Here is a 144179-nt window from a genome sequence, read left to right on the forward strand (position 1 = left end):
GTCATAGTATGTAGTGTTAGCTTCCCCAGTGGTCCTCCAGATATAACATATGGATTGTGCTAAGCAGGAGCAATACACGTTGGTAATAAAGATTATTCATAGTTACATAGTTAGTGTGGTTGAAAAAAGATACAAGTCCATCCAGTTGAACCAACAGAACGGGAAAGAAATGTATATACAATCTTATAACTACACAATCCTAAAACGTGATCCAATTTGCTTTTTCTGATCCCCCCCAAGAGGCAGTCGGAGATACCCTGGATCAACTTTACCTATAAATATTAGTATCCATGGAGTCATTTCTGGAGTTTTGCTGTAAGAAACACACACACCAGTGAGGAAGAGAATGCAACTTTGGTTGTAGAGCCTCTGGTCTCTTTTCCCTGCTACAGTGTCTTAGGCTCCATTCACACTGCACTGAGTGTTTTTCAGGTGTTTTTTCAAGCATTTTTTTTCAAACATTTTTTTCAGGCATTTTTTAGCAGATTTGAAAATATAGCCATTTTTCATTTAGGTGTTTTTGCTGTTGCCAATAGAAATAGCTGCTGTTTGAGATGAAAACACCTTAAAAAATGCTTGAGAAAATGCTCATTCCCACTGTTGAGGCATTTTCTATTCAAGTCTATGGGGACAAAATGCTCAGCTCTGCTTGAAAAGTACGCTTCTGAGCGAAAAGTGTTTTGTTACAGGCGACAGAACGCTCAAGTGTGAACAGGGGCCATTGGGAATAATGGGATTTTATTTGTTGAGCGTTTCTGAGCTGAAAAATGCGTTTGAATGGGGTCTTGGGGCAGGCATCCAAGGATTTCTTCCAGAGGGCCCTGGGACCCCCAAAGCTCAGAACAATCTAATATGCAAATCTTAAGAGGAGGTAGTGTGGTCAAACTCAGGCCTACCTCCCCTTGCCATTTACTTTATAATTTTTGACCAGTGAAAAAAAAAAAGGTGGGGTAGGAGCAGGGGCGGACTGACCATGTGGAAGCTCAAGCACTGCCCGAGGGCCCAGGGTCAGTAGGGGGCCCCATAAGATGCCCCTGGTACCTTTTTCATAGGCTTTTTTGAGTTTGGGCAAGGACACAGGGGCCCCATGATCCCCTATTGCCCGGGGACCCCTTGAGTTGTCAGTCCGCCCCTGGGTAGGAGTTGGTGGGCAGAGTGGCTATGCTGGCTATATAGAAATGAGGATTTCTTAGATTTGGAGGCTCCAGGAGAGCTCTAGAAGTAAAGTGTGCATGTCTTCAAGCATCAACGGGTGCATCTTCTAAGTACCTCGGTTAATTTTATTAGGTAAGGTGAGTTCCACTCAAAAGTAGAATCTCCGCTTATTTGCCTCCTCCCCCCCTCCACTGCCATATTTGGCACCTTTTGGGGGGGAGTGGATACCTGTTTTTGACAGTTCGCTGTGGCAAAGTGATCCAGAGGTTCGGCCTCCTCCTTCCTCCCGCAGTCTCCTGCGAACTTTCACAGGTCCAAGAAGACTGCTGGACCAATCAGAAGGTGCAGCACGACTCACGCATGCGCAGTGGGCACCAGGCTGTGAAGCCGTAAGCTGAAATCGAAGCCTGGTGCACACAGTTGAGATGCCAGTGCCATGGAGGAGAGACGGGGAGAAGGGACGGCATGGGCAAACACATCACTGGACCCCGGGACAGGTAAGTGTGCGTTTATTAAAAGTCAGCAGCTACAGATTTTGTAGCTGCTGATGTCTAATAAACACAAAAACGACTGGAACTCCACTTTGACTGAACTCATAGGTATGTTTCTTATGATAAGTATGTATCTAGTACCTCCCCAATCTCCCCAACGGGGACACAGGCAAAAACAGAAAGCTAAGAGGTAGTGGTAAAGGTGCACAGGACTCGGATGTTTACAGGTTAGATATATACAAAGTCATGACTTGAGCTCAATTGGCTTTTATTTGGCAGCTCACCACAAAAAAGGGGACCCCCCCCAAGTGAGAGTTCAATGTCTTTATTGTTCAACTAGTTAGAACAAGCAGGACAAAAGGCAGCCAATGCGTTTTGGGGGCACAGAATCCCTCTTCATCAGGCTGAAGTAGCAGAATGTTAAGTGGACTCAGAAGTACTCCTGAGCAGACTGAGCTGCAGGCAGAGGATGTAATCAGCAACAGTCAGTATTGGTTCACAGTAGAAATGGCAAGCTTTGTCTAGCCCTAATGAAGGGGGACCCCGAAGTGCGTTGGATGTCATGTGTCCTGCTTGTTGTAACCAGTTGAACTCCTAAGGATTTTTTATTTGGCACTGTCTTTCACCTATTACAACAATAAAAACCTGACAGGGAATCTAACCCCTCACCACTCCATATCTAATAAACATACGTTTTGGTTTTATTTATACTTTAGGGTGTCTCTTTATGGCCAGAGAAATTCTCATCTCTCTGTACTCACGTGCTTTGCTCCATGTTATACAAAACTTGTTCTGAAATAAACCAATTCATATGAGCAAATGTACAAATGCTGGCATGTGTTTCTTTTTATGGACGGTCACACATATCATAACGGTGCATTTTTAGCATTAGTCACTCACAAAACTCCATGGCAGATATGAAAGGCACATGTGAATGCAGCTCTGTATACTTTAACGTAGCATTCAATGTATTTTAATAAATGCAAGCAGCACATGTACCTGAATCTGACTTGGTAATACTATCTTGCAGTCTATGCTTGCGTCTGAACAGCAGAGCACAGAGAGAGGGAGGGAACCACAGCACATGGAGCCATGCTGATAGGAGAAGAGAGCAGAGTGACAGAGATGAGCTCATACGTATGCTGTTTTTTCTTTCACTGTCCAGTCACTGGGTGGGGGGGTCAGGAGAAGACCGGCAAGTGAAAGTGATACTGCAGCAGATAAGGGTCAGGTTCCCTCTCTTGCTAGACAGGGCTGTGTAGCAGATTTGTGTAAATCTGGTAGCTGGATGGACAGACATACACATTTTTTGACAGGTAAGACAGCTCACATAAGTACGAGGTGGTATCAAAATGTTTCGTGACTAGGTTTGTAACACGCCAACAGATGGGTGCACAAGGCTGCATGCACAGTCACTGGGAGCACCGACCTTCATAAGTCAGTGTGCCAAAAGATATTGTCCAGTGTAAATCGGGAGCTGTGCAACTGGTGCTGTTCTGACCACATGCGTTACCACGTCTGCTATTTCATCACAACAAAGAGCAAATGTTAAATTCTGCATGAAACTGGGCAAATCACTGGATCACCATAATGTTGTCAAAATGGCAACCTTTGAGCTGGATCTTAATCTTCGGGAAGAGGACTCATTGCAGTATCGCTGTAAACTTGCCGAATCATGTCAAACGTCTCTGTGACAGATTTGCCAATTTTCACGCAGAATTCCACATTTGCTCTTTGTTTCAACTTTCTGACGGAATGATGGAATAGCAGATATGGTAATGCACGTGGTCAGAATAGCACCAGTTGCACAGCTCCTGATGTACACAGGATGATGTCTTTTTGCACACTGACTTATGAAGGTTGATGCTCCCTGTGACTGTGTGTGCTGCCTTGTGCTGCCATCTGTTGGTGTGCTACAAAACCAATCTCAAAATGTTTTGATACCACCTCATATTTTATCTGTGTATTCAGGTTTAACTAGAATCTGTCACCAATCATATCACTATTGTGAGAAGCCTCATGTGGAAGCTGCCACGTATTGACTCAGCTTCTCTGAGTATACTGGGCCAGGAAAAGCATATAGCTCAGTAGTCTGGGAACTAATGCTTTCATCACAAGCATTCCTTTACTGACATATCCTCAAGCATCGGTCATCAATCAGTGTGCTGCGGAATGGACTGTCACAGAAATCACATCTAATGTTTAGTTCCCTTGCACATCGGGCTTTCTAGGTGCAGTGTGTTCCTCCCCGGTGCACCAATCATCTGGGCAGACAGTGGGGCGGAATGCTGCACCTGCCCTCCTGGGCATACTAAAATGCCTGGAGGGATACAGTGCAGCTATATGCCCGTGGATGGAGGAAGCCTTTAGGTGTTGTTACAACTGAGTAATCAGCAGTGAAAATTCATCAGTTTTCTTTCTTCTGTTGAACTCTCTCCTATTGCATTATAAAGCTGTAAAGAGCTGAGAGTTGCATCTGAATACTGCAGATATTAAAAAAGATAATTAGATATACAAGATAGATATATGGCTGTTGCATTTTCTGACAAATCCTGGCTTTACTACCTAGTGAGTCACTGAACTCCAACCAATGACTGGCCACCCCTACATAGACCAGTATATGCCAAAGGTAAGCCATTAAGAAAAAGTCTAAAAACACTCAAAGGAAGAATTGGATTCCTTGCATATAACAACACTCATGTGTTTAGAAGTGATGATTTCATCAAAGGGCATTTTCTGCAGTCATTGAAGGACTGGCTCATAATCCACTGAAAAGAAGCCAATCCTTTATTTGCATGTTTGCTGGCATTTAAGAGATGCCCGAAATGGGCTGAAATGTTTTATCACAAAAACGTTACAATTCCAGGAACCCCCATACATAAATGATATATTTTAGAGTAAATTATACAGTTTCACTATAATCACATAGCAGGAAAGGTGAAGGAAGCATAGATTTCCAGAATGCATGAAGCAGAAGCAGAAGCAGGGAGATCCTTGCAATGCAGGTCCTCAGATACAGCTTCCTCTCCAGCCAGCAGAACAGTGAGTAGCACAACCGAGACATTGCCATATCCCACTCCAAATATCCTGAGACCCAGGAACAGGGCCTTAGATGATCTCATTCTGCAGATATACAGCTATGTGGTTGTAGGCACAGACAGTGAAATTCTTTTTTCAGGTGCTGGAAAGTCAACACAAAACTTACAATTTAAACATTAAAACATTTCTAGATGTTCCATATAACATAGAAAATCTTTTTTTTGAGCCCCATATCATTTTATTGGTACCTTGATTTCAGGGGACATTTCTTACACTTTTAAAATATAAACTTTACATACATATAATTAGCTTTTCATTATTTATGTATTCTCTTATTCTGTATCTAGTGTTTGGAATTCTTTATCTCATGTATCTTGGGTCTGGTAACCTAAAAGTTGTTTCAGTGGTATTTTTTCATATTCCATATCATTTGTTACTTTTTATGGTTTGTAGGAGTGAAAGATTTGTTAAAGCGGAGCTCCAGCCAAAAGGAGAAGTTCTGCTTTAAAGACTGGTCCCCTGCTCCGCTCTCCATTAAGGATTGGCACCTTTGGGGAGCGGGTACCCAAAATTGACAGATACCCGCTCCCACTTCGGCTGCGATCGCCTAAGGCAGGGGTCTGCAACTTTTAAGACATAAAGAGCCACTTGGACCCGTTTCCGAAGGGAAAAAAAAGACTGGGAGCCGCAAAACCATTGCAACATTTAAAACAAATCCGACACTGCATATATTGTTTCTTACCTTAATGCTATATACAGGATCGTGCAGTTAGCTTCATCCCCCATATAGTAATACATCCCCCATAGTAATTCATCCCCCATATAGTAATTCATCCCCCCTATAGTAATTCATCCCCCATAGTAATTCATCCCCCATATAGTAATTCATCCCCCATAGTAATTCATCCCCCATATAGTAATTCATCCCCCCTATAGTAATTCATCCCCCATAGTAATTCATCCCCCCTATAGTAATTCATCCTCCATAGTAATTCATCCCCCATATAGTAATTCATCCTCCATAGTAATTCATCCCCCATAGTAATTCATCCCCCATATAGTAATTCATCCTCCATAGTAATTCATCCCCCATAGTAATTAATCCTCCATATAATAATTCATCCCCCATAGTAATTCATCCCCCCTATAGTAATTAATTCCCCATATTGTCTCAATTCACTTACCTTTGCTCCGCGCGTTCCTCTCGCTGTGTTCCCACGCTGTGTTCCGTCTTCAGGGCGGACTGTGAGAGGAGTTCGTCACGCTGCCCCGCCTACATCCTGGCTGCCCCGCCTACATCCTGACAGCTAATGTTCCACGCTCCGCGGGCCGGATTAAAAGAGTCCTGACTTTTGAGGCGGCCGCCCGAGAGGAGGGAGGGGAGCGGGCGCCCGGCACACAGAAGAGCCGCATGTGGCTTGCGATCCGCGGCTTGCCGACCACTGAAACCCTATTGCCTGTCACCTGGTGGGCAGTGTGCTCCGGAGCCGCAGCAAAGATGAAAAAGAGCCGCATGCGGCTCTGGAGCCGCGGGTTGCCGACACCCGGCCTAAGGCAATCGGAAGCGGAAGTTGTCCTCCTACCCTCCCTCCCCGTAGTCTTCTGGGACACGTGACAGGTCCCAGAAGACTACGGGACCATTCAGGAAGGGCAGCGCTACTCGCGCATATGCAATGGGCACCCGGCTCTGAAGCCGCAAGTTGTCATAGCCGGGTGCCCACACTGAAGATGCGGGCGCCTGTAACACCAGATGGCTGGTGAAATGGTCTGCGGGGAGGACACCGCGGGATCGTGGGACAGTGGAGTGGCTGTTTTTTAAAAGTCAGTAGCTACAGTTTTTGTAGCTGCTGACTTTTATTTTTTCACATTGCGACTGGAACTCTGCTTTAAGGACATGCATGAGTGACATTTGCTTTTTAAGCAATGTGGGAATTAAACATTCTAGGAAGAGGCATAAAATCTTTTTTTCCTCTCTGGACCTTTGACTACCTTCTGTACATCTGTACAGGTTTGATATACTGCTCCAGCATCACGTATCTGAATTATCAGTTAGCTGGCAAGATATAGAAGATTATGGTGTATGGGCACGTTCACACTGGAATGTAGTATGAGAAACATGTTCCATATGTGCAGTCTGCTGCTGGTGTCAATGTAATCCTAACTACATCCCAAACACAGTGCGTCTGCCTGCACCAGATTGCATGCTACCACAGTACCACGCGATTCGGTGCAGTGTGTTTTTGAAAGGTAGTGCATGCATAACCTTTTGATGCAATCCAGCCTATTCAAATCAATGGGATTCAAATTGCACAGCACTGAGTCGCATAGCAATCACACATGAATTTGGATCATGTTCTTGTGCAGTTAAGGTGTGTACTGGCCCTACGTCCAGTTGGGGATTTTTTTTTTATTGATGTGGGGCAGCAAAACATTGATGGGTCCTGAATACGGATATAATTTTGCCAGATTGTATCATTGAAGGTCTAATCACTGATGTGCATCAGGAGAGAAATCTCTGCTTACATGCAAAAAAGCTTTGTATAGGTAATAAGTAAATAAATAGCCCCCAATGGACATACTGTATACAGTAGAGCAAAACCCATGTGTGCTGTAGAGCACCAATTGCACAGATGTGATGTGGTGCAAAAAATGGTGCAAGTAAGTTTTTTGAGGTGCACCACTAGCCCATTCTATGTTGTAAATGAATAGACTGCGTTTATACAACACAATGCATAAATTGGCCTTTAACGCCTTTAATCTAAGCTGTGCTGTCAATCTGATGCCGTGTTTCTCAACCTTTTTTCGGTCAAGGTACCATTTAAAATTATGGACAGTCTTGTGGCACCCCATTGACCCTAAACTGTCCATAATTTTAAAATGGCACCCCATTCTAAAATGTGAAAAACTATTCTAACAGTTTCATATAACGCAGCAAAATCCACACATGTAGGACACCCAACATTAGAGGTGATTTATTCTTCCAAAGCAAATACACTTTTGCACACTGGTACTTCCAATGTTTCTCTTCTCCCTCAGTTTTTCTCCATCACTGAGCTAATGTGACCCCAGCACTGATGGAGAGGGGCAGGAGAGGGTCAAACTAGGATGCTGTGCAGGCAGCTGACATCCTCCTTATCAACTGATGATGTCATTGGTTGTCAGGACGCCGGCGGATAGAAGGTCGTAATTTTGCACAATGAAAACCTGTGGCTTTGTATAACTAAAAGTCAGGCTTGTTCCACACTATGGCTTGTATACACGTTTTGGGCAATTTTTAGACATTTTGCCAAGGCACCCCTGAAGAAACCTCAAGGCACCCCAGGGTGCCTGGGCACCCCGGTTGAGAAAGGCTGGTCTGATGTTATATAGGGGATGGCACAAGCACAGAATTTTTAAGAGGGTGTCAAACATTAGACAATATTATATTTTTTATTCCTTTACAAATAAGGTCAAAGTGATAACTAGTTATATTTAGTAATTTCAGCATCTATCAACTGTATGCTGTTCTTCCTTGAGGTCAGAGTGCTTCTTTAAAGCTTACTTGTCACTTTATAGTACCTTGAATTGCACAAACTCATACCTAACTTCTAGTGTTTGCTTTAGAAAGCAATCATAGCATGAGTCTTACATTGCCGGAATAACTTGCAAATGGAGAGAGCCTTCTCAGCATCTCTTGAATAACACCTGGAACACTAGTGACTATTCTTCCTGATAGGAGCCATAGAACTGGGTGCCCAGTCTGCCAACAGAATAAATAATCAGGGACTTAATAGAAGTTAACACGTTGTTAAAACCAAAGAATAAAATTGAATATATTTCAGCTTAGACCTGGTGGCTGTATTAGCATTATTTCCTAGACTTTTTTTCTTAAGGCCTCATTCACCTGGGTGTACCTAAGCGTACATCTGTGCGAAGGGCCAGCTTTGCCCACGGGGGATACAGGGGTGTTCTGTGCATCCATAGCCAGGCAGCCCCCTTCATGTCTATTGGGCCACAATGGTGTCATGGACATGGCCACATCCCCAATTTGACAGCCATGTAGATGTGTGTCCTCAAATGCAAACAGCGTACAGACAGTATTTTCACCTAGTAATACTTCAATAACAAACTACCTGTGACAACAGTTACTCGCTGTACTGTATATAAGGAGGATCAGCACTGTCAACCGACCACAAGGCTACAGATCACCTTCCCTCCTCTTCTCCATAACACAGAGGGGAGGTGTTTTATAGTCTACAGAGAGAGCTGGGAACAACACTGACTGATAACAGTCAGTACAGGCAGAGTATACAGGAAGTTATAAGTGTACAAGATTTCTGGCAGGATTGACAGGTATATTTGCATTTATCAAACAGCTAGAAGAAAAAAAAACATTCAATGATGTATTTAACAAACCAAAAGAGAGTAAATAAGCAATGTTAACTCTTAGGGTTTACTCACACATTAACCTGTAGAAAATACAGTCTTATTTAATAAACAGGAATCTTTGGGACATGCAAATACAGAAACATAAAACAATCAGTCAGAATTCAGCTAACTGCACTTAGCACTATCTCTATATAACTTTGACATAGCGCAGTGTGAGGTCAGGTTAATTTTGTATTGCAATCATTTGACGTTTTTCGTAATTCTTTGATTTGTTACAGAAAATTCAGCCAACAAGCTATGAAGAGACTATGTTCATCGGCAAGCTATAGAGAGACTATTCACCAACAATCTATGGAAAGTCTTGGTTCAACAAAGCCTATGGTTAGACAACGTCAAGCAACAAGCTAAGGAAAGTCTATGTTCATCAATAAGCTATGGTTAGACTGTCCACCAACAAGCTATGGAGAGACTATGTCCATCAACAAGCTATGGAGAGACTATGTCCACCAACAAGCTATGGAGAAACTATGTCTGACAACAAGCTATGGAGAGACTATGTCCACCAACAAGCTATGGAGAGACTATGTCCATCAAATAGCTATGGAGAAACTATGTCTGACAACAAGCTATGGAGAGACTATGTTCATCGGCAAGCTATAGAGAGACTATTCACCAATAATCTATGGAAAGTCTTGGTTCAACAAAGCCTATGGTTAGACAACATCAAGCAACAAGCTAAGGAAAGTCTATGTTCATCAATAAGCTATGGTTAGACTGTCCACCAACAAGCTATGGAGAGACTATGTCCATCAACAAGCTATGGAGAGACTATGTCCACCAACAAGCTATGGAGAAACTATGTCTGACAACAAGCTATGGAGAGACTATGTCCACCAACAAGCTATGGAGAGACTATGTCCATCAAATAGCTATGGAGACACTATGTCTGACAACAAGCTATGGAGAGACTATGACTACCAAAAAGCTATTGAGGAACTATGTCCAACAACAAGCTATGGAGAGACTATGTCCACCAACAAGCTATGGAGAAACTATGTCTGACAACAAGCTATGGAGAGATTGTCTACCAACAAGCTATGGAGAAACTATGTCCACCAACAAGCTATGGAAAAAATGATATCCACCAACAAGCTATGGAGAGACCATGTCTGACAACAAGCTATGGAGAGACTATGTCCACCAACAAGCTGTGGAGAAACTATCTCTGACAACAAGCTATGGAGAGACTATGTCCACCAACAGGCTATGGAGAAACTATGTCTGCCAACCAGCTATGGATAAACTATGTCTGCCCCCAAGCTATTGAGAGACTTTATCCAACAACAAGCTATAGAGAGGCTGTGTGCATCAACAAGCTATGGAGAGACTGTACCAACAAGCTGAAGAGACTATGTTCACCTATTAGTTATGGAAAGACTATATCCTCCAACAAGCTATGAAGAGACTATGTCTGACAACAAGCTATGGAAAGAGTTTATCTGCAAGCAAGCTATGGAAAGGCTATGTCCATCCAGAAGTTATGGGGAGACTATGTTCACCAACAAGCTATGGCAGACCACAACCCCCTTGACATTGGTGAGGATTATTGTGTTACAGCGGTGTGGTGAATAGTATTCTCCACACTCGTGTCCCACAAATGCAAGATGCATCTTTTTGTTACAAAATGATAATGCTGGTAGGAAATTTTATTTTTTCAACAGCAAAAGATGCTCATTATGGCCATTAACATGATCCCTACTATAAACCTAAGCCCAGCCCAATGGGGTCACGGTGGGCAAATGTAAATCCGACAGAGGTTCTAAGTCTTCCATGGCTGAGGATTGGCTTTAATTTATTGTTACTTGTGGCTTGAGTATAGAAAGCATAGGGGAAACACTTTTGTGAGTAATTTAATTATGCTTGTGTTTTTTTTTTTTTTTTATATCTACTACATTAGTACTACTATAGTGCAGGTGCTATTCTTGAAATCAGTTTCAGTGCTGCGACTGATCTCCTGGATCCCAGGTAGAGGCTATATTTCTTCTACCCAAGTCTATAATAAATGCTACCCAAAGTTGGGACCAAGTATCACCCCTGCCATTCAACAGGTAAATGCCAGAATCTCATTGGCCAGGAGAAGCCCTGATATTGGATGTTGAATCGCAGTGGTTGGATTGCAGGGGTGAGCCTTATGTCAAAATAATAGAATGGAGAGAGATTAGAACACCTGTCAGGTTTTTATTGCTGTCTCTGTCCCTGTTAGAGTGAACCACCCTTTCTGTTTGTCCATTTACTGTTATCACTGAAACTGAAAGTAAAAGAAAATCCCGAAAATAGCTGTTAGCAGTGATCATTGTGTTCTGCAACCTGGGAAAGCTCCCTGCCGGCAGAACACAATAGGGCTGCGGGAGGGATTCCTTCAGCAACACTGACTGTTGATGGGAAAAACAAGCCTGTGGTTGCAGGAAAATAATATTGCATCATCTATGGTTTGCCTTAGCCCTAAGCATTTAAGCCAGGCATACATGATTTACTAAAACTGGAGAGAGCAGGATCTGGTGCACCTCTGCATAGAAACCAATCAGCTTCCAGGTTTTATTGTCAATGCTTAATTGAACAAGCTCCAGTTAGCTATTTGGCTATCATACACAGCTCCACCAGATTTCTACTCTCCAGTTTTAGTAAATCAACCTCTCTGTGGCAGAGTGTTGTCATTTTATTAGAGGAAGTGACCACATCACTAATGCAGACCATACATGGGTCAAATTCCGAAAGCATTTTCTCTCGAAAATCGTAACTAAAATTTTCGTTCTAATTTCGCACCATTAGTTGACTGTAGCATCATCTGATTTTCATACACCCATCGAATTTGAGCGGTTGGGCATGTTGGAAATTTTTTGCAAAAACACACAAATTTTTAATCATTGATGGGAGAATTGTGCAAGAAGTATAATCAAAAAAGAAATGCGCCTGAGCTGTGATGTGGAATGGAAAGAAGATTCCCAGCCAGGAAAATCCTTTTCTGTAGCAACATGAGGTGAAATTGAAGACTTATTCAAATTTAGAAATTGACGGTGGCACCATTGGATTACCAAAGGCACTTAATTTCCGATTTTCTATTAGTTCAGAATTTGACCCATGTATGGTCTGTCTTAAACACCAGGTATAATTTATTAAGAGCTATAGATTTCAAAATGATTCAAAATGACTTTTGAAATGGTTAAAGCTAATCGCAGGGCTCCCCCTATCCCCCCAAATTGATCATTGACAAAAAAAAATACCTGGATGCCCTTTTTACCCATCTAAAGCCGTGGTCAATCCTAAGCCTTCTCTCTTCTTCCATTTACAGGAGGCTTCGGGTTTTGTAGACTCTTCCTATTGGCTGTCCAGCAGTGAGGTCCTCAGGATCCAAAAGAGGAGTGATGACGTCAGTGCAAGCAGATTAGAGTTGTGAGTTGTGTTGTAGACGTATCGCGTTGCTGAAGGTCGTATGTTTGTTGCTGGTGTTTACATTTTGGCCTTGATTCTGCAGTTGTAACTGTATCAGACGTGCCAAGAGCTCCCAGGGGTCATTGTGCTGGGGTGATGACAATTGTACGGTGAAAGCAGTAGTTAATGCTTTTCTTTTCATCATGTACCTACAGAGACATTTGAGGGAAAGTTTTGGGCCATGGCAGACAGCTGACTGAGCAGTGAGGAGCTACAGACCAGACCAGGAGTTTCTAACGGTTCTACTAAGAGTATTATCTCTTGCAATGCGCTCACTGATTGCGCATCTGGTGAGTGCGCAGTCTTTATAAATTTGGATACACCATCACTTACTGGACGCTGTGACCAGTTATCGGAAATCCTTGAGATCTTCCATGCACCTTATGAGATTGATTCACTCTTAAGCTTTGGACTATACGTTTATTTTATTTATATATATACACGTGTGCTCACGAATGAGTTAACGCATAATACTTTGCTTTCGCACTTTATATGCACTTTATGGTCACGCTTAGTGACTTGTTTGGTTTGACACTAATAAGTCACATGATTTGCACTTTATTATATGTTTACATTATATGCAATATCCCATGCCATTAACTTTAGCGCTGCACCCTTCATTTATAAGTGCAAGCAGATTGTTGAGGACCATCCGGCACGGACACATCTGCAGTGCTGCATTAGTAGTCCCTGGATCCTGGAAATGGCACGGCTGAGGGACCAAGACAGCAGTGGAGTATATCTTCAAGGTAAGGAGGTAAAACAAAAGCAGTTTAGGGGATAAGAGAGAGGGGTGGGGGGTTAATATTTGCCCAGAGATGAGCTGTAAAATGTTAATACTTACAATATATAGCAATTTAGTGTTTGGATCCACTTATACTTTAATGCATCCGAATATCTAATATCCATATATAAATTAAATTTGGTTTGTGAGTGATTATGGGCTGTTTAGCTCATACACGAAGATACAGATATTTTAGCCATATGAATGTAATTTTCAAATTTTCTGCAGTTCCTAATAGATGGGTTGAAATTCGCTTTGTGAGTGGCCCTATTGGCCCCCTCCAGCCCGACAACCTTTGATGGAAACGCCTACTGTAAAGTTGGCAGTCCAACAGCAGCTGCATCCAATCAGATGAAGGCACTGATGTCTGCTGTCAGAATGCAATAGTTGTAGGTGGAGTTTTGTCCATCTGTGCTGTATAGCATAGATGGAGGAATCTGAAAAAGACTTGGAGCACTGCTCTAAGCAGGAAGGAGATATTTTCTCTTAGTCTCCAGAAATAGGGGTGCTGATGTCAAGGTAAGCTCATCCAGAGAGTGTCAGACACATGGGTGAAAGGAATACCGCCAGCCAATGTAAGATAAAATTAGGAAGTGACCTCAGGCTTGGCCTCAGGTATGATTAAGCCCCAGCGGACGGGGTGAAATGTGTTAGCAGGTTTGGTTTGCAGAGGAGCAACAGCTGAGGGCGCTTCCTGCTTCCATCTTACATGGGCAGATCAGGAGAGCAGCATTCCTTTCCCCCATGTGGAAGGAGGAGCCTGTTCGAATTTTTTTGTTCACGCCGAATACTAAGTTTAAATACTTGTGTGTATGGCCAGCCTTGGTGTTGAACCAATAGAGTTGATTTACTAAAGGCAAATAGGCTGTTCGCTTTGCAAAGGAAAATTGCACTTTTCAAAGGAATTTTTTCTTAGCTTACAGTAGTGAATGTGGTGAATACTCTTGTGCAAGGAAAGAAAAAAAAAACTGTACACCCCCTGCACGCACGTTCTGCTGTAAGAATACACTGATCATCAGCTGCAGCTGCTGATCAAGAAAATAATTCCAGCATGTCCCTTTAACAGAAATTGATCAAATGATCGACTTCTGTCTGGCAGGCACTGCCACACACTGACTGATGCAGCTAGTACCTGAATTAATTGACCAACTGTCAATCAATGTATGGCCAACTTAAATGAAAATTCGCCTGCAAAGTGCAAATTTACTTGCAAAGTGAACTGCCTATTTCTCTTTTTGTAAATCAACCCCTTTGAATGTATGGCACATATGGACTTAAGCCACACACTGTTCGTCTTTTTTGTTCAGCCAATAGCCTGAATGAAAATAAACTAACAGGTTCCTCCACCAACAAAAAAAGAGGCGAATGGAGGACCTCCCCTGCTGGGGCATTGTATTCTGACAGCTGCACTTGCCATTTGTCAGAATAAACTGATCGACAGAATACACCTGATTGGCATCAGATGCTGATCGATAGAAAAATTTCCAACAGGTCCTTTTTTACAGAAGTCAATTAAACAATCAGCTTCTGTTGAGTGCATTGATTGAAGTTCCAATCAGCGTATGGCTAGCTTTAGCTCCCGAAATTGCACTTCAGCCCCTCTGAGGAAAAGCAATATTTTGGGGTCCTAAACCTTATCTAAGTTAATAATATGAAAGCACCATGGGGTTGGTTTACAGCAAACAGACTGTTGACTTTGCAAGGGAATTGTCCCAAGAGTTAGTGAAGGTGGTATCATTTCACTTTGCATGTTGAATGTTGAAAGTCAGTAAAGTGTCACCCAATTTATCAAAGCAGTATTAAACCCAACGGCCAGCATGTATTATACTGAAGCTTACTAATTCTTAGATGTGATGGCTGCATTCGTTTTCTTTTTAGGCTTTCTTTCTTTTATTTTCTCCGGGACCCAGCCAATATGTCTGTTTTTTTTTCGACAGAACAAGCTGCCCTGCAGATGTAGAAGTTGGAAGGTTGGGGCAAACCATACAACTGACAGGTGCTTACAATAATCAGTTTTTATTTATTTATGTAAACCGGAAAAAACTGTTTCTGTAACTGCTTAAAAATTATTAGCTGGATTTTGGCTTCAATGTATTAGTGTATCTAAATCTGCTAGTACATCTGAAGCAACCCATAGCCTAGTAATTTTTTGGTGGAACAAAACAAAAGAGCTGATTCTCCCATCCACACACTCGATGTGAATGGGGGAATTCTCCTGCTGAGCTATTGTATTCTGACAGTGGGGAGACTTCCTCGCCATCAAAATACACTGATCAGCGCTGCCATCTATAGCCTGTGGCCCTGATCGATAGGCTGGTTGGACAGAAGATTGACCGATTCGACCTGTTCAGCAGTTACGATCCCTGTATGGCCAGCTTAACACTCCTCTCCCTCCAAACTGAAAATGCTGCTGTCCAATGGTATCTCTGTTACTCCTTCATCCAGTGTCTAGGCATCCTAAGGCAAGCCATACATTCTTTTTTTTTTTTCTTTCAACCAGCAGCATCGAATGTGTGGATGGGGAATCCTCCCGCTGTGCTTATGTGTCAGAACACAGCAGGGAGCCTTCCCCACCATCAGAAAACAATGATCAGTGCTGCCAGTTATAACTGACAGCTCTGATCGATCGGGAAAAATCTGACATGCTGGTTGTACAGAAGTCGATCTACGGAACCACTTCTGTACAACCAGCATGTTGGGTTTTTCCAGGGTGCCCATACATGGTTTAGAATTCATCTGGTCCCCGCTAAACTGGCCGATTTTTGATCCATATGTTATCGGGTCAATACAGGAGGTGTGTTGCTGGTCAGATCACCAGGTGAAAAAAGAACCACATCACATGACTGGTGATGACGCCAATCCCACAGATGCACCACAGAGCTCAGCATGAGTATGCCATCCCTTCAGAGCGCATGTGCTGGTGACATCACTGTGTGCAGAATCCATGAATATCTCCTACACTGTGCACTTTTTGGAGATATCCCTTGAACCTACAGGTAAGCTTTATTATTATTTCAGGTACTTTTACAGAACTGTCAATTTATGCAGCACTTTACATATATATTGTACATTCACATCACTCCCTAACCCTCAAGGGGCGTACAATTTAAAGTCCCTAACTCGCATTCATACATACACATACTAGGGCCAATCTAGACAGGATTCAATTAACCTACCAGCATGTCTTTGGAGTGTGGGAGGAAACTGGAGTACCTGGAGGAAACCCACACAGGCACAGGGAGAACATGCAAACTCCAGGCAGGTGGTGCCATGGTTGAGAGTTGCAAGTGTACAATCCAAATGTACACGTTCCTGCGTTAAAAATGGCTGTGTGTATAAGTGGGTGCTGCAGCGACCGTCGGCTGGAACCGAACAAAATCAGCAAGGAAAAATGTCACCAGCACACCGAGGATCACCAATATGGGTCCAAAAGTTTTAATGAACGATCACATAGTTACAGCAAGGCAACGTTTCGGAGACTGACAGGACCCCTTCATCAGGCTTGTGACCACACATGCCTGATGAAGGGGTCCTGTGAGACTCCAAAACGTTGCCTTGCTGTAACTATGTGATCGTTCATTAAAACTTTTGGACCCATATTGGTGATCCTCGGTGTGCTGGTGACATTTTTCCTTGCGGATTTTGTTCAGTTCCAGCCGACGGTCACTGCAGCGCCCACTTATACACACAGCCATTTTTAACGTGGGAACGTGTGCGTTTGGATTGTACACTTGCAACTCTCAACCATGGCACCACCTGCCTGGAGTTTGCATGTTCTCCCTGTACCTGTGTAGGTTTCCTCCAGGTACTCCAGTTTCCTCTCTTGCTGTAACTATGTGATCGTTCATTACAACTTTTGGACCCATATTGGTGATCCTCGGTGTGCTGATGGTTGAGAGTTGAACCAACAACCCTACTAGTGCCGGGTGGAAGTGCTAATCATTTAGCCCCTGTGCTGCCCTTTATTATAAGTGAAAAGGTACAAGTGACTATCGCTTTAAGTTCTGGAAACATTCCCTTGCAAGTGCAACTACCTTTATAAAGTGATTAATCTATTTGCCTTTACTAAATCAGCTCCCTATGTGCCACTTACAACCTGTTTTATTCTTTAAAACTTTTCAGCTAGAGTTCCACTTTAAGTCAAACGATCAGAAAAGTCAGACAATGGTGAGTGCAGTGGATGCTCCTCTAGTTATCCTGATAAGATCCATCCAGTGGAGGGTACGGGACAGAGGCGACGTCTTCATCTGCTGGCTTGTCACTGATTTTCAAAAAGGGGGGAGGGAGCTGTCAGAATCCGGCAGGGAACAATATGTTTCATACGCCTGGCATAACTTTAGGAAGAATCTGCCGCAAACAAAAAAAAAAAGAAAAATGAAAAGATCAGAAGCCTAAGTGGGGAAGGAGGGGCTGCGATATGAGTGGTAAACAGATATAACCAGCCCCCTGCAGCATTGTCCATACTACAGTAGAGGAATACTACACACCCTGTTAAAGGATCGCCTGACAGACAGCCTGAGCTGGAAGATTCACAACACAAGAGGAATGTACGCCGTGAAACAGGATCCCAGTGTTCCAACTTCAGGTATTCACCAGACACTGGCCAAGCTGTCTACCTGTTGATTATCACATGAAGAGACTGCTGGCTCCTCACCATGAAATCCACTCTCTCCGCCGACGTCGGCTGCAAACCTTCAGCTTCAGGAAACAGGTGAACGTCCTGCGGAATTTTTTATTTTTTTTTGCTTTTTTTTAGCTTCTTAATTTTTTTTTTTTTTTTTGTGCTCCCTCTGCTGAGAATCCAACACTTGAAAGGAGACATGCACCGGATGATGGTGAAGTGCGATCACTAAAGGGCGAGCTTTGCACGCTGGCTGCATCACCCAACTCCACGTGTGACTGGCATACAAAATCCTCAGCTAGCCCCGAGTAAAGGAGGAGACGTTTTTTTTTTTTTTTGGGGGGGGGGGGGAGGCTGCCCACACTGACCGGACCTGGCTCTAGTCCCTTGGGATTTACAAACACTCACTGTCTGATCTCGTCAGGAAAAGGGCTTTTGGTTTTTTTGGTGTGCTGTGCCTTTTTGATGCTTTGACCTGGATCTCCTGTTGTCTAACAGAAAGCCCCCCCCCCTCCCCGAGACTGCCGGCTCTGAGCGCTTTGGATCCCCCCTTCCTAATCCAGGAATATGAACAAGAAGACGAGACGTTGGATCTTTCATATCTTTCTCAGTCTGGGGATTGTCTATATTAAGATAGGGTAAGTAGGATGACAGCGAGCATGACTACTACAACTGACCAGGAGCTGTGGTTTGTACACAGTGCTGGCTGCTACTGGCTCCCAGCTTCATTCATTCATCCTGGCTGTAGGATGCCGTGAGAAGTTTATAGACTGGATTGAACTTCGTTTGGGAGGTGCAGGGTGTGAGGAGGTGAAATACACATCTGACAAGCCCACTGATGCTCATAGACAGTAGACTGCGTATTTTGTGTATCTGTAATTCCATAGACATAGAAGTACACCTATGGTATAGTATCCGGGATCAACCTAAAGCTCACCATACACGTTACAATCTGACCGTACAATCAACTTTATGTCGGGTACATATGCACCCATTTTATTATCTGATTGCATCGATAAACCATCGAATAGCCATAACTTCCCTTGCGATCGAGCAAGACTCGATATAGATCAGATTTGATCGAAGTAAACCGAACAGCCACGGTGGAAAATTGATTGATTCCACTTCTTTCCTTTGCACTACATCTGATTAGAAGATTGTATACGAAAATTGCAGATACAATCAATTACTTAAGATTGTGACTTCCAACAAATGATGATAACCTGCCTTCTTGCATGTGGTATGATGGTGAAATAGGTTGACTTTTATAGATCAATTTTAATATCCAATCCTAATGATAGAAATTGATAACAATGATCAATTTTATTATCCAATAGAAATGATAAACTATCAAATCAGCGAAGCTTTCCTTGCAGATACAATCAATTACTTAAGATTGTGACTTCCAACAAATGATGATAACCTGCCTTCTTGCATGTGGTATGATGGCGAAATAGGTTGACTTTTATAGATCAATTTTCTTATCCAATCATAATGATAGAAATTGATAACAATGATCAATTTTATTATCCAATAGAAATGATAAACTATCAAATCAGCATAACTTTCCTTGCAATGGAGCAAGTCTTGATGTAGGTCAGATTCGATTAAAGTGAGTCGATCTGTCAGGGTGTAAAAATGATCGATTCCGCATCTGTCAGTTGCAGTACATCTGATTAGGAGATTGCGTCTTCCAACAAATGATCGTAGCCTGCCTTCTTGTATGTGTTATGATGGGCAAATGGGTTGAGATCTATAGATCGATTTTATTATCCAGTGATAGGGATAATAATGATACTAATGATAATAATGACCGATTATATTATCCATTCAAAATAATAATAAAATAACCATAACTTCCATTGCGATCGAGCAAGACTTAATATAGATCAGATTTGATCAAAGTGAGCCGATCAGCCATGATAAAAAGTTATTGATCGATTCCACATCTATCAGTTGTACTATATCTGATTACAAGAATGTATGTACAATTGTAGATACTATCTATTACTTTAGATCGTATCTCCCAACAAATGATCGTAACCTGCCTTCTCGTATGTGTTCTAACAGGCGAATGGGTTGACATTTATAAATTGATTTAATTATCCAATAATAATGATAATAATGCCCATTTTTATTATGCAATCAAACGATAAACAATCAAATAACCATAACTTTCCTTGCAATCAAGCAAGACTTGATACCGATCAGATTTGATCAAAGTGAGTTGATCAGCCAGGGTGTAAAAATTATTGATTGAGTCCACATCTACTATATGAGTTGCATTACATCTGATTAGAAGATTGTATGTTAAATTGCCGATGTGATCAATTACTTAAGATCACATTTTCCAACAAATGATCGTAACCTGCCTTCTCGTATGTGTTATAACGATTGAATGGGTTGATGACTGTAGATCGATCGCACATATCAGGATTGATTGGAAAAAAGATTGATGATTTATCGATCCAAAACTACCGGTATGTAAAATTGCAGATGCTATTGATTACTTAAGAACATATATTCCAACAAATAATCAAAACTCACCTTCTCGTATGTGTTATAATGATCAAATGGGTTGATGACTATAGATTGATTGTCCTTATTGTGATGTATCGATCAAAAAAGAAGTGGATGATTTATCGATGCATGTGTTAGATTTCACAAAACTGTAATATGAGGACCTACCTAAACTATCCAATGAATCTGGGCAAGTACCCTAAATAGATGTTGGTAGGTGTATAGTAGATTGCACAGTCAGATTGTAACGGGCATGCTGAGCCTACTGCTGGCCATACACTGACCAATTCAGGTTCTGAAGCTTATAGCTATCGATACTTTTTCACCACCATTTCAATAGTTTTTGACCATGGAATGAAAGAGATCGAATGGCTAGGAAAAATCCAGCTGGTTTCAAGTCATCTGCTATTGGGAGCAATCAACTAATTCTAAAACAACCATTGATATGACACTGATTATTGACATGATACTGATTATTGACATGACACTGACTATAGACATGATACTGATTATTGACATGACACTGATTATTGACATGACACTGACTATAGACATGATACTGATTATTGACATGACACTGATTATTGATATGACACTGATTATTGACATGACACTGAATATTAACATGCCACTGATTATTGATATGACAGTGATTATTGACATGATACTGATTATTGACATGATATGGATTATTGATATGACACTGATTATTGATAGGACACTGAATATTAACATGCCACTGATTTTTGATATGACACTGATTATTGACAAAACACTGATTATTAATATGCCACTGATTATTGATATGACAGGGATTATTGATATGCCACTGATTATTGGCATGACACTGATTATTGATATGACAGTGAATATTAACATGCCACTGATTATTGATATGATACTGATTATTGATATGACAGTGATTATTGATATGACACTGATTATTGGCATGACACTGATTACTGATATGACAGTGAATATTAACATGCCACTGATTAATGATATGACACTCAATATTGAAGTCACACTGATTATTGACATGGCACTGATTATTGATATAACACTGATTATTGACAGGACATTAAATATTCACATGACACTGATTATTGATATCACACTAATTAGTGACTTGGCACTGATTACCTGATTGAACCTCCTGGATCAATAAAGGAGATTAGTCATACTGGAACCTGTCCAGACTTTTGTTTAGACACACCAGAGGTGTCTGAGCTTTCATTTGTTGCCTCTGCTGTCTGCAGTCAGTTACATATTTTGACATATCTTTGACCATTTAACTCTAGGCATGTATGTAGAGATGTGTTTTTTGTAGCATTAGGCTGTGGTTTTTCATCAACATGCTTTCCGTTTGTACGCTGATATGCATTTTGAAACACGTTTTCAGGGCATTTTTTGAGTTTAGTTTTATTTGGAGTGGACCTGTAACCAACGCATCAAAACCCATCAGACCCCATGTTATATGCATTGTGATGTGTTCCCATCGATCCTGAGGTTAATCCAGGTCATATATGCTGCAAAAGATGGAGCAGGATTTTGGGAGGGAGATCAAAATTAAAGTAGATTAAACTTTAATTATTTTGCTAAAGCACTGTGTATATTATTCAATTAATCTTGTTTTTTTTTTGTTTTTTTTTACATAAAATGCTGCATTCAACTTTCTTCATCCTTTTTGCATCTTGCTGCTGATCTCTAGTTTTTTCCCAGCCACTTCCTATCTTCATATACCCAATCAATCATCATCTGGACATCATTGCTCCCAATATTGATGATGTCAGCATGGCCACATGTAGGCTTCATCAGGGGTGCATATGTCAGGGTCACATCATAAAGATATCTTCACCACACTCCATACCAGTGTTTAATTTTGTGTGTAGGATTATGTAGGCACTGAGGGGCACCTCTATTATCAACAATCATAAGATATGTCAGCAACACATGTATTTTTTTGGAGAATGCCAGCATTTTATTTGTGGAAACCTGTGTCAGTCGGATCAGCATGTGAAAAGACTGGGGCCAGACAGACAGAATTGGCTTGTCAGGCTCCAGTAGACTTCAACAAAATGGTGGCTCTCTGCGCAGAGACACCAACTCCCTGTTGCATAAATATAATGAGAAGGTTAAAAGATGGCTTCAGCTGCTGTTCTCCATCTGTAAAAAACTTGTCAGATGCATTTTGCACTTTTCGGGGCTTGATCATACAATTTCGCCCCGAAAAGGGCAAACCGCATCTGAGGAGTTCTTCACAGCTGGAGAACAGCAGCTGAAGCCATCTTTTAACCCTCTCATTATATTTATGCAACAGGGAGTCAGTGACTGTATGCAGACAGCCACTGTTTTGTTGAAATCGGTGACAATATGGAAGCCCAGTTGGGAGACAGTAGTCACCCTAAAACAGGAAGTGCTTGTACAAAGACCTTTATGGGAGGAGCTCCATGAATGTTGCATATTTAAAAGACTGAACATCCAAAATAATTACAATGTTATCACTTATATTATGTTTTAGTAAATGGGTTTAATTCTAGTTTAAAACTGAATTCCAAACACCAAAGCTTTCATTTAAATATATTCCTCAATAGCCACAAAGGATGTAAATGCACTTTGCATGCATTAAATGCCTTTGCAAACCGAGATATCACCTTGTAAAAGTAGCAGTGACATCATCACTGTGCTGTGCATAGCCTGTGCAGAGAGCAGAACTGTGGGAGGAGCCCAGCAGCTCCATCCACTACAGGCTGCCTGCAGAAAAGGATAGGAAGGGGTTGAGATAAGACCAGTCACCCTGCACATAGGAGAGAGAGCTGCAGTGACCAGTCTGTATTACAGGAAGCTCCTGCACAGAGGCAACGTTTCACACTGGATTACTGCACAGATCTGGAAGAAATACATAAAACACACCAACAATCAAATAATATTACACATGACAAATGTATTTAGACAATATTCGCTTATTCTGGAGTTCAGCTTTAACATGCAATGCCAAGCTGTGGTTTCTAAAGCGAGCAAACTCCTCTCTTGTATGAAAAGAGGTATAGACTCCAGAGAGAGAGATATCATTTCCTCCGGTACAAATCATTAGTAAGACCTCATCTGGAATATGCAGTTCAATTTTGGGCACCAATTCACAAAAAGAACATTGGGGAACTGGAGAAAGTACAGAGAAGGGTAACCAAACTGATAAGATGCATGGAGGAGATCAGCTATGAGGAAAGATTAGAGGAACTGAATTTATTCTCTCTTGAGAAGAGGAGATTAAGGGGGGATATGATCAACATGTATAAATACATCAGTGGTTCATATACTGAACTCGGTGTACAGCTGTTCACCCTGAGGTCATCACAGAGGACAAGGGGGCACTCTACGTCTGGAGGAAAAGAGATTTAATCTCCAAACATGGAAAGGTTTCTTCACAGTGAGAGCTGTGAGAATGTGGAATAGACTCCCTCAAGAGTTATTCTGGCCAGCTCAGTGGATTGCTTCAAAACAGGCCTGGAGTCTTTCTTAGATACACGGAATATAACTGGATACTAACATTTATAGGTAAAGTTGATCCAGGGAATATCAGATTGCCTCTCGAGGGATCAGGAAGGAATTTTTTCCCCAGCAGGAGCAAATTGGATCATGCTTTGCTGGGGTTTTTTTTTTTTGCCTTCCTCTGGATCAACTGTGGGCATAGGATTATAACTTTTTTTTTCTATGGTTGAACTGGATGGACTTTTGTCTTTTTTCAGCCAGACTAACTATGTAACTGTAGCATTTTTACAACAGGTGTATTTTGGAGAAATGTCAGAATTGCTATACTACTCATACATGCTAAATTGCATTTAAATGTATTTCTCCATAATTGTGTGTGTAGTAAAGCAAAGCCATATCTTTCAAATTTTATCCATTGTTAGACCCAGTCTGTCCAGAGAGTATGGTCACCTGCTGACTTGGCACCATCCACATGCAGCTTAACTGTTCAATAAGACACTGAAGTTTAGTTTAGTGTAGTATTCTTCAACTAATTGCAGTACAGTGGATGTATTTCCAGCAGGGACGGACTGACAATTCATGGGGCCCCCAGGCAGTAGGGGATCATGGGGCCCTTGTGTCCTTGCCCACACTCAAAGCACACCCAAAAAAGCCTATAAAAAGGTACCAGGGGCATTTCATGGGGCCCCCCACTGACTCCGGGCCCTCGGGCAGTGCCTGAGTGCTCGAATGGTCTGTCCACCCCTGATTTCCAGTATTTTGAAATGTAAGAAGACAATGACTTTTCTAAGCCCTGTCTCTGCCAAGTACTAACACTGACTGAAGAACATGAAAGAATTGGGTAGGATCTACCCAGGACTGAACTAACTATCAATGAACAGGAGGGGAGGACAGAGGGAGAAACTAGGTGTATATATCCATCAAGTTGTAGTGGCCCAAAACCTTCAGTAGATGTTAGCATACTACTGAACAATAATAACCTGATGCATAGAAAAAGTACATGTAAGTGGGACGGAGCAAACACTCAAAAGGGGAAAATGGCACGTGTAATGGATTGGAACGTTTTAATCAACTTTCTGTTAATGCTAATCCGCTGTTTTATGGGGGATTACGGGCAAAGATCATCCCTTTGTCCCTGTCTAGGAGGTCAAGGGTTTGCGTGACCCCAATTTTGTCATACCACCAGCTTGTTGGTGTGCCTGTAGGGTAAGATTTTAATAACTGGGTGTAACAATGGGCTGCAGCGCACCTCAATGCACAAAATAGCAAATGCAGTCTGTATTTTTCACAGCACACAGGAAACACTGGGATGGATTTACTAAAGGCAAATAGACTATGCACTTTGCAAGTGCAGTTGCACTCATTTTCCTTAGTAAATATAAATATGGTGATGCTTCAGTTTGTAAAGAGTACCCAATCAGATGCAAGATTGTGATTGGATGTTGGATATCAGTAGAATATTACCATATTGATGCCCTGTTCAGATCTCGCAGTGGTTTATACACCATCCCGCTCGCAATTTTGAAAGTGCGGTTTACAAGCATTTCCACGTGTCATGCATTCTTGTAATTTTTAAAAGCACATTCTACTGCAATTTTTACGCAATTCTGGTATTTATTTATTTCAGGTACTTGTATAGTACCCTCAATTTACGCAGCGCTTTACATATATATTGTACATTCACATCAGTCCCTAACCCTCAAGGGGCGTACAATCTAAGGCCCCTAACTCACATTCATACATACACATACTAGGGCCAATTTAGACAGGAGCCAATTAACCTACCAGCATGTCTTTGGAGTGTGGGAGGAAACTGGAGTACCTGGAGGAAACCCACGCAGGCACAGGGAGAACATGCAAACTCCAGGCAGGTGGTGCCATGGTTGGGATCCGAACCAACAACCCTAGTACTACCAGGCAGAAGGGCTAACCATTTAGCCACTGTGGAATGAGTTTTTTCTCTGATTCAAACCTTCTCACATGCGCTTTCTCTCCTCTAATGCAGTAGCTCTGAGTTCAGCATTCGAGAGCTCACCACTTGTGATAGAGGAGATGAGAAGTGGTGACTAGGCCTCTCTTAGCTATATCCTGGGAGTTTTCCAGTCAGGCTTCATGAGGTATGTAAATGGCCTACACCTATATCAGGGGCATTATTCAACTTTAGTCAAAGCTGCACAGTTTGTTTTTATCTTTACCTGCATAGACGCCCTTTACCCACATATGCATTTTTTTGGTAAAGGTGAACTCCAGGAAATTGAAAGCTGAACATCTAGAAGAGGGAAAGTGTCTTCCAAAGAAGGACAGCTGGAAGCTATGCTAGTTTAATACAATGGCTTTGAGCAAGTAGAAGCATGTTGGTTGCACTGGAGAATGCAGCAAAATGAAGGAAAATGCTTTTGTGAACTAGCCGTCATAAAAGAGTCACTTTGGGGCACTACTAAGACTCTCAACAGACTTGAAGCTAGACATGTACACACCGATAATGTTCCTTTCGTTTCATTTCGGATGCATTTGCTAATTGAAGAATTAAATTTTGTCATATTCGTTATCTATTGTATTCTATATCTGTTTGTATCTTCAGCATTCGTTTCATATATTCTGGATGGATTAGAAAAATTTTGCAGTTTTCTGGAAGATTGCTATATATTTGATATATTATCGAATCAGACAGATATGAATCAGAAGGATTTGATATTTTTGGATGCTAGTCCAAGCCACCAAGAGAAATGGCATGAGCTGATTGAACAATATCAACTGGCATTGTGCACTTTCGGATTAATGAATGGAATGAAATTTGTATCTATTCGTAGTCCAAATCTGAGTTATCAAACTAATTTGAGAATTGATTTCATTTCTCCATGACGTCATACGAATGAAATGAATGAAACAGATGTAATCGTTCATTTCATTATAAGTCTTTTTCGGATTCATTGACATTTGCAACTATGTCCGTTTGGAGATTTGTATACATCCAGATCTCTGAAAATGAAATTTTCATCCAAAAAACTAATTGTAATGAAACAAAACACGTCTACTCAAGATGTAATGTTCACAATAGATAGAGAGAGAGAGAGAAAGATAGATAGAGAGATAGATAAAATACATATGTCCCTTTAATCATTTCATGTCCCCAGAAGAGCTTGCAATCTAAAGTCCCAGCTTCACAGTCACAATGGAGCTAGTTTTATAAGACACCAATTCAGGTATTTATTTTTTAACTTTGAACAAAGTAAAAAATGATTAAAACCTCTGTCAGGATGAAAGGAGGTAAAAAACCTGATAAGAGGATCGAGGACTGGGACCCTTGCTGCCTCGACAACAACCAATCTCACCCCCCTGCATTTACTAAAGGTTGCAAGTTTCTACCCACCCAGGTCACTGCAACCTCACCATATGTACATCATTTTCAATTTTCTCTCTAATGATAAAAATTATTTGAGGTGATAACTTTACTTTAAATGCCTTCTATACTATAAGGGTGGATTTAGACATGCGTCTAAATCTCCCATGCCTCTGAAGCCCAATCCACATTCAGAGCATGCTCCAGAGGCTAGTGGCAGGCGGTGGAGAAATGATACCTCCTCACTGCCTGTTTTTAACCCCATTTTTACCAACAATCATGCTGCAACAGCATGCATTTCACACAGCTGCGGTGAATCTGCGGTGCTTCCCCATTTATTGAATATGTAGCGTTCAGCAGACTTACTGCCCACCGATTGCTACAAGTCAGGTGACCTTTGGCAAGGGCACAAAGCAAAGCATTGTGGCCACGGCATGTAAAACATCCCCATCAGCTGCCTATTGCAGCTTAAGGGGGGGGGGGTTGTTTGGTGGGCAGCAGAAACGGGGCTCAACCACGCATTTTTGTTGCCCCCCCCAACTGCAAGTCTAAACGAGGTCTATGAGCTCTCCCGTTTCTGTCCTCTTTTTTTTCCGGTGGATAACTCAGGCCTTTCTTTGGGTCTCCAATCTGCTTTTTTATGGTCTGAACCTTCAAACCTTTGAAGACCACCACCACCTAAATCCTAAAATCTCCCTCAATTTTTATGTGTGTCGCCCATTCACTAGAGACACTACAGGAAGTGCGGGAAAATCATTTCAAAATAAAGAGAAATCCCCTCTTAGCACCCATATACACCTGAGCTGAGCTTTAATCAGGCGTTTTTTCAAGTGTTCTTCTTTGGCAAGCATAGATGAACATTTTTAAAGTGTTTTGCAAGTGTTTTTCAATGTGTGCTCAAGCTTAGGCATTTTTATTTGGGCGAATGTAAAGCAGTATAGTTTGTGACATCATATATACGAATACTGGGTCCTATAGACAAATAGATGCTCACCATGGCTGGCATGTTATGTGGTAGAGTATGACTCCCAGCACTCCCAGAGTACTCCGGATTCCCAATGTCCTCCCTGGACCTTTGGCTCTTGCTCCTGTTTTTGAAATGTGTAACTCAAGGGTTGTAACGACTGGGTTGTGCACAAATTCACAAAAAGCTCTTGTACCTTTTCAAGCTTCAAGCAAAAGAGAATGACATTTTTTCTGTTGTTGCGAATAGGGAAATGCAGTAAATGTGTGACAATACGCTCAGGTTTGAATGGCTAAGACAGTTATCAGAGAGGCAGGTGAGGCCATAGGAAACCCCCTCTTGTTCTGGTGACAACCATTTATATTCTATACTTTTCATCACTTTCTGTCCTGTTTACCAAAACAGACTTGGCCAATCTCCCCATATGTTTTGGCTTTAGATATCCTTATTTCTTTTTGGATTATGGAAGGAAACTAACTTGTGCAAACATACAAACTCAATGTAGATAGGTAGGCATTGAATCCAGGAATCCCAGTATTTCAAGTGCTAATTTAAATCCAGTGACCCCTCCTGAAAAACGTTTTGGGTTTATATATTCTTAGCGTTTTTTGGGATTATGATTGGAAACTAGGCAATCAACATGAAACCCATGAAGGCAGGAGAACAAAAATACAAACGATCCCTTAGGGCTCATTCAGGCGATATGTTGATGATAAGGGAGCATTTTATTAGTGATTTCAATGGTCCTTTGTGAATGTTGCTGTGTTATTCCATGCACCTCACAATGCTGTAGAACAGACAGGTCCCATTTATAAAATTACGCTGCAAACAGTGCAGAGATGTGAACACCACTTATTTATAACATTAGGACTATGTGAACACGTTTTGTAGTGTACTGGTATGGTGCGAATGAGCCCTTAGTGTTCCAGCTTGGATGCAGAGCTGCAAGACAGTAGTACTATGGACAACTAGTAATATCCTTTTCCTTCCACATGTAGCACCCTCCTAGTGTAGAGTAGGCAGCTAGGCAAATTTAGTTTAGCTCCACTGTAATCAGTGGAGCAGGGTTGGATTGCTTAGGACTGCTTGGTGTTTCACAGGCTGCTTCTCTGTTCCTTCCTTCTGTCTTCTAGAGATTTCTAGAACATAATGGGAGGGAGAACAATGTCTGCAGCTTGGATATATATATGGGACTCCAGCCAATCCCTGGGCAGGTGTGCCCAGATGGTGGGGGAAGAGCCCATAAATAGTCTTTGGCCTGAGCAGCAGGGAAAGAGTTCTTGGCGTCAGTTCTGCAGAAGAGATCCATTCTTAGGTTCTCTGCCCCCCTTGGGCATTAGTCTGGAAGGAAGCCAGTTTGAAGACACAGGTGTTAGACTTGGGCTTAGCTTGGGGGCCTATTTGCAAGTCCTGTCAAAGGATCTAATTGGGTAAGGAGAAAGCTCATGGGACAGAACCGGAAGGAAGCTGTGGGAGAGAGCCCAAGTTGTCCAGAGGTGGTGTGAGTCTACATTTTCCTTCACTAGGAGGAGCCTGCTGGTTATCAGCAGGAAGCAACTGAAGATCCTGTGAGTGCAAGACACCAGTGTTGCAAGTATGACAGAGTGGTGCTTTGAGACCCTTAGAGGAGAACAAATCACAGACAGCTTAGAGATCCTGTGGGACATTACTTTATGAAAGTGCAGCCAGAAGTTGTGCAGTACAGAAATTGTGCAGAGAAGCCAGAAGTTAGGTAGTCCTCAAGTTGTGCAGTTTTACAGTTCCGAGGTATCCCATGCTCATTATCCCTATACATGTTCATTGTTCCCCAAATAAGAACTCCAAAAGAAACCCATAAACTGACCTTTGAGCCAGAGGAAGTATGTCGGAAAAATGTGTGAACATTCTGAGGGGGAAATAGAACTCAAAATACACCCGCTTGAGAATCAGTGCGACAGCTTGATCGCCTTACATCGCTTCCACTATAGCCCTGTGTGTTTATTGTACACTTGTACTGATCGCTCTTTAATTTATGAGTCAGGAAGTAATGTCAGGATTTGGCACAAGGCACCGGCTTTTTATCGGTGTTATAATTATAGCAAGGAAAAAAAAAATCACAAAAACACATACAAACTGATAGGGAAAAGGCGAGGTTGAGTTGTCCATGAAATTTACACAGTCCTTCCTCCCAGTGTAGTTTGTGATTACAAAAGCTACTTTTGGAGAGGGAGAAGATGTTTAATAACAGATGTTAACGGACACAAAACACGCAGTGTCTTTTAGACGGGAATTTCTTCAGATCTCCATGTGCAGCTGAATGAACTTGTCATTGTTTAGGCTTTCAAAGAAGGAGACAATAGGTTAACCAAGCAATACATAAAACAGGGAGGAACTTGAAGAGAAGAAAGGAGATCCCTACTTATTATTACAGCCGGGATATCCAATCCTGCAGGTTTCATCAACAAGGCTTTAATTGAAAAAACAAAAAACAAAAAAAACCTATTAACAATCTATTAATATTTTTAGTAAAAAAAAAAGATATTAGATAAAAAGTAGGCAGGCCTGTTATTTAAAGAGGAACTTCAGTCTTAAATAAAATTAAAAGTTAAGAGCTACAAATACTGTAGATGCTGACATTTAAAAAAAGGACATTTACCTGTCCAGGGATCCAGGGCCATCCTCACCAGGGCCAGTACTTTGTGTCCCCAGTGCTATTTACTAAGGGAAGCAGGCTGTGACTCCTTGGGACTTCACAGCTGGCTTCCCACTGCGTATGCATGAGCTGCTCCAATCGCCTAGGCAAGAACTTCCACTCCGATTGTTTAGGTACCCACTCCCCCCCAAAAAACAAACCTCCAAAAGTGGGAGAGGAGAGGGGAAGGAGTTCTTAAAGCGGAACTTCCCTTTTAGGGGGAAGATCTGCTTTTCCTCCTCCTGCCCCCTTCTTCTCCCTTTTGTGAAATGTCCTTTTTTTGGTGGGGAAGTAACTGATTTTGACAGGTGCCACTTCCTTTCGGACCCCCTAGGTCAGTGGTTTTCAACCTTCCTAATGCCTTGACCCTTTAATACAGTTCCTCATGTTGTGGTGACCCCCAATCATAAAATTATTTACCCAGCAATTATAATTCACGAAGTGTCGTTTTACCTCCAATGCTGCTGCTTCCAACACAGTAGCTGCTTTCAACACAGTAGCTGCTTTCAATACAGTAGCTGCTTTCTACACAGCAGCTGCTCTTTACACATCAGAAATATGTGTTTTCCGATGGTCTTAGGCGACCCCTGTGAAAGGGTCATTTGACCCCCAAAGGGGTCGCGACCCATAGGTTGTTAACCACTGCCCTAGGTGATGGGAGCAGAAGTTTGCCCAACCCCCCACCACTCTTGGGACACATCACAGGTCACAGGAGACTAAAGGGCCATTCACGGGGCGCAGCATGGCTCATCATGTGCAATGGGCAGCTGGATGTGAACTGGAAAGGGTAAGGACATGGCTGGATCCTGGGACAGGCAAATTTTTGTTTCCAGGGTGAAGATCTTCTTAAGGTTAGTGGTTATGTTGTACAGGTTTACTTCATTTTACTTATCTAGCCCTGACAATTTACACAGCACTTTGCATATTGTATATTCATATTAGTCTGTGCCCTCAAGGAGCTGAGGCTGATCATACGCTGATAGATTTTTGTCATTTGGCCTGCAGGTTGAGCCAAAACATTTCACAGCTGGTCATACACTGTCAGTTTGCTAAAGGAAAAAAAAACTAACAGATTCTTCCATCTACACAAACAAGGTGGATAGAGGAATCTTTGCTGCCAGGACATTGTATTCTGACAGCAGCTCCCAGAGCTGTCAGAATACACTGATCAGCAGATCAAGACAAATTTGGGTATGGTCTCAGGCTAATTGAAATACGGCTAGTACCCACTCAACCATACAAACAAACAAAGGACTTCCCAGCAACACTTAGCAGCCAGCCTGCGAAACAACCAATTTGGCCCTGTCTAACAATATGCGTTAAAAACAGAGGGTTTTATTTGCGCACATTTGCAAATACATGCGTAAGCCACAGTTCCGCGTCAAGGGTCTTATGTATACCATGGACCTAACTCTAAAATTTCCAGAGTCTCCATAGTAGAAGTACATACATCAATGGACAGGTTAAGGGCAGGTGTGCCTGGAGGAGCCCATCCCTCCTTAAAGGTACAGGGACGCACATGATGCCCAGATATGACTAAATGACAGCAAAGGCATTCAGTGCATCCCTGTGTCCAAATTAGCCAACGGCACAAAAAATGGCAACCGTTCCAACCTATAACAAGCCTTTAGCAGTAAGGTGCACATGGAAAGGCAATGCACATCATAAACAAACACGGGATTTCCCAGCAACACTTACCAGCCAGCCTGCAACACAACCAATTTGGCTCTGTCTAACAGTTTGCATTGAAAACAGAGGGTTTTGTTTGCACACATTTGCAAATACATGCGTAAGCCACAGTCCCGCGTCAAGGGTCCTCTGTATACTGTGGACCTAACTTAGTTTCAAGAGCCTCCATACCCACTGACCCAGGCAAATTTCAGTCAGTGTGTAGCCAGCTTAACAGTTTCCTCCTGTATAGCATGGATAAATTAATCCAAACTAATGGGCTATTGTATTCTGATAACTGCTAGCAGAACGCCCAAACAGCAGCTGCATCTGATTGTTTGTATTTGTTTTTCACCTAGAAGAAGGTAGACCCTCAAAAGCTTGACCTGAAACTAACGAATGCACAGACAGTGCTCAACTGTGTGGTTACCCATGCACTAATATGAATATAACAGGGGCAGACTGACCATTTGGAAACTCGGGCACTGCCCGAGGGCCCAGGGTCAGTAGGGGGCCCCATGAGATGCCCCTGGTACCTTCTTCATTGGCTTTTTTGAGTTTGGGCAAGGACACGGGCCTCATGATCCCCTATTGCCCGGGAGCCCCATGAGTTGTCAGTCCACCCCTGGACTCTAATCACCTTAAGAACACAGGAGGAAACCCACACAAGCACAGCAAGAATGTACAAACTCCATGCAGGTGGTAGCCTGGTTGGGATTCAAACCAATTACCCTTGTGCTACAAGGCAGGAGTGCTTACCATTAAACCACTATGGTGCTATTGCTCTTTTTCTGCTGCTGCTTTCTTGATTCATTACTATCCCATCTGAAATTTGAGTATATGTAAGGATTTCCTAAAACTTATCACAAGGCCAACTCCAAACACCCTCAACTCTATATGGCAGTGCAGGGGCCTAGTGATTGGCTGCAAGGGCATTAAGTGCTGCTGGTGGTGGAGGGAAGGGGAGCTAGCAATGGAACCTTTTACTTTGCCCTGAATGTACAGAGAAGACAGGATCAAACAGTCTTTTTTCATAATGCAAAGGATTAACCGTAGGTTCCACAGTGAGTATAACAAACATGCTTACTGCGTATACAGACTGACTTTACTGTTGTGGGTTTAATAATACTTTAAAGAGCGTTTATGGCAATCATACTAATTTAAGGGCAAATGCAGCATGTTTTGACATCAGTTTGAGATTCTTCAGAGATCAGTGTGTGTACAGTTGAGTTTCTTCAGTTACTCTTGAATTCCCATGGACTTGTATGGGGAGAGAAGCAGTTTTTAAAGTGAATCATCTGATCAAAATGACTGATAGGCAGCTAGAATTTTTAAAAGGAGAGTTTTATATTGGCAGACTACAGATTTACATCTCCAGCCAAATGACTGATTACTAAAGCTGGCCGTACAGCACTGATGAATGAATGCCCCACTATGGACTATGTATTTTGACATCTGGCCCTGCTGGCAATTCACATCTACGGTGCGTCATCGTGCATTGCAGTAACACACATTAAAATGCACATTACAGTGTAAAGGAGCTTTCACTTTGAGCTCAATTCTTTTTACATAAGCCCACCTAGCTATCTTCCCTTGTTCTGTTTCTCTAATATAAGCCCACCTAGGTGCCTCCCCCTGCATGCTGTTCCCCTAATACAGGGGTCTCCAAACTGCAGCCTGAGGGCCAGCCTTTTGCTAGATTTTATCCAGCCCTTGGGGCACTGTTCCTCCCAATGATATGAGGTACCTTTCCACCCATTGACAGCAACAATGGGGCACTATTCCTTCCACTGATACCAATGAAGGGGCACTATTCCTCCAGTGATACCAATTATGGGGCATTACTCCTCCACTGATACCAATTATGGGGCACTATACCTTCAGTGATACCAGTCATAAGGCACTACTCCTCCAGTGATACCAAGCATAAGGCACTACTCCTCCAGTGATACCAATGATGGTGCACTATTCCTCCACTGATACCAATGATGGGGCACTATTCCTCCAGTGATACCAATGATGGGGCACTATTCCTCCACTGACACCAATGATGGGGCACTATTCCTCCACTGACACCAATGATGGGGCACTATTCCTCTAGTGCTACCAATGATGGGGCACTATTCCTCCACTGATACCAATGATGGGGCACTATTCCTCCAGTGATACCAATGATGGGGAACTATTCCTCCAGTGATACCAGTGATGGGGCACTATTCCTCCACTGATACCAATGATGGGGCACTATTCCTCCACTGATACCAATGATGGGGCACTATTCCTCCACTGATACCAATGATAGGGCCCTATTCCTCCACTGATACCAATGATGGGGCACTATTCTTCCGGTGATACCAATGATGGGGCACTATTCCTTCAATGATACCAATGATGGGGCACTATTCCGACAGTGATACCAATGATGGGGCACTATTCTTCCACTGATACCAATGATGGGGCACTATTCTTCCACTGATACCAATGATGGGGCACTATTCCTACAGTGATACCAATGATGGGGCACTATTCCTACAGTGATACCAATGATGGGGCACTATTCATCCAGTCATACCAATGCTGGGGCACTACTCTTCCTCCTACTTACCACCAACCCTGAGGCCATGTTTTTTCCCACTGATACTGGGCCAGAAACATTTTCTGTCCTCACTGGCCACAATCTGGCCCCTGAAGGACAGTAAATTGGCCCTTTGTTTGAAAAGTTTGGAGACCCCTGGTCTAATATACACCCACATAGATACCTCCCCTGGGCTATTTTTTCTTCTAATATAAGTGAACCTATGTACCTCCCCCTGCACTCTCTCTTCCTCTAATATAATCCCATCTAAGTGCCTACTCCTGAAATCTCTTCCTTTACATCAATATCTCTCCTTACTTTAGACTCCTTCTCTTATATCAGAGTCCCCGTTACATCAGACTCCACACCAGATTCTGTCTTTACATCACAGTCCCCCCCTTACATCAGGGTCCCCATCAGAGTCCCTCCCTTATACCAAAATCAGCTGTGGGCTGCATTTGGCCCAGGGGCCATAGTTTGGAGATCTCTGCTGTAATATACAGTATGTCCTCCTTGGTACCTCACCCTGCACTCTCTTTCTCTCATATAAGTCCACCCAGGTAATTCATCCTCATTCCATATTACAGGACAGGCACTACCACTACACATTTCATTTCTACTGCACCTTGGAAAATGTATCAGACCAATGTGTCAGCCATTTTTAGATTTTGCAGTGTCTTATAATTTGTATCACACTCAGGGAAAAACCCATCTTGGATGGCTGACTGCTGGTGTGCCACCAGCACAATATTTACTTCTGTATGCCTGGTGTGCATCAAGTCTGAATGCAATGACAGATTGGATAGATTGAATGCAGTGATAGATGACAGCAGGACATCTATATTGGCTGTTTTTGCTCCAAACTCTTTCTTTTGGATCCACTAAATTTACAGTATATGAAACTTTAAATACGTTTGTTAACAGACTGAGTTTTTACAAACTTCAAAGTACATATTATTATGTTCCTAGACTAACTGGTTCCTGCGATCTCCATTCATCAGGGCTAGTAAATGTTAAAAAAATTACGTGTATTGGACAACACAGACAAATCTGTCTGAGGAATAGGCTATACAAATCCTCTGAGGTTTCTCCAGTCTCTGGCCAGAAAGGTAATAGAAGCAGGTGAGCGGTTGCTTTAGTGATCCCATTGGTGCCAGTTTTCTGTCAGTAGCAGGATGGCCCTTACAATCTATGTCAACTCAGTTATTAAAATTTCTTAAAAAACCTTTAACTTGATAATGTGACTTCAAAAGTCATCTGCACCCAGGATAAATATTATTTGAAATTTGGGAATCATTTGTTTGAACCTTTACCATTGACACCAAGCAATTAATAGGCCAATGCTTCCAATGCACTCAATGGTATTAAACCAGGTTAGCTGTTGACATTCCACCATCAGCACATAGTCGGCTGGCCGAAATCCTAGCTGCGGTGGCCCTGCAAGCATATGCAGGCTTGATTTAAAAATCGACTAAGCTGAGGGGAAATATATTGGCCAAACAGTGGATGCATCCTATTAGATACAGTCACTGTTTGGCAGTGCTGCCATATTCAGGCCACCACGAGCGCTCCAGCCAGGGCCGGGATAAGGGGTAGGCAGGAGGGGTGACTGCCATGGGCATGGTTGGAAAATTGGAGGGTTGTGCTAGAAGGGGTGATTTGGAAGGGGATTTGTACTAAGAGATGGGATTTGTACTTGGAGAGGGGAGAAGATTTATGCTCAGAGGGAAAGTTTGAGGGGTAGAGAATTTGTGCTAGGAGGGGAGATTTGGGGAGCGAGCGTATTTGAGCCGGGAGGGGGGATTTGTGCTAGAAGAGGGTACATTTTTTGTTTAGGGAGAATTTTGACCTGTAAAGGGAATTTTTGCTGACACAGTGCTTAAACATTTTGGGTCGGATGGTGCCTGATGGCATCTTTGCTCTGGGATCTAGATGACCCTGTAGTGGGCTACTGGCTGCAATTGCAGAATACAATAGCTGGCGGTGGTGATTTCTCCAGCTATGTAATTTAACGTGGATCAATTGGTCTTCTCTCATGAAGTCCACTGAGCTGAGAATGGCTAGCTTAACTTATTCCTATTGTGTGAAACCTTTACTTCTCTATGTGGAGTTGGGTATAAAACCGACCACCGTGCTAGCCTGGCCCTGGCAACAATACAACAGATACTCTTTACCTTCCTTTGTATTATTACGTGACTATCTGACATGCTCAGTGGCCAATTGTTATGCCTTCCTTTTTCCAAACCACATTGTTCAAAAAATAAATCATTAAAAAGTTGTTTTTATTATTCTAAAATCTGCAGCTTTTATTAAAACAATACGTGGTGATCCTGCCAAGAAGATCCTTGATCAGGTACTTTCCTTAATTTTTAATCAGATGAGTTTTTGGCTCATGCTCAGGGGCGGACTGACCATTTGGAAACTCGGGCACTGCCTGAGGGCCCGGGGTCAGTAAGGGGCCCCATGAGATGCCCCTGGTACCTTTTTCATAAGCTTTTTTGAGTTTGGGCAAGGACACAGGGGCCCGATGATCCACTATTGCCCGGGGGCAGTAGGGGGCCCCATGAGATGCCCCTGGTACCTTTTTCATAGGCTTTTTTGAGTTTGGGCAAGGACACGGGGCCCCATGATCCCCTATTGCCCGGGGGCCCCATGGGTTGTCAGTCCGTCACAATTCTGACCATTATTCCAAATCATGACAAAACACATGCAAATGTGGTGCAATTTTGCTGCGATTGTTGCATGGCAATCGCAGCAAAGTGTGTGTTGAAAAATCACTTGAAGCTTGACACCCAAAAAGGAACAGGAGCTCTTTTGAGCAACAAACGTGCATATGAGAGCCCATTGAAGTGAATGGGCTGCCCTATGCATGACACATGAAAACGCTTGTAAATCGCACTTTAAGAAATCACAAGATCTGAATAGGGCCTTACACTTGCTGTTGGGAAGGGGGAGTGTGCAGTAAAAACAAGCAGTTGGCCCATTTTATACTGCCCCTCCTTAAATTAGAAGTAAAGGCAACATTTTTTTTTTATTTTGGATAGAGCAAAAGAGGGTTATGACCCCTGGGAGAATTTACTTCACTTCCTGTCCCATAGCCAAAACAAAGGAATTCCCTCCAAAGTGAGGGCATCCCTGGTTGTCACCAAAACTAGTGCCCCCATTGGAAGATTTCCCCTCGATTACTGTTCTGGGGACAACCCAAAATTTTGGATTTTCTTTAACATCACTGTTGGTGATAATACTAAACACGAGAAATAGGGAGGTCGAATCTCCCTAACTGGGACAGAAACAGCAGTAAATACTGACAGGGGTTCTAATCCCATTCCTCTCTATCCAAAATATAAAAAAGCCTGAAAAGGCAGCTGGATGAGGGTGTACACATGCCATGGCAAAAATGATATCCCCTGTTGCATTTAGTAAGCAGTGCAGCCACTGGACCCGATCCATTTAAATGAATCATCCAGCTGCCTTTGGGGCTACGCTGGATGAGGGTGTAATCCATCTACCCCCATCCACCTGCCTTTGGGGCTACTCTGTAACGACAAGTTATGCATGCAGTTTCAGTAAGGTGGTGCAGAATTTACAGGCGGTGAAAAGATGACATATTACCTTTTCACTGCTTGTCAACATGCCTCTGAAAAGCAGTTCACCATGGACTGCTTTTCAGAAGAGCAGTAAATCTGCCACAAATCTAAACTTAGCTAACTCACAAAGAATTTTCTAATGGACATGCAGATTCTTGTAAAAATGTGTAGTAGTAGTGCTATCAATTCATCTGCAGCTTTCAATAAATTATACCCGGTGATCCTGCCTGGGAGGTTCTTGACCGGGCACTTCCTTTTATAGAGGAACCACTCTCTGTTCTAGTTGTGTTCCTGCATTGTCTATAATATCAACTTTAAATAGAGTATACAATTGTACATTTTACAACACATTAGACAGACATGGTTCAATATTGTCACCACCAGGAAACCTGTCCTGAGTACTTGTATGCAGCCTGTGCATAATAAACAGTACATAGACAGGAAGTGAGTGCAAAGAGAATGCAGGGGATCAGGAGCACTGAGATACAATAAAAGATGAAAAAGGTGAAAATAATTATTTTTATTTAAATAAAATATATATATTTTATGATGCACAGTGCATTAGTACAGTAAATGCTATTCAGATTTAAGGTTAAATGAATAAAGTATATGTGAAGCGCAAACTTTTTTTCTTAAACTGGCCATACAGTTAGCGAAATTCATCAGCGAACCGGCTGAAATTTGATAAGTGGATGGCTTCCAGTCAGGCGCCTTTTAAGTAAGCTGTCAGAATACAATAGCTGCAGTGGGAGGTTTCTCTTCCGGATCTTTGAAATTAAGATGGAATTGGCTGGACTCACACATGAAAAATGTGTCCCCTAATGAATCAACAGGGACTCTGTCATGGGATACGTATGGAGGATGCTATTGCCGGCCTTACTCTAAAAAGGCTAGTTATCTGGCTATTCTTGCAGCAATACTTTAAATCGTTGCCTTGGAACATGCATACTGTATTTGAGTAGAGAGAAAACAGGTGGCGCACACACCTAGTGCATTATCCAAGGTTTATTGTAGGAATGAGATAATAAAAACATACTCACAGACGAAGCATGTATCTAAAAAGCATAGAAAAATGACAATGGCCACAACGGCAGGCAAGGTGTTCTCACTGTCAGTGAAGCATCAACAGTGAGGCTCTTTCTGTCCATAAATCATACATCAGCATCAGAGGTTGGTCATCAGCTCTGAGGAAAGGAATTCGTTCCCGAAACGCGTCAGCCATTTGACCGCACTGTCAGTGAGAACACCTTGCCTGCTGTTGTGGCCATTGTAATTTTTCTATGCTTTTTAGATACATGCTTCGTCTGTGCGTATGTTTTTATTATCTCATTCCTACAATAAACCTTGGATAATGCACTAGGTGTGTGCTCCACCTGTTTTTTCTCTATCCAGTGGCTGATTTCCTCGTCTGAGGAGGGCTGCACCCCTGAAGCATTTCCTTTGGTTGTCGCTGTCCTGGTACCCTTGGCTTCCCTTTTGGCTGTGCATATCCTGAGGCGCTGGAGAGTACATACGATATACTGTATTTAAGTGTCAGAAAAGTATCAGCATCCTTATTTCCTCACTTGTTTCACGTCAGTCACTAAGAAAGCAGTGAGACCCATGGCAGCCATGCAGCTAGCATTTTCATAAGAAGGACAGTAATGACAGACCACATACTTCCTCATGAGAATGACCCCTTAAAGCAGTGGTTCTCAACCTGTGGGTCGCGACCCCTTTGGGGGTCAAACGACCCTTTCACAGGGGTCGCCTAAGACCATCGGAAAACACATATTTCCGATGTGTACAGAGCAGCTACTGTGTAGAAAGCAGCTGCTGTGTTGAAAGCAGCTACTGTGCTGAAAGCAGCTACTGTGTTGAAAGCAGCCGTATTGAAGGTAAAACGAAACCTGAATTATAATTACTGGGTAAAGAATTTTATGGTTGAGGGGTCACCATTACATGAGGAACTGTATTAAAGGGTCGCAGCATTAGGAAGGTTGAGAACCACTGCCTTAACCTCCTTGGCGGTATTCCCGAGTGTAGCTCGGGGTAACATTTCAGTACCAAAAGCGGTAACCCCGAGCTACACTCAGGAATACCATGCGGCGCTGCTCCGGCATGTGTTCTTCACTTACCTTACCCTGCGCTCCCGCGATGTGTCCCCTGCAGCGTCCCCAGCCATCTCCTCCGGCCGATGCCGGCATCCGGCTTCTGTGTCCTGTCCCTGTGACGTCGGGACGTACGGGCGCCGCCGCCGCCGGCGGCGGGAAATTTAAAAATTTAAAAAAATGTCATTTTTTTTTTTTTTCATTTTACACAGTAAAACATTGCTGTTTCAACCTATTTCACATACATTTTGTCCCGAGTGCTTTGTCCTGCACCCTGCCTGCATTTTGTCTGTTCTTTCTGCCTGGAAACTGAGAAATGTCCATGGCGTCCAAAAAGTGTCCCTTTAGGTCAAAAGCGGTTTAGATCAGCTAGAGAACAGCGATAGTAAATCAGAACCACTTACAGAATTGAGTGATAATGATTCGTGGGGGAAATTCGTCATCAGAAACTGAAAACGATTTTGCGACTGAGCTCAGCAATGTGCGAACTTGGCGCTCTATTTCACATTTCAGTGTTTTTGGTTTGATTATATTATTGAATTAAATTTTTTATTATTTTTATATTATTTTTATGATTATTTATTAAATTATAATTTATGATTTTGTGTTTCAAATTTTATCATACCCGGGATGTTTACTAGACTCTTGTTCGGACAGATTTCAGTGAGTTTTTCCTAAAAATTACAGCCTACAATAAAAAAAATACATATTTCCATGCAAAAAAATGGTACCGCTTTCAGCACCAAAAATCTGAAATAATCATACCGCCAGGGAGGTTAAAGGATAAGTTCATCCAGGACTGATATTTTAAGTTGGCTCACTCACTGGCTTCTTTTATCTCTTGGGCACTTCAGTTTTCCCTACCATAGTTCTCCACCATTCCTCATACTAGGACTTTTGCTATATAAGGAAGATTTCTGTTCTGCAACCCATATAATACGAGGGCTGTACTGAAAAAATGGGCGCAACTTTTTTTTATTAGCCTATAAATTAAAATTTTGCATGTTGGTAGAGTAATTCTTCCTCTATAGTAATTCTTCTTCTACTCCTTCTTCTTATATTTCATTACAGGTAAATAATGGATTCCAAGCAGAAGCAACGTGCTGTCATTCAGTTCTTGATGAAGGATGGGTGCAGGCTGTGCAATGTTGATGGTCTCCCACTGTGTGCTTTGTCTTCAATGCTGGTTTTTTCTTCTTTAAACTTCTGCATCCATCTCTGCACATTGCTCTCGTCAATAGTGTCATCTCTAAAAGCATTCTGCAGCCTTCTGTTGATGTCGGATGAGCTGCACACTTCCTTCATCAAGAACTCAATCACAGCAAGGTGCTTCTGCCTGGAATTTTATATTTACCTGCAATGAAAAAGAAGGAAGAGTTACTATAGAGGAAGAGGTTACTCTTATCAACATGTGAAATTTGAGCAGCTTATGCAAGTTAATAAAATAATTATGGCTACTTGTGCATTACTTTTGGTACAGCCCTTGTAAAAAGCATATTAATAATCCAAAAGGGAACGTGAGATCAGCTTGTACTGACCTCAGCATGTAGGATCCCAAGGACCAAGATATTACCACCTTGTCCTTAAGAGGTAAAAGCAGTTGCGAGTTATTGAACTATGAAGTATATACCAAAAACGGAGTTTTTGTATCAGTCGCGCATGGGATGACCCTTTTGGTAATGAATAAGAGCCAAACGAAAAGTGATATGCACAAGCAAAGGAGACAGATGTTATTTCTAATTAACAACATTGTTAGTGACAGACAATTCCTAAGATAGTTCTATGTTGTAGAAGAACCTGTGATTGACCTCTTAGGTCAGGCAATGATTGGTACTAATGTTACTCTTTCTCCTGTCTCCTATAATAGAGGCTTCTCTTCCGTGGTGGCACTGGGGGCCAGTGTAATCTGCAGTAAGATTCCAGGCTTGGCACCCAGACAGAGGACTATCTGTCTCAACAGACCTGATGCTATCATCGTGATCGGAGAAGGAGCTCAGATGGGGATCAATGAGTGTCAGTTTCAGTTCAGACATGGACGCTGGAACTGTTCTGCCCTGGGAGAAAGGACAGTGTTTGGGAAAGAGCTGAAAGTGGGTATGTTACTAATGATTTGATACTGTACAGCTGACATCTCAGTCATTTTCTTACCTCTGAACAATAGCAAAGTTATCTGTCCAAGTCAGCCATCTGCAAAACTGGGTCACGTACTGGGGATTCACTCATCATAGAATCTTCAAGGAGTCATTCACGAAAGTCTTCTTTCTACTTAGTGTGGAAAATTCCACATTTAGAGGTATTTGATCATAACCATTTTTGACTGCAGTTCTTTTGTAATCCTAAAATAAAAATGATCTAATATGAAAAAGATTGCCATAAATTTCACAAATATACTGTATATACTGTATAAACAATGTCCTATGGGTGTATAACACAAGCTCACATGCTGTGAGCTTGGGTTTGGCCATGCAGGGCAAAAAAACAGGTTTGCATCATTGTTGCCCTGCTCTCCTACTTGTTCTCACCTTCCATACACTTCACCGCCACCCATTGCCCTGTCAGACAGGTTGGAGCTTAAGCAGAGCTTAGGCCTCAACCCCATAATGACAAGCTCGAAAGCCTCCTCCACATTCTCACGCAGATGTAGCCATTGCCAACCATGGGAGATGTCACATGCCTCACCAGTGCCAAGTACTGAATATTGTGGGTGGCGGTGAAATGCATTAAAAGTCAGTTTGAGCAGTGACGGCATTAAGCTAAGTGAACCCGTTACTCCCCTGCATGGACAAAGCAGAGGTCTACTTTGCAATATTTAGAACTTAAACTTAATCTTTGATAAGAATAAAGGTCAGCCATATACACTACAAGGCAGTTTTACTACAGAATCTTGCTTCCCTTTGTTCTGTAGATGTTATTCACAGGCTTTCCTAGTGGAAAATGTAGCTCAGCTCCATCCATAACATGACCTTGGTTTTGAAAAGAGTAGGAAAGAACTCTGAGGTTTTGTATTTGAGTCCTAGTCCAGGGGCGGACTGACAACTCATGGGGCCCCCGGGCAATAGGGGATCATTGGGCCCCTGTGTCCTTGCCCTATGAAAAAGTTACCAGGGGCATCTCATGGGGCCCCCTACTGACCCCTGGGCCCTCGGGCAGTGCCCGAGTTTCCAAATGGTCAGTCCGCCCCTGAGTCCTAATTGTAGCACTCCCCATTCTAGCCAAAACTGAGGACAAAGAGGATTATTTTACTAAAACTGGAGAGTGCAAAATCTGGTGCAGCTCTGCATAGAAACCAATCAGCTTCCAATTTTTATCTTCAAAGTTTAATTGAACAAGCTGAAGTTAGAAGCTGATTGGCTACCGCGTACAGCTGCACCTGATTCTGAGTGCATCGGTTTTAGTAAAACTCCCACAAGGTTTTTATGGAAGTCAGGATTTAAAGCCCCAACTCCAGCCAAGAGTAGGGAAGAGTTAACATTTCTGTTTTTATTCATGTCTGTGACTCCATTGGGGAGCTTTTCATTCATTTTTTGTCCCTTCAAGACCTGTGGAAGAAATGAAAGGCACAAACAGAGCAGCAACACTTATCCTTTGTTCCAGTTTGTGTACATGATTTTAAAGGGTCTGTTTATCCTAAAATAATACTTTACCTTTATGTAGATTTTAGGAATTAAAACAGCATGACAGTTTCTTCTGCTTTTCAGGGACTTTAGTGGTGAAATCTCCCTGACTGAGTTCCTTGGTCTGCACACCTATTACGACCAATATGGAAGATATACAGTGCATTCATAAAGTATTCAGACCAACTTCATTTTCTCAATTGTGTTATGTTGCAGCCTGATATTACAATTCTTTAAATTCATTTTTTCTTATTAATCCAATGTTAGTGAATTTATTAAAAAGAAAAAAACTGAATTATCACATTTACTTAAGTATTCAGACCCTTTACTCAGTACTTTGTTGAAGCACCTTTAGCAGCAATTACAGCCTTGAGTCTTTTTGGGTATGATGCAACTAGCTTTGTAGACCTGGATTGGGGGATTTTCAGCCATTCTTGTTTGCAAATCCTCTCAAGCTCAGTCGCGTTGGATGGGGACCGTCAGTGGACAGCCATTGTCAGGTCTCTCCAGAGATGTTCAATAGGGTTCAAGTGAGGGCTCTAGCTGGGCCACTCTAGGACATTCACAGTGTTGTCCCTAAGCCACTCCTGTGTTGTCTTGGCCTAGGATTGTTGTCATGTTAGAAGGTGAACCTTTGGCCCAGAGGTCCTGAGCGCTGTGGAACAGGTTTTCATTGAATATATCTCTGTACTCTACTCCATTCAGCTCTCAACCTTGACCAGTCTCACTATTCCTGCTGCTTTAAAATGCACTCACAGCATGATGCTGCCACATCACTATGCTTCATTGTTAGGATGGTATTGGGCAGGTGACGAGCAGTGCCTGGTCTCCTCCAGGGATAACATTTAGAATTAAGGCCAGATGGTTCAATTTTGGTTTCATCAGACCAAAGAATCTTGTTCCTCATAGTCTTAGAGTCCTTTAGGTGCTTTTTTGCAAACTCCAAGCAGGTTTTCATGTGTTTTGCACTGAGGAGAAACTTCCGCCTAGCCACTCTGCCATAAAGCCTAGATGGGTGGAGGGCTGCAGTGGTGGTTGTCCTTCTGGAACTTTGCCCCATCTCCACACAACATCTCTGGAGCATGGTCAGAGTAAACATTGGGTTCTTGGTCACCTCTGTTACTAAGGCCCTTCTCCCCCAATTGCTCAGTTTGGCCGGATGACCAGCTCTTAGAAGAGTCCTGGTTGTGCCAGACATCTTCTATTTGAGAATTATAGAGGCCACTGTGCTCTTGGGAACCTTCAGTGCAGCAGAATTTTTTGCAGCCTTCCACAGATCTGTGCCTTGCAATAATCCTGACTCTGAATTCTGCAGGGAGTTGCTTCAACCTCTTCTTTTGCTCTGATAAAGTGGGGTTTATTTACTAAAGCCGGAAAGTGCAATATCAGGCTCACTTCTGCATAGAAACCAATCAGCTTCTAACCTCAGCTTGTTCAATTAAGCTTGGGCAATAAAACCTGGGAGCTGATTGACTTCTATGCAGATGTGAACCTGATTTTGCACTCTCCAGCTTTAGTAAATAAACCTCAATATGTATTGTCAGCACCTCCAGTGAAGGTGTAGAAACATCTCAGCAACAATCAAGAGAAATGTGCGGCACTTGAGCTAAATTTCAGGTGTTGCAAAGGGTCTGAATACCTATGCCAATGTGATGTTTCCGTTTTTCCTTTTTCATACATTTTAAAGCATTTCTAAAGTTCTGTTTTCACTTTGTCTTTATGGGGTACTGAGTGTATGCCAATGAGGAAAAAAATTAACTTAACCACTAGCCTACAGGGCACTTATACCCCTTTCCTGCCCAGGTCAATTTCCAGCTTTCAGCACTGTCACACTTTGAATGACAATTGCGCGGTCATGCAACATTGTACCCATATGAATTTTTTATCATTTTTGTGAGACAGATAGAGCTTTCTTTTGGTGGTATTTAATCACCTCTGGGATTTTTATTTTTTCTTAAACAAACCAAAAACCACTGAAAATTTTGAAAAAAAAAACGTTTTTTTGTTATACAATTTTGTAAATAAGTTATTTTTCTCCTTCATTGATGTGCGCTAATGAGGCTGCACTGATGGGCACTGATAGGCTGCATTGATGGACCCTGATAGGTGGCACTGATGGGCACCGATGAGAAGGCACTGGTAGGTTGCACTGATGGGCATTGACAGGCATCACTGATGGGCACTGAAAGGCAGCACTGATAGGCGGCACTGATAGGCAGCACTGATAGGCGGCACTGACTGGCACTGATAGGTGGCACTGACTGGCACTGATAGGCGGCACTGACTGGCACTGACTGGCATTGATATGCGACACTGGCACTGATAGGTGACACTGACTGGCACTGTCAGGCAGCACTGACATGGCACTGTCAGGCGGCACTGACTGGCACTGTCAGACGGCACTGACTGGCACTGATAGGCGGCACTGACTGGCACTGACTGGCACTGATATGCGACACTGGCACTGATAGGTGACACTGACTGGCACTGTCAGGCAGCACTGACTGGCACTGTTAGGCGGCACTGACTGGCACTGTTAGGCGGCACTGACTGGCACTGATAGGCGGCACTGACTGGCACTGACTGGCACTGATAGGCGGCACTGACTGGCACTTATAGGCGGCACTGACTGGCACTAATAGGTGGCACTGACTGGCACTGCTAGGCAGCACTGACTGGCACTGTTAGGCGGCACTGACTGGCACTGATAGGCGACACTGACTGGCACTGATAGGCACTGTTAGGCGGCACTGACTGGCACTGTTAGGCGGCACTGACTGGCACTGTTAGGCGGCAATGACTGGCACTGATAGGCGGCACTGACTGGCACTGATAGGCGGCACTGACTGGCACTGACTGGCACTGATAGGCGACACTGACTGGCACTAATAGGTGGCACTGAATGGCAGCACTGATAGGTGGCACTGACTGGCACTGATGGGTGACATTGAAAGGCAGCTCAGATGAGCACTGATATGTGGCATTGATGTGCACTGGTATGCACTGATATGTGGCATTGATGTGGCACTGATGGGCACTGGTACGTGGCACTGATGGGCACTGGCACTGATGAGCACTGACAGGTGGCACTTCTGGGGCCACACTGATCATCAGGGCACACTGATCATCAGTGCCCTGATGATCAGTGTACATGTCCCCTCTGCGGAAAGCCGATTACCGGCTCTCCTGTCCTCTCGAGCTGTCAGCGTGACAGCTTGAGAGGAGAGAAATGCCGAACCGGCATTTCTTTGTTTCCATGTGATCAGCTGTGATTGGACACAGCTGATCACATGACCGAGCCGACATCTTCGGCTCTTTCCGTGATCCGCTGTGTCCGTGGGACACAGCGGACCGGCGATCGCCGCGCTGCGCGTTCCCTGAGCCACGCATGCGCAGTGAGAATGGTAGGACATCATATGACATCCTATCAGAACGAGAGAACCACCTTGCGCCCGTCATTGTACTATAGGGTGGGCGGAAGGTGGTTAAACAACTGTAGTAGGCTTCAACATAACAAAATTTAAAAAATGAAGGTAGCCTGAATACTTTATTAATGAACTGTAAATGAAATCCTACTTCCAGTTGAAACCATGTGAACTTTTTATTATCAATGCACATGGGGGAGCTACCCAAAGCTGGGCATGACCTCCAAAAATGCCATGTAGACAAGAAGCAGAGTCTGGAACTTTGGTTGGGAGATCTCACTGGTTGGAATTTCTTTTATAAGATAGGGCATTTTGAGTCAAACAGGCTCTACATATAATCAAAATATAACATTTGGATGAACTTGCCTTTTAGGTCTCATGCACATGGGCGCCTGGGACCATATAGGGTAAGGTTTGGGTGTATTTCTCTGCATAGGAGCCACAGATGCTCTGTACAGCTGCCCATAAAAATCATTACCTGTACGTGTATGCCCATATGCATGTACTGGTCTATACCTGCATACAGCCATTGATTTGTATGTGTGGCTGTACGCAGCAACTGTGACTCCTGGGTGTAGAAATGCATCCATATCTTATGTCACACAGCACAGAGTACCTGCGTCCATGAGGTTTTAATGTTTACGTAATTTATTTTCTCTTATTTGCCCCCCTTTAGTCTGTGTATATATATATACCATTGAAAGAGTTGTATTACATTTGTTCAACAAGTGTGAAAAAGGTAGCTGTTCATCCATCCTGAAATCTTGTGAACTGATACTTGTTCTCTTTTTATCTGAACTGTTATCAGTCAGCATTGTTCCCTGCTATCTCCATAGGCTACAAAACACCTCCCACTGTGATGGAGAAGAGAGGGAGTTTTTATGTAGTCTCAACATTGTGTTATGTAGTCCTACACTGACACTAACAGTCCTATTCTAGGGTGACAAAACTGCTCAGTATGGTTTTCACTCTAGGGCAGGAATTGTGGTAATGGCAGGATTAGCAGATGAACATAAAAGAAAAAAAAATGTGAAAAAAGAAAAACTACAGATTTTTTATTTTTTAATTTAGGTATGCTTTAAATTCTGCCACCTCCCAGGCCTATCAGAGCTAACTGCCTGGAGATGGACATTCCGGTCATTTTAACATTCAGTTTAAAAGTTATTATTATTATATTATATTTTACAGGATTTATATAACAGTTTTCTCAGCACTTTACAATATAACGGGAGACAATACAGTGACACAGTTAAATACAAGAGGGTTAGGAGGGCCCTGCTCCTTGGAGCTTACAATCTAAGAGGGAGGGGCTGGTGGTACAAAAGGTAATAACTGTGGGGGATGAACTGATAGGAGGAATAGAAGATTCAGTGTTTAGCTGAAGGCAGGATAGGCTTCCCTGAAGAGATAGGTTTTCAGAGATCGCCTAAAAGTGGGAAGAGTAGGCGATGGTCAGAAAGATTGGGGTAGAGAGTTCCAAGGGATGGGGGAGGCTCTGGAGAAGTCCTGGAGACAAGCATGGGAGGAAGAGACAAGGGAGCTAGAGTGCAGGAGCTCGTGGGAAGAGCAGAGAGGACAGTTTGGGTGATATTTGGAGACAATATTGGTGATGTAATTTGGGGCAGAGTTAATAATAAGTTTATATGTTATTAATGTTTTTAATTTTATTCGTTGGGCAATGGGAAGCCAGTGTAGGGATTGGCAGAGAGAGATGGCAGATATGGAACGGTTGGTAAGGTGGATGAGTCTGGCAGTAGCATTCATAATAGACTGAAGAGGGGATAGCCTGCGATTAGGTAGGCCAATGAGGAGTTACAATAGTCAAGACGAGATAACAAGGGAGTGAATAAGTTGCTGGTTTCCGAGGTTTGGAACGGTCGTATTTTGGAGATGTTGCGGAGGTGAAGTCTACAAGATTTGGACAGTGATTTGAATTTGGGGCTGAAAGGACAGATGGGAGTCCAGGATTACACCCTGGCATGAGGGGATGGACTGATGGTTGTATTATCGATCTTGATGGAGAAGTCAGGGGGGGGGGGGGGGCATGGGCTGGAGGGAATAGTATGAGCTCCGTTTTAGAAAGATTTCGTTTGAGGAAGTGGAGTGACATCCATGCTGATATGTCACGTAGTAGGTTAGTAATGCGAAAGGAGACTGAAGGGGTGATGTGAGGAGTAGAAAGATAGATTTGTGTGTCATCAGCATAGAGATGGTACTTAAAGCCATGGGAGTTTATCAAGTGAGCAAGGGAGGAGGTGTAGATGGAGAAGAGAAGGGGTCCAATGACAGAACCTTGAGGGACCCCTACAGAAAGAGGATGTGGAGAGGAGGAGACAGTTATAGGTAACGCTGAAGGAGCGCTGCAATAGGTAGGAGGAGAACCAGGAGAGAGCAGAGTGGAGTTTTTTGAGGAAGAGGGGATGGTCAACAGTATCAGAAGTACCACAGAGGTCAAGTAGTAAGAGTATGGAGTAGTGGCTATTGGTTTTAATAGTTAGTAATGTAATGTAACTTCCAAACAAAAACCATTTACACTGTCCAAAATCATGTTTGTTCTGCTCCTTTATATTTTGTAGTGACTGTGGTAGAAAACGAACATCAATTTGGCCTCACTAATGATTAGAAAATTGAATGAACGTTTTTAAAGCAAATTCTCCATTGAAATTCTATACATGTATGGCCAGCATTAGTTATTATTTGGACAAATAATCTTGTAACTTTTTATGATAATTGTGGAAAAAATTATTTGGTATAAACAAATCTCTTTGCATTAACGATCAGACGGAGAGGACTGGCAGAGACATCTTTCAAATTGGGTTCTTTAGGTGATATTCATCTATATTAATTTACTGCAGATCTCTCATTATTTCCCATTCATCTTATTGTATTTGATCTCTTTCTGTACTATAGAGTCCATCCAATCCATTCAATCTCAAAGCATCAGGATGGCATATTTTAACTTTCTTTGTCCTGCAATTTTTCACGCATTTTTTGCGTGTTAATAAGTCTTTGAGTTTCTCAATTGACTCATCTCCATTGACAACCTCTAAAAACCCTTAAAGGGTCTTATTATCACCCACCTTTCATTCTGTGACAGCTCTCATGGTTTTACAAAGGGTGTTCAGTTAAGCATAATATCCATACATGTTAAAGACACCACAATACGATCTTGTTTGAGTGACTTTAGAAAATACAGTTAGCCTTGCTCTTAACTATGTTTTTACAAGTGTGGCCTTTTTGTGTCTGGGGAACCCAGGTTTCTCCCACGGTCCAAAAACCATGCTAGTTGGTTAATTAGTATCTGACAAGAATTTGCATGTTTGTGCGTGTGTATGCATATGCTTGCAAGTTGGCCTATTGTATCAAAGCTGAAATACCAGTAGACCTATAGTGGAAACCCTCTCATTGTTCTATCCACAAATTAATGTGTTAATATATCCATATAAATGTAGCACCCTCCTAGTAAGGTTGCTAGGATGTTAGGCCAATTTAGTCCTCTTTTGGCGCCTCTGTATTCAATGGAGAGGTGGTTAATTTCTTTTAGCTGCTCTGGATTTCACAGGCTGCAAGTTTAATTGCTCTTCCCTGCCTTCTAGAAAGTTCTGGAACATAAAAGTGGAGCAAGACAAATAGGCAACATGAATATTTATGGTGCTGCAACTAATTCCTGGGGAGGTGTGCCTGGAAGGTGGCTGAGGAGCACATAAATAGTCCAAGCTATAAAACGGCAAGGGCCTCCTGTCTAAGGGATTTCACCTGTTTAGGTGCAGAGTGGCTATCCTCTACCCCAAGTTGTACTCTGAATTAGGGCCAAGTAGTTCCTCTCCTCGGGGGTTCATATCTTTGACCTGCCTTAGTCTCTCATGGGAGAATCATGCTCTGAACTGGGGCCATGCAGTACCCATGCTGAGAGGTTCATATCTCTGGCCTTCTCTAAACTTTCAGGGGAGGATTGTACTGGGCAGAAGATCAGTTCTGAAGTTTGTAACATTGAGAAGTGTGTCCTTCTGTTTTTGTTAGTGATCCTGGAATACCCCATACTATCCTACACCCCATCCACGTTAATCACAAAGACATCCCTTAGACTGCTTTCTGTGTGTGCCTGAACCGTGCTTTGGGTGTTTGGCAGCCTTGGAACTAGCAAAGGAAGAACTCTGGTCACCATCGTCATCTATACTGTTAGGTAGTGTACAGTGACTGTGCTTTTTACCATCATCAGCCAAGGGCCCTTTTGATGGTAGCGCCACATAATCTAAGACAGCCTTTCTAAACATTTTTAACATGGAGGAACCCTCAAAATAATTTTCAAGTCTCAGGTACTTGTCATCATGTCCTTTGCAGACTGGATATGAATTGGAGGGACTGGTTGACTATCAGCAGCTGGTGCACTTGCAGTGTTCTGATGAGAAAAGTTGCAGTGTCTGCATCCCTTTAGAAGCCTTTACCTTTGGATAGTATCTCACCAAAGCTAAAATTCCTATTGCAGAGGATGCCTAAAATCTGAGTGCAGACTTCTGTGAAAATCAGTGAGCCAATCACCAAAGAAGGTAATGACATTTTTCGGGGAGTTCTATACACCAGCTGTGTACAGAACACCTCCAGGTTGCCGAATTGCATTGCATTCTACAGGAAACTACAGCAGCTGCAAATTGAAAAAGAGAGGTCATTTTTAATACCATTAAAATACAATATGGCTTGTCCAGCAATTGTATATACTATATTATTATTCATTTTTTTCCCATGAAAATGGAATTATCTTTAAACATACCCACAGACATTAGAGAACATACAATCAATTCGGCCAATTGCAGTCCTATCAGGGAATGTTCATAGAATGTTTGTAGGCACTCCTATGATTGACATGAAAGTGGTGGGGGAGCAAGCTTTGTCAACATCAGGAGTGATGGCTGTAACAGCAGGGCTTTGAAGAGTGCTGCAGGTACATTCATACATCTCTTTTAAGTGATACGTTATGTTTGTTCTCCAAAATTAGAATTTACCAGGAGTGATGTTAAAAGGGAAATATGCAGCTGCAGTGCTCTGTTCTAAAATGGAACCCTTATAGTGGAGTGTCTCTGAGTTAGAACAACATGGGAATTTCATGGAAATATCCTTTAAATTCATTGTTCATGCCTATCTTATTTTTTATTTTTAAATAACAAACTTGTCATACTTACATGCTCTGTGCAATGGTTTTGCACAGAACAGCCCTGATCTTTCTCTTCTCTGGTCCTCTGCCGACACTCCTGGCTCCTCCTCCAGCACTCCTGGCTCCACCTCTATTTTGAATGCCCCATAAGTAGCTGCTTGCTATGAGGGCACTTGTGTGGGCTTTCTCCCAAGCTGGCTCTGTGTGTCCATTGAAAAACAGAGGGGAGCTTGGACCCAGCCCCACTCCCTCCTCACTGGCTGTGATTGACAGTAGCAGGAACCTATGGCTCTCACTGCTGTCTCTGAGCCAGTGAGGAGGAGAGAGCCATCACTGAATCGAGATCAGACTGGGTAAGTGTAAGGGAGGCTGGGGGAGCTGCATGCAGAAGGTTTTTTTACCTTAATGCATAGAATGCATTAAGGTAAAAAAACCTTCTGCCTTTGCAACTACTTTAATGGTGTTATGGTGAGAGTCCCCAAGAGATGGCACTCTCTCTCTCCACAAAACTAATATATTTAATTTGTTACATACTACTCTGAGGTCCTGGTGCATGCTTATATGCCCTAGACTGTGTTCTATCTGGGGGCCCCTCTTCTTACCTTTAAAGTCTCATTTATAGATAATGAACTTTTTTGCCTCAGACTTGCTGTGGCAACTCCTTTGCTACACTTGGAATTCCTACCCAAGCCTACTGAGGCAGAAGATGCAGGATGATTGTTGATCAAACAAATATTCTTGGGTCTGAGAATAAACTAAAGCTTTCCATAACCTAGAGTTAGAGATATCCATAGTACCATCATTGACTATACAAATTTCATATGAAAGTTATTTGATTGCCATGATAATGATGGACTTTTTTTTTCACTTAATATCAACTAATATTTGAATGGGACTTATTGATATTATTATTATTATTATACAGTATTTATATAGCGCCAAAGGGTATGCTCAGCGCTGTACAGTAGCAAGGGGGACAGAACATGAGGCAAGACAGTAAAAATACAATACACAAAGGGGTTCGAGGGCCCTGCTCTTTCGAGCTTACAATCTAGGATGTTGGACATTATTTGTATTTTCTTGTGTTGTCTATTTATACTTTTTTTTAAATAATATTCTACCAGAGTATGGCTAGTAAAGTAGAATTAACCAATTCCCACCGGAGTTACACATTAATGCATTCTCTTGGTGAGTGGGCTTTAATGCAGAGAGGCCGCATATATGCATCCCTATGTAAACATTTTCCTGGGCTGAGAGCGCATTCCCAGCACAGTAAGCGGTGAGTACCGGAAAGTGTCTGATGCATACTTGTGATCAGTGTGATTCTTGTGATAGTGTGACCACCTTGACTCCCAATCACAGAGGTCACATGATCGGAATGGCATTTAGAAATTCTTAAAGGCTGAGAGGTGGGGGAAGGGGTTAAAGATAAAACTTTTTTTTTTAATTATTTCAGACAAAGTTACAAAGGGTTATAACCTCTGACCGTTTCTTTTTTGCCAATGATATACAGGACAAATAGAGAGTGAATTTCCCTAACTGGGAAACAGACCGCATTAATAAAACCCTGAAAGGGTTCTAATCCGTCTCCATGTATCCAAAACTAAAAGTTTTGCCTTTAAACTTTAAGAACAGCAGATAGGTGCTGACTTTGGTATATACCAGAAATGGATAGTCAATAGAATTTGCATTTTATAATAAGGAGCTAGGAAGATGCGTGAGGTTTGCTTTCCATTACCGCTGATTTATGTCAACCAATTATCATCAAGTTTACTCTTTTCCTATTAACAATATAAGTTTCTATTGCCATAATTTTGTTATTTGCAAAATGTTTTCCCCTGTATAAAATGTTCTTTGGATTCCCGTGGTTATTATCCTAAAGTTTTGTTTATTTTATCTTGCAAAAGTATTTTTGTTAAACCAAGTTGTCCATTGGCTTCTACACCAATTATGATATTCAAGGTGCAGAAATAAAACGATATTAAACCCAAAAGCAAACTTATTATTATTATGCAGCTTACCAATTCTTAGATGTGATGGTTGCATTCAGTTTCTATCTTTGGCTTTCTCTTCTATTCTCATCTGGTGATCCAGCCAGTAAGTTTGTTTTTCAAAGGCTCTCAAACAGAATGTATCAGTTTCAAGGATGAGACAAACCAATAAACACTAACAGGGGTGCTTACAATGACCAGTTTTATTTATTCATGTAAAACCATTATCCCAAATAGAAAAACTGTTTTCTGTAACTGATTATTAAGTATACGCGGATGTTTGGCTTAATTTTGTTAGTGTATTTAAATCTGCTACTGCATCTAACGCTCCCCTCCTCCCAGAATGAGAATGCTGATGTCCAAAGGTGCCCTCTGTGCTCATTCATCGAGAGTGGGAGAATTCTAATACAGGTGGTGTGTTACAGATCACCAGCTGAAAACAAAGGGGGAAAAGCCTTAAAAAAGAAAACCAATGCAGCCACCACATCTAATGATTGGTAAGGTGCAATATATTACATTTTATGTCTGAGGTTTAATACTGCTTTAAAGTATGTGTAAACCAATGCATAAAATCATATTTTCAACATGGTCATGTCATTTGAAAAGTACTTTTTAAAATGTTCAAATCTCCAGCTTTTATTGAAATAATACCTGGTGATCCTACTAATCTGCTCCTTGCATTTTCTGTTATAGCATGATGCTCTGTCTCTGTCTTCCTGTTGTGCTCCTGTGTTGTCACCCTGTCCTGTGGACTGTCGATGGAGATATTAGTCTTTCATCAAACATTACTCAGGCTGTTCAGTCCACTGTTGTCACTGCCCTATGGAGCGGTTCACCCCAGGAATGTCATAGGAGCGCGCTGTGTGTTCCTGTGCAATTCACATGCAGTTCTGTGTGGTGTGATTTCAGCCCATTCATTTTGAATGGGCTGAAATCACACTGCACCAAAGTGGTGCATGAGCTACTTTTGGAAACTCACTGCAATCAGATTTCATGGTACGTCTCTAGCATGCAATCCGATGCAGGTAAATACACTGCCTTTGTGACCTGTGTTTGGGGCGTCATCAACTTAATATTGACACCCGCCGCAGATGCTAACTGCAGTGCATTTTGAATGCGGTGCTGGAAATGCCCACACTCTCTTGGTGTCAGGAAAACTTGTCAGAAGTGGTTTATGCTGATAGCAGAGGAGTGAAGCAACTTACTGCTGTTAAAACCAGAGTAACACAAGCCTTGTTATATGCAAAAGTGGAAGCCACAATTTTAGATACAATCCCTAAATTCTTGAATGTTTGGAACCCCTGGGTTGAGTGTTTTCTTCCGCCATATTTTGGCGAATCACCTCTCCTCCCTTGATATGTAACCTACACCCTTTGAGCACTATTCCTGAACCACCTCATACAATACACTGGTATCACCACACCTTTCCCTACCATTCGTGGAGTCATTACTGTCGCTCTCCATTCCCCCCCCCCCCTTTTTTCAACCCCCTCTGATTTTCCATAACTTTTCACATTGCTCCAGAGAGTCATTACCCCAACTGATCAAATTTAACAATATTATCTCATCTTTCGTTAAAAACCTTTGCCCATGTGATACCATTAGGAATGCTGCATTGTTTCCTTGATTCTTCTTTCCCCGTCATTATAAAGACATTGACACTGTGACCTTTATTCCTTATGATCTGCTGTTAGCATAATGCCTAATGCATACTGGTATTGTCTCTCTACCCTTGTTACATTGTTATGCTGTTAATAAAATGTTTGAACAAGAGGAGTGAAGCAATAGACAGAAATGACGCTTAGGTGCCCTTTTATGAAACAAAGATCAGCGGCAATCCTGAGGATCGTTGCTGATCTCCGATCATTAGTGGTTTAGGAAATAGAGATGATCAGCGGAGAACATGTTCTCCTCTCATCATCTCAGCACACAGACTGTCAGTGTATGAAGGAGCGATGTCAGCCCTTCACTGGTGATGTGTTCTCCATCCAGATTCTCCAGTCCAGAGGTGGAGAATCGGGGGAACCACAAATGAAGCAGCGGTAATTTACCGCTGCTTAGTAAACGGTGTTTGTCTGATCTCTTACTGTAATCTCGTGAGATTATAGTAACAACAGCCGTTTTCCAGCGTTCAAAGCGTTTGTAGATTGCTTCTCTCCTCATTCGGAGAAGTGATCTACACCGCTTCATAAAAAGGCATTCAGAGGAGAACTGTCTCCTCCGAGCATGCCGGAGAACTGAGCAGCGGTCATTTACTGCTGCATGATAAAAGGACACCTATGTGCTCTGGATAGAGACAAGTGCACACTATAGAGGGATATGCTTTGTTCATATTTCATGGCTGAGGTTTACAACCACTTTAACATGTTTCTAAACGCAAGAACAAAAATGTAATATAATGTAGTTTACCAATCCTTAGATGTAGTGACTGCGTTCATTTTCTTTTTTTTTTTCTTATTTATTTTTACCTGGTAATCCTACCAGTAATACATTCTGGGGGGGAGGCGCTCAGTCTCTGTACTGTATTTATGCAGAAGCAGTGTTGTCACCCTAGGACAGGAAGTGTGTTAAGATGGAACTCCTCCCTCTCTTCTCAGTGTTCTGTAGTTCTAACACATTTCCTGAGATAACAATGCAGAGTGCACAGGATATTCTGCCACCCCCTCCACTGGCTTCCAATTGCCCAACGGATAAAATTCAAAACACTAACACTGACGTATAAAGCCGTTCATAACACTGCCCCTAATTACATCACCGACCTTGTCTCTAAATACTACCCAAACCGTACTCTCCGCTCCTCGCAAGACCTCCTACTCTCTAGCTCCCTTGTCTCCTCCTCCCATGCTCGTCTCCAGAATTTCTCAAGGGCTTCACCCATCCTCTGGAACTCCCTACCCCAAGCTATCAGGCTATCGCCTACTCTGCTCACCTTTAGTTGCACTCTGAAAACCCATCTCTTCAGGAAGCCTACCCCGCCCCCAGCTAATACTGGAATCCACTACTCCAACCACTCCATCCCCCACAGCTAATTACCTCTTGTACCAATATCCCCTCCCTCCTAGATTGTAAGCTTCAAGGAGCAGGGCCCTTTAATCCCTCTTGTATTGAACTGTATTGTTACTGTATTGTCTCCCTCCATAATGTAAAGCGCTGAGCAAACTGTTGGCGCTATATAAGTCCTGTATAATAATAATAAGTTCACTGGATTTCTGGCAGTGATCCACCCAGATGACATCACTGCCACAAACTCTACACTCCACCTAGTGGCCAATAAGGAATATTCCCCAAGTGGAGCACACCACCAGCTAATACTAGACGATTCATGACTGTCCTTTGAACAACCACATCCGGCGCCTCTGCCAATCAAACAAATGTTGGGCTTTTTTTGCGTTGACTCTGCTTACCAATTAACAATTAATGGCATCTCGTGTGTCAGCATGTGTCACTGCGGGTCAGGAACACACATGATTTTGCAGAGATGTGAACCTAGGGTAAGACTTGCACTCACATTGAACATCATTATATTTTTATAACGTTAACACCCATATTTGTGAATGTTTTCTTCCCAAAGCCAATTACGTATTATAAGAAGAGTACAAGGGATTCTTGATGGGGGGGTTGCCTTGCAAGCCTTTAGAAGTGAGAATTCCCAAGACTTTGACACCACCGTTTGTTCTGCCTCATTTCATCTTCTGAGAAAATGACACCTGGGCCTCTTCTCTTTAAGCTTTGATGCTGTCTTCTCTGGGATGAAATGCTTCATTTTCTTTGAGTTAAAGAAGCCAAACATTTCTTTTAAGAGTGTTTCTGTATGGCATAATGAGCCATGGTCAGTCAGTGAAATAGATTGAGATAGAGCATTGTGATCTGTGCAAAGCTGTTGTCATTACATTTCCCAAATTTTTAAATGCCATTCCACTTTCCCATCTTCTCTTTTGAAATGTATTATGGAAGGATGGCTATGCATGGGTCACTAGAGATACAATGTGGTAACCTTGTCTTTGCTTTTTTTTTCTAAGAGGGTTTTTTTTGTTGACAACTTTGATTTAGTAGTAAACGTGTGCCATTCACTGAACAGTAGAATACAGAAATGAAAAACAATGGATTGAATACAAATAGCTTCCTGTGAGATGTTGCAATATTCACTTTCAACCCAGAACTCCCCTGCAGTACTTTTGTTTGTCACAAGATGTCCTCAGTCCAATGTACAGCATCATTCAGCCTACTTCCTCTGAGCCCAGACTGTCTTGGACCTGCTCCAGTTTGCTACTGGACATTGAAAGCTGAAGAAGAACATTCTCTGCTCACCTCTCTGCCCTCGCATCATATCAGAATGCTCCTTGTCAGTACTTGAACCGATTGGCTTCTTCTGCTGCTTTTTTTTCCCTTGTTGAACAGGGACTATAAGAATGGTAGCAGGCCAAATGTAGGTACTTGCAGTGCTTGCATTTAAAAAATTGTATTAATGTTTGCAGAGCTGCTTACACTTGTGTCTATTATTGACTTAGAGTTCAGCCTCAAAAGGTTAGTTCACCTGTAGAATACCATTGCCTATGCATAGCAGTGTCCTCAGTACATTAAAAATACTACTTCTAATACTAGGGTTTGAAAAAGATGCTTCAATGTTATACCTGTAGGCCATGCATAACCTTTCCCAAACCTGTCCAATTAACTCCTAGGTAGGAAAGGGCTGTTCCTTCCACAGACAATTTCACAAATGAGGGTGTGCTAGCGACACAGAACAAGATTTAGGACCTAAAGATAGCAATTATAGAGTTAGTAAATGCAAGTCTAATTTGCTGCCCTTATTATGGTTCAAAAAGCATGCACTTTAAAGAACCTAACTACCAAAGATTTTTTGAAAAGTGACAGGCATCACTGCATTTTCTCTGGTGATGTTTAATTAAATGACAAATACCGGGCATGTTTTGTGCTGTGCTATGTAAATATGTATCAAAAAAAGTGATTGTAAATGTGTTTTTTATATATATATATATATATATATATATTTATTTATTTTTATTTTTTTCTTTTAAATAACAAACAGGTTTATACTTGCGTGCTCTGTGCAATGGTTTTGCACAGAGCAGCCCCAATCCTCCTCTTTTTGGGTCCCTTTCTGGCAGTTCTGGCTTCTCCTTTTCTTGGTGTGCCACCATAGAAAGTCACTTCCTATGGGGGCACACCTGCGGGCTCACTCCCAAGCTACCCTGCTTGTGTCTGTAGACACAAACAGGGTGGCTTGGCCTTGCCCCCTTGTCACAGGATATGACTGACAGTAGCAGAAGCCAATGGCTCCTGCTGTTATCATCCAAACCTGTGAGAACAGAGTGAGGGGGGAGAGCCGCCGCAGACGAGCACGGCTTGGGAGGGCTCAAGTAAGAATAAAGGGGATCGGTGAGGGGACATTCTGCTACCTAAGCATTTTTTCCCGTAATGCAAAGAACACATTAAGGTAAAACATGTTAAGGCTTTACAACCACGCTAACATGCTGGTCATGGCAACAGAAATATGCTTTTCATAGTTGTGGTCATGCAGTCAGTTGCCAGTCTTGATCAATCATGTCTCCCATACACATTCTCCAGACCAAAAAATGCAACTATGGATCATATTGATTTACTGTTGTTGGTATTCAATGAATAATATGAAAACTGGGTTTTGTGTCTTTCTAAAGGTGTCACGGTGACCAGCACCACCCCCATATTTTGTACTGTGTCACAAAGGGCAAAAACGTCAGAAAATATAACTACTGATCACACTGGTTTACTGTTGTTATTCAATGTACAGTATAGTATACCAAGTGAGTTTTGTGTCTTCTTCTTCTTTGTGTCCCAGTGACAAGCACCACCTCTGTGTTTTTTACTGGTGTCACAGGGGCAAAAACTCCAGCACATTTCCCAGTCAGGACATAAAAAGGCTTAAAGGGTTGGTTCACCTTTTCAGAAAGTGAAAAGGTGAACCACCTTACACCCTCCCCACCCCCGAATCCCCGATGTACTTACCTCCATAGGTGATGAGTTGGCAGTGCACACACAGCCGCTGTAGCTTTTCCCCCTCTTGTTCAGATGCTCTGTGCCGACGTTCTGCGATAAATCAGAATCACTCTGTCCCAACCCTTATGTCAGGAAAATAGGAAACATTACATGTCACTATAATCTATTCTTCTTTTTATGAGTCAGTTGATTGAGTTGTAGTCTGCTTTTTACCTGTTCGTGTGTTTTACATTTCTGTGCTAAAAGAAGTTTATTTTTTACAGAAGTAAGTAGCTCAGGGAGAATGGGTCAAAAAGGGTTGACTCATCCCTTATAAGACATCTCTTTAAAATCTCTTTTCAGTAAGACAATGAGCCACAAAGCATTCAGTGTCTACTGAGCTGTTCATTTAGCTAACCCATACTGCTCTGGGAATCCTTTTCTGTGTTTTAGAGATTTACCTGCAAAAACTTTTTAAAAATGGTAAAATATATTGAATAACAGTTTAAAATGAATAAACGTAAAAGTATGATACAAAAAAATGTTTTTCTTCTACCTCACTGATTTGAAAAGTGGGAGCATTTGAGAAGTTACCTCAACACATTATATTTCTCTTGCTTCCTTTCAACTGCAGTGCCATAAGTACCCAAAAGATAATGCTGGAAGCAGCACTGGAGTCAAGAATGGTTAAAAAAAAAAATCTGAAGAATATATTTAAAAAATATAATTTTTAAATATATTCTTCATTTTTTTTAACATATAAAAGTCATTTTAACATATATTTTTACATATATTTATAAATGCATTCCAAAAATGTAGATTTGTATTTTTAAAGACATACAGTATATTTGAAATGTATTTTTAAAAATGTTTTTCATATATTTTGTAATAAAAACGCATTGCAACATGCAGTGTAAATATATATATATATATATATATATATATATATAATTTATTGAAGTATATTTTGAAATATATTGAATATGGCCAAAATTGTAGCATTTCAAATATATTGCAATATATTTGGGAAGAATATTTTTAAAATATATTTCAAATATATTTTTCTTCCATGTGGGATGTTCTTCTGTTCTTCCTCTAATAATGGTCATGTGACTAAAACTTTAGGCATTTGGTAATGTGATCTCTAGTAAAGAATCACATTTCAGATTAGCTTCCCTTTAGTAGTGGTAATGTGCACAGATGGCTAATGTTCTGGTCACATGACCAGCAGCATAGAGCATTTTCTAATGAAATGTTTTTTTCATTCCTTATTTAACACTTTATTTATCTTAACAAAACTGTGAAAAGATATTTAAGTTAGCTTTACAATATTAATCTCATTACACTAACACCTTATTAAACTAACTGAATTTATACTTTTATAACAGTTTCAATAGCTTCAGATTACATCTTTTTTAAAGCTAAATATGCTGTTCTATCATTAAAATAAACTAGTAGCAAGCTTTGGCTATTCAAACTGACTATATGAAGAAAATGTACATTCAAAGAGGTTAGCTAAAAAGCACACATAAAAAAAAATCAGTGAATTTAATAACACAGCTGAAGTTATAAGAAAATCTCAACTTTCTGTCAGTTTAACTTAACTCCATCCCCTGTCCCCTCCAAAACCTACCTATTGACACTATAATGCAGGGGTCTCCAAAGTTTTTAAACAGAGGACTAGTTTACTGACCCTAACACATTGGGGAACCAGACTGACCCAAGAGAGTAGAAAATGCCCCAGCATTAGTGGGGTTAAATAATGCCTTAGGCTTGGTGGTCAGTAGGGGTAAAAAAATTAAACAGCACCTGCGGTCATTGGTATCAATGGAAGAACTACTGCTCTTAGTTTATGTCAATAAGAGAAATGGTACCTCATTGCTTATGTCAGTGGGAGGAACATTGTGTCCCATCATTGGGAGGGATACAGGAATAGTGCCGCAAGGACCAGAGGAGGGGAATGAAATGGACGCTTTTGGCTCATGGCCCACAATTTGGAGACCATTGTTTTAATGTAATGGGTAGCCTCATTAATCAATAGGATAGATAGAAAGACAGAGGGGTTGAAGCCAATTCAAATTTGAGATTTTGTTTCAAATTATACCGACTATATCTTTGGGTCTACTGATTACTTTGATGTGCAGTTTTCACTGGTGATAGCCTCAGTTTGGACATTGTTTCATCATATTTTCAGTTTGATTTGGCAGAGTGTATGGCAGTTTGCTTGGAATTAGCTTGCACTTGAGTGGCTAAAAAAGGCAACAAAAATATTCAATTTTATAATAAGTAAAGCGATACATAGGGGGTTGATTTACTAAAACCAGAGAGTGCAAAACTGCCTAATTGAACAAGCTGACGTTAGAAGCTGATTGACTACCATGCACAGCTGCACTAGATTTTACACTCTCCAGTTTTAGTAAATACACCCCATAGTCTATATTTGACAATAAAATTTGGATCAGTGTTATAAGCAGAATCCCAAAATAAAGATAATTATTAAACAACTGATCTCTAAAAAGGTACACAAAATGGCCGATGTGCTCAAGTGAACTTTGTGAAAAAAACCCTCATGTTCATTCATATTTCTTTTTTTTCATATGTTCTAAATTATTGTCACGTACACAAAAGAAAGGGATGTCAAAAATGTATGCTGAAAAATGTATGTTTTATTTATTACTCCTTCATAAATGCTAATCTCACACAATTGTCATTCATCTATGCATGAATGCATTTGTGCCTCTCCTCAGGTTTAGGGACAATCATATTTTCCATGAATTCATTATTCAATGCTTCATCAAGAATCACCTCCTTATGTTCTACATATTTATTTCAGAAATAGGTACTCAAAGAGGACCTGTTGTATACCAGACATATCTGACAAGTCACCCAATGACTGTTAAGGGACAGTGAGCAGATTCTCTTACAAGCTGTTTAAAACAATGTCTTTAAATTTTACCGACCATCTAATTAAGAGATCCTGAGGCTGTACAAAAAAACCTTGCAAGACAAGGATAAATGTTTCCAGGTCAAATCTTTAGAATCAGAACAGAAAGGCGCTTCTAAGTGTAGTATTCTAGTAGTTTATTGTGAAGGAACAGTTAAAAACTCAAAATCATGGATGCATGAAGGCTCATCATAATGAAAGCTCCTGTGCAGGGTCACTGTTTCCCTCTTGCACCATGCTGACCAGCACAAATCCAAGATGGCCACCACTACATTTATACAGAGTCCTGCTTCTATTCTTGAAAGTGCTGCCTCTGTGCCCTTCCCAATCTAATGTTACATAGTGTTCCCCATCTTTTATGGTCTGTCTCAGCGGAGACGCCCTATGACTTTCTCCTTGTTCAAACCTTTGGAATCACCTGTAGGTTCTGAGGGATCTATGAAGTCAAGCTCCAAACTGTATTTTAATTTTATTTTGACTCAGCTAGTTCTGCCTAAGACCAGGTTCACATATTTGTGGGGCCTGTGTCAGTGCGGTTTTTCAAAGGAGTACAGTACGGTTTCGTTCAGGTGCGAATTTCTAAAGTGTATGACAATTGAAATCGCACCTGAACCAGACTGGAAATGGTATCCTGACTTTTTAGAAACACATTGAGGCCGGCCCACACATATTTGAATCAGCTCCATAAAAAGCCAGTTTGGTTCATATGCAAATTGGATACAGTTTAAAATTCATCCAGTTCACATATATGCGAACCGAGGCTAAAGTAATATCCTCAGGATGTGCAATTGTTCAAAAATGTTGAAGCTATATTTATAATTCAGATAACGCTACCAGTCACTTTCAAAGGTCTCGACCATGTTATTTCTTCACTGCAATCAAAGGAATGCAGCTGAGCCTAGGCTTGTGAATAGGTGGTGAAAGAACAGTAGTTCACTGATAAGGTAATCTCTGAGCTCTCTCCTCCAATCAGCAAGCTCCATTCTGTGTAGTCACAATACTGTGCAATGCTGTTAACCAATATTGACTAGCAGCACTGTTCCTGCCTCTGCCAGTCTAGTGATAACATGTAGGGGATTGCAGGAGGCTAGGACAAAGACAATGCAAGTACTATTTCATATACCTTTATGGATTTTTACAATTAATATTTAAATACACATGCAAACTACTGTATAATGTGTGTGGGTTTGTATGTATCTATGCAAAGAAAACTGACAAGAAGTTACTTTCCAACATACTTCTCTTTGGACTCAACATTTTTTAAAATTACTTTTTCCCCTCCAGAGTAGAAGAATCAGGAAGATTCTGGCTTGGAAATTAGCACATCAACTTGAACTCCAACACCTTTCATCGGTTGTAAAGGGTTTAGGGATCTAAAAAGAAAAAGAAAATATTAGCACACTTTCAGAAATTTTCTTGGTAACTGTGTTAAGACTATAAGTCCCCATGGACGTTTTTACAGCGGCTGTTTTTGTCTTTGGACGTTCTACAGCCAGTAAACTCCCCAGCATGTTATCCTATGTTACATATTTACATAGTAAGGTGTCCATTTATGAACCAGCGATAAATGATCGCTGCTCAGTTCTCCGGCATTCTCTGAGAACACAGTTCTCCTGTGAATGCCGTTTATGAAGCGGTGTAAATCAGTTCTCCGAACGAAGGGAGAACGGTCTACAAACTCTGGAAAATGGCTGATTTTACTATAATCTCGCGAGATTGCAGTAAAAGATCAGTTTACTAAGCAGAGGTAAATTATCGCTGCTTAGTTTGCGGTCCCTCCGATTCTCCAGCTCTGGGCTGGAGAATCTGGAGGGAGAACACAGATCTCCAGTGAAGGGCTGAACATGTTCTCCGCTGACCTCCTGAGTATCATAAACTGTGAATGACCAGAGAATAGCTGCGATCCTCTGAATCACAGCTATTCTCTGTGTCATAAATGGACACCTTAGTCTGGCTGAAAAAAGACAAAAGTCCATCCAGTTCAACCATTTAAAAAAAAAAAAGTTATAATCCTATACCCACAGTTGATCCAGAGGAAGGCAAAAAAAACCCCAGCAAAGCATGATCCAATTTGCTACTGCAGGGAAATAAATATCTGTCCATGCACACATAGACTGTAATCAATGTTTTTTGGCTGGAAAAAAAAAACAAGGACTTGTGGGTTTCTAGAGGAATTTTTTAGCTGGAAAAATGCTCTAATGCTGAAAAATGTTTTTGAAATATTTTTTTAATAAAAAAAAATTTTTTTTTTTTGGTAAAAAAAAATGCTAAAAGATGCAAAAAAACACAGCAAAACACTAAAAACAGCTAAACGCTAATACAAAAATGCTAAAAAAAACCCTGAAAAACTCACGTGACTTTACACAGCTAACGTTACCAGTGTTATTAAAAACGCTGCGCGTGCATGGAGCCTAATTGTTAATGTAAAGGTTACAGTACAGTAATACTGCTAATGAAGTTATAGTAAACGATAAACCCTGTGTGATTTGCTCACATAAGCTATTTCACAGTACTTAATAACTGTTAATAATACTTTTACAATACTTTAAACATTTATCAGTGATAAGATTATAAAATAGAAAATTAATTGTGTAAATTATTCCCTTCTTTTTTAACTTTTTCCTCTAAATGACATAAAAGTTCCTTTCTCTTTACATGTTCATTGCGTTTTTTTTCCAAAGAGCAAATTAGTAATATTTTTAACTACATGTCAGCCTTGATTAATGGTCCCTTATCTTGTGATATGGACATAACTGGACATTGATAACAGGGAGTGTGGAGACTTCAAGTGCATATATATATATGGCAGTTTTTACTGCTACTATAGTTTGAATAGATTTCTAATACAATTAGTTACTTTAACATTTTCTTTCTTCATATAATTACATTTTAGCAGGTAAGATATTGGTTGTGATTTGGCACATTAAAAAATATTAAGTTACCCTTTTGGTTTTTTAACTTAAATCCTAATGAGTAATGATTTGCAAACTTTTATTTTTTTTTTAGCAAAACCTTAAAGAACTTGCTTTGGAAAATGAGATAAGATCCATTCTAATATACAGTATTTGGAAAATGTCTGGTGATAATAGAAATGGAATTTCCATTAGACACCTTACAATATAGAAGGATTCTGGATTGTTTTAAAGTCAAAGGAGTGATTTACTAAGGGTTGCCAAAGCATCAGACTATGTTCTATTCAAACTATTGTTGTAATAATGAGAAATGTAAAAAAAAGAAGGACAATCTTGTTTTTGGAAGCAGACACAAAAATTCTAGTGTTGGATAGAATGGAGAGGGATTAGATCACCTGTCAGTTCTTTAATGCTGTCTGTGCCTCCATTAGGGAGATTCACCCTCTCTATTTTTCCTTTTTACCGTTTTCATTGAACGTGAATGCAAGAGAAAATCTCAAATTTTGGGTTGTCCTGAGAAATGTAATAAAGGGGAAATCTTCCAATGGGGACACTAGTTCTGGAGACCTGGGGGGTCCCAAAGGCTTCCCCTTAATTTGCAGGGATCTCCTCTCACTCACCTGTTTTGGCAGTGGGACAGAAAGTGAAGGGAAATTTCCCCAATAGGACACAGATGACAAGAAATAAACTGACAAGGGTTATGACCCTCCCGTACGCTATCCAGCTATCCTAATTTTTAATCTTCTATTGCTTATAGTTCTACTTTACCTATCAAAAAAATTGCATACAAAATAATCAGAAATATACTGTATATTTTATGTGCTATATATTTGACTTTTCTCATGATTATACCCTTAGAAGCCCTGAAGGGAATAAAAAATATATAGGCCCATTGCCGATTATGAGGTACTGTAAGCTCTTCCCCGCAGCTGGAACCCCTGAAATTCCTGTGCAGATCTAGACTTTCGATGTTGAACCCTGCACAGAAACAAGCTCCTTGGTCCTCATGTAATAGTGTCTGAGTTTTGTAAATGGCTCTTAATGTACCAAGCACTGCATTTTGTGAGCTACAGAGGACATACATGAGTGCTGCATACCCAAAAGTGCAAAGTACATGAGGGACTTTTGTTAGTGGATCTAGCAGTAGGAAGTGTGGTAGATGTAAAATATACTATGTAGTGGCACACTTTGTTGTCCTTTTTTACCTACAGGTTCTGGTAAATGGGTCTAAACTTGAAAATTGGGTTACATCCACAAAAACATAGTATTGATATATATTCCTGTGACCCAGCATGTTCTTTCTTCAGGTGCTCAGTATCTCTGATATTTCCTTTATAACTCCGGAACTGAATATTTGTGTGACAACGGCACAGGTTGGATGCCTGAGCTTAAGTAACCAATTAATGTCTTTGCCTATAGTATCCCCAGCTCTTTGGCTAGTAGGCAGAAAACATCAGGGATGCAGAGGGCCCATTGGAGTACCGCCCTAAGTCCCAGGTAAATATTTGGGTTCCATTTTTTTTATTTAAGTGAAGCTAGGCAGCATGGGGTTAAGGTGACCCTAACACCGTAATATGACCAGTTCTTGATAGGGTTGCGCTATTTTTGCTTGTACTATTTTTTGTGAATTATGTAAATTATGTATTTGTGAGCTATATGCTAAATGTAAACATTATTAAGCACTAGTTATTTGATATGGCCATCTTGTACCATTTGTGTAACAATTCTTATCTTGCTCTACAGGCAGCAGGGAAGCTGCATTCACTTACGCCATCATTGCGGCTGGTGTGGCCCACGCCATTACGTCTGCTTGTACTCAAGGAAACATGAGTGACTGTGGGTGTGATAAGGAAAAGCAAGGACAATTTCACAGGGAAGAAGGATGGAAATGGGGAGGCTGTTCTGCCGATATCAGATATGGATTAGTATTTTCCAAGGACTTTGTGGACTCCAGGGAAATCAAGCAGAACGCAAGGACGCTCATGAACCTGCACAACAATGAAGCTGGACGCAAGGTAAGAATCTGACCTCGTGCTCTTACTTACATCCAGATATTGGCATCACTCGGCATGTAATGGTCATAAAGACTGAGGTCAGATGTCCTAATAAAGGGAAACTTTGTTAAGTATTGTCTGTATGTAACACGGCCACATGAGCCTAAAGTTGCAGTTAGAATTTGTACCCATTATGTGTCTTCGCCATTGTAAATGCTGGGGCCCATTTCGAGAAACTTGAAATTTGCCCCTGTGTATGAGCACTTTCTCTTCTCAACAAGTCATAAATGAGCAGGTAAGAACAGGACCTCAGCGTGAGCTCCTACTACACAACAGAAACTTTCAGTACTTGAGGTATGTAAGTTGTCTAGTCAATCAGTCTGATGTAGTGGAGACCTCCATATGTGGGGATGTCAGACAATGGGCTACAAATTCCTTACATTGCAGGTAAAAATATATTTAGCATTTTTAATCAATCTTTAAACATATGACAGATTCTTCTCCTTCATAAAACCTCAAAAAAACTTTTCTAGTATAATGACCTACCTTAAAGCAGTTGTGACTTACACTGCAGGGCTGGGCCTCTGCAGTCTCAACACTCCTTTGACATTTAATCTATTTGTCCAGAAGATGCTATAGAGAATACTTTTTGCCTCAAATTTTAGAGCTAGGGTGACCATTGCTCTCTATGGTGACTTATGTCATATGTAACAGATTAACAAAGAAGCCCTAGAAAAGCAATCTGACACTCTGTTACAAGCCTGAGTATTCTGGTTAGTGTAAAATATAGCTTCAAGGATATTTAAAGTGGTAGTAAATGAATTTTTTGAACATGTACCTACAGGTAAGCTTACAATCAGGCTTACCTGTAGGCACAATGAATATTTCCTAAACGTGCACCATTTAGGATATGTTCACATCGGCAATATCCGATGATATAACCTACGCATGCGCAGTGATGCTCTGCAGTCAGGTCACATAGTATGCTGTGGAATGCAGAGCGTCATGCTGCAGCCGGGGCTTCCACATGCATGTACAGGAGTGATGTTATTCAAATGGCCGGAGCCCACAAACCCAGAGGAAGACGGGGGAAGATGGAAGAGCTGGGGGAGAATTAAGTTTTTGAGATTCAGCACTGGATAGGCCAACAACTATCAGACTTCAGGGGGTTTATTTACTAAAGCTGGAGAGTCCAAAATCAGACTCCCTTCTGCATAGAAACCAATCAGCTTCTAACCTCAGCTTGTTCAATGAAGCTTTGGCAATGAAACCTGGAAGCTGATTGGTTTCTATGCAGAAGGGAGTCTGATTTTGGACTCTCCAGCTTCAGTAAATAAACCCCCAGGTGTCTACTGACACTCCAGTTATATTGTTTGTGCTGAAGACTGCGCTGGACTGACTGGATTAGTCACTGGTCGCAGGTGGGTGGGTATGGAGAAGTCCCCCCAGTCAGTTGTACCCCATGGTGGATATTGGCAATAAACCCTCTTAGGGTTTGGGCTGCTGCCTTTCTGGTACGGCCTTGAGGTCGTTTCCACACGTGTACTTGGAATAGTAGAAAAGAAGGAGCGTCCGATGTCCAAAAGAATGCACTTTTGATGGTAGATTAGGAGGCATTTATTGAGAGTAATGACAAGTACATCAAATCAACGTGTTTTGGGAGAAAAGTCTGTCCCTTCTTTAGCGCTATTAAACAAATACGAAAAAAAAAAAACAGAGAAACAAATATATGAGAAAGAAAAAAAAAACAGTATGTATGTACGCGTTGGCTTGATGTACTTGTCATTACTCTCAATAAATGCCTCCTAATCTAACATCAAAAGTGCATTCTTTTGGACATCGGGCGCTCCTTCTTCTACTACTCCAGTTATACTGTCATTCTGACATAAAAAAGGTAAGATTTTTTCCAAAATAAGCCTGCACAATTGTAATGATTAAAGTGAATCAGCACACTTTTTGATTGTTAGAAATAGGCCCACCAGTGGAAATGATTTCCCTGCTTGTAGAAAAATAGTTTTAAGCTGATATTTGTTTTCAAGAAATGTTGAACAATTTTTAGATCGTAGGGCTAATGCAATCACAGATTGCATCTGAAATTTATCAAAGCACAGACAGTTTCCCCAAAAAATATCCACTTACCCTAAACTCATACAAGTTGTATAAAATTATGCCAACTGTGCCACTATCATTTATTCACTTTTAGTTATTATGGTAAAGAATTTTCATTGAATTTTGAACCTTATAAAAATTAGCTGGGCTTGACCCTTCTAGGAGTAATCATTTGTTCAGCTGCTATCCTATTACTATAGCTGCATTGTCTCTTCTGTACATTTGGGTTCCTGCATGATATGTAGATAAGCGTGCCATCCAGCTTAAGTTTCCATGGAAATTTAATTAAAATGTTGGCAGGGATTGATGCCTTCAGGAAGTAAGTTTAACAGGCAGTGGATGGCTGAAAAGCCAAGAACCCAAAAGGGAATTTGTCCCTGGGCCAGTGTATTTATCTAATGGAGTTGGCATATAGAGAAGGAAAGGACTTATTTTATGGTGCAATTAGTTTTTTAAGCATGCAATTAATGCAAACAGTAAAGGAAAGTGCGGTTGTCTTTTAGGTCCCAGCAGGACATATAAGCAGCATTTAGCACATTTTTGGAGCAAGGTATAACGTCCAAGGTTATACAATAAAGCAATGCAAGGACATACAAGGCACCGGGTGAAAAATTACAAATATCCACTTTATTCAATCAAAAACAAAAAATATATACATTAAAAACCTTTGTGTTTATAACTGGCAGTTGGCAACCCATAGTTGATCCAGAGAAAGGCAAACAAAAACCCTTCTAAAAATTGGTCCAATTTTCTGCAAAAGGGAAAAATACCTTTCAGATAGGATACCCCCTGGATAAACAATCTATGGTATTAGTACATGTGAAAATTAATGTATAGCTAAACAGAAAAGCAAAAATGTAATATATTGCAGTTTACCAGTCCTTAGATGTGGTGGCTGCATTCACTTTATTTACATGTTTTTTTCTCCTGGTGTTTCTGCCAGATAGTAAAGAGTTAGAACTAGCTTCTGTGAAAGTCTTCATCTTTATTGTTGTTAATGTAAGGGCCCATTCACACTATGTTCACAGTCATGTTTAGACCAGAATGCAGTGCTTCACTGTGTTCCAGAGCTGTGAGATATTATTCAACATATTTGCACATTATCCCACTGCTCTGGATGGCCTTGCAGATCATCGCATAGCAACAACTGCACACTGCATGGCTCCGCAGTGACATGAGTGAAGTATCACTTTGTAAACTTCATATAACTTGAAATTAAAAAAAAAAGGAAAATAAGGGTGATGAGATAAAATACACACCACTGCCCTACCATACGGCTCTGCAACCCAAATACTGTGCAGGCAGCAGCCTTTGAGTTGTGTGAATGGGCCCAGAAGAAGTCTTTCTGAAACAGTTGCACCTTTTTTTTTTCAGATATCCAGAGCTCTCCTTATCTGCCATGACCTTAACATGAACAATTTTGCATCAAGTTTGTGTATCATTTTTGCATGACATTATTATTCCAATGTGCTTTTTGCAGTGCGATAATGCAGCAATGTAGAGGTATGGCAGTACACATACAGACATTTCTATCTTTCCATTATTACTGCATGTTTAACACATTTTAAGTGACCACAGGGTCACTTTAATGATTGGGTTTGGAGTTTAGGTTCAAGTGAACCAGTGCTCAGATGATGCACACTAAAGTAGCTCTCTATTCTAAAAAAGCAATAAAAGACATTTAAAACAATCCCTCATTCACCTCTATAGCTGTAGAAATTGTGGAGAAATTCATTTTAAAATTTCAAAACCGAGAGCATTTTTCTATGATAACAGAACTTGACAGTCTTTCAGGCTTTTAATGTAAACAAACAGCAGGTGTTTCAAAGTTGTTAGAAACTTACTAAAACCCAGCTTAGGCCTCTTTCACATGGCTGGTTATCTGCATTTTGGAGAATCAAGCGGCAGCTTCTTGCCAGTAGAATGACTGGGTCATGCGAAGAGCGGCAGCCGATCAGCCTATATAAACTAATGACAAGCTGACAGTGGCCGCTGATATTTTTTTACCTGCAGATGTCCAAGCCAGGACACAGTCAGCTGTGTCAGTTTATATTTATACAAAAACATTTCACACTAAAGAATGCAATATTCTTAATACATATGCACACTCTTGCATCGTTTTGTACATTTTGAATATAATAGCTGTAGAAGTAAAAATAGGCTGCATCATCAGTGTTGTAAATTGGATTCAAGTTATTTTTTTCTCATACTGCACATATGATTTAGAATTTGGGAGTTGCCTTTATCTGTGGGTCAGACGTAGCATTTCCTGAAGAATGCAGTCAAGGTTTCAACAATGGCAGCAGAAAGAGCCTAATTTTTCATCTTCTATTGCAGTTATTTGGCCAAGAAGGGCTGCCTTCACTAGCAAGGCAGGAAGAGAATCCCAATCTTATTGTGAATCTCTATTCATTGCACTTAGCAGCCTGTCAGGATGAAATCATGGCCTCATATAGATTAACAAAGTATTAGTTAAAAACTTAGTATGCAGGAGTTAGCACTCCTAACACAGTTAGCATTTAGACTTTTGAGGAATATTACTCATATGTAATAACAGGAGCCAGTGATGTGTTGCACCTATGACAACCATTTGTTAGTTTTCACTAAAAATACAGATCTGACTCCTAATGTATTTCTGTGGGGTCACGGAGGTTTAACTCTTAAGTTTAGTTAAAAACATTTTTTATCTCTACAACTTTAGTTACATTAGTTTCCTGTAATTAAGTGTATGATGTGCAGGCTCCTGGATTATGTAGAAATCTTCACTGCAGGGCTGCCCTGTCCTCTTCCTGCTGCTGAACAGTAGGTGGTTAACAGCTTTAGGTCTCCAGACTCAGCTGCTCTGAAGATGATCTGATAGGGACACCTTCCCTCCTGCACTATCTTCTGTTAAGAAAAGTTTTTTTTTCACTGATAACACTGCTTGTAGCATGATCTGTGAATGGGGGAGAGAATCCTGTGACTGATCAGACTCTCTCTCATTTAGAGATCATTTTGCAGGCAATGTAATCAGTGAAAGAACCTTTCTCAATGAGTGATGCCCTAACAGATCATCTTTGGTGCAGAGGCGCTTGAAGACCTGAAGCTGCTAACCTCCACAGCACTGGAAGTTCAGGAGAAGGAAGAGGACAGGGCAGCCCTGCAGTGAAGATTAATACAGAATTCGGAAGCCTACATATCGAGGGACATACTTTATTTCAGGTAAGTAATGTAACAAAAGCTGTAAAGAAAAAACATTTTTTTCGCTACACTTCAGCTTTAAAGGCAATATGTAGGCTTTAGATAAACATATAAAATGGATCAGCTTGATGTTGTTAATCTTATCAGTGTGTGTCAATCCATTAAAAGCAAACTTGTTCCTTTGGCAACCCAAAGATGATTTGATTTTCTTTCTTTGGGTGGAAGGAAAGAAAATTGCTTGCTCAATATCAAAATCGCTCAATACAGGCAGTGTTGATATGAAAATGTCTCCCGCAGCACTTTTTTGTATTTTACCGGCAGGGAGGGGTACGGGGAGCCTTCCCCAGAACACAAAGATTACTGCTATTGGCTATAGCCCCGGCAATAAACGTATGTGTAACATCCGACAGGCTGGTTGTACCCAAGTTGATCAATGGATCAACTTGGGTACAATCAGCTTGCCTATACATGGATCGAATCTCTGACAGTCCCTGCTGTATGTAGGGCCGGCTTAAGCATAGATTGTAATTATGTAAGTACAGAGCAGACGGATTTGCTCATTACATAGACAAGCTGTGAAAATAAAATGCCAGCACTAAGAAGTTTTCCACAGCCACCAGTTACATTCATACAAGGTTTAGATATCTCAGGTGATACAGGAACATTGCCCATTAGACTGAGGACATGCTGCACGTGCATGGTGTCAGGAACCCACCCCGAGGGGGTGTCAGTGCTGTACGCTGCACTCACAGTGTATTGATACAGAGAGTAGCACTGACATCTACATGTCAGCGCTGATATAAGTATCAATCAAAGACCACTCAAAAAGGATACTGATTGATACATGACCTGCCTGAAGACATTTGCAATAGGTAAGTATAGAATGTAAAAAAAAAAAAAACATAAAAATGAATAGATTATACTGTACATGGGGCATCTCAGTGAGAGGAGGTGGTCCTCTGGTGGGGGGGTTGGGGTTGGGAACAGAGCCTGGAGTTGAGCTTTAAGGAAAACTGATTAAACTTTTAGTTTCACTTGTTGCTTGCAAATACATATTAAGGGCAATGTTATATGGAATAATAATGTGATATAATAGTGAAGATAGACAGAAATAGAAAAAAACTGTGAAATGCATAAAAAACATTATCTATATGTAGCATCCCTCCATGGGACGTAATTGATGTTACCAGGTACAAAGAGATCCCCCTAAATATAGATTTGGCTCATTTATTTTTTGTCAAACAGTGCAAATCTATTGTAATAGACATTTCCCACAATGGCAGCACATGATTCCTAAAGCAGTATTAAGCTGTTAATTTACTTCTTTTTTTTTTAACCAGACCCCCTACAGGTTTATGTCATAATATTCTAGTATTCACTGCATACTCTTACATTATGACAGACGGAACTGTCAAAGGAAGCCCTCCAGACTTGTGCTGTTCCTGCTGGTCCCAGGCGCCTCTGTCTTCTCCAGGTCTTCCTCTTGGGTTCCGTCTGTTCAGTCAATTGAAGAGCCAGGCTGCAATGGTGTATATGACATCTGACAGGCAGAGGGGTGCATATATGACAGAAGAGACCAACAAAAACCTGGCCTGTCATCAATTTTGTTAAAAGCGTGTTTAAAACAGATCTTCACCCTCTGAATAACTTCCTTCCAATCTTCCTCTCTTCCCCTCTACTTGAATAGAGCTGATTTTTTGTTTTTTAAATGAAAAATGTATGGCCCTGCCCTTCCATGCACATCATGTGCCTAGGCAAATGATCTACACAGTGCTCGCTGTGCCTCCTGAGATATACAAACATGTCACATATCCCAGGAGGTATAGCCCGTCGGTCACAAAGGAGGAGGAGGGCGTGCCTAGCGCTGCGGCATCAGGAGGCACACCAGCTGAACCTGGAAGAGCCAACAGGCCTCTTGATGACATCACAAACAACATGGCAGAAGTGGAGGCAGAAGACAAGAGGATCTCAGTAGGACAACGCTGGATCCTCTGGGTGGGTGAGTATCTGAAATGCGCACAAGCAGGGTAATGAAAAAAAATGGGGAGGGGGGCAATATCTGCATTAATACTACTTTAAAGCAGACCTCCAGTCAAAAATGTTTTGCTGCTTTTATTCTTAAAGTGGTGAAGTATTAGTCAGGATTGCTGTGTCCCCATTTGGGAAAGTAACTGTCCTTATTTTCCATGGTGATCTATGTCATTGGGATAGAAGGAGAAAGTTGACACTAAAACAGAGTTTACATGAGGACATCTGTTGCGTTAACTTCATCAGCGGGATTCCCTCTCACTTTGGAAGGATCTCCCTTTACATCCTGCTGTGAATCTGGAACAGAAAGTGAAATGTAATCTCCCCCCATGGGGACATAGACATCATTACATACCTTGGTTTTAGTGGTGAAGTGCTGGACTCCAGACTTAATAAAAAATCAGGTTGAATACCATAAATTTGTGTTGAAGAAGTTCTCCAGTGACCAGAGGATACCCTGTACCAGGGTCCTTGGGGTAAGAGCCAAGTCATAGCTGTCCAGATATTGTTTTTTTTTATTTGTCACAATAGGAGGATCATTAAAATAATGACATTTTGTGGGTTAAAAGAAGGTCCCCTTTCATCAGGGCTTTGATTTACTGGATGATATATGATTTGAAGAACACAATTATACCCTAGGAGGGACTATTATTATTCTAAAGAACCTTTTATTGTGACAAATAAATGACACTATCTGGGCAGCTATGGCATGGTGCACTCTCTTTTAACCTACACAAGTAACGAGGTTCTAACCCTTCCCCACACTATTAGAAAACTAAAGAAATGTTTTGACTGGAGTTTTACCTTAACCTTTTAGAACCCACCAAGATGGATATGTATCCAAGATGAATATGTAAAAGGAAAAAGAGACAAAGGCATTTAGGTATAAAAGAGGTACAGCGATGAGCCTTGGTATTGAGTAAATAAAGTGCACTATTTTTTTCTACGTAATCCCTTTTATCTTCCAAAATTACTGTATAATAGAGTGTAAGGGTCCTTTTACACGGGCGTTCCGTTTTTTCATCAGTTCAGTCACGTTTTTTCAAAGAAAAATGGATCAGTTTACATCCATTTTTCATCAGTTTACATTTGTTTTTCATCCGTTTACGTCTGTTTTTCATCCGGTTTTGTCCGATTACATCTGTTTACATCCGTCTTTCATCCATTCCAGGTTTTTTTTCCGGAAGAAAAATAAGGTTTTCTCCCAATCATAAAAACAGATGTTAATGGATACGGACATTAACGGATGTAAATGGATGATCATCCGCCTACATCCACTAGCCCATTGAAATACATGGGTGTCATCCGTAAACGGACAAATGAAAAACGGACATACGGAAACGCCTATGTGAAAGAGGCCTAAGTCAAATCCTAACTATACCTAAACCTGCTCCCACCCCCATTCTAAGCCTATTCTAACTGCCCTGTAAGGAAAAGATGTCTATACTTACCTATTCTGAGGGCGCTCCAGTCCAATAACTTGATCTGTCCAGCAGATGGCTTCAGGCTAGGTTCACACCTATGCAGTTTGCGTTTGATCTGTTTCTGCAGTTTTGCGGTTTTTAATTTTAAAAAATGTTTCTTTTGTTGCTAGGCTGATTTAAAACGCATAACAAATCAAAAACGCGGCAAAAATGCAGCAAAAACACACTACATGTTTTTCTGCAGCGTTTCCATTGAAGTCTATTGAACCAAAAACGCAACTTTTTGCATTTAAAAAAGTCCCTGACCCTTTCCAAAAACCGCACAGGGTGAAATCTCAGAGATGTGAACCTGTCCCATAGGAAATCATGTTAAATGGACTGAAAAACGCTTAGGTGTGAACCTATGGAGAGTTAGAAGGAGAGATCACCGACAACCTGGGCGACCATAGGCTTACTATGTGTCATCCGTTGTGAGCTGTTCCTCCTCTACACTAAAGCTGGCACTGAGAGCTGCTCATGTGACTGGACCGGAGCGCCCTCAGCATAGGTAAGTGTAGACATCTTTCCTTTCACAGTACAATTAGAATAGGCTTAGAACGTTGGTGGGAGCAGGTTTAAGCCTAGTTAGGATTTGGCTGGACTTTATATAAAGATTATTTTAAACTGATTATTTTTTATTTGATTTCATAGACTGGGAAAGGATTAGAACCCTTGTCTGGAGCTCTCTGTTGGAGAGATTTACCCTTCTTTATTGTCCTTTTGACAAGTTTTAGCAAATTAAGAAGTGAGAAAAATCTGCAACAGGAACAAATAGAGATCTATGCGTAAAAAATGCTGTGCAAAGTTCTCAATCATTTTAACAGCCATTCCAATAATCCCTGTAATTTGTGTAATATGTTTACTTCCAATAATTATCATCTCCATCAAGTATCCATAAAACGTTATTTTCTGGAAAAAGCCTCCATCAGGAAAATACTGCATTATGGCCACTAGAAGGAGCTGATGATCATAGGAAGTAAACATATTCTATTGACATTCCATAGACAGCTCCATAAACAATGCACAGTCTATTGACCTGAGAAAAGCATTTCTTTGATCTTCCAGCCCAATCCAAATCTCTGTCTGAAAAAAGGGGTACCCTTGCAATCCCAGTAACACATTACCATATTTTTTGATCACAAAAAATGTATTCTGGACATCTTATAGTGGAGAGGTGCTTTCAGAAAGCAGTCTACTTACTGCCGCAGAACAATATCAATCTGACAGATTTCCCCTAATCTACCAAAGCAAAGCATTTTTATTTCTTTCCGTGTTACTATTGCAGAGTTTTTCCTGTCAGGTAAAATGTCAGCAGGACAGGAAGTGAGAGTAAATATCTCTAATGGAACCCCAGATAGCAGAAAAAACAGACAGGAGTTCTAATCCTTCCCCTCTCTATCCAAAAAGTAAAAAAAAAATCATTATCATTTTATGGGGACGTATTGAAAATCCTTGAATATTTGGGTTACTGCCACCTATAGAAGTTAAGTACATTAGCAAACAAAAATGTTAAGCCAGCTCCTGTATAACACCACCTCCAACTGCCATGCTTCTTTATTTTATATTTTTACCAGCCTTTTTGTGCTCATCTTTTTCATTTTAATTTTACATTACTCAAAATACTTGATACACCGTAGATATTTCTTTCTTCCATAACATTAGTCAAAAATTATGCTTGAGACAGTTTATTACTGCAACTATTGAGGTGTACCCTCAGCAACAGCTTTGCAGGCCATACCTGGATCCTGTTAGACTAGAAGACTGTAGGTCAAGCCTGGAATGTTACCTTTAAGCACTGGGGTCTTTCTAGACCTCCTTCGTGCCCTGTTTTAGTTAGCCACAGATCTAGCTAAAGAGCCATGGCTAGTTTCTAGTGTGACCCAGTCTCTGTTGACTTTCATAATGAGTAGGGCTTGTCTGCCTGAAACACTTGGAGATACTGTACCTCACAGTTGGCACCATTGGGTGGTAATGTTTGAGGCCAAAAGAACTAAGCACTGATATCATGAGCTAGGTAGAGTGTTGCATGTGTATGCGTGCTCCAGGTTCTTTTTTCTGCCATTCTTCCTCGATAAAGCACTTTGCTTCTGCTACTTGTTCTTCTGAAGTACCTCGTGGATCATTCGGTCTTTGGTCTTGTTCCACTGCTCACATACAGTGATTTGATAACCTCCGGCCACCTGCAACCCTTATCAGCACCTTACAAACATTTTCAACTGCTTGGATCTGTGATTATGAGAGGGCTTGCTTCACTTTAGGTCTACACAACACAATTCCTTTTGCCCAAGGTACTTATATGAGGCACATCACTAAATGAACAGGTCTAAATAAGATAATTCTGTCATATATCATTTTAGGCCTACTTTTCCACTATACAATGCAAAGGGTGACCTCAGCACATACTCCTCCACTGCTTCTAGGGCAATTTCTCAGTATCCCCAGAAGGAACAGATATTTACAACCTAGATCCTACTGTTAGAAGGTCATTCTCATTGAAGTCATCTGTGGCTCTGCTACATGAGGCTGAGACCTTCCATGTATGAACAAGACTGCTTATATCCACTTTCAATTTGAATCTGCTTGCATAAGCTGTAATTGCATTCGGGCATCATTCACGGCAGAGTTTAATTCTTACCCTACTGGGCCTACATCTTTATGTGTGCCTGAGGCCCATAATACTATGTGAGTTCTCACAGTATATTCTGTAGGGACTTTCTTTGAACAAGTTTTGTCTGACTCGTAATTACAAGGAGCTGCTTCTAACCTGATTAAATCATTTCTTTAAATGGAAACAACCTATGGAATCATGGGCCTCTCCTGACAGCATGAAAGGATGTTTTCTCCTTGAAAGGGAATTTATGGTCTCCCCCCATTGTAGACACTCCAGTTATATACCTAACAAGTAGACCATTGAACAGGTTGATGGTGTTCTTACCTAGGTATTTCACTAACCAAATGATTGACTCCCTACTTAAGTCTCAGTTTGAATCAGCTGTAGTAACTCTCCCTCCTCTATTGTTGGTGACTTTGTTTTTTCTTAAACCATGTCACAATGCATCATATCCCTTAAAAGAGACCCCTCCAGCAAAAGGTCAAACCCTTTTGTCTTGGAACTTTTGAAACAAATATTTTTGCTTCAGCTATGGTGGCCTTTTACAAGCTTTCAAGCTTGTGCCACGTATGGGAATGATTTTGGTTTAAATGCACAGGGCACTTTGGCTGCACGCCTGGGAGGCCAAGGATTTTCCTAAGGAAAGTCTGGTTCACTTATTCTTTAAAGGAAGGTGGGCAGCACAGGGGCTAAATGGTTAGCACTTCCACCTGGCAGGGTTGTGGTTTGAATCCCAAACCATGACTCCACCTGCCTGGAGTTTGCATGTTCTCCCTGTGCCTGTGTGTGTTTCCTCCAGGTACTTTTATTTCCTCCTACATTCTGAAGACATGCTGTTAAGTTAATTGGCTCCTATCTAAGGTGTCCCTTTATGAACCAGCAGTAATAGATCGCTGCTCAGTTCTCCGGCATTCTCGGAGAACACAGTTCTCCTGTGAATGCCGTTTATGAAGCATATGTAGATCAGTTCTCCAAATGAAGGGAGAACGGTCCACAAACGCTGGAAAACGGCTCATTTTACTATAATCTCGCGAGATTACAGTAAAAGATCAGTTTACTAAACAGAGGTAAATTTTCGCTGCTTAGTTTGCAGTCCCTCTGATTCTCCAGCTCTGGGCTGGAGAATCTGGAGGGAGAACACAGATCTCCACTGAAGGGCTGAACATGTTCTCCTCAGTGTTATAAACTGTGAATGACCAGAGAATAGCTGTGATCCTCTGAATCGCAGCTATTCTCTGTGTCATAAAAGGACACCATAATTGGCCCTAGTATGTGTATGGATGATTGTGAGTTAGAGACCTTAGTATACTCCTTGAGGGTTAGGGACTGATGTTCAATAAATATATATGTAGAACACTGCGTAAATTGACGGCACTATATAATTACCTGTAATAATATTAAGATGTCTCTTTGGATCTGCCCTTCACAATGTCATTTCAAAAGATATTGGTGACACTGTGCACCTGCCTCAGCTCAGATCTGTGAATCACCAATGATTGTGGCATTGTTTTGAGGGTTTAATTTGTTTTGGTATTAACTATGACATATAGCCATTTTAAATAATTCAGTTTTAGTGGAATGCATTTTCATCCTTCAGGGAACTTTCTTCCACAAATAAAGGAAGACCTACACTTGGTTCCAGTGGTCTACTTTTACAGGCTAGGTGTACTTTAACTACTGCAATACCAGAATGTTTCTTCATTTCCCCAAAAATTGTGGAAAAAATAAGAACACCTTGGGTATCTACTTTACAAAAAGGGGTAATTTTGGGGGTGTTTGTAATGGCATTCTATTTGATATGGTTTATAACAGAAGGTAAAGGAAACTTTTTTTTTTTTCAAAATATTCCTTTATATAATAAAAAAAAATTAAAACAGTAGTTATTTAATGCCACCAAAATTGATATGCAATTAATTTGATTACAGTGTTGCATGATTAAGTAATTGCCAGTGAAACTATCACAGCGCTGAAAACTGAAAAATAACATGGAAAGGAAGAGTGTGTAACATGCTGATATTGAAGTGGTTTAAAAGGATTTAGGGTTAGTTCCCTTTCATTTTTCTCATCTTGGGGGTTCTTCCTCTTGTCTTTATTTGCATTTTATGATGTGAGAGCTTGCAAATCTATAGACATATCTGAGGAAATTAGCTTTCTATGAAGTAATATCCTTTCTTATGTTGAACCTCTCTCTCCCTGAAGGTAAAGGTTAAAAGTATTCAATTTAATGGGTTATTTCACCTTTTTAGAAAAAAATGAAAAAGTGAACTAACATCCTGCATAACCCCCACCCCTCCCCAGTGCCTGTTGCATTTACCTTCATGGGTGATTAACTGTCTGATTGGTCAGCACTAGCTCGTAAATGCTTTGACCAATTGGAATAGCTCTGATCCATCACGAAACAAAAAGATAGGGAAGAAGAGCAAGGGTTTCAAATCCCCCAACTGCTACACCAACTGCATGGGCACAGACAGCTAATCACCCACAAAAGTAAGTCCAGCAGGGACTGGGGGTGGGGAGTGTGTAGGGTGTTAGTTCACCCTTTAATTTTTTCTTAAAAGGTGAACTTACACTTTAGCCAACAGCTGTTGATTGGTTATTTTTTCTTGACCTGTTTTGTCTGTCCAAGATTCCCCTCCCTGAGCTTAAGGGTCAGGTTTTCTAGGGTTTATCTTTTTTGCAGTTGTGAAGATGGTTTGATACCGTTACTGTATCATTTTTGTTGACCACGGTAGTCCTTGATCTAGCTTACTCACATTTAGGTGGTATATATTCCACCTCTTTTAGGGTTCATGGTTGGTTTGGTCCTCTATTCACCAGATGTTATTCATTGCTCTTAGAGGTAGCACTTTTTTCCCTTAGTGGTGTTATCTGTCATGGTCTTGAATGCCAAGTTGATCCTTGGTATCCTCTTCCAGTAACAGCAATTTCCATAGTTAGTTGGCCTTTCTTCATCTGGTTTTCTTTCAGGTGCTGATCTTGTCCAAATCTCTGTGAAGTATAATTTCCACATTTTTGGATCCCACTGCGGGCTTTTGCTCACCCCTCAGTTGGACTGCTTTTTGAAGACCTAACTGTTCAGGAATTTCTTACACTCCTGTGTTTCTCAATGGACTCTAAGAAAAAGATTTTATAGTATACAAAATCTTATTTGTAGCTTGACATACACTTTAATCCTTGCTGGAGTTAGATTTTAACTTTGTTTCCTGATACTGCAATGAATATTTATTTTACATACACAGTGATCCTACTCGGTTAGACAGCAAATTGTAAACAGTTAAGGTTACCTAGCAAAGCAATCCTAAAACACGTATCTTGTTCACACATTTCCCTGCACTCCCCCACAAATGTAATGTGGATGAACATACCCTGCATCTGACAAATTACTGACACTCCTAAGCTTACACAATATGTTGTTTCTGTTTAAAGAGATCACTAGGAGAGATTATGACTATCGTGGAACACTTATACTGTATTATATAGGAAAGTCAAACTTGACACACAAGTTCTGTATCTTTTCAAATGCAAGAGATAACAAGACATTAATGTCCTGAATTATGAATGGGAATCATAGAGAACAAAAGTTGGAATCCGGAAGATAAATTTTACATTAAGGCTATTTTATCTTGTCCAGTTTATCTGAGAAGATCTCAGTGATTGACCTAATTTTATTTCATTCCTTCACTTACTGGGATTAAAAAGCTGAATGGTTGCTTTGTGCACTGGGGGAACCACTGTCATCTGTTTTACATGAAAGCAAAGATATGGACTTAGTTTATCAGCAGGTGGATTGGAAGGCCAGTAAATATAAAATACAAGCTGGTTTAAAAAAACAAAATTAAAAAAATTATATATATATATATATATATATATATATATATATATACATATACACACTATATTGCCAAAAGTATTGGGACACCTATCCAAATCATTGGATTCAGGTGTTCCAATCACCTCCATGGCCACAGGTGTATAAAATCAAGCACCTAGGCATGCAGACTGCTTCTGCAAACATTTGTGAAAGAATGGGTGCTCAGTGAGGAGCCAGCAGTTCAGTGAATTCAAGCATGGTACCATGCTAGGTAGCTATCTGTGCAATAAGTCCATCCGTGAAATTTCCTTGCTATTAAATATTCAACTGTTAGTGATATTATAACAATGTGGAAGAAACTCTGCCACAAAGGGGTAGGTCACGTAAAATGACAGAGTGGGGTCAGTGCATGCTGAAGCACACAGTGGACAGAATTTGCCAACTGTCTGCAGAGTCAATAGCTAAAGACCCCCAAACTTCATGCGGCCTTCAGATTAGCACAACAGTGCATAGAGAGCTTCATGGAATGGGTTTCCATGGACAAGCAGCTGCATCCAAGCCTTACATCACCAAGTGCAATGCAAAGCATTGGATGCAGTGGTGTAAAGCACGCAACCTCTGGACTGTTGATCAGTGGAGACGTGTTCTTTGGAGTGATGAATCATGCGTCTCTATCTGGCAATCCTATGGATGTGTCTGGGTTTGGCGGTTGCCAGGAGAATGGTACTTGCCTGACTGCATTGTGCCAAGTGTCAAGTTTGCTGTAGGGGGGATTATGGAGTGGGGTTGTTTTTCAGGGGTTGGATTTGGCCCCTTAGTTCCAGTAAACGTCAGCATACCAAGACATTTTGGATAATTTCATGCTTCCAACTTTGTGGGAACAGTTTGGCCCCTTTCTGTTCCAACATGACAGTGCACCAGTGCACAAAACAAGGTCCATAAAGACATGGATGAGCAAGTTTGGGATGGAGAAGCTTGACTAGCCTGCACAGAGTCCTGACCTCAACCCGATAGAACACCTTTGGGCTGAATTAGAGCGGAGACTGCGAGCCAGGCCTTTTCATCTGACATCAGTGCCTGACCTCACAAATGCGCTTTTGGAAGACTGGTCAAACATTCCCATAGACACACTCCTAAACCTTGTGGACAACCTTCGCAGAAGAGTTGAAGCTGTTATATGCCATGGGATGCCATTAAAGTTTCTTTTGCTTCCGATGTGCAACCTAGCTAACAGGTGGGAAACTTCACTTTCATCATTCATGAAGTGCGCTGCTAGTAATACAGACTCTTATCAGAGCTTCAAAGAGGGCAAATTGTTGGTGCCCACTTAGCTGGTGCTTCTGTGACTGAAGTTGCTAATTTATTTGCCATGTTGCAAGGTACAGTATCAAAAGTTATGACAGCATATACAGTTTTTGGGAAAAAGACACCGTCAGCTGACTGAACGAGACAAAAGGCCATTGCGTCGGATTTTGACCAGGAATAAGAAAACAACTGGTGCAAAAGTGACTGCAGAGCTCAATTTCAGTCTTGCAAAGCCCATGTCCACAAAAACTGTGCGGAGTGAACTCCATAAGCAAAACATTCATGGGTGAACTGCAATTTTCAAACCACTAGTGACCAATATTAATGCTCAGAAGAGGAGAGAGTGGTGCAACACCCATAAATTGTGGACTGTTGATCAATAGAAGACTGTAATATGGTCCAATGAATAGAGCTTCACGCTGTTCCAAATCATCGGATGTGTTTACATGTGGCAAACACCATCCCAAGCTTGCTTCCAGGACTGTTTTGTGCCAACGGTAAAGCATGGTGGTGGTACAATCATGGTTTGGACAGCCATACTAGGTATTCTGCAGGCCTCATCACCTTGAAAGGTAAAGTCACTGCCAGTGACTATGCACACATTTTAGCCGACCATGTGCACTCCATGGTGCAGACATTGATTCCAAAAGACAGTACCATTTACCAAGACGATAGTGCTCTGATTCCCACAGCTGGTGTTGTCGTGGTTTGAAGAGCATGCCGATGAAATCTTGCACTTTCCCTGGGTGCTGCAGTTGCCAGACCTTAATATCATAAAGCCACTATAGTCAATTTTGGAGAACAAGGTTTGGGTTTGTTTTCTGTCTCCAGCATCTCTGCGAGAACTAGAACAATTTTTGTATGAAGAGTGGTATCAGATTCCATTATTCACCATCCAAGACTTTTATTTGTCAATTCCCAGGAGTATTCAGGCCATCTTGGATGACAAAAGCGGTCCAACACCATATTAGGTAACAATCTTGTTATTTTACTTGGTGTTCCCATAATTTTGTTTAACCCTTATACTCTGAACTGAACTGTCTGAAACCATTTCTGGGTGCTTTTCGATGTGTGCTTTGGGCCATTGTCCTGCTATAAGACCCACGACCTCTGATGGAGACCTAGCTTTCTGATACTAGGCCCTACATTCTTCAGTAGTATTCAGCTTTCTTAATGCCATGCACGCGGTCAAGACATCCAGTGCCTGAAGCAGCAAAGCAACCCCAAAACATCATTGAACCTCCACCGTATTTGCCTGTAGGGACTGTATTCTTTTCTTTAAAAACCTCATTGCTTTTTATGAAAACAAAAAAATGATGGGCTTTACCAAAAAGCTGTAATTTTGTTTCATCTGTCCACAGTACGTTCTCCCAAAAGGATTTTTGCTTCCTCAGGTAAGTTTTGGCAAACTCCAATCTGTTTTTTTATGTTTCTGTGTTAGCAGTGGGGTCCTCCTGGGTCTCCTACCATAGCGTTCATTCAGATTGCGATGTATAGTGCGAGCTGACACAGTTGTACCCTATGCCTGAAGGTCAGCTTGAATTTGTCTGGAAGTTGATCCAGGTTCTTTAGCCACCATTCGAACAATCCTACATTGCAATCTTTGATCAATGTTCTCTTTTGACCACGTTCAGGGAGACTAGCTACAGTGCCATGGGCTGTAAACTTCTTGACAATGTTGCGCACAGTAGACACAGGAACATTAAGATCTCTGGAGATGGACTTGTAACCTTGAGATTCTCCATGCGTGAAACCATTTAAACTTCTTTATTCCAGTAAAAACCATGCATCACACTCACATTTCTCAGTGTCATCACTGACACTAGTACAACCAGCATATGGAAAAAGCGGAAATGCGGGATTGGTTCTGCGCAATGGTAAGGGACTTTTGCTAACACCTACCACACCCTAATAGGAATGTAGAGATACAATGAAAACATAGGGTGTAGCCAGGGGCGGACTGACAACTCATGGGGCACCTGGGCAATAGGGGATCATGGGGCCCCTGTGTCCTCCCCCATGCTCAAACCACACCCAAAAAAGCCTATGAAAGGTACCAGGAGCATCTCATGGGGCCCCCTACTGACCTCAGGCCCTCAGGCAGTGCCCGAGTTCCCCAATGGTCAGTCCGCCCCTGGGTGTAGCGCTGTTCCTCATAAATGGTAAAAATACAATCAGTGTTTTATGTGGTAAGTACCTTATACCGTAAAGTGATCACTCCGTGCTATACAGCATCTCCTCCCTTCCTATTCCCGTGATGATCAATGAATGTAAGTGGATATATACCTAAGAAGACCCCTCCTTCCTATCAGCCACCTTCCTACTTCAGATTGGCCAAGTGTGTCACACTGGATTTCCAAACCATGTGAAATGGAAGGGTGGATCTACAAACTACCCCTCTCTCTTGCAAAAAATACAAAAACTTGAAAAATATATAAACAATTGAGTACATGAGTAGTACCTGGGAAGTGGTACTACAGTACACCTCCCCCGTGTGACACCATGCATGTAACAAGCAGTGAAATATACTCTATACTATAATAAGGCAATAGCAAGCCACCTCCCCCCTTTGAAAAATAAAAATGAAAATGGGCTTCACAATATACACCGTGAACATGAAACTATAGTGCACCTTCCCCTAGGGAACACTCCATTATAAACAACCAATAAAAGTGACATGAAACATCACAGCTAAATAAAAGTGTCCATAAAATAAATCCAAAATCATTATATCAGGATAGTATTGTAGTTCATTAAACACATTTCGTGCTCCAATGTGCTGTGGGTGATAGTAAAAGAACTTGTGCTTCTGCATGTGCTCCCCCTTTTGAAACCGGTTTATGTGGAGTGTTGTTTTTGCACCAAACATATCTTTTGGAATTACGGCCAAAAAGTTCAACCTTGGTTTCATCAGACCAGAACACATTTTCCCATATGCCTTTGAGGGAGACTTCAGATGTGTGTTTGCAAAATTTAGCCGGGCTTGGATGTTTTTCTTCAGAAAAGGCTTCCGTCTTACCACTCTACCCCATAGCCAAAACATATGAAGAACATGGAAGATTGTCACATGTACCACACAGTCAGTACTTGCCAGATATTCCTGCAGCTCCTTTAATGTTGCTGTAGACTTGGCAGCCTCCCAGACCAGTTTTCTTCTCATCTTTTCATATATTTTGGAGATATGTCCAGTTCTTGGTAATGTCACTGTTGCGCCATATTTTTCTCCACTTGATGATGACTGTCTTCACTGTGTTCCATGGTATATCTATTGTGCTCTTTTCCTGACTGATACCTTTTAACAATGAGATCCCTCTGATGCTTTGGTAGCTCTCTGCTGACCATGGCTTTTGCTGTAGGATGCGACTAAGAAAATGTCAGGAAAGACCTACTAGTACAGCTGAACTTTATTTGGGGTTAATCAGAGGCACTTTAAATGATGGCAGGTGTGTACTGACTCCTATTTATCATGATTTTGAATGTGCTTGCTTAATTCTGAATACAGCCCCAGTTATAAGAGTGTGTGCACACTTATGCAACCACATTATTTTAGTCTTTTATGTCCCCCCCCCCCCTAAAAGATTCCAGTTTGTTTTTCAATTGAGTTGTACAGTTTATAGTTCACATTAAAGGTGGAAAAAGTTCTGAAATGATTTATCTTTGACTAATTTTTTTTACATCACATAAACCTGACATTTTAACAGGGGTGTGTAGACTTTTTATATTCACTGTAGATACAGTGGCAAAAATAATTATTTGATCACACATGATACAAATGTTATAAATCGAGTTACAGTTCAGTGAGTAAAATAAGTATTTGGTACCTAACCAACAATAATTCTGGCTCTCACAGACTGGCTAAGTGTTCATGTGGTACACAGATTAGTCCTGTCAATTTAAGAAAGTGCTCCTAATGACAACTCGTTATGTGTATAAAAGACACCTGTCCACAGAATCTCTTTCTTCCATTCAAGCCTAACCACCATGGGCAAGACCAAAGAGCTGTCAAAGGACATCAGGGACATGATTGTAGACCTGCACAAGGCTGGAATGGGCTACAAGACTATCAGTAAGAAGCTTGGTGAGAAGGAACCAACTGTTGGACTGATTATTAACAAATGGAAGAAATACAAAATAACCATCCATCGCCCTCAGTCTGGAGCTCCATGCAAGATTTTGTCTCATGGAGAAAGGAAGATTATGAGAAAAGTGGGGGATCAGCCCAGAACTACACAGGAGGAGCTTGTGAATGATCTCAAGAAAGTTGGGACCACAGTCACCAAACAAACCACTGGTAACACAGTACGCCACCATGGATTTAAATCCTGCAGCGCCTGCAAGGTACCCCTCTTCAAGCAGGCACATGTACAGACCCATCTGAAGTTTGCCAATGAATATCTAAATGATTCAGAGAAGGATTGGAAGAAAGTGCTGTGATCAGATGAGACCAAAATTGAGCTCTCTGGCATTAACTCGACACACCGTGAAAAATGCTGACTATGACTTTAAGAACACCATCCCTACAGTTAACCACGGAGGTGGAAGCATTATGCTTTGGGACTGTTTCTCTGCTAAAGGTACAGGCCGACTTTGCTGCATTGAGGTGCCAATGGACGGGGACATGTATTGTCAAATCTTGGATGAGAACCTTCTTCCCTCAGCCAGAACACTGAAGATGGGTCATGGATGGGTCTTGCTGCATGACATTGAACCAAAATATACCGGTAAGGCAACAAACAAGTGGCTCAAGATGAAGCACATTAAGGTCATGGAGTAGCCTAGCCAGTCTCCAGAGCTTAATCCTATAGAAAATTTATGGAGGGAGCTGAAACTTCGAGCTGCCAAGCGACAGCCAAGAAACCTTAAGAATTCAGAGAAGATCTGTAAAGAAAAGTGGATCAAAATCCCTCCTGAGATGTGTGCAGACCTGGTAACCAACTACAAGAAAAGTTTTACCTCTGTGCTCGCCAACAAGGGATCCTCCACCAAGTACTAAATCATGTTTTGCTTGGGGATCAAATACTTATTTTACTCACTGAACTGCAACTCAATTTATAACATTTGTATCATGTGTCTTTTCTGGATTTGTGGTTTGATATTCCATCTCTATAATTTAAAATACACCTATGATAAAAATTATAGACCCTTAATTTCTTTTTAACACACACACTATATTGCCAAAAGTATTGGGACGCCTGCATTCACACGCACATGAACTTTAATGGCATCCTAGTCTCAGTTCATAAGTTGGCCCACCCTTTGCAGCTATAACAGCTTCACCTCCTCTTGGAATGCTGTCCACAAGGTTTAGGAGTGTGTCTATGGGAATGTTTGACCAGTCTTCCAGAAGTGCATTTGTGAAGTCAGACACTGATGTTGGACGAGAAGGCCTGGCTCACAGTCTGTGCTCTAATTCAGCCCAAAGGTGTTCTATCTGGTTGAGGTCATGAATCTGTGCAGGCCAGTCAAGTTCCTCTGCCCCAAACTAGCTCATCCATGTCTTTATGGACCTTGCTTTGTGCACTGTTGCGCAGTCATGTTGGAACAGGAAGGGGCCATCCCCAAACTGTTCCCACAAAGTTGGGAGCATGAAACGGTCCAAAATGTCTTGGTATACTGATGCCTTAAGAGTTCCCTTCACTGGAACTAAGGGGCCAAGCCCATCCCCTGAAAAACAACCACACACCATAATCCCCCCTCCACCAAACTTTACATTTGGCACAATGCAGTCAGCAAGTACTGTTCTCCTGGCAACCGTCAAACCCAGACACATCCATAGGATTGCCAGATAGAGACGCATGATTCATCACTCCAGAGAACACATCTGCACTGCCGTAGAGTTTAGTAGCGACATGCTTTACACCACTGAATCAAAGCTGTGCATTGCAGATGGTAACATAAGGCTTGGATGCAGCTGCTCGGCCATGGAAACCCATTCTACAAAGTTCTTTGCGCACTGTTGTTGTGCTAATCTGAAGGCCACACAAAGTTTGGAGGTCTTTAGCTATTGACTTTGCAGACAGTTGGCAAATTCTGTGCACTGTGTGGTTCAGCATGCGCTGAACCCACGTTGTCATTTTATGTGGCCGACCACTTCGTGGCTGAGTTGTTGCTGTTCCCAGTTGCTTCCACTTTGTTATAATACCACTAACAGCTGACCATGGAATATTTAGTAGCAAGGAAATTTCATGGATGGACTTATTGCACAGGTGGCAACCTATCACAGTACCATGATTGAATTCACTGAGCTTCTGAGAGTGACCCATTCTTTCACAAATGTCTATAGAAACAGTCTACATGCCTAGGTGGTTGATTTTATGCACCTGTGACCATTGAAGTGATTGGAATCCAATGATTCAGAGGGGGGTCTCAAAACTTTTAGCAATAATGTGTGTGTGTGATGTGATATATATATATATATATATATATATATATATAAATATACAGTTGTGTACATAATAGCTTCTAATAGCTTTTATTTCCATACACACAACTGCATTGGGAACACTACACATTCTATTCCAAATCAAAACATGAAGAAAAATATATCAAATTTGTGTTGTTCCTCTAAAAAAAAATTGAAGAAAAGTGAATATTAGACTGTTCAAAAAAATAGCAGTGTTTGTATTCTTCTTTACAAACTCAAACATTCACTATATAAACTGAAAAATGTTTGAAGATTTTGCTTTCCTTTGAATCCCTTAATTAATATTTAGTTGTATAAGCACTGTTTCTGAGAACTGCTGTACATCTGTGTTGCATGGAGTCAACCAACTTCTGGCACCTGTGAACAGGTATTCCAGCCCAGGATGATTGGACTACATTCCACAGTTCTTCTCTATTTCTTGGTTTTGCCTCAGAAACTGCATTTTTGATGTCACCCCACAAGTTTTCTATTGGAATAAGATCCGGGGATTGGGCTGGCCACTCCATAACGTCAATCTTGTTGGTCTGGAACCAAGATGTTGCACGTTTACTGGTGTGTTTGGGATCGTTGTCTTGTTGGAACACCCATTTCAAGGGCATTTCCTCTTCAGCATAAGGCAGCATGACCTCTTCAAGTATTCTGATGTATTCAAACTGATCCATGATCCCTGGTATACAATACATAGGCCCAACACCGTAGTATGAGAAACATCCCCATATCATGATGCTTGCGCAACCATGCTTCACTGTCTTCACAGTGTACTGTGGCTTGAATTCAGTGTTTGGGGGTCGTCTGACAAACTGTCTCTGGCCACTAGACCCAAAAAGAACAATCTTACTTTCATCAGTCCAAAAAATGTTGCGCCATTTCTCTTTAGGCCAGTCAATGTGCTCTTTGGCAAATTGTAACCTCTTCAGCACATGTCTTTTTTTCAACAGTGGGACTTTGCGGGGGCTTCTTGCAGATAGCTTGGCTTCACATAGGAGTCTTCTAATTGTAACAGTACTCACAGGTCACTTTACACCTTCTTTGATCTTCCTGGAGCTGATTGTTGGCTGAGTCCTTGCCATTTTGGCTATTCTTCTATCCATTTGAATGGTAGTTTTTCGCTTTCTTCCACGTCTTTCAGGTTTTGCTTGCCATTTTAAAGCATTTGCGATCATTTTAGCTGAGCAGCCTATCATTTTCTGCACTTCTTTATATGTTTTCCCCTCTCCAATCAACTTTTTAATCAAGGTACGCTGTTCTTCTGAACAATGTCTGGAACAACCCATTTTCCTCAGAATTTCAGAGAGAAATGCACTGTAACCAGCATGTACACCATTTGCTGCCTTCCATCCTTAAATAAGGGCAATAATTGCCACCTGTTTTTCAAAGAATGAATGACCTCACTAATAGAACTCTACGCTGCTATTATTTTGAACATGCCCCTTTCAATTAGTGATTCAATTACACAGAATCAGCAGCATGCATGTCATGACTGTTGGGTCTGTTGGATTTCTATTACTCTACTACACCTGCTAGTAAATTATTTGCCATGTAGAAATATCATTTGTACCAAACACAGTGATTGATCAGGTTAGTGATGTCTGACTGCTATTATTTTGAACACAACTGTGTGTGTGTGTGTATATATATATATATATATATATATATATATATATATATATGTTATGCATACTTTCTAATTCTCTGCCCTGGACCATACGCAGAGTGAATTCAGATCTCTCGATTTACATATTTGTTCCAGTTCAGTGACCTAGATTGTAGTAAAGCCAAAGATCAACATGATAACCTATTAACTAGCAATTTTAGAGCATGTAAACAGCAATAGAGATGAGCAAAAAAGTCCTGACTTTTGTCCCAACACTGCTGCGAGCCATACACCAGCTACTGGGTGCGGTAAAACGTCATGCTCCACCACCTTCCCCATTGCAATAAGAACAAATGTAGTTCTGCACACTGCATCTCCTATGCATTCAAAACTTTACCGTGTAAGTGTTTTGCTCCTTACAGGTGCTAAATCGTAGAACTGAGGAATAAGAGTAGTCTTCTAGATTCCCTAAAAAGAAAATAGATTTTTATTGAGCTTTTTAAGAAAGTTTTTTTTGCATGTTGGTGTGGTTTTTGGAACAAAGACCTATAGCATTTAGTTATACCTTAATTATTATATGGACACTTTGATAAAAGGTAAATATGGAGTTCCAGTTCTACAAATTCTGTTCTTTCCGATGTCTTTGAGTGCTAGATATGTTCGTATACCATCTTGGACAGTTCTGGGAAACCTTACAAGCCTTAGATTCTCACCTGTAGCCATTTACTCCTAAAAAAGATGTACTCCTTTTCAATCAAAAATGTCCATTGCCCATTGCTTTCTTTTATCTCTCTGAGACTCTGATGTTTCTTTTCTAGGGTATAACTACAGGGGGTGCTAATGCTGTACCTGCCGAGGGCCCATAAGATCGGGGGTCTAAGCATAACCAGTACTATATCTTCCATATTTATTCCTACATATTTAAAGTGGTTGTAAAGACTGAAGGTTTTTTTACCTTGATGCATGAAGGTGAAAAACCACCTGTGTGCAGCAGCCCCCCAAATACTTGAGCCCTATCATGATCCAGCGATGTGCACAAGAGCCTCGCCTCTCCGGGAACTCTCCTTCCCCATTGGCTGAGACAGGAGTGGGTATAAATGTACCATAACAGAAACTTTACGTTAAACTTTTATTGAGAAAATAAATCCCCTCGGGGTGATTTTTGTACGTTTCAAGGATTTTAACAAACTTTGTAGCAGATTCCTATGTTTTTCTGTTCTGAAGAAAAAACTGATAGTTTCACCATGTCCTTTCAAGGCTAATTCCTGTATAGGAGGGTCAGCCTTCATTGTAACCATGTGAGCAAAATTCAGTATACTAATGAAGAAAGCTGCAGTTCATCCCTTTAGTAGACACGCCTTAAAGTGGTTCTAAAACCAATCATTTTTATCTTAATGCATTCCCTGCAAGGTATCAGTATTGTTCCCTCACTTCCCCTTATACTTACCTGTCTGCAGAGGCTCTGTCTTTTCTAGCCGTTCTTATAGGCTTTGATGAGGCAGTGGGAGCCACTGGCTCGCGCAGCTGTCAGTTGTGAGATGTGGGCGGCAGGGCTGAGCCACGCTGTCTGTGTCTATGGACCCAGGCAGCACAGCTCAGGATCGAGGCTGCATAAGCGCCACCATAGCAAGCAGCTTGTTAGGCACTTGCAAAAGAGGAGGAGCCAGTAGTGCTGGAGGGGGGAGGGGGATCTGAGAAGAAGTTTGGGGTTGCTGTGTGCAATTCCATTGCACAGAACAGGTAAGAAAAACATATTTGTTTGTTTTTTTAACTTCCTTTACAATATCACCAAAAATAAAATTCCTCATGCATAGAATACCTGAAATATGACTTCTCAGTGCAGACAAAACTAGTGAGCCAGCCTTACAAGCAGGAAATGACATTTCTGGGGCCACTGCATAACCTAGTGGAGTATAAAATGGCCCCAAATGCCCAAATTGCATTGAATGCATTTACCATTTTAGAAAATTATAGTGACTGCAGACTGAAACAATAAGCTGATTATTAGCTTTTTAACATTAAATTTGAAAGTGGCTTTTGTAACAATTGCATATACTATATCTTTTTTAATAAAAATTCAGTGTTCCTTTAAGGAAACATTTAGAAAGTGGAATGAGGGCCCTACTATAAAGGTCAGAACTGATGGGTGGCCAGGAGAACTCAGATACACAGATCTCACTGCCAGAATTCCTGACAGTCAGAAACACCATGTCTGATTAGGCTTAGTTCTGCCAGAACTAAGATATCAGTTTTAAATGACTTTTTAACTTTAAAGTGCACCTGTGCCTCTGCTTCCTCATGTGTGCCATTGCGTTGCTCACATGGGCAAAGGGAAAGCAAGTATACTGTTACTTTGGCCTGAATGGGCACAGTAGCTGTTCAATTATCTTTCAATTGTCTCTAACCACTTGCTGTCCAGGGCAATTTTGAAATATTTTTCACACATTTTTTGCTAGAAAATTAACCCAAAACCTTATATGCATATAATGCAATTTTTCAGGAAAAAATACACTAAACTGAATTTTACACAAACACAGTATAATACCCAATTTTTTGTAAAAAAATCATGTGCATTGAGTAAACGGATACCAAACATGTCAAGACTTAAACATTGCATGCACTCACCATTAGTTGCATCCATATGCTTATTATGACCATTTGCAGGAAAGACGTTTTTGTACATTCAATGGTCAGCAAGTGGTTATCGACACTCTGTCACCAATTTAAAATATAAAAAAGAACCCTTGAAGTAAAGACTATTTATGCTTTCCTGTCCTGCCACACGTTCTATGAATCTTCCTACCCTTGCCGAACAAAGCTGCAGGCATCATTTTTAGTATCAGTGTCAGGGATGCGGGTGTGACCAGAAGTGTGTGGACTGACACAGGGAAACGTAGGCTCAGATATAGTAAATAATATAATTTATTGAGACTAACAATACAAATATAAAGGCAGTGCACCAAACCCCAAGCTAACACAAATACATACAACAAGGTGAAACAAACCCAAACCTAAACTGATATAGATACACAGGTACATACACATATAGAGCACAACGTAGTCAGGCAGGCCGGGTCGATAACTATCGGGCAGGTAGGTACAGGAGGAGCAGGCGGAGAGAATGGTCAGGGTCACAAGCCAGTGATCAAACAGGAGAAGTCAGCAGAGGTCAGGATCAGGCAGGGTCGGCAACAAGTCAGGCAGAAACAGGAACAGGAATGCAGGTTACAAGATACAGGGGCCCATGGAAAAACACACACCAAGGCCCTGACTGTGAGTCTGGCCATTCCTTAAATACAACCCCTGCAATCAGCTTCAGGTGTTTTGGCTGACTGCAGGGGTGAGTCTCTGATTGCTGAGAGCACCCGCTGGCCAGTCCTGGTACTGCAGCCCACAAGGCAGGTGAGTCTCACCGTTATTGGCAAGTCCATTCCTGACAATCAGACATGTTCTTGTATATCAGATACCTGAGCCCCCACCATGCACAATGATTACACCAACCAGGATGCACTAGTCACATAGCAGCTGGCAGGTGGAACCATAGAGTTGCAGCAGGGGACCAGGCATGCAACATATATGGAAGTGTTGCAGATGCTAAAGATTATTTTTTGCATTTGCTCTTTAAAAAAGCAAGGATTGAAAATACAGCCGTACACACAGGTAAGTATAAATAGTCTTCTTTCATAGAGTATTTTTTTTTTCTGAAGCTGGCAACAGAGTCACCTTAAAAGATGATGATTCTACTTAAAAGACAGAAATACCATTGATAATTTCATTTTACAACAACTTCATTGAATTCTTAACAGCCTTTGTTCACGCCAGACTCTTGTTAGGAATCGACACAGTGAAGTGCTTGTCATTCTGAAAGATTTGTGACTCTCTTGAGACATCTATGACAAGCACAAAATACTATGATATGAATGTAAGCAAGTATGATCCTGCTCGGTGCTCTAGGCTGAGTTGTTTGTTGCATAGTTGAAAAGACTAAAGAGGATAGTTTATCAGACTGTTTAAGTTGCTTCAAAAAATCCCTCTGTTCTCATCTGAAGGATATATTTATCACATACAGGGTGTCCCAAAAGTCTGGATCCACAGACAAAAAAAGTATTTAAAGGTTTTATTAAAGTAAATGCTCAAATTGGGCTTCACAACAATTTACGCTGAATACAAGAACGTTGAGCTTTTCTTCATGTAGCAGAACTAATATTGTTACATTCGGAGATGATCCTCTTTTAGTCTGATTATTCTGGGCAAATACCTATAGATTACTGATTTCAGTTGCACACAGAAAAAGTTGGGTAATGTTAGTTCTGGAGATCCAAGAGGCCATTGAACTGGACATTGCATTCTGAACCACATGTTAGGAAAAGTTTGATTTAAGTAATTTTTCTCAGTAACAGCAAAACCACATTTTATGCTGTTCCAACACAGGAATTTCATCTAATTGAGAGACAGGAAAAAAATGTAACTAGAAACAATATGGCTCAGTTATTCATGAATCAGTTTGAAAATGGCCTCAGCCAGCCAATTTGCATTGTTTTCAGGCCAGTTATGTGCATTGTGCTGGTTGACACTGCTATTGAGCGGAAAGTAGGCCTCATCATTGTAAAACACCATAAAAGTGACACTAAATTCTGGTTTTAAAAAAAGAAACACCCTTGTGTTCTTCAAAAGATCAGATGAAATTAGAAGACAACGTCCTTTCTGATTTTTTGTCTAGATTTGAGGCATAATTTTTGCAGAAATCTTCTAGTTCCCAAATCCTCTGTTAACCATTTCAATACTGGGCAATTTTACACCTTCCTGCCCAGGCCAGTTTTCAGGTTTCAGCGCTCTCACACTTTGAATGACAATTGCGCGGTCATGCAACATTGTACCCAAACAAAAAATTTATCATTTTCTTCACACACACAACTAGAGCTTTCTTTTGGTGGTATTTAATCACCGCTGGGGTTTTTATTTTTTGCTGAATTAACAAAAAAAGACCAAAAATTTGGAAAAAAACCCACGTTTTTCTTTGTTTCTGTTATAAAAGTTTGCAAATAAATAATTGTTCTTCATAAATTTAGGCCGAGATGTATTCTGCTCCATGTCTTTGGTGAAAATAACCCAAATTAGGATGTATTTTTTAGTTTGTAGGAAAGTTATAGAGTTCACAAACTATGGTATAGATCTGAATATTGATCAATCCTGAAGTACTGACAGCCAATTTAATTTCTTGAGGTCCAAGAATGTCAGAACAGTACAGATATCCCCCAAATGACTCCTTTTTGCAAAGTAGACAGTCTGACGTACTTCATAAGAGGCATGGTGAGTTTTTTGAAGTTGTATTTTTTTTGTCATAATTTTTCGGAAAATGAAAAAAGTAAAAAAATTAGTTTCACTATTTTATTTTTACATACTGTCACCAGTGCAGTACAGCATCATCATATAACTGGCATGGCGGTGAACAGGGACACTGACTGGTAACAGTATGAAAAAATATATATATTTTTTTTATTTTTTTTATTTTTTATAAAAAAAAGAAAATTTTTTTTAAGATTTTTTTTTCATATTTCACTATGACCAAAGTAGTACAATGTTACCATAGTAACATTGTACTACTTTGGGGAAGTGATCAGTATTTTTTTTTTTACACAACTTGCTTATAGCAAAGAATTACTTTGCTATAAGCAAGCATTTACCTGAATGACATTGATTCATTCAGGGTTTTCTTTTTTTTGTTTCTTTTTTTGTGCTTAGCTGTGATTTGGCCACAGCTAATCACATGACATGTGCATGTGATTAGCTGTGACCATTCACAGCTAGACACTAGTATACAATGGATGGCATGAATGAAGCCATCCATTGTATACAACTGTCATGTGACCTGCTGTGATGTCCACATTTGCATCCGGCTTTTGTGTTTTTGGTTGCCCACTTCTTGCTTCATCATGGACATCCTGCTACCCTGTCTTAAACCACCTATGCAATTCAAAAACACTTGATTTGTTCACGGAATGTTTACCATAAGTCTTTTGTTACAAAGGCAACGTTTCACTCGCATTTTTGCCAATTTTAGGCAAAATATGTTAATCCACTGCTTCAGATTCTTGTCACTCATTTTCTGGCAACAGCGCAAGTCATGTTATTTCTTCTACTACTCCATAAAGACTGATCCGACTGGTCTGCGACCCAGGAGAAGTTAGAATATGTCAGAACACGCTCGATCGAGTGTGAAAAGCTGTGTTACTCGCCACCACAAAGCTACGCTGTGGGCATTCTGGAAATTAAATTGTCACACTTCATATGTTTTTGTACCTTGTATTGCTGCTAGCCTCCACCAAATTTTCAAGCTCATCGAAGACATTACAAGAAAGCAAAAAAACTGTGAAAAAAACCAATTGCATGAAAAATAGAATACAGGGCTGTAGTGGATGTGTATGAATTATTTTTGATGAAAAAGGATATAATTTAGTCTCATTTTGATACTCGCTGTAAGAGACACATTATTCCATATGCCTTTCTGTGTCATTACTATGCAGTTCCTGGACCAGCTGCACTTTACAGGGCTGGAAAATCTCTCTGAAATTTCAGTGCACATGGATCCAAACTGTTGGGACACTCTGTATATTTAGCATGGACTAAAGGTGTAGCTTCATTCACACAGGCACATATCTTACTGCAGTTAGCATAAAACTTGGCACTAATTTAAAGTATACCTCCAGAAAAAGGTTTATTTTTTTTATGTGGATAAAGTAGGAAAAGATTACAGCATATGTCACTATTGAGGGAATGTCCTATTGCTTCCTGTCAGCACAGGAAATAAAAAGATCTCTCCAATGGGGACACTTAGTAGGAAAATGTTAGAACTGCTGACAGTACGGTCTATGTCTTCCTGTCTTGCTCACAATCACTCCTGTCAAATGGACAGGATCTCCCCACTGGGGTCACAAACCAAAATCCAAAAACAAAAACTGGTAACAATTATAACTCTTCCCCACTCTAACTTAACCTAAATGAAAAAGACTGAATTAATTGTAGGTTTAAAATTGCCACATTTTCAGAGTCCCGGAGCTTTCTGGATAGCATTAGCTGCCCAGTGACTATCATACCTTTTTGTTCTTGTATATGTGAGGCATGACATTATTCTGTACATGAAAAGTATTTAAGTATTAGTGGATCTTATAGATCGTCTAAATGGCCATTTGTATTCTATACAGTTTGTAATGTTTTTTTTTTTGTGTGCATCTTAATGAAAAATAAAACGAGTAATAGGATTTGAGAAAGGTGACAAACTACTTTATGTTGTTATACGGCTACTTAGATGTCTGGAACATTTTATTATAATGAGTAATATTGGGAAATTATTATGTTCTGACTCAGAATATCTAAATTCACCTTAACATTCACTGAACAAAACACTCCCTGTGATATGTAATTGATGGGAATCTACTGATTGAAAGATAAGAAAGTTATTTACTGGAAGATAAGAAATAAAAGCTATTTTGTTTTGACCTTTAGAAATCAGAAACTACTATCAGATTTAAGCCCCGTACACATGATGAGAATATTGGACGAATGATTGTCCGTTTTTTGTTTTGTTTTGCATGCTAGTCATGCTGATGAAGAGGTTACTAAAGTTACGAAAATTTTTGACCGACACAATAAAAATTCTAAAGTGAAGTAATGTATTGTATTTGTATTGCATTTTTGGATGAAAACTATACTAATTAAACAAAAATCGCCGGTCTGGTATCATAGGAGAAACATTTTTGTGCTTGTCCCTTCAAATAATCAGATTATCTTACAATCGCTTCGAAAGCAGTATTTTTCGTACGATTTTCTGATCGTATGTACTAGGCTTTCCTGTATTTGAAATTTAAAATACTCTGCAATATGTACACTACTTCAGTACATCCAAGGAAGAGACTGGATGATATATGATGGATGTATTCTTCAATCTGATACATGCTTTGCCAGTCAGGCTTCATTGGGTAAACTTGTACCACAGCAGGGGCGGACTGACCATTTGTAAACTCGGGCACTGCCCGAGGGCCCGGGGTCAGTAGGGGGCCCCATGAGATGCCGCTGGTACCTTTTTCATAGGCTTTTTTGAGTTTGGGCAAGGACACAGGGGCCCCATGATCCCCTATTGCCTGGGGGCCCCATGAGTTGTCAGTCCACCCCTGTACCACAGTAAGGTCTTTTAGCAGACTGACAGCTGGGCAAGACACGTCTCCATCTGAGTGGGCATTATATGACGTCCTGTCAGAAGGTGCCGCACAGCAGTGTGATCTGTCACCGGCTGTGTCCACGGGACACAGCCGATGACTGATAACTACATCGGCCCACTGCCAGTGTCATGTGACCACTGTGACCAATCACAGCAGACCATATGACAATTGTAAACAATCGATGGCTTGCTTTCATGCCATCCTTGCATACAATTGTGTTGTTAGTTGTGATTGGTCGCAGAAGTCACATGGTACAGACAGGACCAATATACATATACATATGTACCATGTGATGATCTTTGTCCAATCACAGCTAATCATAACAAAAGACTGAATTAATCAGTTTCATTAGTAAAAATGGTTGCTAATATCAATGAAATACATTGGTATTAGCAGTCATAATATGTAAAAAAATATCCTGATCACTTTCCCAGAGTAATACAATGTTACTATTGTAACATTGTATTGCTCTGGTCACAGTGTATTGAAAAAAAATAGTAAGATAAATTATAAAGAAAGTAATAAAAAGAAAACAATAATAGAAAAAATATAAAATTTAATTATTGCTCTTTTGTTTTTTTAATTTTACATACTGTCATCAATCAATGTCTCTGAGCACCACCACACCAGTTATATGATAACACTGTATTGGACTGGTGACAACATGTAAAAAAAAATTTCTGACACATTTTTTCCTAATTCCTACATTTTCAAAAAATTGTGACATAAATTACAACTTCAAAAAAACTGCCATGCCTCCTACTAAATACCTTGGACTGTCTTTTTTCCAAAAATGGGTCATTTGAGGGTATTTGTACTATTCTGGAGCTTTTGGGCCTCAAGAAATTAGATTGGCCGTCTGTACATCTGGAATGATTGATTTGCAGATATATATACCATAGTTTGGGGACTCTATAACTTTCCTACAGACTAAATAATATACACTAATCTGGGTTATTTTCACCATAGAAATGTAACAGAATACATTTATGAAAAAAGGTTATTTATTTGCTAAATTTTATAACAGAAATGAAGAAAAATGTGTTTTTAAAAAAAAAACAGTTTTGGGGGGTTTTTTTGTCCAAAAAGAAAAAACTTAGTGGTGAATAAATACCACTAGAATAAAGCTATATTTGCGTGGAAAAAGTGATAAAATGTTTTTATGGGTACAGTGTTTCATGACCACGCAATTGTCATTCAAAGTGCAATAACGCTGAAAGCTAAAAATTGGCCTGGGCAGGAAGGGGGTAAAAGTGCCCTATAGTGGTTAAAAAACAGAAGTTATCACATGCATCATTCCAAAATGTAATTGTGTTAATCGCTTCTCACCATAGCCTGTATGGTTATGCTCCTCATTGGCTCCAAAGCCCTACTCCATAGAAGCCATGGTTTCCATACACTGCACTGAAGACGCCCAAATAGCCTGAAACAGCTGTTTTCAGTTTGGAATAAATTACTCTCTAATATCAGGCTATATTTTCACTATACATCAGTGGTTCTGGATCAGGTTCTTGGACCAGAGGGTCAAAAAACAATGCATGGCTCTACCCACTGTCCACAAATGAGGAGTAATCCTCTCATTTTTGGGCTATGTCATGGAATGGGACATGTGCATAACTTCAGTTTTAAGAAAGCCTTAGTGTGCTGTACACTGACTAGAGTGAAGGCTTTTTTATTGCACATTCCCCTCTTTCTCATACAACGCAGGACTAATAGCCCTGCATCATTCATGATAATGCTGAGGGACCACCCACAGCCTAGTATATAGAAGAGGAGAGCACCAAAGCCTGCCAGAGCAAAGGACAAGGTAAATAATTGGTGGATGGTACTTTAAATGTCTTTGTGTCATTGTATGCACTTACCACGTGCCCAATGAAGGGTTCCTACATGCCCCGAAATATTGCACTCTTCTGCTGTGATGTGATCACTTTCAAAAAAAAACTTTTGGACGTTATTTGAAGATCCATAGTGTGCTGGCAAATATGCACGGCGATAGGTAAATAGTACAGTCTCTTCCTCTAACCCCTAGAGGTAATGAGCATTTGACCCTTGCAGTGGGGGGATGGTGGGCACCGAAAGGGGTATTTTTTGGGCTTTAATTAAACATATGAATTTTAGTATACTATACAGTACTGGCAATATAATCACAACCGGTAAGAGTCACTGACCTGGAACCAGAACAAGAAGGTTAGAGCAAAGTCAGAAGTCCTTATTTTCTGAACTTATGGTGGGTTGAAGTAGGATCAGCATTAAAGATCAATTCCAGGCTTACTATATTTTTACATAGTTGCTGTACATTGGTCCAGCTTGGACCAATGTAACTATGTATGTACCATGCCTGGCTGATGTCCATGGAAGCTGGAAATCACTGAAGTAGACATCACTATTTCAGTGATCTCCTCTATTTTAAGGGTCCTGTGCTGAGCAGATGGCCAGATGCATTGTGAACACTGGAGGTTGGTGGCTCAGCAAAGAACACCATTCTGAGATTACTGTGCATCTTTTTTTAACCACTTCAAGTCTTTTACCCCCTTCCTGTCCAGGCCAATTTTCAGCTTTAAGCGCTATCACACTTTCAATGACAATTGAGCGATCGTGCAACACTGTACCCATATGAATTTTTTAGCATTTTTATGAGACAGATAAAGCTTTCTTTTTTTATTTATTTTTTTTACACTGATTGCTTTTACACCCATAAAGGCTGTAAAAGCAATCATTTCTCCTCTCTGGCTGCATTCTTGCATCCATTGAGAAATACTGTGTGAGTTGTGATTGGTCACAACTTGTCACGTGGTACAAGGCTGTTGTGAATAGCCTTGTACCTTGTGAGCTCTGTGATCATTCACAGATTTCACACGTAGTAAGCAATGATGTCAGAAGTGACATCTTGCTTACTACTGTCCATGTGATTACTGATTGGACAATCAGTGATCACATGATCTGGACCTCCCAAAGAGGTCCCATACAACAATCGGTGTTCCACTGTGTGTGGAGGACAAGCGGGCACCGGATCACGGTGCTACGTTCTCCCAGGGAGCACCCACAAGCAGGGGGCGTGGAGGCCGTTTATTAACGGCCACCCGTCCCTGCACTGCCACCGTCCGGCCGTTTATATACAATGGCCAGGCGGGAAGTGGTTAATTAATGCACAGCAAGATTGGAAGAGATGGATATGTGGGGCAGTGTTGTCACAGTCACACTATCCAACTTGTCCAATCAGAGAACGCTCTGCATTTATTTAGAAAATGTAAAGCATTCTCTGAATAGTGCTCATGCCGAGCAGCTAACCTCCAGTGTTCACAATGCATCAGACTAGCTGCTCAGCATGGGACCGGAAGCAAGTGGAGATCACTGGAGTGTCTAATTCAGTGATTTCCAGCTTTCAGGGGCCTCTGCCAGGATTTGTATATACATAGTTACTGTACACTGGACCATGCTGGAACAATGTAACTATGTAAAAACATACCATGCCTGGATTTCGTCTTTAAAGACAACTGGCATTTGCAGAATGAAAAATTAGCAGGAAAGGTTTCCGATGAAACATGGCAAACACTACTACAGCTATTTTTTTTTCATGTGTTGTTTCTTTGAATAGATCCAGTAGGTATAGCTGTATTGAGAACATTTCCTTAGTTAACGGTTTAGAAGGGACACCAAATCTGTACAGTGGTACCATGCCAGGTATGTGACACCCAGAATGCTCTGAGCTCACCAAGCTCCTGACTCAGCTGGCATATTGTGTGATACCGCATAGGAGCTCCATGAACAGTGGCCTCTTTCGCTTGCTGATCCACTTTAGCAGCACACTCAGCTTTTTCCAGTCAAACTGTTTATTCCCTCAGAGCATAGCCATTGTCTGTAGCTTGGCTGCTAATGAAATACGTGGCTAGGAAATTGATGCTTTTTGGAAGAGGCGTATTAGGAACACATGGATGGATAGACAATATATTGACAGTTTAAATTCGCAGCTCATCTGGGTACTTAGCTAAATTCTGGCTGAGCAGCACTAAGATTTGCTTCCCCTTTGTTCTCTATTATTTTATACAGTTACATTGAGCCTAAAAATAACATTAAAACCAAGCTAAGTAGAATGAAACAAGAACACAATTTGCAAGAGCTGCATGTTTGTTTAACCAAATAGACATTGTACATTTTGAAGTGTGAGTGTACCTTGAGTTTTTATTATGTGGGATACATGCATTAGTTTTAAACTATTTCATTTTTCTCCTCATTTTTCCTGTTCTTCCTTTTTGGTCCTCATTTTCCCTTCTGCTAGGAGAAAATACCCATTGTAGTAAAGAATAAAAAAACAGAGCGCACCAACCTTGCGCATTACCTCAGTAAGCAATCAGTAGATTTATTGATATAGAAAATATACTGTCAGGAATGGACTCAGGACTGGAGGTGGGACTCACCTGCCGTGTGGGCTGCAGTACCAGGGCTGACCAGCGGGTGCTCTCAGCAGCCAGAAGCTCACTCCTGTCGTCAGCCAACACCTGGGCTGATTGCAGGAGGTGTATTTAAGGAATGACCAGGCCTGTGATCAGGGCCTTGGTGTATGTTTCCCATGAGCCCCTGTACCTGGTATCCTGTGTTCCTGCCTCGTTGCTGACCCTGCTTGATCCTGACCTCTGCTGACTGTCTCCTGTTGAACCCCTGGCTTGCCTGACCATCCTTCTGCCTGATCCTCGGTACCGCGCTGCCTGCTACTTGCTGAACCTGGCTTGTGACCCCGACCATTCTCTGCTTGCTTCTCCTGTACCACGCTGCCCGCACAATACTGACCCGGCCTGTCTGACTATGCTTACTTCACCCGACGATCCATCCACCCTGCACGGATCACCTCTAGTAAGTCTGCCTGCCTCTTCCCATCAGACTCCGTTCCTGCACTCCCCTGCCAGTACTCGCTACCACAGCCGGACGCACTCAGGGGTCGCGACCTGGTTCCAGTCTGCACCAAGTCCATCCCCACCATCAGGGGCCCTGGTGAATAGCAGGCTGGGACTTAGACCCCGTGCCCTGAGGAAATCCGTGCTGTGGGCTCGGCCTGCCTGACCACTCCACCTCTCCAGCCCTGACTGCACTGGTACCTATTAGTTTAAGGTTTATTGCACCTGGTTGTACATATTTATGTTTGTGTTGTCTTTAATAAATTATATTGTGTTACACGCTATACCTGAAGTCTGTGTTTCCCTGTGTCAGTCCACACACCTCTGGTCATACCTGGAGCCCTGACATATACTCACAAGAGTAGCAGTATAAAAGGCATATAAAATCCCCAAAACGAGTCCCTGGATTGGAAGACACGTGCAAATGCCATCTGGAGGGGAGACTCTCAGGATGAATGAAAGGGGGAGGTCTTCTTCATTAGAGCTCTGATGAAGAAGGAACTCCCCTTCGAAACGTGTCAACTTCATCCTGAGAGTCTCCCCTCCTGATGCCATTTGCATGTGTCTTCCAGTCCAGGGACTCGTTTTTGGGATTTTATATGCCTTTTATACTGCTACTCTTGTGAGTATATTTTCTATATCAATAAATCTACTAATTGCTTACTGAGGTAATGTGCAAGGTTGGTGTGCTATGTTTTTGTGTTCTTTACTACAGTTTGTATTGCGCTTCCCCAGCTTCTTGTCAGAGCCGCACAACCTTTGATCGGTCCTGGAGGAACTTCCATATATCATATTTTATATTGGTTTATCGGCCTTCTACTGATCTGGGTCCCTGACTGCAGGAGGTGTTGTATCTGTACCTACCAGTACAAACACCCCAATTAGAAGCTAATAAGAGTTTCCAACAATTTAGTCCGTATATCACAGACATTCTATCTTAATCATGCAGTACAGGACATAGTCAGTTCATACATCATGGATTATAGGCTCATACCTTCAGTTGATACGAACCTTTAACTCATTGTGTATGATTAAGTTACCTGTGTCCACTACTGTACTCCAGGATATGGGCTTTATAGGCAAATCAAAATTGCTCTTTTTTTCTCTGGTCTGTTAAACATGTGACCATACGTCCACTCACTCCTCTTCTCCTTTAGAATGACTTGTCTCCTAACTGTCATTGCATACACACAGTTGACAGCTATTATAGCAATCTATGGTGCCTCTGGTTCCTTTAAAGTGAATCTGTCACTTTACCCTTTTAGTGACAGGTTCTCTTTATAATTTATACTGCTCCCTTGCAGGTCTGTTCAGTTGCCAGGGCTTTGAGTAGAAGGGCCTCTGTAAGCTCATGATTGAATTGACTCAGATCTTTCACAGGTATAATAACCTTCCCGGTTGCCTTTATGCGATAGTGTTTAGACCTGGTGATTTATTGCTCATGTGCTAAGCCCAGCATCACAGGAGGAAGGGGAGAAGGTCGCAAGTTCCCACATACCTAGACATACTAGGCATTCCCAAGGGCCCCAACAGGGGAACAGTAATTATTTGGAGAATGGTTTTCTTATCAAGAATGATTGAAAAGGTAAAGGTAAAAATATGGCAGATAAAAAAATAATATAGCATATACAGTTACTGCAAATGTCTTATTGTAATATAATGTTATTAAAAATTGCCTTTTTTGTCTGCAGCCACTGTAATTTTCTGTGAAGTTTCATGAACTATGGCAACTTGGAGGCGTTCTGTACACAGTTAGTGTGCAGAACTTCCAGAGAAATGTAATTTCCTGCTCGATTAAGAGGCTCACTGATTTTCCCAGAAGTCTTCACTAAGATGCAAGTCAAATTTAGGTATCCCCTGCAATAGAATTTCAGTTTTAGTGAGATACTCTGCAAGAGTAAACTACTTCTACTTTCTTCATCACAACACCAGCTGAATATAATAAACAAAAATAATCCTCCCATTCAGAATCAGTCTGCAAAGGACATGGAAAAACAAACAGCTATTTCTTCAGAGAAGAAAAAGTCTGTCGAGATCCCTGCAATTTACATAGATCACCCAGAGATTATTTTTTCTCAACAAATGTGGAGATACACATTTGATCATTTTTGGATTTATGAAATTATAACTATTTAGGCTTACCTATTAAAGGTTATTGTTTTCCCAATAGTCAGCTATACTTTCAGCTTGAATGTCAAGAATCAGAGGTCACCTGAAGCCTGACATTTTCTGTCTTGTCAACTGCCTGTCACACATCATCTCCTAAACCCTGAAACTGCCAGATAAGAGTTTTCCATAGTTAAAGGATCACTAAGTGAAAAATATTGTATTCTGGTACCTGTAAAAATAATTGTCACACTATGAATTCCTTTTTATTTCATATAATAATGATAATCACTTTATTTATATTTCCCCACACATTTACATGCAGACCCAACATTCTAGGAAAAGTTGAAGTTTGTGGGGTTGAGACAAACCAAATAACTCTGCATTGATTCTTATGGCAACTGTATTGTTGCTGTATTGTCTCCCGTTATATTGTAAAGTGCTGAGCAAACTGTTGGCACTATATAAATCCTGTATAATAATAATAATGGTTTAAAGCTTTAAAAAATGTTGCTGCAAATGCTTAAAAACTGTTAATAGGGTTTAATTTATTTGTTGCTTACTTGATGTCCATCTAAAAGTGTCTACAGTTGGCCAAGTTTGAAAGAATTAAAAAAATTTGTTTGATCTTCTAATAGTTAATGGGGTCAAATCAACAATCGTTTTGGACTGTAGTGCCAAAATAAATTGAAGAAGCAGGATGAAACAATTTTTGTAACAAACTAAATTCTAGCAGATAATATGGTTTTTGGTTGGGAAGCTCCATTAATTCCAAAATGTTTTGAATGGCATCATTGGATGTACTGACAAGATTTTTTACACAAACATTTGTGCTAATATCTGCCCATGTATGGCCATCTTAAGACCAATTTGTCCACCAAGTGACAATGCTGCTGTGTGATTTTACTACAGAATTAACAACTTTATCAAGTGAAAAATCAACGGATCTCCTGGCAGGATCAGTGCATAAAATGTTACATGGGGGAAAAAAAAACAAAACTGCTGCATTACTGTTAGTGACAGACTGCATCATAAATGTCATTTTTGAATTACTTGTTTAGTTTAGGAGGGGTGAAATCAGCTCTGGTATTTTACACTGTTATGCACACTCAGAAGTTGGAAGACAGTGGGGCCTATCAAATAAAGTAAATGAACAAGAGCAAGGATAAATGCTATATCACACTTGCATGGCAAGCTAGCATGTATGTGCAAATGTGCAGGCACATCACGAATATGATTCCTGAACCTATGTAGCAAATTGTACGCTGATGTTCACTGCCTATCTCCTAGTTTTCTATGATCATTGCAGACTCGTGCAGACTCCACCTCTGCAACATCGCCAAAATCCGCATGTTCCTAACCCCAGAAACCACTAAACAGCTCATCCACTCCCTCATCATATCACGACTCGACTACTGCAACTCCCTCCTCACTGGCCTGCCTCGCCGCTGGCTATCCCCGCTACAGTCGATCCTGAATACGGCTGCCAGACTCATTCACCTTTCCAACCACTCCATCTCTGCCACCCCCCTCTGCCAATCCCTCCACTGGCTTCCGATTGCGCAACGGATCAAATTCAAAATCCTAACACTGACATACAAAGCTGTCCACCATACTGCCCCGTACTACATCTCTGACCTAATATCCAAGTACCGCCCAGCACGCACACTCCGCTCCTCACAAGACCTCCTCTCTAGTTCCCTGGTCTCCTCCTCCCATGCCCACCTCCAGGACTTCTCAAGGGTGTCACCCATCCTCTGGAACTCCCTGCCCCAACCCATCAGATTATCACCTACTCTCCTCTCCTTTAGGCGCACCCTGAAAACCCATCTCTTCAGGGAAGCCTACCCCACCCCCTGCTAACTTGCCGACCTCCTCCACTCTTCCTACCACTCCATCCCCCACAGCTATCTCCTCCTGTGCCACCATCCCCTCCCTCCTAGATTGTAAGCTCGAAAGAGCAGGGCCCTCAATCCCCTCATGTTTTGCATTGTATTGTATTGTTCTGTCACATGTTCTGTCCCCCTTTGTAATGTACAGTGCTGAGCGAACCATTGGCGCTTTATAAATACTGTATAATAATAATAATCATTGAACAATGAAGGTTTGAGTAAAGCCACATTTGTATTGTAGGCATGCCACTGTAGAGAACAGAGATGCTTAATAACTATTAATATTCTGAGTGTATGATTTGCTTGCCCACACCAAATTGTGTTCCTGCATCTGTGCATGAGTGTTAGTAAATCAAGCCCAGTGCATGAAAACTGAACATCAACTCTCAGATCTTTGTCTGCTGACATCTGATTCCCGACACTTCAGCTGAAGACAACAGAAGTAGAGCTAAGTAAGGGAACGTGTAAAAACCTTACCTATGTGTGTCTCTCTCATATTAATGTTTTAGGACTTAACATTCAGATTCTTTCATATGCCCAGTCACTGAAAACTGTTTTAATTAGTCAGTTTTAGGAAGTTTAACCCCTTCGTGCCTAAGGGTAGAACAAATCATAACTCCTAAGTGCAATTTTGCAACCTCGACATGTGTTAGCAAAACTGTACATATCACAACTACTTTGTGCATCCAGGTGGATTATAGCTTGTTTTTCAGGACAAATTGGGCTTTCATTTGGTTGTAAATGGTAATAGATATCTCCCGATTTTTTTTTTTTATTATCAAAGTAAAACTGTCCCAAAATAGTACAAAAAATAAAAAACATTTTAAATTTAGCTGTATATTTCTTGTTACTACCATAATCTACCACCAAAGAACAACCCAAAATAATTTCTTCTGCTCCTGATGATCGCAGCGATACCACATGTGTGTGTCAGTTGTTGCTTGTACCCGTAGTACAGCCCAGAAACAGTAATGTACAATATGCTTTTTTTTATCCTGTCACTAACTGATACTGATACTAATTAACCACTAGCCTACAGGGCACTTATACCCCCTTCCTGCCCAGGCCAATTTCCAGCTTTCAGTGTTGTCACACTTTGAATGACAATTGCGCGGTCATACAACACTGTACCCATATAAAATTTTTATCATTTTGTTTTGTGACAGATAGAGCTTTAATTTGGTGGTATTTAATCACCTCTGGGTTTTTTATTTTTTCTTAAACAAACCAAAAACCACTAAAAAAAATTTTTCTTAGTTTTTGTTATAAACTTTTGTAAATAAGTGATTTTTCTCCTTCACTGATGTGCGCTAATGAGGCTGTAGTGATGGGCACTGATAGGCTGCACTGATGGACACTGATAGGTGGCACTGATGGGCACTGGTAAGTGGCACTGATGGGAATTGACAGGCAACACTGATGGGCACTGAAAGGCAGCACTGATACATGGCACTGACAGGCGGCACTGACTGGCACTGTTAGGTGGCACTGACTGGCACTGTTAGGCGGCACTGACGGGCACTGATAGGCAGCACTGACGCACACTGATAGGCAGCACTGACTGGCACTGATGGGTGACACTGAAAGGCAGCTCAGATGGGCACTGATATGTGGCATTGATGTGCACTGGTAGGCACTGAAATGTGGCACTGGTGAGCACTGACAGCTGGCACTGATGGACACTGACAGGTGGCACTGCTGGGGCTACACAGATCATCAGGGCACACTGATCATCAGTGCTCTGATGATCTGTGTACATGTCACCTCCGAGGAATGCCGATTATCAGCTCTCCTCTCCTCATGAGCTGTCAGCGTGACAGCTCATGAGGAGAGAAATGCCGATAACCGGCATTTCCCTGTTTACATGTGATCAGCTATGATTGGACACAGCTGATCACATGACCGAGCCGACATCTTCGGCTCTTTCCGTTGATTGGTGATACGCTGTCCGAGGGACACAGCGCACTGCCAAACTCCGCTCTGCATGCTCCCTGCATGCGCGGTTAGAATGGGGGGACGTCAGATGACCGCCTTGCACCCGTCATTGTACTATATGGCGGGTGGGAGGTGGTTAAAAATTAACAAAAAAAACCCTGACAAAAAAAAACTGACCCCGACCCTTGACCCTCCCTACCCCACTCTTTCCGGCTGTCTCCTAGTCTATCCACCTTTAGACAATCCCTGAAAACCTTTCTCTTTAAAGAAGCCTATCCTGCTTCTACTTAGTAAACCACCATTTATTTCCTCCATCAGCTCATCCCCCCACAGCTCTTACGGTTTGTATCACTCCACCCTTCCTCATAGATTGTAAGCTCTAACAAGCCGGGCCCTTTGTTTCCTCTTGTACCATATTGTATTGTAATTGTAAGGTCTACCTTCATTTTGTAAAGCGCTGCGCAGACTGTATAATAATTAAATACATTGCATGAACTAGGGTTTTTGTTTGGGACCGCTAATTTTGATTTCCTTACATCTTAGTCACTCTTTGTCTTAGGAACCAAAGGTAGATTGGAGGCTGAGGATCCTCTGATGCAGCAAGTTACAAACCATTAATAAGAAGGACCTCTTTCCAAGCCCAGCATTGTTTTGAATTTTCCTATGGTTATACCTAAAGTGGAAACTCTGTCAAACACTAACTATACCTAAATCTACTGCCACCCCCTTTCTGTATATTTACCTATACTAGGATGCTCTAGTCTGGTCACATGATCGGGTCCCAGCACCAGCTTCAGTGAAGCAGAGATCGCTGACAACAGCTGCAGAGCCTGGACAATGACATCACCCACAGGCTTACTATGGGGCATTTGTTGTCTGCTCTTCTTCCTCTACACTAAAGCCGATGCTGAGTCGTAATCATGTGACTGGACTGGAGCACTCTCAGAATAGGTAAGTATACAGATCTTTCTTTTCCACAGGGTAGATAGAAAAAGTTTAAAATTGGGGTGGTGAGTAGATTTAAAGCAGAACTCCAGGCAAAAACTTCTTTACATGTCCTTGTTGGTGATCTGCTACCTTCCCTGAATATTAGGGATGCACCGAAATTCTGGTGGCTGAAACGTTTCGGCCGAAAACACCCCTTTCAGCTGTCGGACGAAATAAAAAAAAGTACCGATACAGGTACCAAATAAACTCTGCCCCTCAAAACCGCCTGTCTGCCTGCCGCCGCTTGGTAGTTCAGTCTTATCTGAGAAACCATTGATCCTGGCGTTGGGCATAGAGATGAGTGAAGGAAAGATGGCCGCCACACATCTCTATGCCCTTGGAGGACCGATGTCACTTCCGGTACCGGCCATTTTTTTTTTAAAGCACTAGATCAATGCTTTTTTAAATCTAATACTTTACATTGCAGAGGAGAGATGAGGGGTCTTATTGACCTCACATCTCTCCATAAAGAGCACCTGTCACTAATTATTTCTATCACAAGGGATGCATGCATAGGAATAAAAGTGATTACAATTTTTTTAAAAGGACCAGTGCAAAAAAACCCAAACCATTAAAAATATATTTTTTAAAAGTTTAAAGTGCCCCCGACCCCGTGTTCAAACCACACATGTGAGGTATCGCCACGAACGTCGGAGCAAAAGCAATAATTCTCACACTAGACCTCCTCTGTAACTTTACACTGTAGAAATTTTTAAAGCATCACCCATGGAGATTTTTAAGTACCGCAGTTTCACACGAGCATGCGCAATTTTAACCTCCTTAGCGGTATTCCCGAGTGTAGCTCGGGGTACAATTTGAGTACCAAGAACGGTAACCCCGAGCTACACTCGGGCTTACCATGCGGCGTTGCTCAGGGAGTCCCTGCAGCACTTACCTTGTTCTTCGCTCCCACGATGTGTCCCCTGCAGCGTCCCCGGCCATCTCCTCCGGCCGATGCTCGCATCTGGCTTCAGTGTTCCGGTCCCTGTGACGTTGGGACGTATGGGCGCCGGAAGCAGCAGCAAATTTGAAATTTAAAAAAAACGTCATTTTTTAAAAAATGATTATTACATAGTAAAACATTGCTGTTTCAATGCATTTCACATACATTTTGTCCCTACTGCTTTGTCCTGTGCCCTTCCTGCGTCCCTTTACGTCAAAAGCAGTTTTAGACCGGCTAGAGAACAGCGATAGTAAATCAGAACCACTTGCAGAATTGAGTGATAATGATTCGTGGGGAAATTCGTCATCAGACACTGAAAACGATTTTGCGACTTTGCTCAGCGATGTGCGAATTTGCCTCTGCATTTCAAATTTCAGTGTTTTTGGTTTGATTATATTATTGAATTACATTTATTATTATTATATTATTATTTTTTATGATTTATTAAATTATAATTTATGATTTTGTGTTTCAAATTTTATCCTACCCGGGATGTTTACTAGACTCTTGTTCATACAGATTTCAGTGAGTTATTCCTAAAAATTACAGCCTACAATAAAAAACTACATATTTCCAAGCAAAAAAATGGTACCGCTTTCAGCACAAAAAATCGGAAATGATCATACCACCGAGGAGGTTAAAGCGTGACATGTTGGGTATCTATTTACTTGCCATAACATCCTCTTACATATTTTACAAAACAATTGGGGTATATATATATTTTTTTTTAATCAAAGTGTATTTTTTCCCCCAAAAAATATTCATTTTTAAAAACTGCGCATTTCGGTTTCGGTTTTCGGCCAAGTGCATTTTGAATTTTCGGTTTCGGCGCCCAAATTTTCATTTCGGTGCACCACTACTGAATATGTCATCCTCTGGTTCACTCTGTTGTTCCTCTGAAATAGCCTATTAATTTTCAAATCAAACTGTTAATTGTCTCTGGTTTCCTGTTTGTAAGACTGGTGGCTGCTATGCCTCCTATTTCCCCAGACACTGGCCTTGGCACATCCCGTCTGTAGTTCTTTCTCTAAGAAGCAGTGATGTAATTCAGCCCCACTTGCATGGTGGGTGGACCGAAACTCTCAGACACATTCAATATGTACAGGCCTAGTGTAAACTACTACATTAATTTCAATTCCCTGTGGATGATAGGAAGCGTAGTTTCCTTTTACAGTAGAGAAAGAAGAGAGGATATGGTGTAATCCCTGATGTTACACCTCCTCCTTGGCAGAGCAGATGCTGTTATCTTTTGAATGACAGAGATGAGGTCATGAAAATTCAATTAGACTTTTCTCCTAAATGGTAAGGAGTTTCAAAATTTTATTAACTGTTTAGTGTTTTCTATAATGGGTAATTTTGTGCCTATCCTGGACTTCTTTAAGTATATTAGTGTTTAACTGAATTTCCACTTTATTTGTGTGACTCATCTCATGTGGGTCAGGGAGGGAATCAAATGATGGAGGCATATACTATACATCTTTAGGCACACGATTCCACACAGAATTTAGGGTGCCATAAGAGTCTCAAGAGTACTACCTACTGCTAATGAATTTTGTTAAAGTCTGTATCCATGTGTAATTTAATTTCAATTTATCTTGGACGATGAACTCTGTAGAATGAAAAAAAATACATATGGCTTCAATTGTGATAGGTCTACTTAAAATCTTAGATAAGCCATATGTATTTTTTTTCATTCTGTCCAAAAGGGTGAGGTTGGCCCACACAAAGTTTTGCCTACAAGGCTCTACAGACCTTCATCCAGCCCTATACATATCGCTTGCAAGCATCTGCCAATGTATTGCCACCTTTAGACCACATTTTGGAAAGACATACAAAGCTCGAAACAGGTTTCAAGTTTTCATGTGTGTAATCTGTGGGGATGTAAGTTCTGGATTCCTTACACTTTTTTTGCCTAATTTTACTGAACTGATCTTTTATGGAAAATCTAGGCAAATGCTGTGAAATCTTACTTTTGATTTGGCAATATGGCACTTCGGCAAAAGAAAGAAATTGGTTATTAATTCATGCTTTTTATATTTGGGCCTGACTTATTTTAGGATAGATCAAAGTAGGAAAAGCAATATGTTGTAAGCGAACAACAAAAAAAGGACATGGATTGAGAAAGCAGTGCACTTTGCTGACTTTCTTCAAATATTTATTTTATTAAAAATTAAAGAAACATAAATTGGTCAATTTTTTTTGGCCAGGATACAGAAAATTCAAGAAAACAAAAAAAACCCCTCCATATCAACATATATTGTTTTAATGAATAACCTGTATTGCATGAGTTGGAATTTTACAATTAATTTAATTGATACAAAGAGTAATATTTTTTTCCTAATGTCTCCTATTTTACTGCAGGCCCTAGAAGAAAACATGAAACTGGAGTGTAAATGTCATGGTGTATCTGGATCCTGCACCACAAAAACATGCTGGACAACACTGCCAAAATTCAGAGAGGTGGGATTTATTCTGAAGGACAAATACAATGAAGCTGTTCAAGTCGAGCCAGTGCGTGCCAGCCGAAATAAGCGACCAATGTTTCTCAAGATTAAAAAGCCTTTGTCCTACCGCAAACCCATGGACACAGACTTGGTGTATATTGAAAAATCTCCAAATTATTGTGATGAAGACCCAGTGACTGGTAGCGTTGGGACACAAGGTCGCATGTGCAACAAGACAGCTCAACACGTCAGTGGTTGTGACTTAATGTGCTGTGGGAGAGGGTACAATACACACCAATACTCCCGGGTGTGGCAATGTAACTGTAAATTCCACTGGTGCTGTTATGTGAAATGTAACACATGCAGTGAACGAACAGAGGTGTTTACCTGTAAATGAGAAAATATCCTGGAACAGAATGCTTTACAGCTTCGGGAACTTTTGCCGTACATTTGCACAGAATTTCAAGCCACGTACCGCAAATTGGAGGCCTATTGCTCCTTTTGTCTTTTAGGAGCTCAAGCGAAACAGGCCCTTGTTGTCTTTCATTTGAAAACGATCGCGATCACTCATCCAGAGACAGCCTAACAATCTAGTAGATTCTTACTTACTGTCTTCTGATAGAGAGAAAATACTAGCACAGGGGCATAAAGATGAGGATAGAAAGGGCTCTCCATACCTTAATTCATTCAGTTATGCATTCCATAATGGAACCCACTTCAAACTGAGTGATGTTGTACAAGTAGGTGAAGCGTGTGTTCTGTTTTATTCTCTTTATCTGGATACACATGAATAGTCAGATGGATCAGATATTCATTGGTGGTTCACACCTAAAAGTTATTGGTTAGACATACTGGAATATAGGATATATCCTGGAAACAGAGGGATATGAAAAAACAGCTGCCTTTTTGAAAGGGAGATTAGAATGAGCTAACAATGAACATGTGTGAATTTCCGCTTCGAGTGTGCATTATACAGATTAAGGTTGTAAATGCTCAGAACTTTGTTACCACCACTTCAGATTGGCTGTAGTGTTTTTTATTTCTCCTGACCAATTTTTTTTCTTTCATTTTTCTTTTTTTTATAAGGCGCTGTTATATATATAAATATATATTAATTATTTTCGTTGGCACATGGACTATAAATATTAGCAATGAATATTTAACAATATATTTTAGAATAAACTAATATTAATTTATTTAATAAATAAACCTACTGCCATTTGCAACTGTTCTGTGCAAAAACAAATATAATTAATTAGGGAATTAAAATGCTGTCTTGGGAAACTGGAGATGTAAATAGTATATATAACTCAAATCCCACTTATAGCTGTGCACAAGGGATAATCTTGTTACTTTTACTTTTTCGTGGTGAAAGCAGACACCTTTACATTAATACTTTAATGCTGTTTGCTGCTAGCTGTCTGGACACTCATTTATCAATATTTAATTGTTTGGTTATGTTTATTTTTATTTTCTTTTTCTAAATTAAGTAATTGGATTCCATTTGTTGGAATGTTCCAGACAAAAAAAAAAAGGAAAAAAGGACCATATGGAAAAAAAAAAGAGTATATTTTGTAAGAGACTATTTTTATATGAATATTTTATTTATATTATGTCTGCTTGTATAATTCCATAATCATCAGTTTCTCAATAAATGACACCTTATATCAAATTTCCGGTGTTTGAAAAAATCAGTACAAATTTAGTCCGAAATACACAACTTCACAAAATATTTGCTGATTTCTTTTCAAATATTTTTTTTTGTAAATCAAAACCTCCACTTAAGATATATCTTTATTTCCCCCTTTAACTTTGGATTAACAACTAATAGATGGCGTGTGTGTTTCTTGTTAGGCACTTTGGCAGAATACACACAATAGACAAAGGTCATTTAACATTCATATGATCACATGGCTTACATTTGTGATTAGCATTAAATTTTTGCTCGCTGATCCCATTCGGAAGAGGAAAAAGAAAAATCCGAATTTGCTTCCCACATGCATCAGTCATTAAACTCTAGGTTTTCTGTTAGCAAATGTGCTGCGTATGCTGCCTATTAAATCTCTATATTGTGTTACTGTCAAATTTGATTTTATCAGTGACAGACTATAGACTATGACTGTACAAACTAACTTGACATACTCTGTCTGATTCTCACAGATAGCATACAAAGCCTACAGGTTTTTCAGCCAACTGCTTTGAGCGTTTGCCCACTTTGTGCCTTAAAAAAATAATATGCAATGTTAAATAATTTCACCGTAATAGCAATGCCATACAAAAAAACTCTCCTTACACACAATTAACAGTTACAGTATTTTTTTTTTTTAATCCTTAGGTCCATTATATTTTTGATTTCACAAACAGTGTTAGACCAGTGTACATCAATGTATAAGATGTCAGAATAGATTTTAGATTAAAATAATTTATTGTCAGACTACTGAGCTGGTAAAAAATAAAATGCAAATATTTTTATAAAGGTTTTTTTTTTGTTTTATTAACTACTGAAATATAATGCACAATGCTGTTAGTCCTGGTAAGAGGGTACAGAATGGGTGTTTCTTTGGACAAAATGGCTTCTCTATAGTTCACGGTGGATTTCATTCTCTTTCTGGAAAAAGCACCAATGGCTCTTTGGAAGTTGGAAATATTTTTGGGATTTTGAAAAAAAATGACTTAAGCAAAAATGACTTGTGTAAGATGGCTTCTTCCAGAATTTGTTGGGTTTTCTTTTTATTCAACAGTTAATTTACAGTGTGGGCTCATATCAGTTCCTCAATCCATTTTAGTTACAATAAAAACTTGGATCTCAAGCAGTTTATTTTTGTGTTGTTTATTGATGGTTGACCAAAATTTACTTCTTAAAGGGGCGGTCTCCAAAATTGTTGAGCTAATTTAACTACTGGCTTCTAAAATTTCTTGGTTCTCTCTAGTGAAAGTCCCATCACTGCTACCTCTTCCAAGGAAGATTCACACCTCCCACTGCAAAAGAAATAAAAAATCCAATACAAAGAATGAATTCCCCTTCTTTAGACTGCTGTAGGTAGGGAGAGCTGGGAATGGAAAAGTAATACTCAACCAATTAGTATATTTTGTGTTCCACTTGAAGGAAGAAGTAGCACAGTTTTCTTCAAAAGTGTTTCACAGCTGCAAAAACAGTTTATATTTTTAGGGGATATGCAAGACAACATTGAAAGTGAAGCCTTGAAATGGACACAGAGAGTACAGTCCATCTGGACGGGGCTTCACTTGTTCATGAAGGCATTGTTTTAGTGCACCAGTCCATCCTCTGCCTTTTGTCAGTTGTCTGATGATCGAAAAATCCATTCTGTTAAAAACCAAGTTCCAGCCTTCTCCCCAAAGGTCACCCCAACCTGTGTTTATTTTTTTATACTTACCTTTTTCACGTTTTCAGGCTAGTAACGTGACATACAGGGTAATCTTCCTTTTCATTTCCTCTCTGGCCTTGGGCAGGCCTCAGTAATGAAGAAAGCTTAGCTGACCTGCTGATATCAGCTCCTTTTTCTGCATCATTGTATTGTGACTCTGGGGCACTAAGGTGATGCTCCCTAACAGCCTGAACTCAAAGGAAGCTGATTGAATGACACTGGACATCATTCTACCCAGAAAAAGGGGAAGAGGACCATAGGAGAGAAGGTGAACATTGCCACCAGATCTACTTTTTATTTTTACAACAGGTGGGGTGAGGTATATAATAAAAAATATAGAAACCTGAAATTAAGCTTTAACTATTTGTAATGTAAGAGTGTTATACTGTAGTCTTCCTGATGTCTGCCTGTCATATCTAAGTGTAAACACTAAGAGGTTCAATAGAACCATGAATTACAGCAAACCAGCTGCTCACTGGACATGAGTCCCGTGAAGCTTCAAGGCATGATATTACCTTTATTCACAGAGCTTGATAACCTGTAGCTACCAGGCTCTGTAGAGCTGCCTAATCATGTGGCCACTGTAACTGGCTGTCATACTGGTCATATGATTGGAAGCTGATCCTGCCAGTTCCTGACCCTTAGTATAGACAAAGAGTCGGCTTTCAAAGCTCAGTCTCTGTGCTGGGAGTGTGCAGTGAGCATGCTCTTAGCACAGAAACCTGTGGTGCCTTTTTGTTAATGCCCATCCTCTTTTCCACCACACATATGTGTTAGATGGGTAGCAAGAGGTTTCAATCCTAATTGATCCTGAGCATCTTTTTAATCCTAATTAAAATCTCAGAATCAGTGTCCTGTACCACACATTGTGCAAGCACTGACAGCCCCTGACTACACATTATCCCTGATCTGCACCCTCTTTGTGTACTGGAAAATGTGGCTAGCAGTGGACCGTATGTCTCCCCATGACCTGTATACACAGAATATTACACAACATAGGAATATAAGACTCACCAAGAACACTATGTATTCTGTAGCCAATATACATCAATGGTCCATATCTGCCTCCCTTCTCCTTCAGTAGACACTGGATACTTTAAAGAGTCTCTCGGTTATAGTGAGTGGGGTTTTCGAACATTAGAGAAGATGCAGTATTTGCTGTCTAGCGTTAGCAGTTAACTGAATTCCCTTTGTCAAAGCACAACTCTAGATATAACTTCTCTGCTTTTAATGGAAGCTAAAGTCTAAAAAACAAAACCTATGAGCAGATAAGCTCTTTATTGAAGAGGAGACATGCAATGTACCTTCTGCAGTAAAAAAAGCAAAACATCTTATGCAGTAATATAAATGTACCTGCCTGCTCACAATCTTCTGCAGAATGTACAATGTCCTGCACATGTCCAGCTCAATGTACAGTACATTTCTGACACGGCACCTGTGCCAGGTCTAAAGAACTCCTGTGCATCCAAGGGAGTTGTATCATTCTGTGCTGGGCAATCAAAATGGCTGACCTGTCATCTGGAAAAAGTCGAAGGAGAAGAAGCCAGTGCCAGCAAGGGACCTCGCAAGTATTGGAGCAGAGGTAAGTAATGTGGGCTTTGGTTCTGCTTTAAAGTGTATGTAAACTTTTTTTAGTAGGGACAGATCAGGACCCCTTTCTGCCACATAATCCTAGTGACCATTATCACAGAGACATAAAATGATGAAAAGTCCTAAATTTTTAAGCTGTCACCAGAACAAGAGGTAAAGAAAAATCTTCCAATAAGGACCCCTGCCTTTGTGACAACCGTCTAAAGGGAATTTCCCTCAGTTTGTAGATATTTTCTCCCTTCTTTTTGTGCCTCCAGGACAGAAATTTAGGATACATCTCCCCACTAGGACACAAACAACAATAAACTGACAGGTGTTTTAACCCCCCCCCCAATTGTATGCAAAACTAAAAATAAAAGTTTGGAATTTTTTCATACAGAACCCTATGCAGTGAGAAAAGACAACTGGCAGATCACTGTGTTTGTATGTATTAAATATATAATGGTTAAACCCCTCCTTCAAGGTGCTGTCTTAGTCCCAATGGTGAGATACTGTATCCCTTCAGTTCCCATTCAGAAGACACAACTGAATGTAGGAGGACATCTTTCCAATGGAAGGGGAAAACCCCTCTTAGATAACTGTCAGCAGACAGGTATTCCCCACCACTTTCTGTCACAGTGGCAACTTTGGATTTGGTTTGCATTTCCTATCCCTTCCTGTTTTGGTGTCAATAGTCCTGGACAAGAAAGAAAGTGGAAAGTGGACCAGACAGTGACACTCAAGACGAACAAGATATACTAAAGGAAGAAGTCATAGCAGCAATTAAAGCTTTATCGAACAATAAGTCACCAGGTATCGATGGGATTCCAACTGAGTTAATTAGAGGCTCTGAAGGTGCTATCATAGCTCTTACTCAGCTATATCAATGGATCTGGAAGGAAAAACCATGGCCAACCGATTTCTAATATTGAAGAAAGGAGATGCCAAAGATTGTAACAATTACAGAACAAATTGTATTAATTCCACATGCTAGTAAAGTATTACTGAAAATATTGCAAAGCGGAATACAATCATACGTTGAGTGAGAACTACCTGAAGCTCAGGCTGGGTTCAGAGAAGGCCAAGGAACAAGAGACATTATTGCCAATGTTAGATGGATATTAGAGAAGAGCAATGAATACCAAAAGACCATATACTTTTGCTTCATTGACTACAGTAAACCGATTGTATGGATCATGATAAATTATGGAGGACTCTGTTGCAAATGGTAATACCTAAACACATAACACAGTTAATTTCAAGATAAGTGAGCGCTTAAAGCAACTTATATAAATCAATTAATTATTAAATGAAATGAAATAAGAAAATAGCAGCTGAACACCAAAAAGGCACCATATGAACCTTCAAAATAATCAAAAATGCATACAAGGGAGAGGTGCAGCGCTAGCTAAATGAATATACACTTATATACTTGATGAATATACACTAATATAAACCAATAAAAGTGCTGTTAAAGTGCAAAACGGTGACTAAATGATGAGTATAGTCCATAGCGTGCTCAAAATCCAAGAGGGTCCTCAAAGAGCTCCAATCCCTGGATTCGTGGATGAGGTGATAAAGGTAAAAATTGCGCACTCACCAGATACGCAATACAAATGCGCATTCAAAGCTGACAATTCCAGGGTCCTCATATGGATCTGGTCAGATCTGGTCACAAAAGCCCCTCGCCACTTGGTAGTGTTTGCCACACATAGATAGAAGAAAAGGCCGCTCTGCAGATGTAAAGGACTCCCACCGGAGCCCAAAGAACAAAGGAGGCCAAATAGTGTGATACCTTATAGGCAAGGGGTATTTATTCCCAAAAACACACAATATACAGGCAGAGGCATGAAAGATACTGACCATACAATAGATAGTAAATGGCCGCCGGGGCCCTCGTGGCGCCGGTCGGCGTGACGTCACACCGCTTGTAGCCGCTCCCTGACGCGTTTCGTGCGAAGGCACGTAGTCATAGGGGGTTAGCTTACAGCAGTGGACGTCAGTGTAGGACCTAAATAGGGAAAGTGGCACATGCGCTGTAATCGCGCGCCATTTTCCCATCGACAAATGTCTCCGTATCGGGCGCCATTTTCATGTAGCCCGCCGAACAGCGCATGCGCGAGCGCTGTCAGCACGGAGTAAAGTGCATAACAATGATCACCAGGGAAAGGTGTGTTGCCCAGCAACCTGTACGTGGAGATAATTCAAGGCAAAACAGCCCCGTGAGCAATCTAATAGCGCCATCAGTGCCAGGTTACTCATTTCCATGGCATAATGATCATCAAAGGGATATCTTACCCAAAGCCTTATATATATATATAGATAAAAGCAGACACTATACTAACAAATTAATCAGCACATATATAATTAGCAATGCGAAAAGGTCAGATTAAAATCAGATTTAAATATAGAATGTCAAATGATCAAATTTAAAATAAGGTTATACCTGGTGGTCATTGCTAATGCCACACTCTTTAATAAACTTACATACAAGATATCAAATGCAGAAAAACATATGACATATTAAATATAATGTAATGTAATACAAAACATATATAAAAAACATGTGAATAAACAAATTAAAACCATATATAAAAAATATATAAAATATAAAATATAAAATATATTGAAAACCTTTTTATATAGAGAAAAAAATTTTTCCTCATATATAATTAATATATAGAATAGATTACACTATGACCTAAAACCAAATGTGCGGTAAGAAGGAAGAGAGACAATGGAATGATATTAAAGGGATTCAAAAGGATAAAAATGATGCTAACTGTTGTCAATAAAACAATTAATATCCATGTCTATGTTAAGTCCTTTAGGACGCATACAGTCAATTTGATAAATCCATTTAGTTTCCATCTGGGAAACTGCTCTCTTTTTATTCGTTCCCCTCCAATGATTTTGTACTACATCAATTCCTACAAATGTCAAGGAAGATGGGTCTCTGTTATGATGAGTCCTATAATGCATTGACAACGAGTGCTCTTTGTAGCCTTTTTTCACATTATTAACGTGTTCCCGCAGTCGGTCTCTAAGTCTCCTGGTGGTACGACCTACATACTGTTTTTTACACGGACATTGCAAAAGGTAAACCACATATCTGCTATTGCATGATATGAAGTTATTAATCTTATAGTTCTTCCCAGTACTAGTAGATGTAAAGTCATCAATCCTCCTTTTCCTGTGTCCATTACACGTACATATAATACAATTATTACACGGGAAAAATCCAACCATGTTGTTAAAAAACGTTGTTTTAATAGGAGGGTTGATGATATTAGGGGCTATCGTGTTTCTCAAAGGTTGTGCCCTCCTGAACATAATCTCCGGCTTATCCGGCAAGATCCTCGCCAAAACCGGATCTGCTTTAGGAATTTTCCAATTCTGGTTAATTATTCTCGTAATTGTTTTGAACTGAGCAGAAAATGTGGTCACAAAAGGACAAATCTTAGAAGGCTTAGAGATGGGGTTATCAGTCAATAATGATTCCCTGTCCATATTTGCCACCTCTTGCATGATATGAGTGAGATGAGATTGCTCATATCCTTTTTCAATAAACCTATTTCGCAAAATAGAGGCCTGTGCGTGGTAGGTGTCCACTGAGGTACAGTTTCTCCGGATTCTGAGAAACTGACCCTTGGGTACATTAGAAAGCCACAATGGATGGTGGCAACTGCTAATGGGAATGTAGCTGTTGCGATCCGTCTCCTTAAAAAAGGAAGAGGTTGCAACAGCCCCATTGGAGCTAATTAATGTTAGATCTAGAAAATTAATGCTGGTCTTACTATACTCATAAGTAAGTCTGATGTTAAGCATATTATTATTGAGAGTCCCAAAAAAGTTCACTAGTGCTTGTTCTTCTCCTCTCCACAAGAGCAAGATGTCATCTATATATCGTTTATAAAAAACGAGCTCTGGCCAATCCCTGGCATAAATGACATCTTCCTCCCACCTGGCCATGAATAGGTTGGCCAGGCTGGGAGCGAACTTCGCTCCCATAGCCACACCCCTTTTCTGAAGATAAAAAATACCATCAAACCAAAAGTAGTTTCTAGTCATAGTGAAATCTAAAAGGGTGAGGATAAAAGTTTGATGCAAAACAGACAACCCCGATTCTTTCAGATAAAAATCAACTGCTTCCATACCATGAGAGTGATTGATACTGGTATACAATGATGTAACGTCTGCCGTTACTAAAAATGTATCTCCATCCAAGGGGAGGCTCCTAATTTCCTGTAGGACCTGCTTCGTGTCCCTAAGATAGGAAGGAGTAGTTCGTACCAAAGGTTGCAGAAAAAAGTCAATGTATTGTCCAGCTCTGGAGCACAAGGATCCGATCCCACTTATGATGGGTCTGCCAGGAGGATTCAATGGGTCCTTATGCACCTTCGGAAGGATATACATAACTGGTAGTCTAGGAGCAGAGGGACATAAAAATTCTCTCTCTTTCTTATTAATTATTTTATCCTGATATCCTTTGGTAATGATATCCTTGAGAGATTTTCTATATATGTTTAACGGGTTTTTTAAAAGGACACGATATGTCTCAGTGTCACTAAGGATGTTTTGCACTTCTCTGGTATACTTTTCTTTATCCATTATTACCACACCTCCTCCTTTGTCGGCAGGGCGTATGACTAAATCCTTTCGGTCAAGGAGGGAATCTATGGCTATTGAGACTTCCCGATTATTCTTGTGGTTCTTAGTTTTAACGGCAGCCAAATCTTTGAGAACCGTCTCTTTAAACACATTTACATAGCTTTGAGCCTGTGGAGGGGGGTTGTACAAAGATGCATTACGTAAATTTGAATGAATATTGGTACTGGGTGCGTCCCTAGTAATGGGATTCTGAGAAAAATACCTTTTTAATGATAATGACCTAATGAATCTATGCACATCAATAAATGTGTGGAACTTATCAAGTTTCTTATATGGGGCAAATTTTAATCCCTTGTCTAATAAACCCATTTCTAGGGGTGTAAGTTCCTTTCCACTGAGGTTAAAAATACCCTTTTCCTTTACGTTTTCCTCTTTTTTGGGTTTGTTGACCCTTTTGCCTCCCCTTTGTCCTCTGTTCGAGCGCTTCTCTTGCGCATATTCCCCTCCCCTAAAAAATGCACCGGGGTTGATTTAGAATTAGGATTATCACCCTGATGTCTAAAATTATTAGATGGAGGTGGAAAGTAGACATTAGTGCCAGATGGTGGGTCATGCTGGTATCCCCCCTGTTGTTCATTACACACTCTAGGACCGTTTGGTGGATTATATTGATATTGATAACCCCCTTGGTTTTCACCATATGTTCTGGGGCCAGATGGTCTCCAATTACCATCTCTCGATGGTGTACCATAGTAGTTTACAGGGGAATTATAATAGACATTCCTTTTATTGTTATGTCCATTAGTAGGCTTTTTGTTATGGTAGTGAGCAGGTTTTTTGAACTGATTGTTTCTATAACCTTGGTCTGGATACCATTCACAATTCCTAGACCCTATATTCTCATCGGGCATAGATTGCAATGGTTCAAACCGATTCGATGTTTGTATGTTGTTTCTCATAGGTAATTGATACTGATTAGATTTCATGGGATGGTGTTGGGCGGGACCTTTCCAACCACTCTTTTTCTTGGATGGTTTGGATATATATGTGGTGACCTCCATGGGTGTGGGGGAGACTGTAACAGTCTCCTCATTAATAGTTTGCCACTTAAACACTCTATTCTCCGCATAGTCTTTATGGTCACGTATATATTTCCTACGTTTTTTAATTCGTTGCTCTTTTTCAATATGTTCTAGAAAAGTCTTAAGATTATCCGATTCTGATCTATATTCATCTTTCTCTTTAAATGGGGTAAGTTTATCCCGTATATTATTAATTTCACCATCCAAATACCCTAGCTTCTTTCTTTTACCTAGAATAAGGAATTTCAATAAATCCAACCCAGCAGAATTGAAATACTGGAACCATTCAGACGTACTATTGACATCTCCTGTTTCTGGGGGAATGTCCCATCTCAATGAGCGGGGAACCATGTGCTCTTTCACATATCTATCCAGAAAGGAAATGTCCCAAAGCGTTCTGACCTCAGCTGAGGTCATATTACGTAACTGTATAAATAATCCCTTAATGTCATCTGTATCCTCATTAATGGTAAACACATCATCTGATATCATCGGTCTCATAGACCTAATCTCAAATATATCAGTCATTATGCAAAATTGCAGGATAGCAGCTCAACTTCAAAATAGGTAATAGTAAACGGTAAATCTCAAGATAAGTGAGCGCTTAAAGCAACTTATATAAATCAATTAATTATTAAATGAAATGAAATAAGAAAATAGCAGCTGAACACCAAAAAGGCACCATATGAACCTTCAAAATAATCAAAAATGCATACAAGGGAGAGGTGCAGCGCTAGCTAAATGAATATACACTTATATACTTGATGAATATACACTAATATAAACCAATAAAAGTGCTGTTAAAGTGCAAAACGGTGACTAAATGATGAGTATAGTCCATAGCGTGCTCAAAATCCAAGAGGGTCCTCAAAGAGCTCCAATCCCTGGATTCGTGGATGAGGTGATAAAGGTAAAAATTGCGCACTCACCAGATACGCAATACAAATGCGCATTCAAAGCTGACAATTCCAGGGTCCTCATATGGATCTGGTCAGATCTGGTCACAAAAGCCCCTCGCCACTTGGTAGTGTTTGCCACACATAGATAGAAGAAAAGGCCGCTCTGCAGATGTAAAGGACTCCCACCGGAGCCCAAAGAACAAAGGAGGCCAAATAGTGTGATACCTTATAGGCAAGGGGTATTTATTCCCAAAAACACACAATATACAGGCAGAGGCATGAAAGATACTGACCATACAATAGATAGTAAATGGCCGCCGGGGCCCTCGTGGCGCCGGTCGGCGTGACGTCACACCGCTTGTAGCCGCTCCCTGACGCATTTCGTGCGAAGGCACGTAGTCATAGGGGGTTAGCTTACAGCAGTGGACGTCAGTGTAGGACCTAAATAGGGAAAGTGGCACATGCGCTGTAATCGCGCGCCATTTTCCCATCGACAAATGTCTCCGTATCGGGCGCCATTTTCATGTAGCCCGCCGAACAGCGCATGCGCTGCTGTAAGCTAACCCCCTATGACTACGTGCCTTCGCGGCTACAAGCGGTGTGACGTCATGCCGACCGGCGCCACGAGGGCCCCGGCGGCCATTTACTATCTATTGTATGGTCAGTATCTTTCATGCCTCTGCCTGTATATTGTGTGTTTTTGGGAATAAATACCCCTTGCCTATAAGGTATCACACTATTTGGCCTCCTTTGTTCTTTGGGCTCCGGTGGGAGTCCTTTACATCTGCAGAGCGGCCTTTTCTTCTATCTATGTGTGGCAAACACTACCAAGTGGCGAGGGGCTTTTGTGACCAGATCTGACCAGATCCATATGAGGACCCTGGAATTGTCAGCTTTGAATGCGCATTTGTATTGCGTATCTGGTGAGTGCGCAATTTTTACCTTTATCACCTCATCCACGAATCCAGGGATTGGAGCTCTTTGAGGACCCTCTTGGATTTTGAGCACGCTATGGACTATACTCATCATTTAGTCACCGTTTTGCACTTTAACAGCACTTTTATTGGTTTATATTAGTGTATATTCATCAAGTATATAAGTGTATATTCATTTAGCTAGCGCTGCACCTCTCCCTTGTATGCATTTTTGATTATTTTGAAGGTTCATATGGTGCCTTTTTGGTGTTCAGCTGCTATTTTCTTATTTCATTTCATTTAATAATTAATTGATTTATATAAGTTGCTTTAAGCGCTCACTTATCTTGAGATTTACCATTTACTATTACCTATTTTGAAGTTGAGCTGCTATCCTGCAATTTTGCATAATGACTGATATATTTGAGATTAGGTCTATGAGACCGATGATATCAGATGATGTGTTTACCATTAATGAGGATACAGATGACATTAAGGGATTATTTATACAGTTACGTAATATGACCTCAGCTGAGGTCAGAACGCTTTGGGACATTTCCTTTCTGGATAGATATGTGAAAGAGCACATGGTTCCCCGCTCATTGAGATGGGACATTCCCCCAGAAACAGGAGATGTCAATAGTACGTCTGAATGGTTCCAGTATTTCAATTCTGCTGGGTTGGATTTATTGAAATTCCTTATTCTAGGTAAAAGAAAGAAGCTAGGGTATTTGGATGGTGAAATTAATAATATACGGGATAAACTTACCCCATTTAAAGAGAAAGATGAATATAGATCAGAATCGGATAATCTTAAGACTTTTCTAGAACATATTGAAAAAGAGCAACGAATTAAAAAACGTAGGAAATATATACGTGACCATAAAGACTATGCGGAGAATAGAGTGTTTAAGTGGCAAACTATTAATGAGGAGACTGTTACAGTCTCCCCCACACCCATGGAGGTCACCACATATATATCCAAACCATCCAAGAAAAAGAGTGGTTGGAAAGGTCCCGCCCAACACCATCCCATGAAATCTAATCAGTATCAATTACCTATGAGAAACAACATACAAACATCGAATCGGTTTGAACCATTGCAATCTATGCCCGATGAGAATATAGGGTCTAGGAATTGTGAATGGTATCCAGACCAAGGTTATAGAAACAATCAGTTCAAAAAACCTGCTCACTACCATAACAAAAAGCCTACTAATGGACATAACAATAAAAGGAATGTCTATTATAATTCCCCTGTAAACTACTATGGTACACCATCGAGAGATGGTAATTGGAGACCATCTGGCCCCAGAACATATGGTGAAAACCAAGGGGGTTATCAATATCAATATAATCCACCAAACGGTCCTAGAGTGTGTAATGAACAACAGGGGGGATACCAGCATGACCCACCATCTGGCACTAATGTCTACTTTCCACCTCCATCTAATAATTTTAGACATCAGGGTGATAATCCTAATTCTAAATCAACCCCGGTGCATTTTTTAGGGGAGGGGAATATGCGCAAGAGAAGCGCTCGAACAGAGGACAAAGGGGAGGCAAAAGGGTCAACAAACCCAAAAAAGAGGAAAACGTAAAGGAAAAGGGTATTTTTAACCTCAGTGGAAAGGAACTTACACCCCTAGAAATGGGTTTATTAGACAAGGGATTAAAATTTGCCCCATATAAGAAACTTGATAAGTTCCACACATTTATTGATGTGCATAGATTCATTAGGTCATTATCATTAAAAAGGTATTTTTCTCAGAATCCCATTACTAGGGACGCACCCAGTACCAATATTCATTCAAATTTACGTAATGCATCTTTGTACAACCCCCCTCCACAGGCTCAAAGCTATGTAAATGTGTTTAAAGAGACGGTTCTCAAAGATTTGGCTGCCGTTAAAACTAAGAACCACAAGAATAATCGGGAAGTCTCAATAGCCATAGATTCCCTCCTTGACCGAAAGGATTTAGTCATACGCCCTGCCGACAAAGGAGGAGGTGTGGTAATAATGGATAAAGAAAAGTATACCAGAGAAGTGCAAAACATCCTTAGTGACACTGAGACATATCGTGTCCTTTTAAAAAACCCGTTAAACATATATAGAAAATCTCTCAAGGATATCATTACCAAAGGATATCAGGATAAAATAATTAATAAGAAAGAGAGAGAATTTTTATGTCCCTCTGCTCCTAGACTACCAGTTATGTATATCCTTCCGAAGGTGCATAAGGACCCATTGAATCCTCCTGGCAGACCCATCATAAGTGGGATCGGATCCTTGTGCTCCAGAGCTGGACAATACATTGACTTTTTTCTGCAACCTTTGGTACGAACTACTCCTTCCTATCTTAGGGACACGAAGCAGGTCCTACAGGAAATTAGGAGCCTCCCCTTGGATGGAGATACATTTTTAGTAACGGCAGACGTTACATCATTGTATACCAGTATCAATCACTCTCATGGTATGGAAGCAGTTGATTTTTATCTGAAAGAATCGGGGTTGTCTGTTTTGCATCAAACTTTTATCCTCACCCTTTTAGATTTCACTATGACTAGAAACTACTTTTGGTTTGATGGTATTTTTTATCTTCAGAAAAGGGGTGTGGCTATGGGAGCGAAGTTCGCTCCCAGCCTGGCCAACCTATTCATGGCCAGGTGGGAGGAAGATGTCATTTATGCCAGGGATTGGCCAGAGCTCGTTTTTTATAAACGATATATAGATGACATCTTGCTCTTGTGGAGAGGAGAAGAACAAGCACTAGTGAACTTTTTTGGGACTCTCAATAATAATATGCTTAACATCAGACTTACTTATGAGTATAGTAAGACCAGCATTAATTTTCTAGATCTAACATTAATTAGCTCCAATGGGGCTGTTGCAACCTCTTCCTTTTTTAAGGAGACGGATCGCAACAGCTACATTCCCATTAGCAGTTGCCACCATCCATTGTGGCTTTCTAATGTACCCAAGGGTCAGTTTCTCAGAATCCGGAGAAACTGTACCTCAGTGGACACCTACCACGCACAGGCCTCTATTTTGCGAAATAGGTTTATTGAAAAAGGATATGAGCAATCTCATCTCACTCATATCATGCAAGAGGTGGCAAATATGGACAGGGAATCATTATTGACTGATAACCCCATCTGTAAGCCTTCTAAGATTTGTCCTTTTGTGACCACATTTTCTGCTCAGTTCAAAACAATTACGAGAATAATTAACCAGAATTGGAAAATTCCTAAAGCAGATCCGGTTTTGGCGAGGATCTTGCCGGATAAGCCGGAGATTATGTTCAGGAGGGCACAACCTTTGAGAAACACGATAGCCCCTAATATCATCAACCCTCCTATTAAAACAACGTTTTTTAACAACATGGTTGGATTTTTCCCGTGTAATAATTGTATTATATGTACGTGTAATGGACACAGGAAAAGGAGGATTGATGACTTTACATCTACTAGTACTGGGAAGAACTATAAGATTAATAACTTCATATCATGCAATAGCAGATATGTGGTTTACCTTTTGCAATGTCCGTGTAAAAAACAGTATGTAGGTCGTACCACCAGGAGACTTAGAGACCGACTGCGGGAACACGTTAATAATGTGAAAAAAGGCTACAAAGAGCACTCGTTGTCAATGCATTATAGGACTCATCATAACAGAGACCCATCTTCCTTGACATTTGTAGGAATTGATGTAGTACAAAATCATTGGAGGGGAACGAATAAAAAGAGAGCAGTTTCCCAGATGGAAACTAAATGGATTTATCAAATTGACTGTATGCGTCCTAAAGGACTTAACATAGACATGGATATTAATTGTTTTATTGACAACAGTTAGCATCATTTTTATCCTTTTGAATCCCTTTAATATCATTCCATTGTCTCTCTTCCTTCTTACCGCACATTTGGTTTTAGGTCATAGTGTAATCTATTCTATATATTAATTATATATGAGGAAAAAATTTTTTCTCTATATAAAAAGGTTTTCAATATATTTTATATTTTATATTTTATATATTTTTTATATATGGTTTTAATTTGTTTATTCACATGTTTTTTATATATGTTTTGTATTACATTACATTATATTTAATATGTCATATGTTTTTCTGCATTTGATATCTTGTATGTAAGTTTATTAAAGAGTGTGGCATTAGCAATGACCACCAGGTATAACCTTATTTTAAATTTGATCATTTGACATTCTATATTTAAATCTGATTTTAATCTGACCTTTTCGCATTGCTAATTATATATGTGCTGATTAATTTGTTAGTATAGTGTCTGCTTTTATCTATATATATATATAAGGCTTTGGGTAAGATATCCCTTTGATGATCATTATGCCATGGAAATGAGTAACCTGGCACTGATGGCGCTATTAGATTGCTCACGGGGCTGTTTTGCCTTGAATTATCTCCACGTACAGGTTGCTGGGCAACACACCTTTCCCTGGTGATCATTGTTATGCACTTTACTCCGTGCTGACAGCGCTCGCGCATGCGCTGTTCGGCGGGCTACATGAAAATGGCGCCCGATACGGAGACATTTGTCGATGGGAAAATGGCGCGCGATTACAGCGCATGTGCCACTTTCCCTATTTAGGTCCTACACTGACGTCCACTGCTGTAAGCTAACCCCCTATGACTACGTGCCTTCGCACGAAACGCGTCAGGGAGCGGCTACAAGCGGTGTGACGTCACGCCGACCGGCGCCACGAGGGCCCCGGCGGCCATTTACTATCTATTGTATGGTCAGTATCTTTCATGCCTCTGCCTGTATATTGTGTGTTTTTGGGAATAAATACCCCTTGCCTATAAGGTATCACACTATTTGGCCTCCTTTGTTCTTTGGGCTCCGGTGGGAGTCCTTTACATCTGCAGAGCGGCCTTTTCTTCTATCTATGTGTGGCAAACACTACCAAGTGGCGAGGGGCTTTTGTGACCAGATCTGACCAGATCCATATGAGGACCCTGGAATTGTCAGCTTTGAATGCGCATTTGTATTGCGTATCTGGTGAGTGCGCAATTTTTACCTTTATCACCTCATCCACGAATCCAGGGATTGGAGCTCTTTGAGGACCCTCTTGGATTTTGAGCACGCTATGGACTATACTCATCATTTAGTCACCGTTTTGCACTTTAACAGCACTTTTATTGGTTTATATTAGTGTATATTCATCAAGTATATAAGTGTATATTCATTTAGCTAGCGCTGCACCTCTCCCTTGTATGCATTTTTGACATAACACAGTTAGTAGTAAAAGAACCTCTACAAAAATCAAGAAGCCGCAGTGAGAACTGAATACGGCAACACTGACTGGTTTCCGATTAAACGTGGTGTCAGTCAGGGATGTATCTTGTCACCTTACCTGTTCAACCTGTACGGTTATAAATTATTTGGAACAAGAGTCTGTCAGTATTAAAGTTGGCGGCTGAAACATAACCTGCGCTATGCAGATGACACAACGCTCACCAGCAGCAAAGAAGATATCCTGCATCTACTGAGAAAATTTAAAGCAGAAATTCGTAACATGGGATTAGAACTCAATATGAACAAGATGAAGATCATGAACACAGAAAAAGACAACAATTTTGAGCTTGACGGTGACAGAATAAAAGTTGGAAATCATTTTAATCTCCTAGGCTCCTTCCTAAGAAGCAACCAACAGTGGTGAAATATTCCACAGAATTGCACTTGGTAGCTACACAATGAAGACTCTCAAAAAAGTTTTCAAATGCAAAGAAATTACACTGAAAACAAAGATCAGACTTGTCTATGCTCTCATTTTCACAGTTGTCAATTATGGTTGTGAAAGCTGGACACTACGGAAACAGGACAGAAAGAAGATCAACTCATTTGAGCGTTTGTACTAGAGAAGGATTTTATGTGTGACGTGGACAGCCCATAGAACTAATAGATCAATTTTGGAAGGGATCAAACTGGCTATGTCACTAGGAGCCCAAATGATGAAGTTGCGACTGTCCTATTTTGGTCACACTATCAGAAGGGAGAGATCACTGAAGAAGGAAATAATGTTTGGAAAGATTGAAAGAACTAGGTGAAGAGGGAGACCGACTACTAGGTTGTTGGACACATTGACTACAGCTGTAGGGGTGACACTGGAGGATCTCACAAGACTAGCACCAAGCAAACTTCTTTTTAGAACTCTTATTTATCAAGTCCCTAGGGTTCGGACTCGAATTGATGGCACTTATTAATGGTAGTCCAGGACAAATGTAAAGCTTGAATCTCCACAACAGTGACACAGACAGCAATAAAAACCTGACACATTTTGGCTTAATATATACTTAAGGATGCAATCCAGCCAAAATGTACAATTCTACCTTGAGGGCCTAGTTATACATTTGCACTTGCATTGCAGTACATGTTTGGGGTATATTATTGACATGCACCATGATGCTTTATCATGCATGTTGAATGCGTCATGAATGCATTTTCAAGTATATCATGCAGCTGGTGTCTAAGTTTGAAGAGAAGGGCCCACCAGATGGTTGTGGGAAAGTGATCATATGCCAGATGTTTGGCAAAGTGGCCAAGACCAATGATCTCCAAATTGCGACCTTTTGCTTGCCTTTACCTGGCCCTTGAGACATTTTTCCTGCCACTGACATTAATGATGGGGCATAATTCCTTCCACTGACAACAAAAATTGGGCACTATTCCTACCACTGACACCAATTATTTCTCCGCCTAATACCAAAGATCAGGCATTGTTTACTCCCACTGAGCACAGCCGGCCTCCATAAAGTCTGATGTAACTGGCCCTTTATTTAGAAAGTTTGGAGGCCCCTGGCCTAGACATTCTTTTGGGACAAGTAGAGTCTTATTGCATTGAGGATTAAGATCCTCATGTAAAGGTGGAATTCTTTTGGCACCTCTTTTTGAACATAAGGTCCAAGTAGGTAGATTTAATTATGGTTCCCTGACATACTTGGAGACTTTTTTGCAAGATCTGCAGTATTTCCTCATTCCCCACAAGTGAACTATGACTTTGTTGATGGTCTCTTCTATGAACTGGTACTCTCTGTGAGGCTGACTGAGATGGCCCAGGTAAGTCCCCCTGCTCTGCCCCTCCATCCAGGAGATCTGCTTCACTGTATCAGTGTCTTAATTACCCATGTCCTCTTCCTGTCTATGGCTAGTCTTCCAGATGGCTTTGGTACTATTTGTAACAAAGGACATCTGTTATTACAGTAGATTGGCCTAAATGTTCAACAATCCACAGATGTGTATGCTTACACACCGATTTCTAGTACAGGAATTCTAGTTAATGGGCATGCATGTATTCTCTTAGTGACCCCCCCCCCCCCCCCCCCCCCGCAGAGCCAATTTGTGTCTCTTGAGTTCTGTGATAACGGTTGAAGTTATCTTTAATTCTGCACCATTGGGTCTTTTTTTACCTTACAACTTCCTGGTTGGCAAATCAACTGCATTCACCAATGAGTAATTAGGGAAAGTAACTAATTATAGCCTCAGCCAAGCCTGGCACATGGTGAAATGCACATTTGGCATTCTGGCCAATAAGTGAAGTATCCTGCAGTCTGCTCTATAATTATCTGTACTCCATACTGTTCATAAACATTACCTGTGGCTCAAAAAGAAACACACTTGGAGTTCTACTTTAGGCATTCAATACTAACATATGTAAAGATATCCAAACAGCAAGGCAACATCAAGGGCACAGTTTTAATGAAGATACTATATAGGCCTTCCTGGTAACTTTCACATTTATCATTCACATTAACCACTTGTCAAACGCGCTATAGCCGAAAGATGGATATAGCACGGTTGTCCAGTTCTGGGAGGGCATCATATGATGTCCTCCCAGAACGCGCCCTCCTGTGCACCCCCAGCAACACGCACCTGGCGATCTCTGTGATCGCTGTGTCCTACGGACACAGCTGATCACATGATTAGCTGTGTCCAATGACACAGCAGATCACCAGGTAAATACAGTTTCGGTTATTGGCCGCACTTTTCTATCGCTGTCACAGCGTAAGGAAAGTACTGCCGATAACCAGCAATTGTCAGAGAACAGATCGGCACTAATCATCAGGGCACTGATCATCAGTGCCCAGCAGTGCCGCAGAGCAGTGCCACCCACCAGTGCCCAGCAGTGCCACTCACTAGTGCCAACAGCTTGTGCCCAGCAATGCCCCCATCAGTGCAGCCCAGCAGTGCTGCCAGTCAGTGTTGTCAGTCAGTGCCGCCCATCAGTGCCCATTAGTTCTGCCCATCAGTGCCGCCTATCAGTGCCCATCATTGCTGCATATCAGTGCAGCATCATCAGTGCCACCTCATCAGTGCCAGCTCATGAGTGCCGCCTATCAGTAACCATCAGTGCTGCCTATCTGTGCCACCTCATCAGTGCCCATCAGTGCTGCCTCTCAGTGCAGCCTCATCAACGCACATCAGTGAAGGAGATGCATCACACAAAAAAAGACCCTCCTTGAACAACACAACCCACCACATTGCAAAGACTGAACACACAGAAAGAAATTCAAGCTTACACACACGTTGTCATGCAAAACTGTGAACAGGCCATGAAATGCATAAAGGTAACATAGCTTACCAAATCAGTAACTTCCACTTCCTTTTGCTGGCAATCTAGTGAGAACCTCTCTTAAAGTGCAGATGTCAGGAAAACCATGCTCAAGTTCATGTTCAAATGAATGTCTATGCTCAAAGGAATGTGCATGTGTGCAGAACGATCCATAGAACTGTGCACAGAATTAGGACCCTGCGCACATCTACACGAGCACATGAGCATTAGCGTGAGCATGCTTGCTTTAATGCCCAGTGGCCTATTTAAAGCCCTACAGGATTTACAGTAGATCATTGCTAAGTGGTCGTCAGCTCCCTTTGCTTGTGACCTGATCCTGTGTACTCCTGTATCCTGACCCTGCTTCCTGAATCCTGATCTTCTGTTGTTTACTTTGGCTTGTGACCAAACCTTGCTTCTCGCCTGCTGTCCTGGTACCCTCTCTGATGTCTGATGCTAACCTTGGCTAGGTTCTGACTCCTGGTTTCTGATTTGGTACTTCTGCTGTCCAGTTTTTGCTGACCTCTACCCGTATGACTATACATCCCAGATCCTGTATTTGCCTGCTGCCAGCTGCCATTCTTCAGCTCTGCATCTGCTATCAAGATATCCTAAACCAGATCTCCTGCAGGCACCCATATCACTGTGTGTCCTGTTATCATCCCCAGAGGAAACAGGACAAGAGGTGTAAGGGAAGCCCACTCGTCAGCTCGGCTTTGACCAAGTATGTGCCAGTGGGACAGCAATGCCCAAACACACTTATAGAAAGCCTGGTGCAAAATGATATCAGTACTAAGAAGTTTCTCCCAGCTACCAAAAAACTGAACACTGCCTTGGAAGATACAGAAAGATGAGACCTTTGCACAGCACAGGCTTTAGGAAGTGTTCACCTAATGACTCTCTGAGGTGCACTCTGGATCCAAGTCCAATGGATTTACTCAGAGCTCATATTAAAGCAGACTTTCAGCCAAAAATAACACGATAAAATGAATAGCCCATTAAAATTTAAGATAACAAAACTAACTTTTGCTGCTATATGCACCTTCAGCAAAGAAATTTCCCCAATAAATACTGTTTTCCTGCCACTAGATGCAGTCTGGTCAGCACCATTCAACTCACCTCCTCTGAGCCCAGGCTGTCTTAGACCTGCCCCCAGCCTATGACTGGACATTAAAAGGAGAAGCAGCAGAGTGAGGAGCGCATCTCTCTTTCATTCTACATTTTTTTTCCATTACCATACCTCTTGTCAGCACATGAACTGATTGACTCCTTGTACTTCCTTTCACTTTCCAGTTCTCCTGTACAGGGATAGCAAGAAGCTGATACCAGCTCAAATTCAGGTACTTACGCTAGACATGTGCATTTTGTTTTGTAACGAATTGATTTTCAGACAAAAATGTGATTTTCATAGAGTATACGGATCTCCGAATGGACATAGTAATGAATGTCAACAAATCCGAAAAAATTATAACGAAATTAATGAATGCAGATGTTGTATCTGGATGACGCCACATGGTGCGATAGTAGTTCAGGCCCATGGGGTAATTAATAAAATTTTCAAATTTGTATGATAATTCGGATTTGAGTAAATTTGTGATTTGAATTGAATTTGCAATTGTCACCGTCTGTCAGTTCAGTTCCAAAGTCTAATGCAATTCTTAGGTTTGAAAATTTTGGGACCGCCAAATTTTTAGTTATTTACTCTGCTGTGTCCAAAAATATTGAAACCTTAGGAATAGTTACGATATATGAATGTCAAATCCATCTGAAATACTGTATACAGCAATCTTCTGGAAAAACTGCAACATTTTTTAATCCACCCAAATCAACGAATATACGAAACGAATGCAGAACATACAAAACAAATTTGGAAAAAGAAAAGGTTCAACATAAGGAAAATTATGAAATTGAATTCTTTAATAAATGTATGCAACTTACACCGATTTCATTTAAAAAATACATGTAATGATATATTCATAATTACAGAGCTGCTTTCATTTGTGTCTTTGTGGTGCTGGGTATCAAGTTATTCTCTTTCCCTCAGTTCATTCTGAAACACGCTGAGCAAACATCAGGGGTCTTTCACCACCAGTAATAGGCCGCTTCCACACGGGCGGCCAGGAGGCTATAAGCAGGTAGCTATAGTACAGTTAGAGGAGGCTGTTCACATGCCGCAGCCATGGCAAGTTTAACATGCCATGTCAATATCTGTCAAAATTGGCTATTCAAGTCAATGTGGTTGTGTCACAACTGTGAGACAATTGCTGTTTGGCAAAAACAGATTTTGAAAGATCTACCGTAGATTGCATTTCAGAACATGGGCAAGTGTGAACCAGCCTTAAAGTGGAATTAAACCCAAAACCAACAATACTGCAGCTTATCATCTATTAGATGTGGTGGATGCACTAGTTTTCTTTTTTAGGCTTTTTCCCTCTGTTTTCACTGGTGATCTGGTCATTAACACATCTCCTGTATTAGAATGGATGAAGGAGCAACACAGACACCATTGGGCAGAAGCATTTCAATTCTGGGGGGAGAGAAGTGTTACATGTATTGGCAAATTTAGATACACTAAACAAATCGAAGTCAGACTTCAGCTAACAATCCTTAAGCAATTACACCAGCAGTTTTTCCTTTTGGGATAAAGGTTTTACATAAATAAATAAAAAATGATGATCATTTTAAGCACACGTCAGTGGTAAATGGTTTTTCCCAAACCTCTAACCGCAACATCTGCAGGACAGCTGGTTCTGTTGAAAAACAAAATTAATAAAGCCTTAAAAGGAAAACTAATGCAGCCACCATGTATAAGAATTGGTAAGCTGCAATATAATAAATGGTTGCTTTTAGGTTTATTCCACTTCAAAGTTAAATAAAAATAAATATTGATGAGGGAAAATAATTAAGGCACCAGTACATGCATACACATGCACACAATTAGGATGTGCTGATTACATAAGCATTAGTTAGCTCAGCATATATTTTTAGGAATAGTTATATAGGAACAGTTTTAGTATAGTGGTGAAATAATAATGTTTTTTACTTTATTTCTTATTTTTACTTTTGTGGTTCTCTCAAGCTTTTATTCTTTTTTTCTTTTTCTTTTCACTTTTCAAAAAATGCAGAATTTAGACATTTATGTTTATTCATGTAACACTGTTTTACCTGCCTTTAAGTATTACTGTTGATTAATCTGTGTTTTTGTGTAGGCTTACATTGATATTAGTGTATATTTTATCTAGAATACTGTCATGTTAAACATTTGTACACTTGTGTTGAGTTTTGCAAAATTACAATACTACATTTCATGAATAACAATAAAGTGTAGAGCAACATAAAAAGTCTCTTATTACACCACTGTGCAATGTGTGTAAGATAAATCACAGTACTGTTATAAGAGACTTTTAATATTGTTTTTATATGAGATATTAGTCTGATGCGCTGTTATTCATTTTGGTACAGGTGTTGTCACTAACAATGTTTTAGTAGCAACTAGAGCACTATCATATTACTTTAGGGTGTGTTGTGCTGATTGAATAGGGGTTTAAATACTACATTTCATAATATGGTTACTTTGTTTTAAAATAAAGTTTTGTTTTTGGGGTCTTTAGTCAACTTTTAGGAATGTTATGTGCATTTTACTGGTTATTATTTGCTGGCAGGGAGAGGGGTAATATTATGGCTTTAACAAAGCAGAGAAGTTGAGGGCAGTGTTGACCACCTACATGTGAGCAACCTGCAGGAACCTATGAGATTAGGGCTGGGGTTAATATTTAAAGACTTAACCTGTATCATCCTCACATGCAAATATAGGATAGGGTTGAGGGGGTACAGTGCACTATTATCCCAAGTTAGCTTCCAGATTAGAATTGCTCCAGGTGCTTTATGAATTTATATTAGTTATCTTCCAATTAATGCTGTATTAAAGCCTGAGTGTTTGTACCAGGAACCAATGGTGCTTTGCAGCCCTACATGCCCCAGCAACCAAAGACACTTATTAGGAACACAAACCTCATCCCTTTATGTAAACATCTTGAGTAGGGTGCAATGTAAGAGGGAGAGACTAGGCAGTTTTTATCATGAGATCAAAATTAGAGTGTATTATTTCATAGACAGTATCCACATATATAGTACAGTGGTTGAGGAATATGTAAGCAACTTGACTGGGCTGCAATGTAAGAAGGAGAGATGAGGCAATGTTTTTTTTCATAAAATAAAAATTATGCATTTTTATTTATTAAAGGAGTGTATTAATTCAGAGAGTTTAGACAGAAATATTGTGCAGTTGCTGTACAGTATTTAAGCAGCTTTATTAGGCTGCAATTTAAGTAGGAGAGACAAGGCAGGTTTTATCATGAAATGAAAATTAATATAAAATATTGAAGTCAATGCACACTGTGTACGCAGATTTATTAGGCCAAATAATATGTACCCCCCCCCCCCACACACACACACACACACACACTATGATTAACAGTAATGTAACACAATAAAGCACTGTGAAGACTGGGGGAGGGTGGCACGCTAATAAGTAGCTCACCACATAGCAATTCACTGTAATGTATCATAATACAGCACTGTGTATAACACTGTATTTAGCACTGTATAGAACCTAGCACAAATTGGGTTCACTTCAATCATTTTCAACCCACTCCTGAAGTTCGTCTCTGAAAAAAATCTCAAATTGTTGACACTAGTTAATCAAAGCGGTAGTGCAGTGAAAACTTTTCTGTTAGTTTTGAATAGAGTGAAGGAGGGAAGTTGTACTTTTGTCCATTTTTCCATTTAATGAAGAAAAAACGTAAAGGGTTTTATGCCTATGCTTTTTGTTTGTTTTAGAGTCTGTGTATGATTTTTTGTGATATGTTTTCTGCCTTATGGTGATGAAAAATCAAAAATCTACCCTCTCATGAGTGGTTATATACAATTTTTCTTTCACCACACTTTGCTTCAATTGTTATTCCTGTCATTATTTTTTTAATGTAGTCTTGCAGAGGAAATCACTATCTAAATTTGTAACCAATTGTAACAGTTTTAATGTTTGGCTCAATGGTTTAAAAAACTTCGTTGTGACATGTAGGTTTTGCTTTTCATATGTGTACCAAAATATATTTATCTAATCTTGTTGAACTAAAGCTTAGAGAAAAAAACTATTTAGAAAAGCATTATGCTTCCTATTTGAGCTGTTCACACATCTATATTTTGTCCATTCACTTTTTTTGGCTATGTTAAACTTTTGGCAGATCCAGAACTATGCAAAGCATGTACAAGCATATCTGTTCCTTTACTGGGGACATGAAAAATGCCTTTTATGCTTGTACTTAATGAGGGCCAGAGCCAAATCGTCACCTCTGTGTCTTGCTTGGGCAAGGAGAGTGGTAGGAGAATATTGATAGATGGCTCATTCTTTGCCTTGCTACCCCGACATTCTCTTTATTCACAAATCTGTGATGTGTTGCTACAACAACGGCAAGTGAGCTGCAGAAAATGCTGCTGAGAAGATCCTGCATATTTAAAACACAATGTTAGGTCTGCAAAACCAAACAACATTTAGGATTTCCTTCAGTCTAGAAAGGAAAATAAAGTCAAATTTGGGCAATTCGGAGACATGGCTGAAAGGAATTTACATTAAAAAAGAGAAATGTTTAGTGCATGATGTTACAATTACACAGAGACACTTTCAATTGAAAAAAAAGAAATTAATTTGATGTATAGCCAACAAGAAGAAGCAAATTCATTTCAACAGCTCACAGTTATTTAGTGCTGCAATCTTGCTTTTGATATGGAGGTCATGAATGCTGTTTCTGGAGCAATAAAACTTTTTGAAATATTGCAGCGTGTTGAGGAAAGAAGAGGAGGGATGGGATTTGTGGATGTGAGCTAGTAAAGTCACTTAAGATTAAGTGGTGGATTGTTTTTATGCTGATCTACCAAATGTTGTATTGGTGTGTAATATTATATTGATGTAGCAGTTTACATGGGAAAAATTAAAGAAACAAACAGTTGTGCGGCCATTGTCAACCGTCAATTCCTTATCAGCCAATGCTAATTGATTATCAGAAAAATGAAAAGCAGATGTGTCAATAGAGACAGTATGTCACCTGCTTTACCTTTAGAAATATTTTTGGACTATACAACCCACCAATGATTAGCCCATACAGAAAGAGGAGGTAGCACATGTTTTTGGAGATCTTGTCTTTCCACTGCCTCTGTGAACCCCATCCTTCAGCGTAGTTCTACAAGGCTACTGTAAGGTGTAGTACCCATCTCAGGCTGAACCTTCTATGCCTTTGGCAGTCAGTTTTTTGAGTATGCTTAATAAGCATTAACAGATATTAGACAGGGCC

The 144179-nt window shown here is 40.7% G+C and overlaps 1 protein-coding gene across 1 annotated transcript; it reads left to right on the forward strand.

Annotated features, from left to right (window-relative positions):
• Positions 1–17630: 17630 nt before the first annotated feature.
• LOC149461099 (protein Wnt-7a) lies at positions 17631–119600 on the forward strand. The gene is made up of 4 exons (XM_089678689.1): positions 17631–18585; positions 42719–42945; positions 68603–68874; positions 116708–119600. Exons 1-4 carry the CDS (start codon positions 18515–18517, stop codon positions 117185–117187), a joined length of 1050 nt encoding a protein of 349 aa, XP_089534815.1. The 5' UTR covers positions 17631–18514; the 3' UTR covers positions 117188–119600.
• Positions 119601–144179: the final 24579 nt, after the last annotated feature.

Source organism: Staurois parvus, unplaced genomic scaffold (genome assembly GCF_062004578.1).
Source record: "Staurois parvus isolate SC_StPar_1 unplaced genomic scaffold, SC_StPar_1.0 ptg000209l, whole genome shotgun sequence".
Taxonomy (NCBI): domain Eukaryota; kingdom Metazoa; phylum Chordata; class Amphibia; order Anura; family Ranidae; genus Staurois; species Staurois parvus.

Coding starts and splice junctions, on each gene's coding strand:
- LOC149461099 (XM_089678689.1), top strand. CDS start 18,515: ATGAACAAGAAGACGAGACGTTGGATCTTTCATATCTTTCTCAGTCTG. Junction 42,946..68,602: donor TGGGAAAGAGCTGAAAGTGG/GTATGTTACTAA, acceptor CTTGCTCTACAG/GCAGCAGGGAAGCTGCATTC. Junction 68,875..116,707: donor ACAATGAAGCTGGACGCAAG/GTAAGAATCTGA, acceptor ATTTTACTGCAG/GCCCTAGAAGAAAACATGAA.